Source organism: Carassius auratus, chromosome 10, assembly GCF_003368295.1.
Source record: "Carassius auratus strain Wakin chromosome 10, ASM336829v1, whole genome shotgun sequence".
NCBI classification, from domain to species: domain Eukaryota; kingdom Metazoa; phylum Chordata; class Actinopteri; order Cypriniformes; family Cyprinidae; genus Carassius; species Carassius auratus.
In genome coordinates this window covers 3,517,009-3,661,187 of record NC_039252.1, presented here as the reverse complement: position 1 = coordinate 3,661,187, position 144,179 = coordinate 3,517,009, and the positions used below count along the sequence as shown (strand labels likewise).

Here is a 144,179-nt window from a genome sequence, read left to right as displayed (position 1 = left end):
GCTTTCATTTGTCTAATATTGTCTGGTTTAATACACCACTGTATCGCAGTTTGGCATTCTGTGGATTTATTCGATAAACCTTGTATATTTTCATCATCGTCTTCATCCTTGGACTAATCCATGACAGTAGCATAAGGCATACAAACAGAAATGAATTTCTCTAACAGCAGCAGCAGTAACGCAGCAACGACGAGTCTGTTTTGTTATTAAACAAGCAGAGGAAAGAAGAAATTATCAAAATATTCTCAGAAACCAACGACAGCAAACACTCAACCAAAGCCACTACAAGGCAAGACTGCAACCATTAGCCGAAAGGCATAACGACTAATGCTTCTGGTCTGGTAGTGCATGGGGAAAGGAGACCAGAGGCCTTTTTTCATTTTTTTTTTTTTTTTTATGGATGTCAAAGGAGGAGAGGCTTCACTACTCAAGATAAACAGATTTTTTGAGGAAACAGGTAATATTTTAATGAATCGACAGCCTATCTGCTAATTTTCAACATGTTTTACACTAAATGATTTGCTATTAAGGGACATGTGATCCAAGTTAGCCGTTGTGATTTCTCCAATAGTAGGTAATACAGACACTCTCATCTCCCTATAGTATGGCAATCTCTGACTCAACATCTATTTTCTTCCAGGATCATTTTACTCGAAATCTACACTCATTTTTAAAGCTGCTTTTTGTTCTCTAGCGCCACCAATCTCACCCATTTGTGCATGTGATCTAAACCTTAAATCTAATTGGACATTTGTTTCATTGAAGAGCGATGGTGGAAAAATCCTTGCTTTGACGTGGCATTAATGGTTGTGCCCGGTGTAAATAGCCCCTTAGGAATGTATTGTTTTGATTCAAAAGTTTCATCACGCCGAACATTCATTTCAAATTTTCACATTCAGTGTGAAAAGCCTTTACAGCAGAATGGTCATATTCAGTATAATGATTATATTCAGGAAATATCAGTAAAATGCCCATTTCAAACTTTTCTAGTAATAAAAGTCCCTCATTAGAACTCAAAATTTAGCTAATGATTATATGGAAAATGCATTTCTTGTGTATGTGTGTAGGCATCTCTGTGTGTTAACAGCCATGGAAATGGAAAAGATATGTGAAAAGATTTTTTTTTTTCAAAGAAGCAATTAATACTTTTAATAAAAATTTAAAACAACATGAATATAATGATATTTAAATGTATTTGAGTTGGGCTGAATGTTTCTTTTTTTTTTGAAGAACTAAACCATTGTCCTGAAAACAATAGACAGCTCATATTATCAAGAAAGAAAACAAGTTGTTCTGAGGTCATACAGTCCCCGGAGAGCATTCAGACAGACAAACCACAGTCATAGTTTGGCCATCACCCTTGCTTTGCTCTCAGACGACCAAAACCAGCCATGAGTCACCACATCTACAACACATTTAATGACTGTCCCTCAAAACAATAGAAACATCAGGTCATACGTCTCAAGTGAGCCCTACACCTTGTTTTGCAACAGTTGCTATGAAAACGTTTCACATTTTTTGGTGGAAACTTTTAGAGAATACCTTTCCTGAATGGTCAACGCGAGTGGAAAACTTATTGTTGTTCTCCCCTAATATAATTTGGCGGGACTAGACACTATAAATTAAAACACCCCAATGAAATATTTCCATAATTCTTTTTTTTTTTTTAGAGACAAGGACGGAATAGCTTGTAGATGTACTGAGAGGGAAGGACCGTAAGATCCTGCCTGAATGCAGGTGCACATACAAGCTCCATGTTTGAGCATTTAAAGACCCTCAGAGGAGCAACAGGGAACATTCATAAGTTTAATAACCTCCTAACCTCGAACAGAAGAATACTTTGAGGTTTGGACTTCCCATGTGGCTTTGTGGGTTGGGTTCGTAACACTTTATCTCATTGTTTAAGACAAATCTCCCAAGTTTCAGCCAGGCTGTTTGGACTAGGGTCAAATTGACAACAGATGGTTTGATGTCATTTGCTTTATTGCTCTATTTGTTTGTGACCAATTTTGTGAGCCTGTGCTTGAGGGTAGAACAATAGTGAAACTTGCATCAGCATCAGCAGCTAACACTAACAGAACATTCTGTTCAAGTTATACACAATATCTCATGACCAGAGCCGGGTAGTAACTGATTACCTGTGATCTCAATTATGTAATCAGATTCCAAAAATTGGTTACACTTAATTTTAAGGTGTTCTTTTTACAGTGTAATTATACATTTAACTAATGAGTAATATTAATTGACTAAATGTACTTACTATATGGTCATGGTAAGGATTAGGGTTTGGCTTAGGGGTTACTTGGATTTAAGTTTGCATGATTTATTGTTAATATAATAGTAAGTACATGCAATATGTGAACATCTTAAAGTTTGTGGACTGAATTATAAGAATTAGAATGATTATTTCATTTATTATTTATTTTCATTTTACTCATGAACCCCAGTTTAGGAAAACCCTGACATAATAATGTTCAATGTACGTCATGATGTTAATGACAACGAATGTAATATATTTTCTTACTCTTTGTATTTTAATGTCAATATGGTAGAATACCCTATTTAAATCCATGTGATAAATGAGTTAAGTCAAAAGTAATCAAAAAGGACTCTATTAGATTATATTACTTAAAATGTGTATTGTAATGGATTATGTCAGTAACTAAAATGTATTTTGGAATCAGTATTGGACTAAAATGTGTAAGTAACCTTCCCAGCTTTGCTCATTTCAAATCTGACCACTGTATCTTCTGTCTGGTTTGATCAACAAAACTAAGCAATAATATCTTTAAGAAAAAAAAAAAATGTTCACATATGGAGGTTAAGTAAAGCACATAAAATTGGAAATTAGCTAAGAAAGGCCAATGCGATTTCATCCTCCCTTGACAGTAGGTGTTCCACCATATGCACCGCTTTTTCCATGAAGTTCCTCTCAGGCTGGAAAGACATACCTATCAACATAGGTCTATTTTCCGTGGTGTAGCTTATTGGGTGGAGGTAGACTTCAGTCTGTTGTGACTACTGGTTAAGTATAAGGCCTGGCTATAGAAAAGGGAGGACAAGGAATTCCTTCATACACTGTACTTGTGAACACACCTTGGCAAAGGAGCTTTGTGTGGAAGCGGGTATGTGATGTTTTAAATACGCTTCAACTTTTATATGATTTTAACAGTTCAGTAACCAAGGCTAAATTTCTTCATTAATGGTCATCTGAATGTCTATATACCAATTTCTAAGAAATTACATCTCTAACTGCCCCCCCCCCCACCCGGAAATACATTTTGAATTTAACCCATCTAAGGGACTGTTCACACAGAATGCATTTTTCCATTCCACTGCATCACTTTTCCATTGGTTTTCTATAGGCAGATGCTTTTGAATGTTAGCCTTGCATCTTTTGCAGCAACTCGCAAATGACACACAAAACTTAAAAAACAAAACTTAGCGGTCAAATAAAAAAGATTAAATAATAAAAATTAAATAATAAAAAAAAAAAAAATATGCCACATTTTTTACAATCTTTTGTGTTTTAAGATTGCTTTTTTTCCCCCATTGCACTGCCTGTTTCTTGCATTTTTTCAAAACAAAAATTAAGGATGCACTATATTTTGCCGATATAAGATATGCCAATATTTTTCAACTCATTTCGTCCAATAACTGATGTAGATACCAATATATTATAATATATTATAATATATCATATTGGTGGTGTTGGATAAGACACATGCCTTTGGTATGAGAGACCCGGGTTCGAATCCACTGTGAGACACCAATGTGTCCCTGAGCAAGACACTTAACCTCTAGTTGCTCCAGAGGCGTACGACCTCTGACATAGATAGCAAGTGTAAGTCTCTTTGGATAAAAGAGTCAGCTAAATGTATATTTCCTTTTGTGTGGAAATTATAAACAAATTACTTTTATTATTATTATTATTATTATTATTATTATTATTATTATTATTATTATTATTATTATTATTATTATTATTAAATTTAATTTGAAATTTGTTGGTGTTTATATTTATTAAATAAACAATAATGAAATTATTTTATAATGACAGTACATTAAAGCTTTGAAAATAACTAGGGCCCTAGTTAGTTTCATAACTATAAATAAACTATATATAAGTCGCTGCATTTTTTTATTATATTTTCCCTCAGAAGATGCAGTGGTAAACTTCACATTTTATTTTAAGATTTAAAATGTGTAGATGGTCTAAAGCAAAATTCTGGACATCTTTTAGAGCTCATAATTTGGTTTAAAATATAAAATATTACACATTAATGAATAAATCAATATTTTATATATATATATAAAGTGGTGGGCATAGATTATCTAAATCTAGATTAATCTCACTGTAATCTTGGAATTAATCTAGATTAAAATGGCTCATTTGAATTCTGCTGAAGGCATTCAGAATATGTGTGTTACACAAATAAAACTGACAAACAGTAAGTCTTTGGAGGGGTTTATCAAGCTAGGTGGTGCATTAGAAAAGGGGCTCATCTACTGTTTCCAAAATGCATCACAAAGTGCTTGTGAAAGCTGTAAACTAATTCCACATTGCACAAGGTGTAAACAATCTTACTGCAGTGCGTATGCGTTGCGTATTTTTTTACGCACCCATGTTAAGGATTCCAGCTTTCATGCGGTTGCGGTCCGTCAGTGATTTCCAGGAGCGTTGCGTCTGCAGCAGTGCAGCGATCGTTCATGTACCGAGTAGCGAACTGCAAATGCATCCTGTGTGAAAGCACAATGAGTATGATTCCGTGCTGCACCACATACGTAACACACACGGACTGCATACGCACTGCAGACAGAGTATGTGTGAAACAGGCGTGAGTCTTGTTGAGGTTTCCATTGGGAAGCTTCTTTAAAAAAAATGCTTTTTTTTCATCCCCAAAGCAAACCCGGCGGCATCTTAGCTGCATCCCTGTTGGCACGTCACGTTTGATGTGGTAATTTCACAGTAGGTTATATTATATATAATTATTGTGTCAGGTTTGTGAATATATATATATAGCAAAACATACTCATAATTTTATTACATCAATTACTGCTTTAATTAGAAAAAGCCTAAATTAAATTTTTCGATTTTACTTTGATTTCATTAGAAGAAATGAATGAACAATCCCACAATTTAAAAAAATAAAAATAAATGAACGAATGATTGAATGAATAAACGAACGAACGAACAAACAAAGAAATAACATGACTTCATGATCACTCATTGAATAAATGAATTAAACCTTGACTACTTCCATTTTTTAAATACTATAATCTTGATTTAATATTTCGAGCTGCTAGGACTGAATTAGAGGGAATTCCAGATTAATATTATATTCTTGAATGTTTATATCTTGTCTGTGAAAGCAGATGGAAATCCAACATCACATGTTCGGGTGCTGAGGAGTGGTGTAGCTAGTTCCTAAAACAAATACTGCTGTTCCATAAAATTTTGATTAGTCAGCTAGGCAGAATTTAACATAAGTTGCACTAATACTGACCTCTGGGAATCTGTTTTCAAAGTACATTATAGACCTTTATTACTTATTACAATAGACACTTATTACTATTCATTCTATAATCCATTAGTCTCCAAAATCTCATTTTCCAACCATTTCCATCCATTGTTTTTTTTTTTTTTTTTTAAATGTTGCAATCAGTTCCTAAAGGACAAAATCAAGCCCAATATTATTTGTTTTTACTCATAAATGCGACATACTGTAAGTAATATGGGTTACATATGGCATTCACATTGACCTTGAAGGCTGTTGGAGATTAGAAATACAGACATGGCAAAATTATTCAACAATGTTCACCACAGGGTGGAAAATGGACATTTGACATGTTTGAAATAAATGCAAACAACTGGTTATAGTGGAAAGGGTTTTCATTGTGTGGTAATGCCGCATGTACCATTTCACCACATGTCAACCTCAGAAATTCCACACAAATCCTGCACATAAAACCAGGGTACATGCTTTTTTAATATTTTCTGAAATGCACTTTAGTATTTATTTCAAATTAAGACTTAATTAACTGACGTTATATTTACACAAATTCATGACGTATAAATAGACTTTAAGTCCTGCTAATACCAAGCATCCATGTTTTTAAAAACAGCTACCAGCTTTAAATGGATTTTCCAGGATTTGGATTTTTCCATGGATTTGGTTTAAATACGGGCTTTCTGCCCTTATTCAAGCAAGAGTGAGATATGTTAAAAGGGACTAAAAGCCCTTCATTCTAGTCCTGAACTTGTAGGTACAAAGTGGGATTGTTCCATTCCTGGGTGTTAGCTTACTGGACAGGAAGTGCACATTAGGGTCACTTGGGAATGATCGGCTGCCCACATCTGTTAAAATAAGAAGACCTTTGAATTTCAAAGGAAACTTAAAAAAAAAAAAAATCTATTCACAAAGTGAGCTGTGTGACTGCTTGTCTGATCAAACCTTTCCAAGAAAAAGGTTATGGTTAATACTGGAGGGGTAATACACAATTAAGTTAAACAGTGGCCTTTCATTCTGAAACGTCACAGAAATAACTGGTTTCAGTATCTGATGTGTGCGGCGAGCTGGTGAAACTAATCACGCTTACGACTGTGTTCTTTTGCAAATGCATTAATCTGATCGCAGCTGTTTATGTAATGATACTGACACCGATAATCAGACGAAACATGTTTTATAGCAGTGGTTTTCAAATGGTTTTGCTTAACTTCTATTAACCCATATTTAATTTAAACTGGGATGAATTTTAGACTAATCTGTGCCAAAATACTGCAGTTTTCTAATTTGGGGGTTTAAACTCCTTATTAACACATCAATATTACTCATGTAAGATATCTATAAGTAAGATATCTATAAGTCCATAAAGTGTGGTGAATATATGTGTGTTAGTTTAGTTTTTTTATTTTTATTTTTTTATTGCACTTATGCGTGTTAAGAAATATTAGTAAATAATTAGTAGGGCTGGTAATTTAACGCGCTAATTAGATTAATTAATTATGGAGAAAAATAACGCGATCCCAGACCTATGTGGATCATCTTCCATTTCATACAGTCGATTGATGACTAATATGAGGCAAAGCAACAACTTAACTGTGTGATGGAGCCTAGAAAATGTCCCTAAAATTCAAGATACGAGGTAAAACGCCCGCTTGAGATTGTGTCTCATATTTACATCACATCGTTAAGAAATCTCACACAAGAAGTATGCTAAGTGCAATATAACACTAGTGCAAATGCGATGATCATCTTATACAACAGTTCATTAAGAAGTTAATATTGTGTTATTTTAGACACAATGTTGTCTGTTTTACTCAGTTTTGCCAACCAGAAGATAAAGACAAAGCAGAATCTCCGAGCAACCCACAGGCATTTCATTTTTAATCCACGTTTTGAACAAATGTGTTTAATTATTTGGCATGTTGAACCATTGGCATATGCATTGGCTTTGAAGTGGCACTGCACAGGCTGATCGGTGTATAACTTCAAAGTACCGCGAGAGCAATTCAAAAGCACAAGTAGCTGTATGCTTTCTAAAGCTCTTGCGGTTCTTTGATGTCACACACCAATCGGTCCGATGGTGATGATCCACTTCAAGTCGAACAAGCCTAATGATTCAATGAACCATTCATAAAGAACCATTAGGCTTGTTTGAGATGTGCAAAATCTGCACTGAACCGTTCACTTCAAGATGCATGCCGGTTAGAAAAGGATCAGAGTTATGTCTGCCTTGCTCTGATTTCATGCTGACGTGTGCCAAAAAACTCTCGCGACGGCGAGGTGGCTATGTCGGATTGAGCAGTCGAGCGCAGTTGCTCTCCACCGACTGCGCTATTCAAAAGCATGATGGGAAACGACACAGCTTCATGCTCATTGGCTGAGAATGTCAGCTGATACATTTTCGCTTTATTCTAAGAATTAGATTACCCATTTATTTATTTACGATATTTACATGCGAACTAAACAAAAACAAAACACGCCTAGTGAAGTTAAGAATTAGGACATGCTTTTATTGGTTACACTTTATTTTGATAGTCCACTTTAGACATTCTACTGACTATAAGTAACTTTGTAGCTACTTGTCAACTACATATCAACTAAATCTCAGAAATCTGGAACTAAATGTCTACTAGCACTCAGAGTAGACTGTTAGGGTAGGTTTAGGGTTAGTATAAGTTGACAGTTAGTTGACAAAGAAAGTGTTAGAAGATATTAAGCAGACAGTCTACTAATACACTACTAACTGCTAGTTGACATGTAGTTGCAAAGTTACTTACTGCTAGTAGAATGTCTAAAGTGGACTATCAAAATAAAGTGTTACCCTTTTATTTTATTTGACTTCATTAGAAATCTTCTTTGTTGTAATTTTTACTTTATTCTATTGTATGTTTGTGTTTATGAATAAATCAATCCATTAAAAATATACATGCACACATGCATATCTATATGAACTGTTTAGCCATTATGCATCATCTTTGTGTGGTTTGAGAAGTCTGAGAAGTGTCAGGGTCTGGCTTAAAACAAGGGAAGGAATTCTGAAGAATTTTTTGCTACAAAACAGCTTTGACTTGCATAGTAGCCTATGGAAAAATACTATGGACGTGAAATGGTGGCAGAAACCTGCTCATTTGCAAACATTCTTCTAAATTCCCTCCATTGTGTTCAGCAGAACAAAGGAATTGAAGCACATGATGACAAAACAGTGGTATTTCGATTACATCCACTTCGTCTGCGATAAAACGTTAACGCGATCTCCTCCATTACTGACGTTTGCAGGTGACAAAACAGCGAGATTCAGAAAATGTCCGACTTTAAAGGTCTTTTTTGATCCCTACCCTTCTTGCAGCCGCCTACTCTCGCCTACATTTCAGGAGTGGCAAGGCGCATCTCAAACAAGCCTACTTCACTCCTGAATGAATCAGCCATTTGAACGAATCAAAGGTAAGAATAAATGACCCTATGACTTAATCATTAAGACATTTACTACCACCTACTGGCAGTTTAAGTTTATTATTAAGGGTATCATTTCATTAAAGAAATAATATTTTCATAGTAATAATAATACAATTAAGAAAATAAATGATTTAAGTTATAGTTCACCCAACCAAAAATGATAATTATGTCATCATTTACTCACATGGTGCAAAAGAGTATATGCAATAAATTTTATCAAACAAAATATTTCTTGCTGAACCTACTTTTTGTAATTCCTGTTTGATGCTTTACACAACAATGACTTTAAATTATCTTTTGGGAGTAATTTCTACATATTTGATGTACGATTAATTTGATTAATTAATCACCACATCATGCAATTAGATTAATTAGATCACCCTTTCTGCAAGTAATGTTTTTAATTTATACTTGTTTTTTTCTTTTTTTTTTTTACAACAGTTTTTTTTTCTTTAATAATAAATATTTAGCTAAAACTAGATCAAAGTTTTAAATACTGAATATTTATTTGCTCTCCTATTCATGCAGTTGTATAATTATTTTTGCTTCACAACCCACCAGTTGATATCATCTATCATATTTGCAAACAATTGATGCTATTTGAACTAGGATGCTAAAGCACGCAATACTAGCAAGACATCTCTAGTTCAACAAACAGACTGACAGATCCAACGATGAGCTGGCAAGCTTTGACAGGGCATCATCCTCTCCTGTGTTTCTTTTCAATCCCTAACAGATGCCAACATTTTGGTTCAGTTGTTTTAACACAGCAAGTTACTTTCCCATGGAGCTCCCATTTGCAGCTGAAGAAAGTTTGGCATGTGTGAAGAAAGTGGGAAGTTAACAGCCCTTACCTCACACAACACTACTTCACAAAGTACAGTGGTAGACTATCCATGAAGGATCTGGGCCTCTGACAAAAATGATTCAGACCGTAAGGGAGTGCCTCAGAAACTTGTACAAACAAGCATCACAGTCCTACAGTCCCTCCCTTAAGCACCCCAGGATTCCCCATAGGAAATGTCCTTCAAATCAATATATAGTAAAACACTTTGGCTAAGGTTCTCCTCTATGACAACCAACACCAACCAGATAATAATACCAGTTTGTACAAGCAAATATTGGATGACAAATCCCAAAATCACCAGGCATTAATCCAGTTCATATTCATAAAGATGATTTTATTGTTGTTGTTCTTTGCTTAGGGGAATAAAGAAGTTTGAGAAAACTTTGCAGCGGTTTACTGTTGACAAACACCCCAGTGCTGCTCTCTCTGTTAAAAGCAATGTTTAGATGAATATGCAAATATTACGCACACATTTCTCTTAATAGTACTACAAATACAGTACTGCTACGACTTCTACTAATAATAAAAATAGAGTGTCTATTTACACTTAGTGCAAATAGCCCATCATGTTGGCACAAGCTATTTACACTAACTTCGTCTAACAACCTGTGATTGCGCTTGTCAATAAAAACAAAAGATGGCTGTTAAACATCAGCTCCAGATGAAAAAAAAAAAAAAATTGTATTGCAGTATTTTTGATGCAAACTTTTTAAATGTCATATCACACCAGAAAGACAATAATTTTCAATACAAATGGAGGAAATAATCGAAAAAGTTTAAAATAGAGTATTGGGCAGGGTTAGGGTGTAGGGAGGGCTTCATTGCCCCGATAAGGTGGCATTCATTTAATAATTTAATAATGATATAATTTACACTTAATATAGTATTACAGTGCTGAGGTGCAGACAATTTCCACTATTTGCATTAAGTAGTATAAATAGCAGAAAATCCTGCTATTTAACAAAGTGTAAATATATAATCGATTGTTATTTGCACTTATAGTGTAAATAGCCTTTATCACTATTTACACTTAGTGAAAATAGCCACTGCCTAAATAAAACAACTAAAATGAAAGCGGTGAGAAAACAGCAGTTAAGAAAGCATACGATCATGGCGAGGATATTGGCACCAGCTCTGCTATTCGGCATGTCCTTATTTAGCTCAAGAGTTAGATGTGTTCCTAGGTCAGCATGTTTCGTTGACCCTGGAACATCATTTTAATCCTGAAATATACCATATCCCTATACCTAAACCTAACCTTAACTATGAGTGATCCCTAAAATCAGAGGAAATTATAGATGAATGACACTAATATTCAAGCACCAAACAGATTGTAAGCCTAAATTTCACAATGTATATATATAAACTGGTTCTTCAAATCTGATTGGTTAATAATGTTGTTCCAGGGACAAAAAATGAATTGATCCAGGAACATGTCACACTTGGTAAAATCTAGTTCTGCCAGCTATTTGGTCCTCCAGTCACATAACTTAATGCATGTTTTGCGATTCCAAGTGAAATTTTCTGTGAGTGGTGCTAAAACACGTGTTCAATACGTGTGGAACAATTTTATCGCATTGTATTGCGGCGGTTCAGAATTCAAATGATTAATGCTAAAAGGTTAATGCTTTATTGTTTCAAAAAACAAAAAACAAAAAAACTACCCGATAGTGTAAAGCAAAAGTGTGATATAAAAACATATTCGCTGATGCAACTGTGTTATTTTAACCTCCTTATACGTGGGTTTGAGCTGTTTTGTTTCAAGGCCGTATCGTGTGAGCTAACAAACAAATCTACTGCATTAGAAATTCCACACATATATAGCATATGGTACAGGTATGTGATGCTAATGTTCAAAAGTGTCAGTTTTCAAATTTTGCAGCATGTTAAAATTGTTTTGAGACAATAAAGTAATAATGTACAAGGAATGGTGTGATTGTTTTATTTTCCACTGTCCCTGTAAATCATAATTTGTGTGAATAGCATTAAAAATACTCAGAGTTGAATAGCCTCTAGTGTTTAATTTAACTGAAAACATTGATTCAAACAAGTACTGTATAAGTATTTTTTTTTTATGTATTATTATTATTATTATTATTATTATTATTATTATTATATAGGTAATATACAGGTAGAAGCAAATATTTCCAAAGAGCCTGGATAGTGCATTTTCTGTAAAACAATGTAACTCATTGCTTAACCACCATAGCACACTGCATACTAACTAATTAGCCAATCATGACTAATATCTAATATCTGTTGTTTGAACGGAGCTTGAAATGACATCACTCCAGTTCATTCTTCACTCTCTCTTAAAGTACAGTATTTCAGACAGAAAATCATTGTTGTTTTTATGGAAGTCTGAGTTTAGTTCGCCAATAAATGTCACACCACATTTTTTTATGCATAACAAATTTACACTAATTCAAAACCTGCCTTGATCAAAATTACACGATCATTCTTCAGATGAGAAATCACACCACAAAGTGAGCTCAAATTCTAAGCCAACTTAACGAAAAAGTTGGTAAACGTGGCATTTTCACAAAACAAATTTGAACATGAGTGAAATCTGTGTGTGGAAATCCTACACATTCACTCAAAACAGATGATCAGATTCATGTTGAAATGAAAGGATTTCACGCAACTGTAAATGTCACTGTGTGATTGCGCAGAGTAAAGTGCAATGAGGATCATATTCATATGACTAAGTATAACTCAAAAGTCAGGCTAAACAAGACCGCAGACACATTAAGTAGATTTCCCCAACATGAATCAAACTCAGTAAAATGGAGGTGAAGTTAGCCTGGGACGCCAGCTGACCTGCCAGAGTTCAAGCCTCAAAGTCAGACCACAAAGCTTGGCAGGAACTTACAAAGATGAAATATGTGAGCGGTGTCAAATAGAGGAGTAATTCACCATTGCCGTACACCTGCTGTCTCTGAATTCACAGAGCTAAGCATGACTTTCCCCACGCAACGGATACTCAGTCAAAGAATGTGCTGTATGCCCATAGAATAAGAGAGTATTGTCTGTCCATGTAATTCTGGAAACAACTGCACATCCTCTGACAAATGGACTCCTGTATGTCTCGATGGGAACACAATATTGGATTCGTTGTGCTTGTTACCTAATCTTTTTGTCATTTAGGATACCATAAGATGAGTTTAACCTATAATGCACTTTTTAAACAATGGCCATCTACGGCAAAACTGTTTAGTCCAATGACAATGCAGGTCAACAAACAAGTAGGGAAAATAATAGATCTCTTCAAATCTTTTAAAATCTTAAAATCTCATAAAATCAACCCCAAATTTGTTGATACTTCCCAACAACTATTCTATTATAGAGAATTTAGTTAAAAACGTAATTCAGCACCCTAAAGAATATAACAACGAAAGTCAGTGGAGTGTTGTTTTCGACACTGACTTTCAATGTACTGACAAGTTTTTTTTTGTGAGCAGAAAACATAAAAACAAAACAAAAAAGTCATATGGGTTTGGAGTGACGAGGATGAGTAATTGATGACTGAATTTTCATTGAGTAAACTGTATGATTTACAACCCCACTTCAAGAGAAGTTTTATTTTTTATTTTTTATTTTTTGAAGAAGAATCTGTGATTTGTTTATTCTCTTTAAATTTAATTTAATTAAGTACAAAGAAAATATATCCAAAGTTCTATAATGACCAACATAAATGTATTTTTATGTTCAGTTGGGATAGAGACTAAATAAAAGTGAAAAGTTTATAGCAAATCCACTTTAAACTTTTGAAACAGTAAGCAGGTGAACTGGTGATAGGTCAAGGTGTCATGTTTGGGTATAAAAGGAGCATCTCAGGCCCCGTCCACACGGAGACGCGTTTCTGTGAATACGCACAAATTTTTTATTGGATAGGCGTTTCGTCCAAACGGATCCGGCGTTTTCGCAAGGTGAAACCAACACTGAACGATTGTCTTTTTATTAACTAACATTAACACTGATTAATAAATGTATTGTTCCATGTTCGTTTGTGTACCACGTGCATGGTTTATGAGCATAGTCCAAGTCTTCTACTCTATTTTTAGTGTATCTCTGTGGCAGAATTACAGCGCCACATACTGGTCTGGCATGTATACTACATCATTTTGCGGTTTTGTGTGGACGCGGATATTTCTTGAGACAAAGAAAAAAAAAAAGGATTGGGGTAAGCTCTCCGAGTGGACGGGGCCTCGGTATTTACAAGCAAAGCTGGATCATGGCTCATCCCTTTTTGAGTGGCCAAATTTCATGAGATAAGTGTCAAACAAACCGAAAATCACATTTCACTATTTAATTTAGGTCTTTCACCAACTACCAAAGATAACATTGTGAAGAGATTCAGGGAATCCAGAGAAATCGCAGTGCATGTAGGTCAAGGCAGGAAACCTCAGTTGGTTGTGCTTGACCTTTGAGGCCTCAGATGGCATTGCATGAGAAACCGTCATGCTGCGGTGTTAAATATAGCCACATGGGCTCAGGAGTACTTCAGAAAACGGCTGTCACTTAATAGTTCATCTTTCTAGAGAAAGCGTACATGGTGTGAATCTTAATCCCAAAAATGACTCCAAATCCAAACCAGATCAACTAGAACAGACTCACCAAGGGCCTGTTAAAAAACTTGTTTTAAGAACAGCCTAGGTCTATTTGGGCCACATTTGCACTTTGGATGCACTCGGCTCAAATTCAAATGACAATCTCTATGTTTCAACAAAAAAATCATTTCTACATGTTTTTAAGTGTGGTCCTGAAGACAGCCAGCCTGAGGGAGGCTGTGTTTTGGAACAAGATGTTTACACCACCGCCCATTATGACAGTGCATTGCTGTCTTTTCCACAAGCTTTATAATGATCTTTTCGCCTCAAAACATTTATACTTGTACATTCTTTTTTTGTCTTGTTTTTGTTTTTTCAGATCTTTCAAAATTCGGGCGACATGATATTGCAGTTATGGAGTTATTACTATGAGACCTTTAGCAGACAAAAAGTAAATAAACATGAGATTGTTGAGATAGATATGCATTACTTCAATACCATATTTCAATTTTAGAATTAATGTTGATTATATCGTTAGGTTATGTAATATTTTCTTGTTGTGATTTTATTTTTAATGTGTTAAATATGTAAAAGTGTTATGTATTCATGTTATTAAAGCTGAATTAGCATCATTACATTAGTCTTCAGTGTAACATGATTCTTCGGAAATCATTCTGCTTTGCTATACATTTTTGTAAATCCCCTCCCCCAGGATTATTTAATGAATAGCATTTATATAAGCTACTTGTTTTTTCCTTTTCATAAGTTGAATGCATCCTTGCTGAACGAAATCATCAATTTACAAAATAAAAAAAAATATTTTTTTTTTTATAAAATATAAAATCAATTTACATTTAATAAAATATAAAATAAAATCAGATTTAAATTAAATTAAATTAAATTAAATTATCTTACAAAAGAAAGTCAGGGAAAGAATAGACTGCAGTAAAAGCCTCAATTTGCTCTAATTTTAATGTCACTGCTGTCAAAAAATATAATTAAAAAGTGATTTTATTTACTAAAGTTGTATGTGTTACGAATATAGTTGTCTTTGAAAAGATTTTTGAATACATTTAGGAGTATTCATCTGTATTTTATGGACAGCAGAGGTGTCATTTAACAAGAAATCAGGAAAACAACAGTACAATTTGCCTCCCAAGGTCACCACTCCCAGAGTGTTCTCCAAAAACAACAAACTTTATGCATCATTAGAGCATTTAAACTAACATGTAGTTACACTTGGCTTGGCCGAGACAGTAAATAATTCAGGTTTGTTTATGGACAGCTACTCCAGACTGTGTTGACGTGATATTCACTGTTTCTTTGTATTACTAAGGACGTGACCTTTTAATATTCACATGCCTCAGAGAATAACCAATTCAGATGTTCCTGCTGTAAGCAGGGTCTGAAACAAAGGCAAGCAACGTAAACTGAAACACAGAGACCTTCTGGCATCCTGCATAGCTGCCTCACACCCTGCAGAATCATTTAGCTCGGCCTGGGAGTTGCAAAAAGGCAGCCTGGGAGTTCCCTGGGGTGGCTGTATTTATACAGCCGCTCTATCCGTAAAACGCCATTTCATCAGCCTAAGAGATCACGACAGCTCATAAAACTAGGACATGGAGCAAAAGGAAAGATGTTTTTTTTTTTTTTATGTTGTGCAATTATCTGGAACCATTTCATATGTTGCATAAGCATACACATAGGTTTAATAGGATCTTGTAGACATGTAGATAACGTCAGGAGTCTTTTATATTAGGCTTCTTACATCATAGAAACACATTTAATATTAATGAGTCAAGGTTGTTGATTTGTTTAGTGGTTTTAGGGTAGTTGTTTTTTTCAGGTTTTGAGTAATAATCCTCCAGTGCAGTTCAGGCCGACTTGCACGCGCAGGCACATGACACACTTCCTGCTTTTGTGCCCCATCTAGTGGATCAAACAGGGGAAACACAACTGTGATTGGTCCATTTCCTCTGTACTGCTTGCATACAAATTTAGAGACGTTTTCCATAATATATTTAATTTAGCATAACGCTGCTACTCACATCATTACTCAAAGCATAACAATGCTAATAATATTCATGCTTAGTATAGTGTGGACATCTCTGGAAAGCTGTACCAGATGTTTACATCCAGAATCTAGCCATATAATCTGCTTCTGTTCCTCTTCTGTAGGTCGCTTAGGAGAAAAGTTTCTACTAAAAGCCTACATGTCAATGTATATATCAGTTGTAAATTAAGGAGCACATCTTCATATTCAGGCGTTTAGGGTCAGCTGGAGATCATGGACGAGGACGTGGTGCAGGAAACACCTCAGGAGCAGCTGGGATCCAACATCCCACTGGAGCTTTACGACTCAAATAAGCTGAATACCATACGCTGGTGCACCATATTGAAAACTCACTGACTTTCACATCCAACAGAGCTTGGCACTTTCTGTCAAGGTCAAAATAGAAAGCTCTGAGAGGCTGACATTTTAAAGTGTAAAGCTATTTGATTCATTTAATTTCTGACAACACGTATTTTTAAGCTCTGAGGAAATGCAATCTGGAATTTTTCAGACCTTTGGGCATACTAAGGTGGGCTTACTGTGTATGCAATCCAGCATTTTTGCTGAATATTTATTGGGTTAATTAAAGGGATACTCTACCCCAAAATGAAAATTTTGTCATTAATAATTTACCCCCATGTTGTTCCAGACTGGTAAAAGCTTTGTTTGTCTTCGGAGCACAATTTAAGATATTTTGGATGAAAACTGGGAGGCTTGAGACTGTCCCATAGAGAGCCAAGTAAATAGCACTGTCATCAGAGGTGTAGTGGTAAAAAAAAGAGGTGGGTAAACTATAAATTCTGGGTGACCACATAGTTTGTGTATCCTGATGACATCGCTATAGAATATCATTTGATATTACTACAGTATCACTGGTTGTTCCCTCATATAGGTCACACAATCACTAATTAACTCATACCTTAATCTGAATTATTGTTAAAGAGACTCAAGAAGGAATAATAAGGTTGAAATCTATAGAGTTTACTAAATGACAAAACAGAGAGAATTTTTTTTTTTAAAGAGGAATAGAGAGGGAGGCTTATATCCAGGGGTTCCAATGCAATGCACTTGTACGTAATGATTAGGGATTTGGGATTATTTTAATGGTCGATTAATCTGTTCAATATTTTCTCAATTAATCGGTTAGTTGTTTGGTCATTAATATGTCAGAAAAATGTGGATCAGTGTTTCCCCAAATGCCCAGGAATGGTCCTCAAATGTCTCGTTTTGTCCACAACTCAAAGATATTCAGTTGACTTTCACAGAGGAGAGAAGACACTAGAACATATTCACATTTAACATGCTGGAATCATTCTTTTGGTCACGTGGTTCACGTGAGATGATTGACAGCTTTACAAACTAATGATATTGCACTGATGTCATAGCTGACATGGATCAATAAGAGGAGAGTAATCGCTAGCTCTGCTAGCTGTTTTAGCTCTTCAGATCACATAAATCAGTGTAAAATGAATAGAAATGTTTTTCTGTTTGACGAAATATTTTACAAACATGTCATAAAATTATTATCTCTTCAAATGTGCGTACCATTGGACTATGGCCCTGGCGGATCGTGGATATTATATGTATACAAACACAAATAAACCGGAGATGAGATGAATGGCTGCTGTATGAGTGATGATTTCTATTCAAAATAACGAACGTTATTATTATTATTATTATTAATTGCCGGATATCCGTTTTTGAATCTTGATGCAGTCTGTTGCATGTCGTTCATTTTGAACGAATCTTTAATATGACTCAGGACTACCGAGTTGTCTCAGAGAATGATTTGTTCATTTTGTGTTGACCGCACATGCGCATTACGCAACATATGGGTTCTGAATTATTCTTCCTGTCAGTCCCATAGAGATGGGAAGAGAAAAGATTAGTTCATTTTGTTGAATGAGACTCAAAGATCCGAGTCAGTAAAATGATCCGAACTTCCCACTACTACTGGCAACACCGCAAGCAATTGGTCAACACTGACAAGTTGCAGCGCAATATGAAAGACTGCGTCTTTAACAACAAACAACCTATGAAACTAATAATGAACAATATGAAACTAAAACGACATAAGCTTAATTTAAAATGTCATAGGAACTGTAGGCTATTTAGAGGTGGATAAACTCAAATGCTATTTTTGAATTTTGGGAGGTGTACATCCCAAATTTGGTACAATTTTGTACCATTTGTACAATTTTGGGACTACATCCCTGACTGTCATGATACAGAAAAGTATGGAAAGCATCATCAAAATAGTCTGTCTGCCATCAGTGGTTCAACCGTAATGTTATGAAGCGACAAAAATGCTTTTTGTACGCAAATAACAAAAATAACGACTTTGTTCAACAATTCCTTTGTCAACAGTCTCCTCTGTGTCTCTCCATATCACTGTATGCTGAATATGCTCTTATGTATCAGCCATGCCACAAGGATGCATAAGCCTCTCAGTTTTCATCCACAACATGTTAAATCGTGCTCCGAAGACGAACAAAACTTTTACAGGTTTGGAACAACATGGGGATAAGTGATTAATGACAAAATCTTCATTTTGGGGTGGAGTATCCCTTTAAACTTGTCTGCCATATGGTGTCTGGTACTTCAAGAGAATGAATCCCGACATTTGGAGTGAAATCCATGGATGCTATGTAGCTTCTGGCACAACGTTACCTCAAGCAGCAATGAATATTTCTCTCTGCAGCCTGCGGATCTCAAAATAACCAAGCTCCAAGGAAAATATTGTGACATACTTCACTTCAAATATCTCACCTTATGGTGAACTCCCAGAAGTGTGAAGGATGGAACATCAAGCTCCGCTTTAGATTGGAGTGTAAACCCAGAAAACTCTGAAATCTATGTTTTTTTGTTTTGTTTTCTCGCATAACTTCAAAATCTCAGAATGCTGATACTACAGCAAGCATTTCATTGTGTGGTTATTCCCCCCAGAATCGACCCAGCACCTGTTAATTGGTCGCTCCATTTCAGCTTAGTTTAATTCTAGTGCGCCATTCAATTTGTGTAAGACTAGACCAACAAGATTAAGATGTCGCTCCTTAAGAAGCATGAGAAATGTGGAATCTCACAGTGGATGAGAGAGTCTGACACGGGAGAGGGAGAAGACAGAACTTGGGAGAGCAAACGATGATTTGAAGGTTACGGAGTTCGACCAGGAGTTGATGCTCTCTAATTAAGTCAGCTGGGACCGTGAAGCCGAACACATCATCCGCTTTTCTGGGTCAAACAGAATGGCTAAGAAGTGCTTTATGCAAGAGATCCAAAGCAAATCCTAAATGTTTCATATTTGTTTGACACCAAATGTAACGATTCAGAATATACCTACTCTCAAGCAAGGCTTTGAGATAGTTTTGCACACCATGAACTTACAACTGCTAGCTCTGCTCTACTAAACTCTGTACTCTGATTAGGGAATTATATGGCAATACAAGCATTAGCATTCACTTGCAGTGAACAAACAATGCTCAGTTGTTTAGCAATATTCAACTGATTCACTACTCAGCAGCGACAGTAATCAACTGCATTTTGAACATACCAGACACACTGGCCACATAATGTGTTTTTCAATCCAAATATGGGTCCCACTTTATACTAGGTGGCCTTAACTGCTATGTTCTTACATCAAAAAATAAGTACAATGTACTTACCGTGTTCATATTATATTGCAAAACACTTTTTCTGCTACTGAGGTGGGATAAGGGTTAAAAATAATCTACCAACATTATTGAAGTACTAAATGTCAGGTTGGGGCAAGTTCTCAAATCATTATTAAATGTACTTTAAAAGACTTTTAACAGTTTGCCAGGCAATTGTCAAGAACTCCAGCAGTGCTGCACCAGTAGGAGGCAGCAGTCTTTATTGTATCAGACAGCTGAGGCCTCCAGAGACAAGAGACAGACAGGCAGATGTGTTTTGTGTGTGTGTGTGTATTGGGGATCTTCTTGCAGGAGACTAAGCGCTTTTAGGGGGCACTATCATGTTTGTTTATAGCAGTGAGATGGAGGTGTAATTAAATGGGTAAGCTACACCATGCTCCCATTAGTATTGATCCACTGCTGTACGGTTACACCTACAAAGTAGCCCCTTGCCGGCAGAAAAAGGGAGTTTTATGTTTCCTCCAATCTGCAGCTTTTTTATGTTTAATGGATACATTTTATCCAGTGGATATAATGGAGGCTGAGAGACCACCCAGAAGAGGGACTGTTAAAATGTCAGGTTAGCAGCTTTCATGCCACAATAGCTCAACACTGAAGAGTCACATGCACGCTTATCATTAAATGAGGATGTATGTGATGGATAACATCAGCTCAGCTATTGTAATGACCATCAGAGTGCAATCTGGAAAAGGACACCTTTGTAAAGCAATAATCATAGATTTGTGGTCTAACAGAAAAATCTGACAGCAAGTTTCAGGTCAAAAACACTATTAGTATCGCTCATCTTCTATAAATAGCATGCACTAATATAATCATAATGGATATAGTTAAAAAAAGGAAAAAAAAATATATAATGACTGCAATATCATATAATGCAATATAGCTGCTGCTGTTTACAATAATACTTAGTATAGTTATTATAATTTCAACAAACATTATGGCTATTAAAAGATATATTTATGGTCCTTTGGCATTCTTTTTGAAGCTTGAAAACGTCAGTCCCCATGGAGACTAATTGCATGGAAAAGAGCGATCAGTATAATTCCCCCTTTTGTTTTTCAGAAAGAAAGCAAATAATACGGCTTGGAACAACACTTACATACAGAATTGGGCCTCTTCGTGTTTGGATGCAATTTATCATTTATACCTGCCTATGTGCAACAAAGGCCAGGAAGAGCTGCAAGAGTAAACCGCACTCCCCTTACCTCAAGAGGTGCACTAGCAATGCAACCTTTAGCAGTCTTTAATGTCCTTGTTAACATAACCACCTCCCATAATGGAGATGTCAGTTCAAATCCGAGGGTGTTCCACAAGGCTCTGTTCTGGGACCTCTTCTTTTTTTTTTTTTTTTTATAACTGACTTACCTTTAATATATTAAAATTGTTCTGTACATCTTTTACTATTGAGCTTTAGTTGGCAACCAATATTTTCATTGGTTTATTATTATTATTATTGTTATTTTAATAAGTAAACTTATGTTTAAAATGTCTAAAAGGGGAAGTTAATTTATTGTGTTCATTTACTTTGTATTAATCTTGTACTGCTTTCTTCTAATTAGACTTTGTCTCTCTGTGTATTTTTTTTCTTCAACTCCTCATGAGCTATGGTCCAAATTCATAATGTCAGCAGTCTAATTGATGCAAACAAGCATTTTTACACTTGCTCTGTATTCATGAGTGTAAACGTCTGGCAGCACTCAAGATGCAAATGACTGTGGATTTAGACATGCTGCTGATCTGTCGCTCTAGGGCATCTGTACTGTATCTTATTACCCACAATTCAGAGAAGACCACATCCATGTAAAATTGGATAGCCTACATTCTCTGCCCTCCTCCTCAGTTTTTAAAGTTTGTTATAGCAGTGAGCAAGAAGTTGAGCGAAGATGCCTGACATCGAAGAACCTTGTCATTATGCTCTACATTACAACATCATTTTGACCCCATTTTTTTAAATAGCTCACAAGCACAAGCAATCTGGATGGTGCACTGACTAGCTCAAAAAAGGGGAAAAAAATAAAAAAAACACAAAAAGCACCATAAAAGTAGTCTGTAGACTTGTGTGTAGTAATTCATTGATAATGTTGAACTCCATTGTGGCTTTCAAATTCTTTTCTAAACAGAAAAATGGCACCATTAGTTTGGATACTGAAAATTCCTTACACAAAACTATGCTATGGCTTTAGAAGACACTGGGTTACTCACATAGGTGTTTTGAAATGTACCCCCAAAGCCTATTGTGCTATTGTGATTACTGCACTCAGGTTCGGTTCAAGGGTTCTGTGCCTAGCGTGAGTAAACCTTTAGAATGTGCTCTCTCAAAAATAAAAATTACACAATAAGGTTTTGAAAGGTTTGTGAAGCCATTCAAGAAACATTTTGAGTTCCTGAAATAACCTTTCATTGAACATTATACAGTATATAATGTGACGAGTTAGCTTCCTCCCCCCTAATTATCATTGGCACTCCATCCTAAATCGCCACCCTTCACCAGACTCCCGACTGGAGTGGGTGTGTGAGAGAGGAGGGGCGCTGGATGAGCCGGGGTTGGCGGTGTGTGATGGGGCACACCTGATGTAAATGGAGCCTCATCACCACCGCTGTTGAAAAGCCCAACGCGCCTCTGCTCGAAAGACCGGTCTCTTCCCTGTGAATGCACACTGGTGTCCTCGTGGGTCCAGGAAGGGGGCGTTTAGGGACTCCCGTGCCACCAGAGATGTGAGCTACCGAACCCGCGGTCAGGACGAGAACTGCACTCATTTACATGGCCATCAGGCCAGGAGGTCAGGCCGTCTATCCCCTGCAAGTGCCGCGGCCAGTGAGGAGGATAAAGCTACTAGAAGAAGCCACCTCCCCTTACCTGGACCATTCCCTCCAGAACACTGCCTGACCCACACGAACCCTGAAGCACGTCACACTTTTTCTTTTCTTTTTTTTCACAACGAGGACACCAGATTCCCTATTGTTTTGGACAGTCTCCTCCCTTTTGACACTTCCATTCCCTCTTTTGTTTTATTTTCTGTTAATAAAAGCCTCTCCGAGGCCTGACGCCATGTCCACTGTGTCTGTCATTTGCTCATCCCATCATAATATATATATATATATATATATATATATATATATATATATATATATATATATATATATATATATACTGCATGTATAGGACTTTCTTAATTCAGACAAATCCATTCTGAGTTATATTTAAACACACACTGGCTCTTACGAACTTTATAATGGCAGTGGGATGGTGTTATTTTTCAATCGTACAAACTAATTCAAATAAAGCGCCTCCATCCACAATAAAAAGTACCTCACATGGACTCCTTTAACGACTCGATGCATTTTTGTAAGAAAAATATCCTTTTTTAAAACTTTATAAATAGAAATGTATAGATTCCGCTAGCTGTTGTACACACTTTTACAATAGAATGCCATTCTGGACGGATGATGTAGGGTTCCGGTAAAAAGTGACAAACGTGGAAGTGCAGAGGAGAGAACAAAATATGCATATGTCATTCAGCAGGAGCAAGCTGTTACTGTTCATAAAATGTTAAAAATTGATATTTTTCTTACAAAAATGCATTGATTTGCTTGGAACCAGGACGTTTTTAAATAAAACTCCCATTGGATTCGTCGGAAAGAAGAAATTCATATGCACTTAAGATGCCTTGAGGTTGAATAGACCATGGGGTAATTAAAATTTTTGGGTGAACTATCCCTTTAATTTTCTTTTAAGGTGCATTTTTTTCCAGAGCCTAACAGGATCTGTTCCATTTTTTTCCTATGGAAAACAGAAGCCCAAACATTTTGCCTAACTTCCCATTTTTATGTGTCAAAGAAGAAAGGAAGTCATTTGGGTTTGGATCGACATCAGAGTGAGTAAAATATTACCTTTTATTTATTTATTTTTTTGGCGCAAACTATTCATGTAAAAGTAAAATGTCATCATTTGTTACAGTAACTGGTGTAAACAGGCAAGAAATAATGAAGATGTTTTCTACAGACTTTTGCCGTATTTCTTCTACTTATATTTCCTCAGGCATTGCTACCAGAGTACTGTCTCTAGAGGGCCCCCTATAGGGCACTTCTGCAAATGAATATCATATACTATCCTCCAGAACTGTCTGGCAGATTGCTTATTCTGTTTGTCAAAAGTTTAAGCTGATGCAATGCACTTATTTTGACCTCTGCTGTTTGCAAAAAAAAAAAAGATTCTACAGACTTGCTGCTCCTTTAAGAAAAGTCTGACTACTTTACTTCTTGTACATGCTGCATTTTTTTTTCAAGGAATCAGCCAGAGAAGAATATGAATAATGTTATTCCCACCCAAAAGTATTTAATTTTTATTATTATTAAAAACACACTGGTTGCACCAGTAGCTTTTGATCGAATGTAGAGCCCAGATGAAAGCAAAATGTCTGTTTAATGAACAAATAATAAAGCCTTTCAGAAGTTCCCACTGGAGCTGTCTGAATGCAATGTTACAAAGGCCACTTTTCTGCTCCTCACATGCACTATTTGAAATGATTAGGATCCGTGGCGAAGGCATATAATGAAAAATTAATTGCATCAATCTTTTCATTGTTGTGTGCGAAACAGCTCATTTACAGATGGTCATTCCCCACCTGCTCAGCCAACCGGTGACAGCTGAGCAGAGCGCTGCTATGCATGCCAATGACACACACACACACACACACACACACACACACACACACACACAGAGACACACACACACACACACACACCTGCATTTATTAATGCTTCAGATGAGTGCTTTATTTTTCTTGAAACACACTCTGGTAAGGAAGCACTGAAATAACACTAGTAATGAGAGAGTGTAGTAGAGTAAGAGTAAAACAGACCAGTATTTATCAGAGACTAGTGAGAAGGTTGTGTAAGAAGCATGCCAATACTATGCAACAAAACTGCCCTGAATTTGGGAGAATGTTCTTCAATGTGTGAACCATTTGGGAAGCATGCAATTCTGAGATGTTACATCAAATGTGTGAAAGGCATGAAAAAACCGCATGCCTCATTCCATTTTGTGAATTTTGTTTACAGTTTGCTTATTGTTAAGCATTCAAAAGTATTACAAAGCATTATCGTAATTCAAAGCTGAAATAAAATAAATAAAGCTAAAATAAATTAGAAATAAACTGGTTGGATAAATGTAAAATAAATAAAAAAAAAGTGAAGAAAAAAAAGTTTTAACATGACTAGAAATTTTAAACAAAATTATTGAAACTAAAGAAAAAAAGGCAGCTAAGAATAAATATAAAATTGACAAAAGCACGTAACAAAATGCTAAACTTTTAACTAAAATTTGAACTGAAAATCTAAAAATGAAGAGCTAATGTTTACATTTTAAGTAAATATTTATATAAAAATTATATAATGATATAAAATAATACAAACATATAATATTATATAAATAATACAAAACACATTGCAAACCTTGTGAAAATAAAACAGCTCAATTGAAAACAAATTAATAAAAACAGACAAACTAACCAATTATTTAATTACATAATTAAAAACAACAAATACATTAATAAATAAATAATACAATCTCAATAGTTCAAAATAAAGATTGAAATTTGTATCCTCCCTGGAACATTCCAGCATTATAAGCACTATTATGTTAATCACAATCATTTAGCTGACTATCTGGTTCACTACTGCACATAGCACCATTACCGAGCGAGTTTGTGTTCTCACCGGCAGACACTGTGTCCAAACCCCAGGTGCTGGCCTGCACAGGCACTGATATTGCCCTGGCTGGAGGCGCGTGTTTGATCCATTTGTGAGGCAGGCAGATGGCTTCCTTTGTGTAGCCATGGCAGTTATTAGCCATGACTCTCATCCATATGTTCCAATGGAAGGGCAGCTGGCCCAGAGATGATTTTTTAAGCAGGTATGCTATGACTCTATCTGCACTCAGTATTCCCCAATGTGTCACCAACGGCGTTGTCTCCAATGTCAATGCCTTGTCTACTTCATTTACAGGCTCTGCTGATGCCATCATTGACGTTATACATCCTGACTGACTGTAGACAGGGGCATTTTTGAAATCGTGCTACTGTGAAGGTCGGAGATGGGTTATGGAGAGGACACATCTGTAAATTTGATTTAGCTGAAGATGATAAATGCACCGCAACATGAAGTACACAACTTCTTGGACAAACCGGCGCAGGCAGAGCAAATCTTTCTGCTCATGCTAATGTTACGAGTCCGGGGAAGTGCTGACATGAATTACGCTTCAGCCAGTGCGCTGAATACAAAGCAAACATGCAGAGTTTTAGACGAGCAGTGACTTGCCAAGAATGAAAATCACTGATTCTTGAATACTAGGACAAAACAGGCCACAATACTAAAACAATAGTGTTTGAGACAGGATGAATGTTAACGAATGTCGACATTCTTCCAGTTTTTTCCAATTGTATGTTTTTCCCTTGCTGTAACTCAATGTCAACAAAATGTGCAGTCATGTTAAATAAGTATTATATATGTTATTAATTCTGGAATTCATTTTGATTCATAATGATTAATGAATTGAGAATATAAAATATTTCTGACAAACCCACAACATTAGGGTTAGGAGTCAGAGTTTGACTCCTAACCACTAGGCCACAGCTTCCCCATGTGCAGTGCACTTTAGAAACTCTCCACCTTCCCCAGCTCCACCTGTATATATCTGCTAAAGGGGGGTTCTTGTACGCTATGGGGATTATATCATATATGTTATATGTGCAGCAGCAGTATTTTTTACGTGCTCACAGCAGCATGGTGTGGATGTATTTTCAGTAGCAAGTCTCTGCACTTGCGCTGCTGTAGCTCTATTCTGCCAAGATCACATACTGTACATTAACACTGTCATGTACATAACCATGCAAATCACTCCGAGAGTTGTTATGATAGAAGTACATTTTGGATAGCACACATCTATAACGTGGACGATGTATCTAGGTGATTGCTGAACAGGTAAACTTATCGACACACTAGTTCACTTTCACAGCATCCTTGTGTTAATAATCAAGCTCCTGCAAACTATTCTTATTCAAACTTTCAGGAAAAATTGTGAAAGAGTTCTTGTAAGCTTAATGGTGGTGATGTTAAACTCGATCGAATGCAGTGCAGTTTGTTCATAGCCTAGTTATAATTCTTGGTTTAAAAGAGGTTAGAATATGTTTAAAAATGTGGGCAATTTGTTTTGTTGATAGATATGTAAAGCTTTATTCAGGAATTGACAGTAAAGATTTAAAATATGTACTATTAAAGAAATAGTTTAAAAAAAAAACTCAAAAAAAAAAAAAAAAACTCACTCCCATAACATGCAGTATGTGATGTAGATGAGTTTGTTTCTCCATCAGATTTGTAGAAAAAGTAGCATTACATCACTTGCTCACCAATGGATCCTCTGTAGTGAATGGGTGCCATCAGAATGAGACTCCAAACAGCTGATGAAAACATCACAATAATCCACAGCACTCCAGTTCATCAAATAACTTCTTGTGAAACCAAAACTTATGGAAGCCCATTTTTGCCACCGAATGAAAACATTTAAGAAGTTAATTCTGTCTTTTATTGAAATTGAAATACATATTTTTCCCCCTCAGAATTACATGATATTAAATCACATGTGAGTGATAAATTCCAAATTATAAGAAACAAAGAGATATAAACTTGCAATTTTAAGAAAATGAGTCTTTTTTGACCTCAGAATTCGACTTTAAAACTCAAAATTTCAAAAGTTGATATGCACAATTCTGAGATATGCTCACATAATTTGAGATGTGAACTGATGAACTGGACTGACGTGGATTATTGATGTATTTATCAGCTGTTGAGACTCTCATTCTGATGGCACCCATTCACTGCAGAGCATTAATTGATGAGCGATGAAGGAAAGCTGCATTTCTGCAAATCTAATGAAATAACATACTCATCTACAGTATTGTTCAAAATAATAGCAGTACAATGTGACTAAGCAGAATAATCAAGGTTTTTGGTATATTTTTTTATTGCTACGTGGCAAACAAGTTACCAGTAGGTTCAGTAGATTGTCAGAAAACAAACAAGACCCAGCATTCATGATATGCATGCTCTTAAGGCTGTGCAATTGGGCAATTAGTTGAATTAGTTGAAAGGGGTGTGTTCAAAAAAATAGCAGTGTGGCATTCAATCACTGAGGTCATCAATTTTGTGAAGAAACAGGTGTGAATCAGGTGGCCCCTATTTAAGGATGAAGCCAACACTTGTTGAACATGCATTTGAAAGCTGAGGAAAATGGATCGTTCAAGACATTGTTCAGAAGAACAGCGTACTTTGATTAAAAAGTTGATTAGAGAGGGGAAAACCTATAAAGAGGTGCAAAAAATGATAGGCTGTTCAGCTAAAATGATCTCCAATGCCTTAAAATGGAGAGCAAAACCAGAGAGACGTGGAAGAAAACGGAAGACAACAATCAAAATGGATAGAAGAATAACCAGAATGGCAAAGGCTCAGCCAATGATCACCTCCAGGATGATCAAAGACAGTCTGGAGTTACCTGTAAGTACTGTGACAGTTAGAAGACGTCTGTGTGAAGCTAATCTATTTTCAAGAATCCCCCGCAAAGTCCCTCTGTTAAAAAAAAGGCATGTGCAGAAGAGGTTACAATTTGCCAAAGAACACATCAACTGGCCTAAAGAGAAATGGAGGAACATTTTGTGGACTGATGAGAGTAAAATTGTTCTTTTTGGGTCCAAGGGCCACAGGCAGTTTGTGAGACGACCCCCAAACTCTGAATTCAAGCCACAGTACACAGTGAAGACAGTGAAGCATGGAGGTGCAAGCATCATGATATGGGCATGTTTCTCCTACTATGGTGTTGGGCCTATTTATCGCATCCCAGGGATCATGGATCAGTTTGCATATGTTAAAATACTTGAAGAGGTCATGTTGCCCTATGCTGAAGAGGACATGCCCTTGAAATGGTTGTTTCAACAAGACAATGACCCAAAACACACTAGTAAACGGGCAAAGTCTTGGTTCCAAACCAACAAAATGAATGTTATGGAGTGGCCAGCCCAATCTCCAGACCTTAATCCAATTGAGAACTTGTGGGGTGATATCAAAAATGCTGTTTCTGAAGCAAAACCAAGAAATGTGAATGAATTGTGGAATGTTGTTAAAGAATCATGGAGTGGAATAACAGCTGAGAGGTGCCACAAGTTGGTTGACTCCATGCCACACAGATGTCAAGCAGTTTTAAAAAACTGTGGTCATACAACTAAATATTAGTTTAGTGATTCACAGGATTGCTAAATCCCAGAAAAAAAAAAAATGTTTGTACAAAATAGTTTTGAGTTTGTACAGTCAAAGGTAGACACTGCTATTTTTTTGAACACACCCCTTTCAACTAATTGCCCAATTGCACAGCCTTAAGAGCGTGCATATCATGAATGCTGGGTCTTGTTTGTTTTCTGACAATCTACTGAACCTACTGGTAACTTGTTTGCCACGTAGCAATAAAAAATATACTAAAAACCTTGATTATTCTGGTTAGTCACATTGTACTGCTATTATTTTGAACAATACTGTACATCTTGGAGTACATTTACAGCAAATGTTCAATTTTATTTATTTATTTTTATATCTTTGAGTGAACTATTCTTTTAATATATTTAATAAAATATGCATTATTTTATAATACTATACATTATTTCTCATCTTTTACAATTGAAACTGCTCTATACTACTGTCTTCTTCTACACTCTAGAAAAGTCACATGAACCCAGACTAAAACCTGTTTATTGGGTCTCTTCAGGCTTCGGTGTCATAACAAATTGTCATAAAAGTGTATGTATTTGTGTGTTTTACAGGGTTTAGGCATATGGGAGCAGCCCACTTCGATTGGTAATAGAACTGTTACCTGCCTGACAACGAGCACTGAAATCTCTTTAGGAATTTCTTCCTTTGTCAGACGTTTGAGAAGTAACTCATCCCGTGGAGTCCGCTGTTAGCGAGAGAGATGGCAGTATCACTACACCTTCCCCAGGAGGACGTGAATCCTCATCCACTCTCCTCCTCTTCATCAGGTCATTAGTTCCAAACCCTGCTGCCTCACTGTCCTACCCAGCATCCTTTGGGGGAGCAGAACACAGCAGAACTGGCAAGGAGAAAGGGAGGACATTTGTTAAGAGGAAGGAGGCAGATAATCACAAAGGCCACTTGAGTGTGAACTCGACAGTGAGAATCCCCACTGTAAGAGTGTGAAAAGAAAAGAGCTGTAGCACAGGAAGCTCTCCTGTCAGAGGAATGGGAAAAACGTTAAAGGGATTAAACTCTTTCTCCGAGGAGGCAGTGTTTTCTCAAACTAGTAATAAATACATTTAAATTAGGAGAGAATAATCAGCAGTACAAAAACAAAACAAGTGAAGTTACAGTAGAAATACACATAAAGAGTAAAATAGGTAGTTATATTTATAATTCGTGGTATGAGCCTTAATGGGTCGATGAATGACTCTTCATTCTGCATGTTTAAGTGTCTGTCGAGTTGTACTTGCAAAAGGCGACAACAAAACCCCCAAACAAATCACTGATCAAGGAAAGAGTTTGTGTGAATGTCTAGCCCTTTTTTACAACACTTATTTTTCTATTTTAGGGATGCTTATTTAAAATGCATTAGCCCGTGGAAGGCACATAAAATATGCATTCTTTGGACTTTTCACCTTTTCAGAATTTATTTCTTGTATAAATCAAAGGGAAATTGAGTCTTTTATGGGTAAAAACTCATCCATGTTTCATGAGGTGCCAGAAGCAAGACCTAGATAATAGAATCCCTATCACAGGCGCTTTGTGTTCGGCTCTACCTTTCCCCAGATTCCATTACATCCCGCACATTAATAGGCATGCCACATTATAGGAGGGTTTCAAGTGTGCATCACCGAGAAAATGCAATAAACAATTCACTAAGCTACTGTTTTAAGGTCCAAAGCATCTAGTTAGACTGCAAGATGTTCACGATTGCATAAATGAGCTCAGAATGACAACAAGCTTCTACAATATTGTATGGAGCATTACGTTATTCTACTGACACGATGCTATAAGCAAAAGGATGATTGTGCCTATAAAGCTCAAATGGGGCCCTCGACTATACCTTACAGGCACTGTGCAAATTAAACACGGACGTTCAAAAGGGATGCAAGTTTTTTAGGGGTAATTTCTGTATGTCATTTTCAGAACACAGTATGTTGAAAATGCACACTCTAAATTTGTTACTGCAACATAGTTAAAAAAATCCCTGTTGAAAAATGTAAACAAAGTACAAATAGCCCCCTTGCTGACAGAGGCTAATTACACTAACTCCGTACACCAAAGTGTGATTGGGATAGTCTGAACTACAATAAAAGTGGCTTGTAATCATAAAGGAAACCATTTTAGTGCTATATAGCACCTGAGCCAAACCAAAGAACCACAGAAGAACCTGTTTCATGTGTGTAGTGTTGAACACATAAATCACATAAATAACAATCTTGTTTGAATGTAACAGGGACAGATGATCACACACATGTGCTTATCCGATGGAGAATGGCTAATGAGGCCCTCTTCACTGGAAAACAAAATGCAGCCATCAAAGGCTTTGAGTGAGTATACTGCTGAAAAAAAATAAAAATGCATGTCCTATGCTGTTAACTAATGTAATTTCAAACAGATATTACAGCACTTTTGTGATTCTTGATTTGTCTGGAGAGCGTCTCGGTTACGTACGTAACCCTCGTTCACTGATGGAGGGAACGGAGACATTATGTCGAACGACATATGGGGTCTCACTTGGGAGGCCAATCATCTCTGAGTTTAAGAGAAAACGCCAATTAAAATTGGCTAGTGGATTTAACATACCTGAGCCACTCCCAATGCCAACGGGTATAAATAGGGCGACAGGTGCATCCACACATTAGGTTTTACGCTGAGGAGCCGAGAACATGTCCCGACAACAGCGACCGGTTCAAAGTTGTGGCATGGGGACATAACGTCTCTGTTCCCTCCATCAGGGAACGAGGGTTAAGTACGTAACCGAGACGTTCCCTATCTGTTGGTCACAACGAGTTATGTCGAACGACATATGGGTTCCTATGGAAAATGCCACAACCTGAACACCGTCACAACCCTGTGGCACTGCAATTGTCGACAAGCCCTGGTATGCCAAAAAAGCTACGCTTAAGGTCGTAACCTTCCCAAAGCCCCAGTGCAAATTATCTGACCTTGGTACTGAAGGGGCCAAAGGGACAGTACATCACTGCTGGAGAAGGCCACACTTCTGTTCCGCCCACACAAAGTTAGTGGAAGGGATTTCAACCTTTGGAGAAAGATTGCTTCAAATCTTCCCTATTTGTTCTTACAGCTTGGCAAGAGGATGGGGAAGTGAGCCTTTAGGAAAGGTCGCTACGGAGACCACATCCTACCCGTAGGGAAGTGACATGTAGAGATACTGATACGGACTGGCCTGGGGGGCAGTACTACATATGGAATGGGTCTCTGAAGCAGGTCATACCTTAGAGTAGGGATGGAACAGCTGCCAGAAGAGACTGACAGAGCAGGTCTGTCAAGGGAAGACACGGGTTTGCCAAGAGGGAAACCTTACCGTGGAAGAATACACATATGGGATTACCCGTAGGGAATCAAGCCATATGAACACCTAGCCCAGTACAGGGGCTGACCGGAACTCCGGGCATGCTAACACCAGTACTGGGCCTGGCGACAGCTCCGCCAAGTCTGACTGCCGAGGGTGCTGGAGGATGCTCGACCAGGGTACGCCAACCGGGGAACTCTACTGGGAGAAGAAAGGTGCTCACATCCCCGTGTTTAGGGGGAATGGCGCAGCAAGATTGACACCGAGCCAGCCCTTCCCGCCAATTACCTGTTACCCAACACACGGGAAGAAACTGGCTCTACACGGAGGTTGTAAAACCTTGCAAAGGTGTTGGGTGTCACCCAGCCCGAAGCTCGACAGATGTCTGCCAGAGAGGCGCCATGCGCCGGCGCATAGGAGGAGGCCACACTCCATGTGGAGTGAGCCCTCACCCCCAAGGGGCACGGCTCGCCTTGGGAATGGTATGCCAAGGCAATGGCATCCACTATCCAGTGGGCCAACCTCTGTTTGGAGACAGCCTTCCCCTTCTGCTGACCTCCAAAGCAGACCAGGAGCTGCTCAGAGTTTCTGAAGCTCTGGGTTTGGTCCACGTATATGCAAAGTGCTCTTTTGGTACACAGCAACGGCAAGACTGGATCCGACAGGGTGGTCTACGATCACGTCGCATTGCCTCAGTCTGCTTTTGCACCGCAGAGAACTGCTGGGGACGTCTCTCTTTGTCGACGTCTCTCATCTCGGACAGGGTCAACCAGATATGGTGCTCCTGGGCCACCAGCATGGACATCGCCTTCCCGAGGGACCGCGCTGTGACCTTTGTCGCCCGTAAGGCGAAGTCAGTCGCCGTATGCAGTTCCTGCATCAACCTTCGGTCGGTACCACCCTCGTGCATCGATTTCAGCGCCTTGGCTTGTTGTACCTGCAGGATAGCCATGGCATGCAGGGCAGAGGCAGCTTGGCCCGCAGCACTATAAGCCTCGGCAGCCAGAGCGGCCGACAGCTTACAGGCCTTGGACGGGAGACGCGGACGATTCCTCCGAGTGGCGGCGTTTTGTGGGCACAGGTGTACCGCAACCGCTTTCTCCACCTGGGGAATGTTCACGTACCCCCTGGCTGCCCCGCCATCAAGGGTGGTGAGGATGGAAGAGGGAAACGAGCGGTTTCTGGCCGTGTAAGGGGCCGTCCACGACTTTGTCACTTCTTCATGCACCTCCGGGAAGAAAGGAACCGGGACAGAACGAGGTTGTGAGCCGCGCTCGGTGCACCAATCATCCAGCCGCGAGGTCTCGGGGCGATTGCAACGCTGCCATATTCATACGCACCCAATAGACGCATGAATCATCCACGAGTGCAGCCTCAGCGTGTTGGACGCCCAGACACTGCAGTCAATGCTCGTGAACGTCAACCAAAGACAGGAAATGACCGCATCCAGAAGGATACAGACAAAACAGCATCTTGAAAAAGACGCGAAAAACTGCTCTTTTAGCCAAAGCACCCAGGGGAATCGTTCACAGGGACACCGCTGTAATGCGCCGTCACACCGACAAAGAACAGCTCTTGAACACACAGATGAAGGCTTTGTAGAGACTGGATACATCAACTACTTGGATCCGAAGCAAAAATCTAATGAGTGGATGCACCTGTCGCCCTATTTATACCCGTTGGAACGGGGAGTGGCTCAGGTATGTTAAATCCACTAGCCAATTTTAATTGGCGTTTTCTCTTAAACTCAGAAATGATATGTAGTTTGTCATAACTCGTAGTGACCGACAGATAGGGAACTGAACGGCCTGCAAGACAAGATGTCTACCATTTAAAAAAATAAAAAGAAATACATAAATGATAAAATCAGTTGACATTGTGTTGTTAAAATTACTGCTTTTGTTTTGTTTGTGCATTTTTGTAGGACCTCAAATGTCCAGCAACTGGTGTGAGCACTGAGGATGGAGAGCCCACAGAAGCATCTTGGAAGTAGTACGGGGCCACTACTCATTCCGCCTGCCCTTAGTGCCTCATCTGGCCCGGATGTTCCTGTGGCCTCTACATCCTCAGTGAGTCCAGCCCCAGACACACCAAAGGTCATCAAGGAAAATAACCCAGAAATCCATTGATAATCTGATCAGGGTGATGGGGGACAGGGGATTTGCAAGAGAGCAGGAAGCAGTCAAAAGGGAGGAGAAAAGATGGAGAGAAATGGAGGAGAAAGAGGAGAGACGAGAACGTGATAGACAAGAGCGGGAGGAGAGATGACATGATGAGGAAAGAGAAAGAGAAGAAAGTTGGCACCAGGAAGCAAGTCAAAGGGAGGAAAGATTGCCTCGCCTCCTTGAATCAACTGCAAAAAAATAAGTCCATATGTGTATGTATATTTAAACGTGGATTTTTATGAAGAACAAAAGTATGTTTTAAATGAGAATTTAATTTCACACACACACATTAGGGAAGGAATTTGGCCTAATGGTTAGAGAGTTGGACTTGTAATCCGAAGGTTGGAGGTTTGAGTCTTTGTGCTGGTTCTGTTGCTTTAGGTGGTGGGAGTGAATGAACAGTGCTCTCTTCCACTCTCAATACTAATGACCGAAGTGTCCTTGAGCAAGGCACTGAACACCCAGTTGCTCCCTGGGTGCTGGATATATAGCTGCCCACTGCTAAGGGTGTGTGTTCACTTCTCAATGCTGTTTGTGCACTTGGATGGGTTAAATGCAGAGCACCAATTCTGAGTATGGGTTACAATACTTCACAAAAAGTATAAATTATAATATTATATTATATATATTATATTTTAAATTTATTATTAATAGATTTTTAGAGTGCATTAACATTTTGTCACATTCAACTTTTTTCACATTCAAAAATCTGTAGCAAAATTTGCAGATGGGCTTAAAAAGCTAATTTGTAGAGAGAGTTAGCAATATCAAGCAGCAGTAGCCAGCAGGGCTTACCTGCTGAAAACATTGTGTTGTGTCCTGGTTGGGAAATGTGTCATTTCAAGCCCAGTCTAAAGGAGTTTTTTTGCTATTTAAATGTGCATATTGCTGATGTTTTCTTTTTGTTTCATGTATGTATGGCATATGTTTGGATTGATGCTAAGAGTTCAATACAGTGTATTTGTACACATTTTAGAAGGACTCTTGATTGGTGAGGTTACCACATCAGGGTTCAGTTTGAATATGTATTTAATTTTCTTTTCGACATGAGACCGTAGTCTGGACTATTTTTTTATTATCTTTTGAGTCTGGTGTTTGAGAGCTGTGGCTTGTTTTATTTTTAGCTATTTAGGAACAACTGGAATTAACAAGACTGTCTTGACCCCATTGCTGCAAATGCATCTGAATCACTTAATTAAAATTCTCTGAGTGTGTATAATTACAACATTGCTTTATAAATAATGTGCATACGGCTGTTGTAAAGCTTCATTCTGGCAAATCTGGGTATTACATGCTCCACTTCTTTCAATTAATCTAAAACATGACCAATATGTTTAGATTTGAAAGATGCACAGCTAATTTCCCATGAATACTATATTGAAAGGATAGTTTTCTCAAAATTGAAAATTCTGTCATAGAATAAATGTAGACTTAATTATGACAATTTCTGTGAACTAAGATATTAAGATATATTGCCAATAATCATGGTTGGAAAGACCTCTCAGCCAATCTGATTTGAGGACCAGACCAAACTGTTGTTTGTATATACACACTACAGTATATACACTACATACAAGAAAAAAAAAAGAAAAAAAAAAGAAAAAAAATACCTAAGGAGTTTACGTTACAACATGCTGAAAAACTGTGAATATAGACCAACGAGTATTGCAAATTGTTGGGAAAACATTTATCTGAAATCCAGTCATTTGAATAGTAATATGTGCATTCTGGAATGGGTAACACTTTATAATAACTGAACACTATTAATCATTAATTAAGCATTAGTAAACAGATCATTCATAATTTATAAAGCATTATTAGACAGTTATAATCAGTTTATAAATACAGATAAAAATGCTTTATTCTTGATTTAAAAGCATATCTATAATGTGTAATTTCATACTTTATTCATGATCAATTTATCATTTCTCAATGAAATATAGCATTATTTACAAACCAGTTATTTAGGAGTTGCCAGTGATTCATAAGATCACAAGAAATGTAGTAAATTCAGGTAGTTATAAAACATTTAGTAGTGGTCACATAACTATTTATGTGAGCTCATCTAAAGTGAGGACTAGTTATGCCTTGTAAAGAATTTATAAAGGATATTTAAAGGCTCAGTTATCTTCTAAACAAAAAAACAGAAACAAACACAACACAGTGATACAGAACATAGAAATATTAACAGCATTTAAATCTCATTTGTAAAAGCTTTACAAGGCATAAATAGTCCTCACTTTAGATGAGCTCACAAAAATAGTTAACTAACAACTACATGAATTAACCCTGAATTACAGTAGAAATACATGTTAATATACCATTTATTAACACTATAAGTAACTATTACTATATGTCTGAATAAAAAGATGTATGAATGCACATTTAAATAGTTTATTAATCATTTACTTACAATTTCTAAGTGATCTTATGAACCACTGACAACTCCTTAATAACTGGTGTGTAAATAATGCTATACTTCATTTAGAAATGATAAATTGATCATTAATAAAGAATGAAAAAACAATTATTAAATACATTATAGATATGCTTTTAAATCAGGTATAAAACATTTATATTTGTATTTATAAACTGCTTATAAATGTCTATTAATGCTTTATAAATGATGAATTAACTGTTTCCTAATGCTTAACTAATGATTAATAGCATGCAGTTATTATAAAGTGTTACCCTGGAAAGTCATTATTTACACACATGTTAAAAGGGGAAACAAAAGCCACCGATTTTGTAGAATAATCCTGGAACTACATTCCATCAAATGCTTCACTAGTCCTCTTCACCACTCGCTACATACCTTAAACTTCCAATAAATGTTGGCTACTATATATGTTAATATCACCTCTTTTGTATTTCACACAAATCCAGATGTTTGTTATGACACAGAATCTAATCTAACCATTGCGTTCCTTTGGGAAATCTCATTGCTAAACATCGCCTTGGGTGTTAATTATCAATCTATGTTTCTCATCCTCAAGGGCAGCGTCATATATCAAATATCGAAATGGCCAAAGATTCCATATCAGCAATACAAGAAACCCCTCCGCACCGTTCGTCTGCTAGTGCTGCCTTGCCTCACGTCATATTTGATTGTTCCTTTGATGGCTCATTGCTCGCGGCGCGGGCTGTCTGTGCTAATGTTGGAGGTGCGAGTCCCTGGACAGTGTCTTTGACTGGTAATGCAATTTTCATGTATAGAGGTGCCACTAGACTCACGATCCCTTGGGTCATTTTGGAATCATTTGGATTTTAATCATTATGAATGACCTTCATCAGAGTGTCTCTACTCCTGGCAGATAAGGGGGTTTATATGACATGTTTTTACTAAAAGCGTATTTTAACACTCTTTTGTATCAACAGATCTGCTCTATGAAGCATTTTCTTTTAGTATAGGCTCATTGGAAAAAAAAAGTGCTTGATGTTTGCAAAACCTAAACATTTCCAGAAACATAGCTTTAAATATATACACAGCAGTTACACTAGAGCAAGTTTCCACACATTATTGATTAATAAATGATTAGTTGATTAATGTGTGCTTCTTTGCACAATAGTCGTCTTATGGCCTTCCACCACTGTGCATGCTTTGCAAACTGATACATTTTAACATTTGCATCATATAATCAGCTCCATATATATGGCTTTTCTGATGTAGTAAACTTGCTCCGTAGCACACCTGGTATTGTGTGTGTGTGTGTTTCTGAAATGTGTTACAGCACGGCTGGTATAAACACAAGTATTGACCGATTGGTAAGCCCCTCTTCTCGTAAGCAGATGCGCCAGTGGCAGTCGAGTACCAGAACATGGACATCTGTAGGTTTCAGCACCACAGAGAAACATGGGAAGATCCAAAGCTTTTAACGGTTTGATGGTGTTAATGCTACGAAAATGGACAAACAATGTACCTGGGGTACTTTTAACACTGAGTCAGGTATCCTGAGAGGATGGGGAATATAATTAATTTTATTACAATTCCCAAAGCCCAACAAAACAGAGCAAAATGTCTCTAAGCACCCAACCCCAAACCCAATGCAGACAAAAACATTCATTTTCTGGTTGTCATACTCTCATTAAATTAAAATGTTAATGTGCTCAAGCAGATCGTTGATCATTTTGTGTTTCAACAAGGTATCTCTGGCTAAACCCAGCTAACACTAAAGTTAATGAGTCAATGCTATTACAAACTTAAATAGCAAACTGTTTTAACATCATGTACAGTGTATGTACAGTGCATGTACAGTCAAAAAACACATAAATGAAGCTCTACATTCCAGTGCCTCTCCATATCAAACTGGTTAAATGTACATTCATTTAATCATAGTATGCGATACATGAACATTGTTGATCCTGCGTGCTGTCATCCGCAATCCTGATGACCATGATATAAGACTTCTCCTGCTTGCATTGTTATCTGTAAACCCTCACTTCGAGTCACCCACTGTAGTTATTTTAAAATATGTTATACATCCCTTCATGGAATATTTCATTCCCACTTGAATGGTGGCCCTTCTGTGTCCGAAATAGTGCAAAAACATTTTGGGACATTTTGGGTTTTCACACTGACAGCTGTCAACTCCGTTTGTTTGTCCGAGGGAGCAACAGTAACTAAGGGGGACGGGGCTTACCAACAGGTCAATAATACCAATAAGCCAATCAAGAAGGCATATTTTCAATTTGCAATTCCAATTTGCGAAATATGAAGGGTAATGGAAACACAGCTAGTGGCATGGTTGATTCAGCAAGAGCTTTTTAATCATAAGAACTAAGTAATCATGCAATGTAATAAGAAAAATTAAATAAAGTAAAATAAAATGCGTTCATGAATGTTGCTAAATATTTAATTACATTACGAGTTATTAAAGCAATAGTTCACTCAAAAAGGTGAACACAAAACATATTGTTCATAAAAAAAAATGTTTTAATAGCCAATTTGCTAAAAAGTCCACACCAAACCCTTAAATCACAAAACAGTAATCCACTTAGCTCTAACATTAGCTTAGCGCTAAGCTTTAAAAGCAAGCTATTTAGCAACACTTCTCTAAGACTCCACCTAAATGTACCATTTATCCACCGAGCACCAATAACCTTTGTGATTCATCTTATCTCGCAACCAATTACCCAGTAACCTTTTTTGTCTAGTGCATGCTAATCTGCCTGTGTGGCTAAGATCCCTCCTGCCATAAACAGCCAGTGCAATTAGATGCTCCTTTGCTCCGGGCTCTAGCGTTATTTCCCTCTTATTTACCCGCCAATGCCCTCGTATTGATCTCGGCCGCGATGTGTGATCTTATTAGTTCCAGCCTTTGTCGCTAGCCTGCGCTAGCCAGCCTCTGCGGTGTTATGAGCGCCCGCAGGCACAGGCCCGGGAGACCCAAGGTGTGCGACGACAGACCGCACAAGTGATGAGGGTCATTGTGTTTGTCACTTCAGCAGAACTCTCAAGGTCTCCCGTGTTTTAAAAGTGTGCTATCCCTGTAGTAAGTGTGGGCGTGCTAAATTGCTATTGTCAGCAGGGGAGCTGACAGCGTTATTAGGTATGTTTCGCTGGAGGTCGTCCAAGGTGAAATGAAATAGTAGTTAACCTGTGACATCCCCGAGCTAAGGCATATTAATAATGGCCAATGCATGTAAGGAGCGCCATTATTTCTTTCTAATGAGCACTGTCATTGAGCTCTGCTATCTACTCCCTGAGCTCTTCTCTTTAGATTTACACTCTTTTTCTAAGCTTTTTTTCGGCAGACCATAAAGGATCGGTAACATGCTGAAGCCATTATGTGCGACTATGTAAACTTTCAGAATTAGTTCACTCTTAAATGAGCATTTTTTTTCATCCTTTTCTGATGATTAGGACATTTGTCTTTTTTTTTTTTTTTTTTTGTGAAACACAGTGGGACATAGTGATAGAGAGTAGTGATCATGCCTGTCAAGTACATAACGTGCAGTAAATGTAAAATAAAAGCGTTTTTTTATTATATATATTTTTTAAACTATTTGTACTATATTCAAAATTGTGTGAATTTATACATTAAGCTATGTGTAAAAAAAAAAAAAAAGGTTCTTAATATTTACTGTACTGAAAATGTATAATAATAATAATAATAATAATAATAATAATAATAATAATAATAATAGTATAATAGTAGTAGTAGCAGTATTTGATATTTAGGGGTTATGGTTAGGTCTTATTTTTAAAACAGCATATTAAGCAGCATACATTTGAAATTAGGGTTAGGGTTAGGTTTTTGCTGTCACTTTTGAACAATTGTATGCATCCTTGCTGAAAAAAAAAAAAAAGTGTTCATTTCTTATTGCCCAGGTTTTGGACCACTTTAATTTTTTTTTTTTTTTTTTATGAGGAAAAGTGCTGTCTTATTGGGAAAAGGGTTTAGAGCCACATGAGGGTGAGTAAATAATGACCAAATTTCCATTCTCTAGTGAACTATCCCTTTAATCCACCTTAACAACTGTCCCATGACCCAATGTTCTTGCTATTGAATTAAACTCTCTTGAACACAGGCATCTAAATGCTTATAAAGCCGATTTTTGCTGAATGACACAGCACTTTCCCTGCAGTGCAGCAAATGTGATTGCAGCCTACTTATTCTGCCTCACTACCCAAAGACACTCAGGCTTGGTTGCGGTATGCAGACATATTCAAAGTAATGAGCTGTGTGGACGTTCTTGTAGCAGAAATCACTTGAGAGCACCGGTGGCAGCCATAAGCCACAGCATGAGTTCACAAATGATCGTCCTCATTATACTGATGAGCGAGGGGAGTTTTCAGAGCCAGAGTGGTCCAGGACGCTCCATCATCTGTCAGCGAACTCCAGATGGGAGCACTTTCAAGAGCAATCAGGGACGCCGTGTGATTCATCTGCATGGACTCACAGTTATGCTTTAAAATGCTGTTAAAAAAAGACTCATATTTCAGAGTAGTAGTGGAGGATTATACTGTCTCTTGGGAACTTTGATTGCTCAATTTACTGTGTTATAGTATTATTTTGCTGGAATTGGCAACTAGGATGCAAAGGTCTTGCTCATCTTTACAGTGCATTTATATATATATATATATACAACCCACTGACTTACTGCTTAAGAAATAAAGAAATATTCCTTATTATCATCATTGCCAAACAGTTGATATTTTAAATGTATTTTTACATATCGCTTAATAATTTTATTTTTATTTCTTTATTTTATTTCTTTATTTTCTAATGCTTAATTAAAAGAAGGCATTTTTTTTAAAGTTTGGGGCAATAAAATAAATAAACATATTGTTATAAATATTTTCAAATAATTTTTTTTGCTTGTTTATTAATTTATTTGATATTTATTCATCAAAAAAAATCAGTAATCACAGTATCAAAAAAACAAACAAACAAAATAGTTACATAATATTTATTTCAAATAAATCCTATGTTTTGGAACTCTATATTCATCAAAGAATAAACTAATAACATTTTCTAAATACAAACAAACAAAACAAAACAGACACACACAGTTACAAAATATTTATTTCAAATAAATTCTATCTTTACCTTCTCATCAAAGAATGAAAAAATCAGTTTCTACAGAAAAAAATAAATAAATACAAGCCAGTTTTCAGCATAATTAATATGAACTATTACTATTATTTGAGCAGCAATAATAATTAATGGTATTAGCTTGATTTGGGAAGGATCATGTGACACTGAAGAACTGTTACCTCCATGTTGGAGGACTTTAACTGCAAACATCTAATGATGGAGTACTTTCCTGTTCTGATGATGTGACACTCGGATGATAAACGTCTGTCTGTGAAGATGGATTAGGTTCTTCAGTGGTTTCCAGTCTGGATTCAATCAAAATAAGCCTTGCTAAAAAAAAAAGGGCAGTGAAGTGAATGCAAACCATTTAACTTATCTTAAATGTTTCCTAATTCTAAAAATATTTTTAATGGCATGCTTTTGAAATGACATGAAAGCAGTAACATGTAATGAATGATGTTTTGGGAAGTGCTCACCAGCTGTGGTCCTATCAATGCATCACGGCGTAATTCACCTTGAGTCACTTGACAGTGAGAAATGAACTTTGGGCTCAGTAGTGGCCAGAACTAGAAGGTTAACCTTTCATCACACTTTGTATTTGCACTGTTCTACAGTGGCACCACTAATGACTGTAATCGATCATCAAAAAATGGTGTAGCAGTCGGGGTGACTTTCCTGCAGCAAAATCACCAATAATACCTTCCACTAACTCTTCAGTTTACTTGATTTAACCATTTTAAGCATCTTTGGACTTTTGGAGGTAAAAATGTCATTGTTTGAGAGGAAACAAACAAATTAATCAATTAATCAATTTTAGATGAATACTGTTATGCTTACCAAAGTTTAATTATTTTAATATAGAAAAATAATAATAATAATAATAATAATAATAATAATAATAATAATAATAATAATAATAATAACTGATTTTCTAAAGATATATATTTTTTAATGTAGTAATAATACACTACAGTTTAAATTATGATTAAGTACCATACATGTGCTTAGGTACGTAAGTCAACACATCAACATAAGTGTACTTCTTAAAAGTAAAAAAAAAAAAAAAATATATATATATATATATATATATATATATATATATATATATATATATATATATATATATATATATATATATATATATAATTATTATTAATTATCCTCTTAATTATTATTATTATTAGAACGTGTGCTTTTTAAAAGTCTACTTAATGTATAAAAGAAACTGATAATAAAAAATAAAAAAAGTCATGAATTCAGTGCAATTAACTGCACTTTTAACAAGGCCACAGACACAAATGCATTGCATTGCAAACATGCCAGCCATATTGTTTATGCTATTCAGAGAATCTCGACACTCAAGGGGGCGATAGAGTTGCTTTCAAATGTGCTATTAAACTGAATGTGTTATTATTCAGCAGCCATATAAGCTTGTCTACAGTTTAGCAAACTGTGACTAAGTCGCTCAGCAAGATCCAAACTGTTGCTGCACCATGGCAGTGGTCAACCTACAAAAGAGATCCGGCCATAGAAAACAATTATTACAGGGTTCTTCAGTTCTGCTCTGAGGTTCATTTAGGATCGCAATGTTGCATTGCATAGAGAACTCAGCAATATTGGGTTTCTCTCCAGTTTATTCCAAAAAAATATAAAATGTAATATATTACACTACAAAAGACATTTACACAACAAAACACATAGCAGAAGGTAATAGACGAACAATCATTACATAGAAACTACTTTTTTTTTCTTTTTTGTGCTTTTCTTTCTTTCCCTGTTCTTCATTAGATCAAATATGATAAAAGATTCAAGAAACATAGCCATTATGTTGATAAAATGCATTTGTAATACGCAGCTTACCAACACCATGCATATCATTTTGTACTTTAAAAAAAAAAAAAATGTTTGGAAATAATTTGAATCACTCAATATCAGTGTTTTGTGCAAATATCAATGTAATCAGCATCATGTTTTCAGAGTGGTATGCTATATAAGGGTAAATTGTGTTTAACAAACCACTGTTTCTAACCAGAAAGGTTCTTAATTGTAGCTACATTTGACATTTACATGTGTGAAATAGATGTATTTTGTGTAACCACAATCATAAATGTCAAACGAAAGGCATAACTCTTTTATGTTTAGGACTATAACATAAAGTCATCCAGATGTACATATTCTGATTATAGAGCAAACATGCTTGTAAAACATAATCAATCTGGCTCTTCATTCTGGCAGATATGGGCAGTGGTTATGAGCAAATATCACTACAATAAACAACAGCCACAAATCTGAAAACGCTCAAGGATTTTGCAATATCAAAGCATGGTGTGTGGGTTGGTTAGATTCATGTTTTTCAGTCTACAGTATTATTTTGAAAATAAAATGGGGTTAAAACACATGTATAAATTCAAACTTAAGCCCATTTTTTTTTTTTTTTTACAAAGAGAATTTCAGTGCAAAATACAAAATGAAGGGTAACTGCATTGTGTAAAAGTTCCAAACCGATCTCACGGCAATTCGTTCATTTTTCACAAGGTGGCTTATTCGTACAAATTCGTACGACCACACTCGTACAATTTCATACGATTGTTGCCAAATCGTACGTATTTTACGAGTTGCAAAATTCGTATGAATTTGTACGGATTACCTACACCTAACCCCGCCCCTAAACCTAACCGTCACTGGGGTCGTATAAAATCGTACGAGTGAGGTCGTACAAATGCATACGAATAAGCCACCTCGTAAAATACGTACGAATTGGTCATGAGATAGCGTTGAAAAGTTCTTAGTATACTATAGTAACATTCATCGCAACAAATATCAAATACTCATTACTCATGAAAGAAAAGAAAAATAAAGGAAAAATCAACGCTGATTCAGGTTAATTGAACATTTGTAACTATCTGTCAATACACATGATTTTTGACTGTTATTAATTCTGATCAAACGAACCTTCAACTAGCTCCTCAATGATATCTTCAGATTTTCTTAATGTACTCACATAATCACAGGCACCTGAGTACTTTTCAGTCGACTAATTAAGGAGCATTATCTTGCTAAGATCAAATTTCAAGATATAAAAATGTAGGGAAAAAAAGAGTGGAATTTTATGCAATTTTTATGAGGTTTTAATAAAATACGGGACATACTTGAGCACTTATTAATACAATCTTGCGGCCTTTCAGTAGTTTTAATAGCATAATAATATCCTGTAATAATCATGGACCTAAAATATGGATAGAAACGACATAATTTCGGAAATTTGGTTTTGAATGATTCGTTTCTGACTATGATTCTTAACATTCAACATTTTTTTTTTTAAACCTATAAAATAGTCTCTATAATGCATGTGTGGCATGTTTTTGATTACCACAGACAGCCATTTCAACTTGTACCTCAGTGCACATATAAAATGAAAGACAATGGGATTAGAAGACAATAAACACTATTACATCTGGTATTTGAGAAGTTGGAAAAGGACACTGACAACTGAAAACATTAGCATGCTATTATCGTCATCTACTGTGTGCAATCCTTTTGCTGATGCTCTATAAAATGAGTCATTATGTTGATGAGCTGTCCAAACAGAGGTGTTCTTTACAATAATAAGAGCTTGTAAAGGAATAATTCACCATTAAAAATGAGTTTGTTTTTTCAACAGATTTGCTCAACAATGGCTCCTCTGCAGTGAATGGGTGCCGTCAGTGTCCCAACAGCTGCTTAAAACATCACAATAATAATTAATGGCTTATGAACTGTCACTTCTAATGAAATTATGAGTCTATAATCCATAATAGCACGTCCTTTAGTGGAAAAAGTCCATCTTTTTTTGTCTCTCACATCAAAATTCACCAACATATGTGTTTAGAGCTGCTTTGGATTATTTTCAATTGTAAACGGTGCTTGATCCATGCAGATTTTTCTCCTGATACAGCAGAAAAGCAATAATCCATCTTAGTGATGGATTTGTTTTTTTACAAACATGCAGCTTTTGGCCTTAAAAGATGTTAACCGATGGACTGGAGTTGTGTGAATCACCTGTGTACTGTATATTGTGATTTTTATTATTTTTTTATTTTTATGAGCTGTTTGGACTCTCATTCTGATGGCACCCATTCACTCCAGAGGATCCATTAGTGAGCAAGTGTTGTAATTATTCATTTCTACAAATCTGACGACGAAACAAGCTCATCTGCAAATTGTATGGCCTAAAGGTGAGTAAATATTTTAGAAATTTTCATTTTTAGGTTTACATACTCCTGTTATATTCCTGGACTATCTGTCTATTTACTGTAAATATACACAGTATAGTGCTTGTCTGTACACTGAGGGACGAGTCGAAATTAATGTCTACAGTAATCGACAGATAGAATTTTAACTTATTTTCACTGATTTTGCTAATGTCTGACATACCGAACCAACTTAAAGCCAACATGAAATTATATTCACAACCCATTTTACTTCAATAATGCCACATATTTCACTGTATCCGAATGCATTGTTATCTGCTTTTGTTGCTTATATAGATATTTTTGCAGCCTAGCTAATATCAGCCGAAAAAGAAAGTTGCTTCATATGGACAGAAAACAATTTTAATTTGTGCACAATAAAACCCAAAATTAGGAAAGAAAAATAGGGTCCATGTGCTTTCATGTTGACTTTAATATCCACCTAGCTGTGAAAACTGAGCAAGTCAATAATATGGGTAGCAAAATACAGTAGAGATCACACATCAAAAGTAAAACAATTGTTCATTTTCTATCTAAAGAAGCACTGAGAGGCAATATAAACATTTATTGACCGGACTGAATATACATAGTATGTTAGCCCACCTGTGCACTAAAGTATATCAACCTCACATGAACATGGATGGATGCATTTGAGCTCCACTTCAACTACGCAACTGTACACTATTTACACATAAAACACCAAAACTTCTGTGGAACGAAAATTAATTTGTGGTTTTGAAACGTGTCACATTTTAAAAAAAAAACAAATACATTTCTTCCGCCTTCGCGACACAGATATTGTGCAAAAGGAAAACGATCCTGTCCATTGCTTTGTCTTCTTATTGAAACACGGAAGCAACGATTTAGAAAGAAGTAAAATCAACATCAAGCTTGAAATCTACTATTGCTTTGTTTAACACTGCCATACGTTACCTCAGCTCGGGATATGACTTCAGTCTTCTTGTCTGATGTTGCCTCTGGTGAACTTCTGAGTGGAAAAAAAAACCTTCCAAGCTTAAACCGACTGCAGTCTCTTCCGGAGGTAATAATATTGTTGAATGAGGTCATGAAAAATGGAAAAATGGTATACATTCAGCCCAGAGACGCCTGATCCCGAGTCAGTGGTCCTACCTGGAGATGTGCCACACTTTTCCAAACAACCACTCAACATTTCAGTCACGTTCCTCCTGTCACTTTAGTTTGGAGGCTTTGCACAAACGAAACAGTGACCGTTTGTCCATCTATCCAGCCATTTTACTTGACTTTTGTTTTCATCAGTGTCAATTTTTTTCATTAAATAGTTCCGTTCAATAAATAAGTGTCTGTAGAAAGTGCTAGACTACTGCTGGAGGTTCCTCTGAGGCCGCTCTCAGATGGGTATAGTGGCGTTCATCATTTGGACTCGCATCTCCTGAATGCTGTTGAGGATCTTTTTCTGATGACCGGCTAAAGTGACTCCAACCCTCCGAAGATCTCTGCAAAAGAACAACAAATCAGGGATTTTGAGCTTTAACACATATCACTATAATGCAATGATTAAAAAACCCAGAGTCAGAGGTAAATAAGATTTATCTACTTGGACCGGACTAAACTTTAGGGATTCGAGTCACTTCAGATAATGAAAGTCATTTGTTTCAATTCTGTTTTTGTCTGTAAAAGCTACTTTTACAACTTTGTTTGTTTCTTTTAAAGAATAGAATTAAAGAATAGATCTTTAAAAATGTTGCTTCACAAATAACATTGTTGCTGTTCATTTACAAATCTGCGATAGCTAATCAAAATTAAACAGCATGTGGTTTGAACAATTATTGTTAACTAAAACTAAAGCAGAAAATATTAAATGTAGTTTACAAAATACCAACCAACCAACAATAAAGAAATAAATAAACAAATAAACTGGGGGGGAGGTGTCAAGTACTAAAATCACTAAAACTAAAATAAAAAAAGATAAATATTAAAACAAAATAATAAAATGGCAAAAGCACATAACACATTTACAAAGAAAAAAATACACAGAAACTGAAAAGAATAAGAATTACATTTAGTTAAAAAAAAAGCTGAACGGAAATATATAAAAATAAAATGACAAAAGCAAATAAATAAATAGATTAATTCATTCAAAAAGCTAACTGAAAATAATATTAATCACTACAGAACTAAATAAATAATACTAAAATAACAGTTTAAACAAATTGTATGTTCGTAAATGCCACGACTTTCTTTCTTTCATGGAACACAAACACAGATATTTTGCAGAAATTATAAACTGCTCATTTCCATACAACAAAAATGAATGGGTGAATAAAAGAAACAACATTTACTTTTCACTGAAACATTTCATTCAAAATCAAACCAGCTGTGGCACGTTAACATCCCAGATTAGAATTAGAGCAAAATTTGAAATAATCCTGATAATCCTGGTCTTTTTCTCACAAATGAAGGTCACCCTCGCCAGTCTCCTTTCATTTATTTCGTATTCAAAAGATTATTTTTTCTAAAAAATGTAATTAGAGTTAAACTCTACCCTTAACTATGTCTTTATTAGTGCATTCTATTCTGAAAGAACATAAAGATACATTGTGATTGTGAAAACACTTTGCCTAAATTACAGTTTATCATTCTGGCAACTCTTTAGCATTGTAAACTGAAGCAATTAACAGAAAGAGCATCCAAATTTCCCAGGATCAAAATACTCTCAATACACTTGTCAATACAATACACACATTTCTCAAAAGCGTGAAAGGCAAAGAGGCTCCATGACCTCCACAACAGATGACTTACTCCAAGGTCATTTGAGTGACGACTTCCAGAGAAGTGTATCCACTTTCCATGAAAAGCTCAGTGTATCGACCCATTTTTATGGCCTCTAACCATTCCTCCACCGATCTGAATACACAGCCCTCAGGGCTCCCATGCTCCACTAATAAATTGGACACTCTGTGGGAGAGACAGGTACAGTGGTGAACAAATTGATGTATAGAGCTTACATTACAGTTCTAGGTGAAGGCTGGATAATAATAATAATAATAATAATAATAATAATAATATAGTTTACAAATCTGAGCTGATTCAAAGAACAATACACAATCTAACAAGCTTCTGAAGTATATCCAACAATTATGATGCAAGTTCTCCCCTCAAAACATGTAATATGATATTAACTGTTATTAGACTGTAATAACTGTGTTATTATACTTTAATAACTGTGTTATTACACTGTAATAACTGCTATTGTAACGCTATACTATGCTATTGTACAAAAGTGTGTTACCAAACTGGAAATATTAGATTTCTTCACACACTTCTTCAAATAAACAACCTTTTATGATTAAACTCAAATTTCTTATCTACTTAATAACCATTTTCAATGGAATTTGAAAAAAAAAAAAAAAAATATGTATATATATAATTAAAAAGTATAATATAATTAAAAGCATTTTAAATGGAGTGTTTGCATGCACACATAATATTCAGAACAGATATATGTATGCGCTTCTAATTCTGCTTTCATATGCATGTTAAAATTAAATCACATTACGACTATACATATGAATATAATCAGTGATCTCTTGGCCACACTTGCTAATATTATCATCCAAGGCAAATAAAGAAAATTATGGTGCAATAACGCAGCTCCCCAAACATTCCCAGGCTCCAAATCAATTTCATATTAAACCTGGACATAACTGCATAACACAATTACAGATAATGGATGATTCCAACATGTAAGAATACGGACCAGAAATGTATTCGATTCGTATAATCGCAGTAATTGGAAGTCATTTGCACACTGTCACTTCTGTTTAACGCAACATTAAATCACGAAATGTTGTCACCAGTATCATTAAAGCTTGATTTCCTGTGACAGCCGTGTAGCAGGGTGGTTAACCCTCGGTTATCAATGCTTCACAGGCGTCACATCATTTGTGATCTCACAGTCGATGTTAATCCCATGCTGTAAGTAACAGTTCAATTAACATATACACTCTGATTGGGACAGTAAAGAACGAGAACAATGGAACACGAATAAACCAATAATGGCTTGTCGTCTACCTTTTCGATGGGTTAACTAGACCCTTGAGGCTGCTGGGATTGCGGATGAGTTTGTCCAGTAAGCTGACAATCTCCTCAAATTTGGGCCTGCTGTTCCTGTCTTTCTGCCAGGAGTCCATCATGAGATGATAGAGGGCGGTCGGACAGTCCATGGGGCCTGGCAGCCTGTAGTTCTCCTCCACCGCCTTTATCACCTGAGACAAACAGAAGAGATTGCAGGCATTTTACATCATGTTCCACAATAAATATATGATGTGCCTTCAGTGTCCGAACACGGATTGTTCTGCTTCATGAATTGTTGCTGAGAGCAGGTGGTGAATTTACACACTGACCTCGGCATCTACTGGCTGCTATAAATGAACAGACGTGTTTAGATGTAATGTGATGCTTTTTAGAGTACTGTTACGGCATTATTAATATTAATATAATAAACATGGTAACACTGTATTTTAAGGTGTCCTTGTTTACACGTTACATTACGGGTTACGGATCATAGGAGGGGAACAAGGAGAGAATCTTCTTAAACAAACTTATTTTAATAAATAGCCAAGGGAATACATTTCGGGAACACAGGTTATGACCATGGACGCAGAATAAAAAACTCTGAACAAAAGACTCTTTAAGTACACCACTAAATCAGGAGAAAGACGAGACACACCTGAAATCAAAAGAACAAATTAATAAAACACAGCTGGAAATGAATTCACATAACGGGGACAGGAAAAACCAAATAAGGAAACAAAAACAGGAGCATACACTCGACAATATGTATGTATATTTGTATATAGTATATAAGTAAACAATAAAGGCCTATATTATTAAAAAAAAAATGTTTGGAGTCAAATTGACTTTTTTATAAAAAAATATATATACATATTTATTTAGAAGGTAACAATATTTTACTATATTATTGTATTTATGAAATGCATTACAGCATTATTAATATTATTAATAAACAGAGTGACTGTTATTGTTATAATCTGTTTTTGTTTATTTTTCTGTGCTGTGTCTCCCTTCTCTTGCTTTGTTTGTTTCCATGGTTGTTGATTTAATTTGCTCCTTAGTCATTATTAGTTAACTATATATATATATATATATATATATATATATATATATATATATATATATTAGGGCTGTCAAAAATAGCGCGTTAACGACATTAATAAGTTGTTTGTCGTTAATTACGTCAATTACGTCAGTGTGACAAATTATTCAGGTCAGGAAAGTCTCGTCGATCTCTGAATTCTCAAGATAGTAAAAAACAGCGGCGAGCGCCGCGACGAAAAGACCGAAAAAACTTAAGGTTTTACCCCATTTACTCTCAAATACATTCATGCCAAGCTCGATAAACAGAGACGACTTTGGTAGTTGATACGCTGGAGCTTCTTCCTGTTATAGCAGTGATCCTCAAATCTGGCTCGCGAGATCCAGTTTCTTGCAGAGTTTAGCTCAGACTCCAATTAAACACACCTGCCTGTGATTTACTAATGATCCTAAAGACAATGATTAGCAGACTCATGCGTGTTTGATTAGGGTTAGAGCTAAACTTCGCAGGAAAGTGGATCTCGCGAGCCAGATTTGAGGATCACTGTGTTATAGCGTCCTGTGTTTCACACTGCGCATGCGCAGAACGCCTACATGCAATGCAGCGAAAATTACAGCTGTTTGGAAAAGCATATGCATTTTTACTTGGTTTTACTGGCACTTGAAGCCTTGTGGCGTGAAGTATTGTGGCAGAGCAAATGAACACCTCCAAAAAACAAGAGTGCCCAGAGTGCTGCTTATGTGATGGTGGCGCATGTTTGTGTTTCTGAGTTCATTCTTTCAAATTTCTCTATGCATAATTTCATAGATATGTGGCTATATTTAACCACTGGTTCACCTAAAACTCTTACACTATCTGTAGTTAAATGGCATGGTTTGATATAGTGCTCAGGTAAATTTGATCTAAGTAAATGTTAAACTTTTGAAATTCAGAAAAAAAGATCCACATGATGAAACAATACATGAAAATTATGTATCTGTGTCCTGTTATTTATCTTTTGGTATGCATTTCAGAAAAAAAAAAATGGTTAGGATTCAGGTGTAGTTGCAAATAGTGATTAATCATGATTAATCCACTGAAAATTCTGATTAATTTGATAAAAAAATTTGAATCATTTGACAGCCCTAATATATATATATACACACATATTATAAACATTTAAATGCTAGATTAAAAAGTTACTAGATGGTGGTGCGTCCACACACAGCGGCTTTTCTATCTCCCATCACAACGGTGTTTTTGTGTTTTTTGTCGCTGTGTTTTAGTACGTCTCTATTTCATCTACCTGTCTTTAAAACGCACATTGAGTCGTGAGTTTCTGCTCAGTGTCGGCAGAACCACATTTTTGAGTTAAACTCTGCGCATGCAGAAGAGCTGCGGGATCTCGGTCTGCTCCGGAGGCCTACACCATCACCGTCCCCCACTGCATCTCTCCCACAGCGGAGGCACCACAAGCAGAAGAGGAGTAAGCATGGAGGTATCCAGTCAAGACTAACGGCTAACCCACACAAGCCAGTTATCCCCACCATTGTACTGGCCAGCATACGCTCTTTGGACAATAAACTGGATTACATCCAACTACTATGCTCAACTCAGAGGACTGTGAGAGACCTGTTGTGTTTTTGTGTTCACGGAACCACAAAGTGTGCCGGACTACGCTATTCAGCTCAATCAGCTGACATGCTATCAAGTGGAGAGAGTTCAGAGGTGGATTTTGTGCTAACATCAATGATGCATGGTGCCGCAATGCTGTTGTGGTCTTCAAACACTGCTCACCCTTCGTGAAGTTAATGATTATTAAGTGCCGGCCATCCTATCCACCAAGGGAATACACAGCCATACTGCTTGTTACTGCATACATCGCTCCCAGCTCCAACAACAGCAACAGGAGCGAGAAACTAAATGAACTGTACCAGCACATCAGTGAGCAACAGACAGCCCACCCTGATGCTTTTCTCATCTTGGCTGGGGATTTCAACCATGCAGACTTAAAGAGTGTGTTCCCGAGAAATATCCCAACACATTAACTTTCTAACACGGGGGTAACAACTCTCTGGAGAAGGCCCTCCCCCTCCCCCGGATCAGTGCCTCAGACCACATCACTGTCATGCTAATGCCTGCATACAGACCACTCGTTAAAGTAGCCAAACCAAACAAATACAAGTGTGGACGGAAGGATCGCCAGAGGCTCTTCAAGACTGGAATATGTTTGAGCAGGCTGACACATATAATAACACCACAGACGTCTAAGAGTACTCCGAGACTGTCACTGCCTACATCACCATGTGTACTGAAGATGTAACAGTCACAAAGATCATCACTGTCCAGGCCATCCAGAAGCCGTGGATGACAGGGGAGGTCTACAGACACCTGAAAGCTCAGAACGCTGCCTCCAGAGCTGGAGATGAGGTGGGCCTGAGGACAGCTAGGGCCAACCTGTCCCGCGGCATAAGAACGTCTAAGAGACAGCACTCCAGGAGGATAGCCCATGCTCAATGGGTGACATGTCCGGTGAGTATGCTAGCCATGCAAGAACTGGGATGTTTTCAGCTTCCAGGAATTGTGTACAGATCCTTGCAACATGGGGCCATGCATTATCATGCTGCAACATGAGGAGATGGTCTTGTATAAATGGCACAACAATTGTCCTCTGGATCTCGTCACATTATCTCTGTGCATTCAAAATGCAGTCAGGTCGAGGCCCCGATGAGGATGAAGAGGAGGTAGATGAGCTTCACTGAGACTGTTTCTGACAGTTTGTGCAGAAATTCTTTGCTTATGCAAACTGATTGTTGCAGCATCTGGTCTTTTTAGAAAACTGCTCATTTTAGAGTGGCCTTTCATCGTGGCCAGCCTAAGGCTCACCTGTGCAATAATCATGCTGTCTAATCGGGATCTTGATATGCCACACCTGTGAGGTGGATGGATTATCTCGACAAAGGAGAAGTGCTCACTAACACAGTTTTAGACAGATTTGTGAACAATATTTGAGAGAAATTGGCCTTTTGTGTACACAGAACAAGTCTTAGATCTTTGAGTTCAGCTCATGAAAAATGGGGGCAAAAACAAAAGTGTTGTGTTTATAATTGTGTTCAACTTACTATTTAGTCAATAAATACTGCTATTTGTATTAATTTGATAAAAAAATACAGTATATATATTAGACGGTATATATATATATATATATATATATATATATATATATATATATATATATATAGCTATATAAATATTAAGCAGCTGAACAATTTTCAACATTGATAATCAGAAATTAATGTTTCACAATATTACCGTTTTTACTGCCTTCTTGATGAAATATATGCAACACTGGTGAGCCTAGGAATCATGTATTGAATGGTATATAGAACGTGTTTTTGGTAGTGTACCAGTTGACAGATATTATATATAAATAACGAAGATGTCTTATTGCCTTACAGGGTAAATACAATATGTCTATTAGATCAGTTTTATTTTTTCTGCGTTTCAGAAACTGGCAACAGAAATCAGAGCCATGAATCAACAAAGAGCATCTTCTCTCTAAAATGCCTCTCGCTCCCACATCACAGAAAGCAGCAGCAGCTCAGAAGGCAATCCCTCGCGGAAAACACTCAGAGAGAGAAAACACAGACAGAGAAAGAGACCAACTGACAGACAGACAGAGCCAGAGAAACACACCAGCATCTAGCTGAGCAGATGAAGCCGAGATCTAAAGGGGGAACCCTCAAGAAACCGCTAAATAAAACATCAAATAGCTCTCCCTTCCCAAGCGTGTCTGAAACAGATTAATGATGGAGCACAGAATGAGATGTAAGGCGCCGATGAAGCCATCACTGGCAACTGAAAAGGAGGAAAAAAGGTCAGTTGTGCTTGATAAAACCATGACTGCTATGTGCACCTCCTTCTGGGATATGCTGGAAAAACTTAGGCATCGCCTTGTGTTTCATCTCTGCCTGCAAATATACTTGTCATCTCATCCGCTGACATATGACATGCACATCTACATAACAAAAGACAGAGAGGCGGCTGTTTGCCGTGTACTGTGTGTTTTTTTTTTTTTTTTTTGTTCAATATCTGAGGCTGCGGTTGTTTAATAATTGTAAAAAAAAAAGATTCTTGTGATTTGTATTGCCTTTGCTGCATTAATATTTATGGCTATTTGTATTTAAAATGTAAAAGTATGATTAAGTTTACTTGGATAGACACTGATACATACATACAAGTATATATACATATATATATATATATATATATATATATATATATATATATATATATATATATATATATATATATATATATATATATAAAGAAATTTTGTAAGTTTGTAAGTTTTTTTTTTTCTGTTCTCATTAGATCTTAGCGTGGTTGTTGTTGCTAGAAAACACTGTTTTGATTACTGAGTTTACCGTGGTAAAGTAAGGCGTGGCCAGCTGACTTCACTAATGAGTAATCAGGTGAGTATAAAATCGGTTTGATCATCGCAGCAGCCATTGTGTTAAGACCAACAAGTGCAAAGACCATCGAATCTACCTGCGTGAGTCCCTGCATGAGTCCCTGCGTGACACCATACTCAAGGCACTTGGGTATTGCTTTTCTTCCCTTTCTTTACTTTTTGTACAGCTTGTTCTCATATAGTTTAGGCAATTGTACTCACTATGTTCTTTCAAATCTCTACTTTTACTACTAACACTCGGAAAGCAAACACTATGTTGGAGGCAGCCTGTCCCTAAGTCCTCTACTACTTTACTCTCTATTCCATGTGGTCTCTGGAACTGCCATTCTGCTGTAAACAAAGTAGAATTTTTTAATTCTATTGCTACTCATTCCAGTCCCAACCTCATGGCCCTAACTGAGACTTGGATCAAACCCGAGGACACTGCCACTCCTGCAGCCCTCTCCACTAATGTCACTATTTCCCAAACCCCTTGTAGGATTGGCAGGGCTGGAGATACCGGTCTTCTTATCTCAAATGAATGGAAATTACTATTACCTACCCTGTTAAAATCCACTTTGTTGTTGTTTATCGTTCCCCAGGTAAACTGGGTAAATTCTTGGAAGAGTTATGTGTTACTATCAAACTTTCCTGAGGATGGTACTCCTCTGGTACTGCTCAGTGACTTCAACATCCACCTAGAAAAACCCCAGGCCCCTGACTTCAACAATCTGCTCGCCTCATTTTATCTCAAACGAGTGTCTACTACGGCTACTCACAAATCATATAACCAAAAAGACCTCATCTACACACACTATTCCTCCACTGACAACACTTTATTTACTCCATTACACACCTCAGACCACTTCCTCATCACTTCTAACCTCACACTAACTCCTGACAAGGCACACACTCCTCCGCACATCACCTTTCGGCATAACCTACGCTCACTCTCTTCCTCTCGCCTATCCTCTGTGGTTTCATCCTCACTTCCTTCACCCTCTCAGTTTCCAGGACTGGACACAAATAGTGCTACTGACACTATCTACTCCACTCTAACATCTTGCTTAGATAACCGTTGCCCCCTTTCATCAAGACCAGCACATACTACCCCCACCAGATCCTCCTGTCCACCCTCATGAAGATGGGCATCTCAGGAACTGCGCTCCAATGGTTCAAGTCTTACCTCTCAGGTAGGTCTTTCAGGGTGTCTTGGAAGGGTGAGATTGCTAAGTCACAACTTCTTGCAACTGGGTTTCCTCAAGGCTCAGTGCTTGGACCTATTCTCTTCTCTTCTCCATCTATATGTCATCATTAAGATCTGTCATTCAAAAGCATGGGTTTTCTTATCACTGCAATGCTGATGACACTCAACTCTACTTCTCATTCCAACCAGATGATCCGACAGTAGGTGTACTCATTGCAGCCTATCTGAGAGACGTTTCTAGTTGGATGAGGGACCTTCACCTTCAACTCAACCTTACTAAGACAGAACTGCTCGTGGTCTGTGCTAACCCAGCACTTCATCACAACTTATCTATACAGCAGGGTTCGTCAACCGTAAGTCTGACAGGACAGCCAGGAACCTTGGAGTTGTGATTGATGATCAGTTAAGCTTCACAGACCATATTGCTACAATGGCCCAGTCCTGCAGATTTGTCTTATACATCATTAGGAAGATTGAACGCTTCTTATTAGAGCAAGATGCACAAATCCTTGTCCAAGCTCTTGTTCTCTTCAGACTGGACAGTTGTAATGCTTGGTGGGCCTTCCCACATGTACCATCAAGCCTCTGCAAATGTTCCAAAATGCAGCAGCAAAAGTGGTCTTTAATGAGCTGATAAAAGCTCAAGTTGCATCTCTCTTCATCAGTTTACACTGGCTACCAGTAGCTACCTAAACTAGAATACTACTCCAGAAACTTGCGTTCTGCAAGTGAATGACGCCCGTGTGGTGCCATCCCAACGAGGCACCAAAGCACTATCACAGACCTTTTCCTGGACTGTGCCCAGCTGGTGGAATGACCTCCCAATTGAGTCTTTGGCCATTTTCAAAAAAACTTCTAAAGACACACATTTTTTTTTTTTTTCGCCAGCACCTGACAAAGTAATACTAGCACCTTTTCTATTTTGTTCTCTTCTATAAAAAAAAAAAAAAAACAACCTTGCAATGTGTACTGTGCTGGACTAACTGAGACATGTCACGGCACATGTATCATGTTGCTCTCTTGCTCGTCTGATTGCTTCCATTGTTCTCCTCATTTGTAAGTAGCTTTGGTTAAATGCTTTGGTAAGCGCTATGTTCAAGTAGAGAATGTTCAAGTAGAGAACAGAAAAATGTTATGTTGTAATAATATTTCAAATTATTACTGTTTTATTGTATTTTGTATTAAATAAATGCAGGTTTTTTTACTGTTTACTTGAATTATGAAAACAATATTTACTTAAGAAAATCTTGAATACTAATTTGTTAATATTTATATAAATATTTTGCTTTAAAAATAATATATTTATTTAAATTTAAGTTATTTAAGTTTTATTTATTTATAGTTTAATATCCCTGGTAAACACTTTTCTAAGCTGTTCATATGTTATTATTTACTGTATGATTTAGTGTCTATCCAGTGAGATCATGCTTTTATTTAGGCCGAGACAATAGATGATGTTAGCTTCTGGTAAATGCTACTATACATAATGTCTTTTAAAGAAACTCTATGCCTGAGTCGAACTCCATTATGCCAGCAGATTTCTGTCCACAGAGAGCTGATGCTCTTTCTGTGCAGAGTAAAATTCTTGTGGCCAAAACCTGAAACTCCCGTTTTCAACCCAAATATCCGTTACCCAGCATCCTGTGTGTTCCTATTCTGCTGTTGAGCAGGTGACCTTTGACTGGACCACAGGCAGATGTACCGCGGTGGGAGAAAGAGTTTATACAGCCCCAACCCAACCCCAAAATCGGCATGGATCTCCCCCGCTGATGGTGTTCGATATGTCAGTTCAGCTCAGATTTTACCCTCACTTTCTGATCTATTTATAGACATCAGCATTCTATGGCTCTCATTTCCCCTAAGGCAAATACGAGAGAGCATGCGAGCGCTTAAAACGGCCATGGGAAGCAATTATTGTGGTGTAGTGTTAAAAGACTGCAGGGGAAAACTGCACTTTGGCTTCACTGCTGCCCAGAGACTGAATCGTTTTATAAATGTATGCCATATCATCACCTGATATACCATATTGCTATATTTCCAAAAAATAACTTGTGTCAAGTGACTCAATTTCAAAGTAATTGCGCTTTAATTGTGGCTAAGAAATTACCCTCCAAAATATCACTTAATGTAATTGTGTTAAATTAGAAAAACACTGAATAGGCAATTATATTTAAGTGTGTAAATATGGAATTATTTTTTAAATAAAACAATACTCAATATTAAACAACAACCACCAGTAGGTGGCCCCAAGTCACAGTCTTAATAAACAGGTAATTCAGCATGCATTCAGCTGATTCGTTCATAAACAAATCAAATGACTGTCTTTATGAATGAGTCATTGAATTATTCACTCACTCAATTTGTTCAAACAGCCAATTCATTCAGAAACAAAGCGACTGTCTTTATGAATGAGTCATTGAATCATTCACCACTCGATTACATTTTTTTAATTAATTCAGTAACAAAACACCGCAGTGTGTTGCTGTAAATGACAAGTGGACAACTGACTAGAACTATTTTATTTTGCGAAGTTGAACAAATAAGACCATTTATGAACTGCAGTTGAATAGAATTTTGGGCTCATTTCGACTTACGTCTTGATTGCTCATCTCCCAGTATGGTCTCTCTCCATACGACATCACTTCCCACATCACGATGCCGTAGCTCCACACGTCACTGGCTGAGGTGAACTTCCTGTAGGCAATGGCCTCAGGAGCCGTCCACCTGATGGGGATCTTTCCTCCCTGCAAGACAAAACAGCTTGCTGAAATCTCACATTGTCTCACATCAGAAACGTGTCTTGTCAGAGCATCTTAACGGGTGATTATTGCTGGGAAAGAATGGTGTCAGGCTGTGAAATGTGACAGGAAGCATTAGGTCTGTGGATGGCTGCTGCATGCTAATCGCTAATTGACTGTCCCGGTGTTAGTACTCTCAGTCTCTGACGGCACTGAGGAGACATGTCTTAATTTACTTTGTCGACAGTTCATACAGCCATAAAATGCATCCCTCAGTGTTACTTTGACACACCAACACAAGAAACATACGACAAAGAGCACTATGCTATGCTAATTATGACAGCCACCATCAAACCTCTAATTATCCTCTTTCAGAACAAGGCAGCTCCATTTTCAGGGCTCAATAATAATTAGTTCTCACTGTGGAATACATTTCTTCTTGCTGTGACCAAATTTCACTTGTTCTGAGGCAAAAAATAAATAAATGAATAAATAAAAAAAAACCTTCTGTCTGTATTAGCAACATATAAGTGTCATATTATAGGCAATAGATTTAACAGGCATAAATTATGGCCACTGGCAGTGTAATTTGCTCATGCTATCTGGGGCCGGATTCACAAAACATTTTTAAAAATAAAATACATTTTAACTAGTATTTTCTATTTGCTTCCATTTACAACACTTGCATACATGACTCTTTCTTTCTAGAGACAGAGCGAGAAAAACAGTGGAAATGAATACATTTAAAAAATCTTTTCTGAAGAAAAAAAATGCTCCTTAAAAACAAGATTTTTATATGTTTATTACATCAATCTCATGCTGTGCAAAAACATGGACTTAGAGGTAATCGCTGAGCTAACTGAGTCTTTGGCAACAACATTATAAACATTACCACAGCCTGTCATGTTAAGACAGTTCTTGAGAATTATAATAAAAAAAAAGAACTTAGTAACATTCTATCGAACATTTAAGAATGAGTATTAAACTCCTGCCATGCCATTCACAAAGAAAATAATGTGTGCTTGTTATGATTATTACATTTATTTGTGGGCTGTGCAAAAACAGTCTTTGAGGTATTTTTCATTAGATTTATGAGCAAGTGACAAAATCTTCCATACAATCAGATACAGTAACACCAAATCCTGATTTAAGAATTGTACTTCTAAAAAAACATTATTTTATTTTATTTTATTTTGAATCTGGCCCCTGGAATTATTTTAGCACCCTTCAGTAAAATAGTTCTATAAATCAGTGAATTGCTATCGAAGACATGCAATTCTGACTTCGCAGGTCAATTCAGTACGAAAGATTATTTTTTGCAAGAAGAAAAGACAGAATAGTAATATAAAACGCAACTGTGAGAATATAAGTCATAACTGTGAGATGCAGACTTCCAATTGTGAGAAAAATACTCAGTATTTTGAGATATAAACTCACAATTGCAATCAAAAAAAGTAAGTTGTGAGATGTAAACTTTACAAATTTTCTTGCGAAATATACATTTAATTTGGACAATTCTATGGCGGAAATGAGCATCTGTAGTTCAGGGTTCGTTCATAGTTCTAAGTTGTGGAGGATGCAGCACATGATTTGTAGTGTAACGTCCCTAAATGCACTCTGCGACAGAAGTGTCCAGCTTAATATGTTACTGCAAGAGAGCAGGAAGACAACAGTATCGCAAAGTGCTAGAAGCACTGGGTTTGAATACAGGCTTAAAACAAAACCCTGCTGCAAGGTAGCTAATAGATGGGAGGTGTAGTAGGTTAGCTGTTAGCGTGACTCATCGTTTATCCTCTGTAGCACGTACGCGGGTTGTGTAGGCCGCCTCTGGGTCGTCCTCCAGCACTCTGGACAAGCCGAAGTCGGACACCTTACACACCAGGTTGCTGTTGACCAGGATGTTGCGGGCAGCCAGGTCACGGTGCACATAGCCCATCTCAGAGAGGTAGCGCATGCCAGAAGCAATGCCACGCAGCATGCCGACCAACTGGATGACAGTGAACTGACCGTCATTCTTCTGTTGGAGCAGGAAAGACAGAGTGTTGACTTCAGAAACAATGAATAACTGTACAAACTGAGTCATTACTTGGGTAGAGCACTTTGTGTCTGCATTTGATGAAGTGCACACAAAAATCTGGTATTATAATTTCAATTATATCGGGTAATATAATTTCAAAGATAATTATAAATAAGTAATATTATATATATATATATATATATATATATATATATATATATATATATATATATATATATATATATATATATATAAGCAACATGACCAAATAAGGAAACACAGGAAGGTACATGAGGAGCAAAACACACATAAAAGAAATATATATATATACAATATTAAATATGCATGGATTTTCTTATTCATAAAACACATTAGCAAGACTTTAATAACAACACTTCACAGATTCACAGAATGACTACTATTTATTGTACTTCCATAAAGCAGAGAATGTACCTTCAAAAAGGTGTCCAGGGATCCATTCTCCATATATTCTGTTATTATCATCACTGGTTTACCTTACAGAAATAAATCACACAGATTTCAGCTTCAAGGTCATTGTTGGGTTAATATTATGTGCCACTGCCTTCATTAACCTGGTAACATACAAGATGTGTTAACTGCTTTTATTTAAATCTAAAACATTATTTAACATTGCTGAATCAAACTAAACAACAAAACTAAACAGAAGGGTAAAATAAAAATAAAAGTTTTGGTTTAGAAAATATATATGTGTGAACTGTTTGTATATGCATATAAACGCACAAATACAGTATATATTTTGAAAATATTTACATGTATTTACTTGTTCATATTTATATTCATATTCATATAATTTATATTATATAAATATCTAAAGAACATTTTTCTATCTATCTATCTATCTATCTATCTATCTATCTATCTATCTATCTATCTATCTATCTATCTATATGCTATCTATATGCATATGTGTGTTTTTTATATATACATAATTATATACATAGTACACACAAATATATTCTGTAAACAAAAACTCATATATCGGATGCGATTAATCATGATTAATCGTTTGACAGCACTAGAATAAACAGCTATTTAAGATAACAATTGTAGGTTAACACTTTTAACAGTGTAAAAATGAAACATAAATTTTCAAAAGCAATCCTAATCAAAAGCATCCCGGCACTCACTCTTGGTGACGACCCCCTTGAGGTGGATGATGTTGGGATGCTCAAACTGGCCCATGATGCTGGCTTCGCCCAGGAAGTCCCTCCTCTGCTTCTCGGTGTAACCGGCTTTCAGAGTTTTAATGGCCACTGGGATCTCTCTCTTCCCTGGCAGCCGCAGCAAACCGCTGCACACCTCACCGAACTCACCTGCAGCCGCAAGCAGAGCCATCAGTGAACCGCGGCAGCAAAGAGCCAGACAATGAAACGCCTCATTGTGCCCGGGCAGATTTCCCTTGCGAAGCCACAAAGTGCAAATCTACTGAGGAATGAACTCGCTTCCTTCTGAATGAATAAGGTCTGGCACTGAATGCCTGTATATATAATACAACACTTTCAGAGCAGGATTTTAAACTGAATGTTTAGCCCAAGCCTCTTGTATTAAGGATGTAAGAGAATAATGAACTAAAATAAAGAGTCTGTCAAGAAAGCTTCTCAGTTTGATCTCATACAAACACTGCACAGATGAGATTTGAAAACCAAACCATCTCACATCCTCCTCCTCAGCAGCGAATGCTTCTCATGTAAGCTAATTGTACTTCTGGTCCTGAGGCCTGTTTTGTTTTAGTTGCTCATAACTCACTCACCGGCTCCAATAACCCGCTCGATGGTGATACAGGACACATCAATCTCCTTGGCAAACTCGTGGACGGCCTGGTTGGGATCTTCGTAGGTGTGAGGATCGATATACGTGCGGACCGCTGGGAATTTGACTGCGATGAAGAGAGAGGGGAGGAAATGTTGAATCCCGGCCCCTCACGGCCCTGGGGTTGGGTTATGTGATGCAATGCGAGAGAGTTTGCTGCTTGAGGTTTCATCTCTAGAGACCCTGTTTGTTCCTCCCTGCTGCGCCAAGCACAACATGTTGATGGATTGCTTTAGGACTACATAATAAGAATCCACTAAAATATGCCACACGTCTGTGTGCCACTGTATTATTGGATACGTGTTTAGTGTGGTTGTAGCCTAATGGGCCAGGGAGGTTTTCGGGTTACAAATGGGTGTCCCGGTAACTGCAATTCTACTAAACAAAGAATATAAGTCTATGGGATTTTTCCATCAGTCTTTCTATCGCTAATCAGTGAATGATAATAATAATAATTATGACTATCATTAATACTTGACAGGAAAATTATTTATATTCTATATATGTTTTCTGTTTGCATGGTAATATTTATGTATTATATATGCATGATATAATTAAAATAGAAATAGTATTTTATGCATTGTATAACTGTAACAATAATAATAATAATAATAAATGTTAAAATTAAAATAATTCATGGCCAGCATTCCTGACGTCATTTTTAAGCTTACGATAAGATGAGACTAGCCCACTGAACTCTGTTTGAACCCAGACGCGTCTGTCTGTTTCAGTTAGACTTACTGTGTCCATTGTGGAAGTGCATCTTCTCCTCGTCCGGATCTTGCTTGGCTTTACTGTAGCCACAACGTCTGTGGAAAAAAAAGAGCTATTTTACTCTTGGTACAGCACGGTTTTCCTTTCTCTAAAAGCCATTTCCCTGCACTCATTTCCTTAATTGAACAGGCTGGCAGAGAGAGACAGGGTAGTAAACAGAAAGAATACGGGATTGTAATGGTTTTATCTGCTTTCAGCACCATAATCCTCCAGAGAGGACTATCCAAACACGCACTCTTGCGGTATGACAGCAGTCGTAAGCGAACCCAATGCATCACAGCTTTATCTGCCAGTGGAGTGTTTGTATGTGTGAAATGAGCAAGTGGACATTCACACACAAGGAACTGCAGAAACAAGGTGATACCCGCTTCTGATCTCAGATACAGACATCAGGGTAAAATTATTTGATTACCTGTTGATGATCACTGTATGTTATCTTGTATTTCGCAAAAAAAAAAAAAAAAGACGAGTGAAAACACAATTATTAGTGCATAATATATATATATATATATATATATATATATATATATATATATATATATATATATATATATATATATATATATTATAAATATTTTATTACTGATTTGAAAGCACTGACATAAAGTTATATGATAGAAATTATTAACCTTAATTAAATTTAGTTTAATTAGTAAAATTTAATTTGATCACAATTTTAAGATTTAAACTTAACTAGATTATAACTAGATTTAAAATGGAAAATGAATGAATGGATGAATGAACTTTATTAATAAACTTACGTATAATAATATAATAAACTAACTTTATAAAGATAAAACTTTATATGATAAAAACTGATAAAACACTGATACTAAAATTTTATATTCAGTGATACACAAATATAGTGTATGTGCATATTGCCTACTGTTGCCTTGTCAGCTTTTATTATATATAATGCAGTACACTAGTATTTCATTATAAGTTCTCTATACAGTTTATAAAATAGCATTTACCGGATGCTTACTATGAATGTCAGTTTATGGCCCAGTTATGTACAATTCCAAACAAGCCATTTCCCTTTCAGGCCAACCCTGCTCTGTTTAGGGGTATACTGTAACCAGTTGTTTTTATGTGTGTGTGTTTTGTCTGTGTGTATCCCGTGGGATTTGGCTGTATGTCTGCAGCCTCAGGGGAGATATACATGCAGAGCTGATGAGTTTGACCAGCATGCAAACCCTGAAGCCCAGCCACTTACTTTGCTCTACTTTCTTCTGATGAATTTGATTGGACATCTGTGCTGTTACTCAATCTGACATATTAAGCTACTAAACCAAAATCCTAACTGGAAGAAAAGCTACTCTTCAGAGTAGTATAAGCTTTATTTGTTTATAAGGCTGCATGTATTTAATTAAAATACATAGCAAAAATGCTGCCGAAAATTCAGCTTTGCATCAAAGGGACAAATTGCATTTAAAATATATTCATATAGAAAACAGCTATTTTAAATTGTAATACTTTTTCAACACATTACTGTTCTTACCAACTTAGTAAGCATAAAATAAGCATTTTAATGGACCAGTAATCAAGGTACATGTTAAATTGATCAAAAAAGTGTCAGTAAATATATTATATATATATTAACATAATGCAAAAAAATAAATAAAAAAAAAGCTATTTGTATACTGTCTTTACATTCAACAAACATATATAAAAGCATCATAATATGTAATGATATGCAGATATCATCAACTGTTTTCAATAGCGATCATATTTATTTATTTATTAGTTAGTTTGTTTATTTATTTATATTTATTTATTTATTTATTTATTTGAGCAGCAAATCATATTGGAATGATTTCTGAAAGATCATGTAAAACTGAAGACTGGGATAATGAAGCTGAAATTCAGCTTTGCATTACAGAAATACATCAATTTTCACAATATATTAAATTAGAAAACTGTTATTTTAAATAATATAATATAATATAATATAATATAATATAATATAATATAATATAATATAATATAATATAATATAATATAATATAATATAATATAATTTGGGCTGTGTTCAACCAAGTCTCTGCCTTTCTCACACATAACAACCTCCTTAAAAGCAACCAGTCTGGTTTTAGAAGTGGATATTCAACCGATATTGCCTTGCTCTCAGTTGTTGAAACCCTAAGACTGGCAAGAGCAGATTCCAAATCTTCAATACTTATCTTCCTGGATCTGTCCGTTGCTTTTGAAATGGTTAACCACCAGATCCTCCTGTCAGCCATATTGGCAAAGGGCATCTCAGGAACCACACTCCAGTGGTTTGAGCCTTACCTCTCAGATAGGTCCTTTAAAGTATCTTGGAGAGGTGAGGTGTCCAAGTCGCAACATCTAACTACTGGGGTGCCTCAGGGCTCTGTTCTTGGACCACTTCTCTTTTCTGTCTACATGGCATCACTAGGTTCTGTCATTCAGAAACATGGCTTTTCATATCACTGCTATGCTGATGACACTCAACTTTACTTCTCATTCCATCCTGATGATCCGATGGTAGCTACTCACGTCACAGCTTGTTTAACAGACATCTGTGGCTGGATGAAAGCCAAGAAAGAACTGTTTAGGGTTCCATCAAACCCATCGTTTCATCGCAAGTTCACCATCCAGTTAGGCACATTAACCACAACTCCTTCAAAAACAGCCAGAAACCTTGGAGTTGTAAATGATGATCAGCTGACGTTCTCAGGTCACATAGCTTAAACTGCCCAGTCCTGCAGATTTGCTTTATTCAACATCAAAAAGATCATTAAGTTAACTGAGACTTGTTATAGCACTTGCATATCATTGTTCTTTTGTTGAATTTGATTGCTTCCGTTGTCCTCATTTGTAAGTCGCTTTGTATAAAAGTGTCTGCTAATAATATTCCTGGTATTTTGGGTAAAATAAATGTAAAGTTAATAATAAAGTTTGAATTTGTGTACATTCTCAGCCATTGTCCTTGACTCAACTCAAAGTCCTCACAGTATCACCTTAAAAAATGTCTGCGTGAATGGTATTCTGACAGTTTTACTAACAGCCCTGTCCAACAGGAGCTTGTTCTCCAGATAGTCTGCTGTAATGGCCTTCTGATGGAGCCCTGTAGCTCATTCATGAATATGTCTTGACCTAGTAAGGCCAAAGAGGCTATTAACAACCCTGATTGCTTCCTGCAGGAGAGAGCGCGCTTCAAACCCATCTGTGACATAAAAGGTGACAGAAGTGTCAAGGCTGAGGCCCATGTGATACACTGATATACACTTTAAGAGTAATTGCCTGAAACCGTTACACTCTTGAGGGACATCCTAACCCTTGCTTAAACAATTCAACTGCCTTTCAAGTGACTTGTGAGAATTCAGCTGACTGATGTCTGATTGAGGTCTTGCTTTCATGCCAATCTTCAATCTCGATAAGGACTTGACACTATCAAATTAAAGGCTGTGACTTGGTTCAAGGGTGAAGAGTTAGGAGAGACAAACATTGTTTGAGGTTAGCATTATTAAGTTCTCTACTGACAGACATTCAAACCATTGAAAACGTTTGCTTAATTGTATTGATGTTACATGTATGCATTGTTTTCTGTTCTTTCTGTTTTGATGTAGTTTTCTGTTGTCTGTCAATCATCTCATTAGTTCCCATTGTTGGTTCATGCTTATAAGCCTTCAGTTCTCCCTTAGTCTGTGTCCGATCTCTTTATATGTTTGGGTTCCATGCCTGTTCTCCTGGATTTAACTTTTTAAAAGGCTTTTTGCTGATCTCCATACTTGTGCAGTTTATATCACCAAGGTGTGACAGAAGAATGAGCCCACTACAGTTTTTTTTTTTTGTTTTTCCCCACTCATCTGTCACCATGAACATTCCTGCAGTTGCCCTGTTAGGCCTGGAGTAGGGTGACCATCTGCTGGAAGACCACACATGGGACATTTTACATCTCATCTGCCTCATTACCCTGTACACTCACTCTGTTTTTTACCACGCCAGCCTGAGTGAATAATAAAAGGCACGCACTCCAGCAGACGGTCCCGGAGACAATTTTGGTGCAGTTGTGAAGTGGGTGATGGAGGATAATGGACTGTATTTCTCCTTCAAGAGGAAATAATAAACTGGTTTGGAGAGGTTGTTCTTAGTTCCCATGAACCGCGAGAATATCCTATGTCTCATGTTTCTCCTCTAGTTCCGTCCAGCTCTCCTAAGTTTCTTTTGACTTTTAAGCTCCCACCCAGCTTCCTTCTTCTGCCTCCTCTCTCTGCTGGTGCCTGTCAGTCCATCTGGGCGCTCTGATCCTCCTCAGGACTTCCAGCCTCCAGCTCCACCTAGGCTTGAGGATCCCCTGTCTCTGCCTCCAGCCTCCTAGTCCTGGACTCCACCTCGGTCCTTCGACCCATCGGCTCTGCCTTGACTCCTAGCTCCCTTGTCTCTGCTGTGGCCAGACATCCCAGTGGCTCTGCTAGGCTCCCCCATCCCTCCGGCTCCACTTGGTCAGTGGTCAACCATCCGCTGCCTCGGAACTCCACTCCTCCAAATTCACCTCCATCACTCTGCCTCTGTCTGGCTCCTCCTTCCCTCTGGCTCCACCTTCGTCTTCAGTCACTCTGGCTCTGCCACGGTTTTACGGATATCCACCTCCATCTTGGTTGCCTGAGCCATCAGCTCCGCCTTGGCCTTCCGGATCCTCAGTGTTGCCCTGGCTCTCCATCTACTTGGCTACATCTGGGTCTCTATCTCCAGTGGCTCCGTCTCCATTGTTTGTCCACAGGTTGTCGTCAAACCCTCTCCATCATGGCTCCTCCCTCCTTCGACTCCTCCTTGGGGCTTCGTCCTGGCTGGTCTCTGGCTCCTCTTGCTCCAGGCTTTCCCTTCGCTTCTTGCACCCTCCGCTCCCCTTTGAACTTTGGACTATTTTTGTTTCTGCCTCTCTCATGCTCCACATGCTCCTCCAGAGCCCCCACCCTCACTACTCAGTTGGACTTTGTTACAGCGCAGGGATGCGCTATTCCTGGAGGGGGTGAACTGTTACATGTATGTCTTTTTCTGTTCTTTCCGTTGTGACCTAGTTTTCCTGAGTTGCCTGATTATGTCATTCAGTTCACCTGTTGTCTGTTAAACATCTCATTTGTTCTCTTGTTTTGGTTTTTAGACTTTGTCTGTTCTCCGTCTATGTTAAGTTGGTTTCCGTGCCTGTATATATATATATATATATATATATATATATATATATATATATATATATATATATATATATATATATATATGTATATATATCATTTTCCAGTAATTTTCCTTGCCTTGCCCAAATATGCTAAAGTGTACATCTTTTCCACAACAGAAATAGCCATGAATTCTGATTAAATAAATTGTTGTCGTGTTCTTCCATTTGAAAAAAAAAACAAACAAACAACAAGTGCTTATGTAACTATGTCTATGTGTTCTGAGTTTCTGACTTAGTTTTGCCTGTGTCTTCATCAGTTCATTGTTTCCACCTGTTGTGTCATTAATTACCCCAGTTCAATTGCCAGTTATTACCTATGTTACATGTTTGCTTACACGATTCCTGAGTTATCCTGCCTGTTTTCTGAATGGATTTATATTAAATACTTATCTGTTGTATTCCCTGCTCTCCATGAGTTTGATCTGCCAGAGACGCATTACAGCTAATGCATTTTGATGCTAATGTTAATGCTAACACTGAATGTTGAACATTGAAAAATTGCTGTTCAATCAAACCATTAAATGTTTGAAACAAACGAATGAATGAATGAATGAATGTACTTCAGAGGGAGAATAGAAATGTTTTGCCATTAAATAAAACATTTACAGCTTAAGTTCATGTATTCCTTGGAAGCAGGAAATGATTTTTCCAGACAATTACTCTTTTAACTTCAAACTCAATATTTAATCTATTTTGAATAAAGTTAGCATTTTATAAGCGCAAACAAACATGAACACACCTTTATATCTGCACCTACTGCACTTCCAGCATAATTCCAGTAAATTGCAGACTGTTTATTATAGATAGACAGAACGCGTCTCGGTTTGTTTCCTCTAGTCAGCGAGGACAATAGCATGCATTACAGTCTCATTTTAAAATGTTGTGCCTGAAATGCTAAATAGGACAGCATGTATGAAACAGGATATTGTTGTTGGCTCCTCATCTTTTTCTGCCATTGTGTTTTGTGAAAAAAGAAAAAAAAAAATATCCCAATGCTGTTTACATTAAGACGTGAACAGGCACTTACTCACTGTAGAAATGAGGTCAGTGATCAGAGATGTAGATACATATGTGAGGTCTTTAACTAATTTAATTATTTACAGATAATCAATAATAATTTAACATTGATAAAGATAATTATGTCATTTCCTTTGTCCCTCCTGTGTTTCTCATTTTGTGAACTTTATCAGAAAAAACATTATGTATATGATGTGTTTAGTCTTAGACAAATATCAAAGTTATTTTTTTTTACAAAAAAATAAAATAAAAATTATATATAATTATAACTTGTGATTAGAGCTTTTACTTAAGATTATTATTATTTATTTATTTTATTTTTTTCAAAAAGCTTTATTTATATATTTACACTTACACAATGTGGTCCACAAGGGTGAAAGATACTGTAATACTTTAAACATACATTTATTGTCTAAAATGAATATTTAATGCAGCAATATTTATTTACTTGCTTCCTTTGTATTGTATTGTATTGTATTGTACAGTTGACTTTCTTACATTTGTAGATAAGGATCGAACTGTAAGACATAAGTTATTTTCTGAGGAAATCGTGTCTCACATGCTTCTAACATCACACTTATCTGTTAAAGCAACTGATAGGCCAGTTGTGCTAAATACTTACATGTTTGTTTGAAGCGCTTGATATAAAATAGCTAAGTTGCTTGAACTGCATAGAGATGCTCATTCACTAATGTAAAGTCACATGACAGACTGATGGATTTCCTGTGCACAGTGCACAAATGTGATTAACTGATGATCAGTGTTGATTATTTTCATTATTAATTTGACTAGTTGTTGCATCCCTGCTTGCTATGATAAAAAAAAAAGAAGAAGAAGAAAAAAAAAGAATGGAACCATTTATAGCAAACAGTTGTGAAATAGTTTAGAATGGAGCTTTCAAACAAAAGCCACTTGGATTTTGTGATGAGGTGTTCTTACCTGCCACTCATCAGGAAACCTGTGACCAATGCGATGAGGATGATGGCCACAGTAACAGCGACAGCGATGATGGGCACCTGACCCTGATCACTCGAGGCCGCTACTGCTGGAACACACACCAGAGAAACACAAGAGCAGGGTTTGAGAGTTCATCACAATCACTAACTTCTTTCTTGCTAAATTCATAGGGAATTACTGTAAGTGTACAGTGTGACATTCAATATTATATGCACCCAACACCACTGTAAATTTAGTTGATGTGCGGTCGCAGATTGTATACAATAATCTTTTTTTTTTTTTTTTTTACAAAAAAGTTTTACAAATGTTCCAGTTTATGGGATCTTTTGAATCACAAATGCAAAGAATTACGTAAAACTATATACAAATCCATGTTAGAGACGCATAATTGTCTATGATGTCCCAACTTATCAATGTTGCTGAAATGGGTTTGTGAGTTCTCAGCATGAACTGCAATATATTAATACATTATGCTCTTACTGTTATTGGATTAATGTTTCAATGTTTGCCAACTTTTTTTTTTTTTTTTTTTTGATATGCATCAGCATTCTCAAAGTTTGTGTCTCAAGCGTTGAAGCCTATCCAAACATCTCATATGTGACCCTGGAGCACAAGACAAGTCTCAGGTCGCCGGGGTATATTTTTTTAGCAATAGCCAAAAAAACATTGTATGGGTCAAAATTATAGATTTTTCTTTAATGCCAAAATAATTAGGATATTAAGAAAAAAAATCATGTTCCACGAAGATATTTTGTACATTTTCTACCGTAAATATATCAAAACGTAATTTTTGATTAGTAACATGCATTGCTAAGAACTTGATTTTTCTCAGTATTTAGATTTTTTTTTTGCAAATTCTGATTCCAGATTTTCAAATAGTTGTATCTCCTAACAAACCATAAATCAATGCAAAGTTGATTTAACCATCTTTCATATGATGTATGAATCTCAATTTAGAAAAATTAATGCTTAAGACTTTTGGTCTTAAGGTTTTGTGGTCCAGACTCACATATATCTTTCCTTTGTAAGGCAACTGGGCCTTCAGAAAACAAAAATAGCATAGTTTAATTATCATATAATCCTATTATATCCTATAACCTATACATAAATGTCCAATTAATTAATGATAAGAGAAGATAACATGAGATTTTATGACTAATAATGCAGAAATATCTGTATTGTATATGTATATATATGTTTGACTTACAGTAAGGGCTTGTTTCAAACTCAAAGCGACGGCTGAAGCCTCCGTAGCCCGCGGAGGTGCGTGCTCTGATTTGAAAGATGTACACTGAGGACGGTTTAAGGCCGTCCACCAAAACATCCGTCTCCTTTGACTTGATGATGGTGTAGCTGGTTTCCTGATCCTACAGAGCCACCAGAAGACAAAAACGGTCAGAGAGGGAGACAACGAGGGATAAAGGCCTTCTGTCCCATGAGAGAATGGCAAAGTGTGTGTGCTGTGGCCAGCAGTGAGGATCGGTTTCACGCTCTTCATTGGTTTTGTTTTAAAGCCCTGTGTTAAGTGCTCTGTCCATTAGCTTTCATACGAGTGGCATCGGGTCTTTACAGCTATTTGGTTTTTTAAGTGCATCGTATCATTGTTTCACAGAACGCTCCAAAACACTGAGGTCATGAGGAGCTGAGGCTCGTTTACAGACGTATTCTGTCTTTAAATGGCTCAACAAAGCAACCGGCAAATGCTGCAAGGTGAGCAGCAATCAGAGACGCGATCGGAGAGGGGATTTTGTTTCAGGCTTTGTGAGGATTGTCGCCAGCGGGGTGGTCGACTGAGACGCCCAACAACAGCCCTGCTTCTGTAGAGGATGAAGCCTGTCATCATCTGCTCAAGCTGCTGATGTTGCGCAGATGTCTCCTGGAGGAATTCTGAATAGTTTGCTGGTCTCTGTTTTCCATGCGTTGAGAATAACTGTGGACTAGAGACATCAAGCTCGTAAAAGGCCAGATTTACTAACAGCATTCAACAGCACTTATCCTTGTTTGGTGTTAAAAACTACTTTCATGATTTACTGAATAAATGTAGTGAAACTTTAGCGATTATAAAGTGTGCACATGGTTATTTTTATGGCTGACCTTATTACATATGCATTTGTATGAGTTGCCCTTTTAAGGAAACTGGTCTGCTGTGAGAACAAGAAATAAACATTCAGACTTTTTTTTTTATTATTTATGTAAATTTCATAAAAATATCAAAATTAAATAATTGTTTTCTTTAGATATTAGATAATTTTGTATGCAAATCTTAGATACTTGTCTAGCATTTTTGCATCTTTTTGAAGCCTAGAAGCTCCAGTTTCCAATTACTGTAGCTCCAATAAAAAAAATAATAAAAAAACACAACAACAGTACATTATTAGACTATATTCGGCCAAAGCCTTTTATACATTTTTTTTTTTTTTTTAGTTTTTATGGAGAAAAAAACTAAAATAAAATTTAGACTTTTCTAATCTAATTTAAGCATATTTGTGTCAATGACAATGGCAACTCAAGGTCAAGAATAAAACAACAACAACAACAAGAACAACAAGAACAACGAAAAATATTTAATTAAAATAAATACATTTTATTTATAAAAAAAAGAGGTTTATTTGGTTAACATTTTAACTTCATTAGTTAAAAAATACTTCTAAAGCATTTTAGCATTTATAATCTTAGGTGATATTGATTCCAAAATTTACTAATACATTATTAAAATCTAAATGTTGCATGTAATAATAAAAGTGAGCTTATATATACACACATGGAACAGTTGTATTTTATTAATTAATCCTAATAAAGATGAATAAATATTATAACAATCCGTAGCTCACTGTAATATTTGTTAATGCATTAAATATAGTTAACAAATGGGGCCTCTTTGTAAAGTGTTACAAATTCGGAAATGGATGGTTTGTTATTTTTTCCCTAATAAACATTTATTTTTTTATTTTTTTATGAAATGTATACAGAACATGAAACGTTATGATTTATTAGGATTATTTGAGTAATAGAAAATTCGAAATAACAGTATTTATTTAAAAATATAAATTTAGCACCACATACACTGATTTTTTTTTTTTTTTTTTTCACAAAAAAATAATAATAATTGAATGTGCATTTTTAGGGTAAGTGGTTGCTATTTATTTTAGCTACATTTAAATAATAAGAATTAAAAAAAATCTGTCATCTAAATGTGTTTATTTAAATGTAGCTAAAATACATTGAATGCAACCACTTACCTTAAAACATGCACATTCAATTATTATTATTATTATTTTTTTTTTAGTGTAAATACATTAAATGTAACTTTTATCCTGCAAAAATGAATATTAAAATAAATCTAACCAAAACCTTAAAAAGGCGATGTATCATGTTTTCTCAAAAAAATTAAGAAGTACAGCAGCTTTCAACAATGATGATAATGAGAAATATTTCATATTTCACATTTCATATATTCAAATGATTTCTGAAGAGTCATGTGACACTGAAGACTGGAGTAATGATGATGCTGAAAATACAGCTTTGATCACAGGAATTAATTAATTTTTAACATATTACAAACAGTTAATTTAAATTGCAATAATATTTCACAATTAAATATTTTCATGTATTATTTTTATCACATATAAAATCAGTCCTGGTGAGCAGAAGTGACATTTGATCTGTAGCGCATCTTTTTTAAGTAATCTAGAATTTTCTTTCTTTGTTTCTTTTGATTTGGGGGTGAAATGTAACCTGGGAATGTTTACAGCATGCAGTATTTACCTTCTCAAAATACTTGATCTCATACTCCAGGATGATGCCGTTGGGTCGGTCGGGTTCCTGCCAGGACACTGCGATGCTGTTCTTCGCCGTCTTGCCTTTTTTCACCACGGTTATAGGAGACGGAGCTGGGAACAAAACAGTTACATCTCACCTTACTTTTCAGCTCAAATCAAGCAGAAAATGTATTTTCTTGCGTGATGCAGTGAAGCCCTGATGCAATGTGCTGTAATTGTCATTTGAAGTTTTCCAAGTCTATATACTTGAGACTTATATTTGATAAGTCCAACCCCTCAGCAATTCCTAATTAAATGAAGATATCACATTGTTCTAATTACTTGAATGAGTTTCATAAAGTTCAGAGAAAAAGCAATTCAGAAATATGAAATAGTCCACACATCAGTGGCAGAGACAATCAGAGAGAATGCCTTTCATCTGAACTATTTGATCGCTTTGAGAAAACACTTTGAACGTGGATTCAGGCAATGACATGCTTTAATGTTTGTACAACCTAATTATGGCAGATGAAAAATGCATGGTGAAATCTGTCCTGATTTACCTCCTTCCCATAAACTCCCAGACATGACATCACTCACAACAAGTATGCAACTGTTTTATAGTTTATATCATTTGTCCATAAAAGAGTATGAATGATACTACTTAGAATAACTTTGTTAAATATTCACAATATTATATTAGGGTGGAATTTAAACTCTGAGTTGCAAGAGTGGTTTTGAAATACTGAATGAATAATTGAAAGAACTGATTTACTGAATTGCTAAATAAAGCATTACACAGATTGCACTGGCTAAGCTGCATGGTTGTACCTTAAAATATCTATAATGTATAACCTGAAGTGTTAGATTACATTACATTAAGCAATTATATAACTGTAGGATGTTTTAAAAAGAACTGAGACAAAATATGACAGCTCAAATGATGTAAAGATAAGAAATTGGCACTTTATTGCGTGGCGGGTTGGGGCGGGTAAATAAAAAAATAAATAAAAATAAAATAAAATTTATGTTGCATGGAATTTAATCCTCTCCTTGAACTGTCACCTTATCGTGGTGGAGAGGTTTGAGTACCCGAATGATCCTGGGAGCTATGTTGTCTGGGGCTATATGCTCCTGGTAGGGTCTCCCAAGGCAAACAGGTCCTTGGTGACGGGCCAGACTAAGAACAGTTCATAAAACCCCTTATGGCAAAATTAAAATCAAGGACCGTGACGTCGCCCGGCATGGCGCAGCCGGGGCCCCACCCTGGAGCCAGGCCCGGGGTTGGGGCTCGTATGCGAGCGCCTGGTGGCCGGGCCTTCCCCCATGGGGTCCGGCCGGGCTTAGCCCGAAGGAGTGACGTGGGGCCGCCCTCCTGTGGGCTCACCACCTGCAGGAGGGAGCGTAAGGGGCCGGTGCATAGAGGATCGGGCGACAGTCGAAGGCGAGACCCCCGACGACCCGATCTCTGGACACGGAATCTGGCTTTAGGGACGTTGAATGTCACCTCGTTGGCGGGGAAGGAGCCTGAGCTTGTGCGGGAGGTCGAGAGGTACCGACTAGAGATAGTCGGGCTCACCTCAACGCACAGCTTGGGCTCTGGAACCACACTTCTTGAGAGAGGCTGGACTCTTTACCACTCTGGAGTTGCCCATGGTGAGAGGCGGAGGGCTGGAGTGGGTTTGCTAATAGCCCCCCAGCTCAGCCGCCATGTGTTGGAGTTTACCCCGGTGAACGAGAGGGTCGCTTCCCTGCGCCTTCGAGTCGGGGATAGGTCTCTCACTGTCGTTTGTGCCTACGGGCCGAACGGCAGTGCGGACTACCCGGCCTTCTTGGAGTCTCTGGGAGGGGTGCTGGAAAGTGCTCCGACTGGAGACTCCGTCGTTCTACTGGGGGACTTCAACGCTCACGTGGGCAGTGACAGTGACACCTGGAGGGGCGTGATTGGGAGGAACGGCCCCCCTGACCTGAATCCGAGCGGTGTTCTGTTATTGGATTTCTGTGCTAACCACGGTTTGTCCATAACGAACACCATGTTCAAGCATAAGGGTGTCCACCAGTGCACGTGGCACCAGGACACCCTTGGCCGGAGGTCGATGATCGACTTTGTGGTCGTGTCATCAGACCTTCGGCCGTATGTCTTGGACACTCGGGTGAAGAGAGGGGCGGAGCTGTCAACTGATCACCACCTGGTGGTGAGTTGGATCCGATGGCGGGGGAGGAAGCTGGACAGACTCGGCAGACCCAAACGTACTGTGAGGGTCTGTTGGGAACGTTTGGCCGAGCCCCCTGTCAGAGAGATCTTCAACTCCCACCTCCGGCAGAGCTTCGACCGGATCCCGAGGGAGTCTGGAGATATTGAGTCCGAGTGGACCATGTTCTCCACCTCCATTGTCGCTGCGGCTGCTCGGAGCTGTGGCCGTAAGGTCTCCGGTGCCTGTCGAGGCGGCAATCCCCGAACCCGGTGGTGGACACCGGAAGTAAGGGATGCTGTCAAGCTGAAGAAGGAGTCCTATCGGGCCTGGATGGCTTGTGGGACTCCGGAGGCAGCTGACAGGTACCGGCAGGCCAAGCGGACTGCAGCCCGGGTAGTCGTGGAGGCAAAAACTCGGGCCTGGGAGGAGTTCGGTGAGGCCATGGAGAAGGACTATCGGTTGGCCTCGAAGAGATTCTGGCAAACTGTTCGACGCCTCAGGAGGGGGAAGCAGTGCCCTACCAACACTGTTTACAGTAGAGATGGGCACCTGTTGACCTCAACTGGGGATATCGTCGGGCGGTGGAAGGAATACTTCGAGGATCTTCTCAATCCCACCGACTTGTGTTCCGTTGAGGAAGCAGTGGCTGGGGACTCGGAGGGGCACTCGTCCATCACCCGGGCTGAAGTCATCGAGGTAGTTAAAAAGCTCCTCGGTGGCAAGGCACCGGGGGTGGACGAGATCCGCCCCGAGTACCTCAAGTCTCTGGATGTTGTGGGGCTGTCTTGGCTGGCACGCCTCTGCAACATCGCATGGCGGTTGGGGACAGTACCTCTGGACTGGCAGACCGGGGTGGTGGTCCCTCTTTTCAAGAAGGGGGACCGGAGAGTGTGTTCCAACTATAGGGGGATCACACTTCTCAGCCTCCCTGGAAAAGTCTATGCCAGGGTACTGGAGAGGAGAATTCGGCCGATAGTGGAACCTCGGATCCAGGAGGAACAGTGTGGTTTTCGTCCCGGTCGTGGAACACTGGACCAGCTCTATACCCTTTCCAGGGTGCTGGAGGGTTCATGGGAGTTTGCCCAACCAGTCCACATGTGTTTTGTGGACTTGGAGAAGGCATTCGACCGTGTTCCTCGCGACATCCTGTGGAGGGTGCTCCGGGAGTATGGGGTCGGCGGCTCCCTACTTAGGGCTGTTCGGTCCCTGTACGACCGGAGCAAGAGCTTGGTTCGCATTGCCGGCAGTAAGTCAGACCTGTTCCCGGTGCATGTTGGACTCCGGCAGGGCTGCCCTTTGTCACCGGTTCTGTTCATAATTTTTATGGACAGAATTTCTAGGCGCAGCCAAGGGCCGGAGAGTGTCCGGTTTGGGGACCATACGATTTCGTCGCTGCTTTTTGCGGATGATGTTGTCGTGTTGGCATCCTCAGACCAGGACCTTCAGTGTGCATTGGGACGGTTTGCAGCCGAGTGTGAATCGGCTGGGATGAGAATCAGCACCTCCAAGTCCGAGGCCATGGTTCTCAGTCGGAAAAGGGTGGATTGCCCACTTCAGGTTGGTGGAGAGTTCCTGCCTCAAGTGGAGGAGTTCAGGTATCTTGGAGTCTTGTTCACGAGTGAGGGAAGGATGGAACGTGAGATTGACAGACGGATCGGTGCAGCTTCTGCAATAATGCGGTCGCTCTACCGGTCTGTCGTGGTGAAGAAGGAGCTGAGCTGTAAGGCAAAGCTCTCGATTTACCGGTCAATCTACGTTCCTACTCTCACCTATGGTCATGAGCTGTGGGTCATGACCGAAAGGACAAGATCCCGGATACAGGCGGCCGAAATGAGCTTTCTCCGTCGGGTGGCTGGGCGCTCCCTTAGAGATAGGGTGAGAAGCTCGGTCACTCGGGAGGAGCTCAGAGTAGAGCCGTTGCTCCTCCACATCGAGAGGAGCCAGCTGAGGTGGATCGGGCATCTATTTCGGATGCCTCCTGGACGCCTTCCCAGGGAGGTGTTCCAGGCACGTCTCACCGGGAGGAGGCCCCGGGGAAGACCTAGGACACGCTGGAGGGACTATGTCTCCCGGCTGGCCTGGGAACGCCTCGGGGTCCCCCCGGAAGAGCTGGAGGAAGTGGCTAGGGAGAGGGAAGTCTGGGCGTCTCTGCTTAGACTGTTGCCCCCGCGACCCGGCCCCGGATAAGCGGAAGATGATGGATGGATGGATGGAATTTAATGGTGGAAATTTTGATTATTTCCAGATTTTCAGTTCATTCAGCAAAATGATTCATTTACTGATTCGTTCAGTGACCATTTCTTCATATTACACAAATACGCCAGCAGTTGGCGAAAAAAGAGTGTCTTATGTATTATGTCTAACGAACGTATTTACTTGCGACAAAAACTGATTTGGCTTTATTAAAGTGTGTGCATGATCGCGTTAAATAAATAGTCTAAATAAATTGTTCAGATTATCAAAGCACGAGGTTTTATCGGCGATTAACGAGTTATGTTCTGTTTTCCAAATATGTAAACAAGCGTTTGTGCACCAATAACTGCACTTTTTATCTGCTGATTGCTGATTCATTTGTCATTCATTTCATTCATGAACGAGATGTATCAGTTCATTCAACTCCTTCACCTACGAGAATATCGTATTCATTGAACGAGAAATTAGTCTTTTACTGTATATGGTCAGTGGATTACGTAAACGAGAACGATTCGTTCACCTAAAAGATTTGTTCAGGAACGAACCATCATAGTTGAATTATCTATAGCCTATATTAAATATCTGGAATAGATATTTTCATATTTTATTAGGTTCTTTGATAAGGTTACGATACGAAGGTATAAGTAGCAACGTAACTTCCGTGTGTCCCGATGCGCGGGGCGGGTCGAGGCGGGTCAAGAAATGTTATTTTATTTGTGGGGCGGGCTGAGGTGGGCCAAATAATTTCATAAAAGCGGGACCCGCGAGTAGGAAAAAAAACCTTACTCGCGCATCACTAATGTGTGGCTAAAATGCTAATACTGTTTGGGATATTACTTACATTATATAAATCTGAGACAGACTTTATACATTTGCTAGTTATATTGCACTGTGGGAATTAAAATCCAATTCAACAAGAATAAACACATATTGCAAAAGAAAAACTTGTTGATTTTACTCATTCTTTCTCTTCTGCTTCTCAGTTTTCCTCCCACATGGTTGTGTTTGGTGTCACTCATATGAGAAACACACATAAAAAAGCCCCTATCCGTCTATACATGGAGAGCTGAAATCAAACCCGGCTTTATATTCCTCAACAGAAGTGTCGGACTGTGTCCATGAGATAAATCACGTTTAAATTCTCCGGACGATCCCTCAGGCGCTGATCCAACAGCTCAATAGAAGCCCATGATAGGAAAGCAAAGAAAAGTCTTCTTTTCCCCATCCTCTCTTCCCAAACAAAGAGTAACTGTATCCTTTCTGCTCAGACAAAACTGTAATCATTCCTATCTTAAAAGCCTGAAACGGTATACTTGGCAACCTGATCTTCAGGCCTGCAGGAGAAGAGAGGTCTTGTGGAGGGTAGATGGGCCACTTAAACTGTTAAATGTTTGACTTTCAGTCAGCCGGGAGACACGGCCCTTTGAGTTATTGATTCTCAATAATCCTTAAGGTCAGCCAAGGGAATTTTGATCTATATTGGTGATGGCAAGAAACAAAAACATCAGCAGGGGATCCATCAAACAAAATACATGTGCTGTTTGACAGAGAGTGAGAATATATATCCAAACGCATAAATATAGGTTAGGCCCACGCAAAATCTTTGCCCTGCATATTTACACAGAATCTAAACGCACGCATCGCATGTTATGAACTGTATGTGTCTGTTTATCTGGAAGAACCACTGAGTTTCTATGATAATACATGTGGCTTGAGTTTCTCTCTCAATGTATGTCTGTTGGATCTTTCTGCTGAAGATTAAAAGGGTAACTCACCCAAACATTTTAATTTTGTCAATGTTTACTCACACTCATGCTATTCAAATCAGATTAAATATGTTTATAATACACAGTTTGTGTCCAAAAACGTATTTTTTAAGCTTTGAAAAGTACATATAATTCAGTATAGGTCTGGAAGTAAAGTTAAATGGAACGAACAAACAAACAAAAAAGAATCCATGAAGTTTACATAAAAAGCTGTGGTTGCCAGAACTTTACAATAAATAAATAAAATTGAAGATAATATTAAAAATTAGATTTTCAAAATGCACTAGTATTGGTATTAACATTAGCTATGAATAATGAATGCTTTAGAATAATTTTGCATTGATAGCTATTGTTAACTAATGTAGTCAACTAAGGTTAACCAAAGACGTTTATTGTAAAGTGTTAAAATATATATATATATATATTTTTAAACAAAGAGTTCCACCTTAAAAACCCAGGTGATAATGAGAAAGTCCCATGATGAATAAAAGTTCATCACAAGTAGTCATACACACAAACACAAAACACCATTATGGTTACACAACTTATTATCCAATTCCAAAAAAATAAAACAAATAAAAATAAATACATACTGTAAAATGACATGAAATGTTTTACCATTTAGTAATTTCAATATATTTGATCATACTTTGTAATACAGTAAGTGTAAACCCCATTTCACCATACAGAAATCCATTTAGCATCTAATTCCACAGATATTCCCTTAAAAGCAACCCAGCAAATGTAAAAATGTGTGCAGAGTTGGTGTAGACCTATATGACAGCACAAAAGCAGCGAAACCTTTCTCTGTGTGAATTTTCAGTCCTATTTTTAGTTCAGTGAGAAATTTTCATCTACAGTAGCATTCATTCTGGACCGTCTAATAAATGTGATAAAACCAGATACTGTGTATTTAACAGCTTGAACTGCATCTTTTCCATTTCCAAAACCCACAGTCAGTAAATCAAAACACTCTGAGTTGCGAAACGAAACACAGTGGGCTATGAAAGCCAAAGGTAATAAAGTCCTGGACAGTCTCATCACCAGTGACAGCTCCCAGTGCAAAGGTCCCGCCAGAGTGCCGCCTCTCAGTTCATTAACAGATGGATCGGCAGCCTTCTCTGGGAAGCGTGTCAGAGGAAGTGTGATGATTGCACTCTGATTAATGCTTCCAAATGGGAAGTGTTGCCTTTATCTAGTGTGAGAATCTTCAAACTCGCAAAGGCTTGATATCTGCGCCAGCCAAAGAAACAGCATGAAATGTCACTACTTCCACAAGAACTCATGTAGCGAACTATTTTTGTCTTTTTTTTTTTTTTTCACACAACCCGAGCCGCTTTAGCTTAGTTAATCGCAGCTGTCAACAAGAATCCAGCTTAGCGTGAGCAGCATCAAAAACCAAAAAAAACCTTCAACACTGACTGCAGGCAGTATTGAGTTTTGTGTAGGCGGAATCTTCCAAGCAAATATTTGCATGTGATTTAATTGAAGTTAGCATGCCGGGCCGCGGTTTTCATCTGGGTAAGAAAGGTCATCTCCTCCGCTCCGTCCCTGAATGACTGCCAGCTCCAGGATCTCAACAGGCCGTGTGTTTGTAAACAAGTGTTGTTTGGGGAGCCCTGCCGAGAAGCAAGATGAAAAACCACTGGCAGAGCTGAGCGGCCCATCGGCCAAATCTAGGCCTGAGATATAACTCCTGCCAACAGATGCCTGTGCCAGCCAGAGGCCTGGCCTGAGAACTATGAGCTACCAAAAACAATCTTAACTATTTGCCAAACGTATCTGCCCTGATGCATAGCATCTGGCTAGACAGATTTTAAGACAATGCCAACATCTTTTCTTAACCAGCACTATTGTACTTCGTTCGAAAGGTTGGGTTTTTAAAATATTGTTCAGCAAGGCTGATTTTATTTGATTAACATTACAGTTAAATGGTAATATTAGTATTGCAATTTAAAATAGCAGTTTTGTATTTTCAGATATTTTAAAATGTTTTTATTTCTGTTCAATATTCCAGCCTTTAGGGTCATGTGATCTTTCATGAATCATTCTAATATGATGATTTGCTGCTCAAGAAACATTTCTGATTATTATCCAACATAGACTCATTGGAAATAAGTGCCTCTTTACCTATATTTTTGCAAAACTAAAAAAAAAAAAATAAATAATAAAAAAAAACCTTATCCTATACACGAATCACTGCAGTTTCCTGTTGAAATGAACACTAGAGGCAGTAAAACTCCTTTTTAAACAAAGTATGATTTGCAGGTCCACAGTTTTGATTAATAAAGCATCATTTTCGCACAATTACTTGATGAATATTACGAGACAATACTATGATATGATAAACTGATACTTTTGAACATCTCATCACATATACAGCTTCATAACTCATGCGGAGTTTTCTAACCCAGTAAATTTACACGCAATTTGGCGGTGCATTTGATAGACGAAGACCTCCGGTACGATCAAAATAGCTCAAATCCGCATAAGGAAGTCAAAATAGCACGGCTGGATCAACAGATGTGTTTTTATATGACTTTTCTATTTGCTAACACTATCAGGTAGGTTTGGTGTTGGGGATATTTCCAACACGATAGAGCATTAACTTTTAGCGACACTCCTTGGATATTTGAATTATGAATCACTGCAATACATGCCTGAAGCAATGAATACAAACACATAAATATGTGCCAGGCTCAGATATAGCATTTTAGTGTCACTCACTGGATGTTTCACAAATGTGCAGTGAGCTACATAATAATGGTGCTAAAGAAATGTATTTAGAGACACGTATTTCGAATGAGCCTGGGTTGTTATTTTTGTGAAAAAAATAAAGAAATATTCCAAAACATTATAAATGTCTTTACTGACATATTTGATCAATTTAAATGCAAATTTGATGTATTATATATATATATATATATATATATATATATATATATATATATATATATATATATATATATATATATATATATATATAAAATGTAATACATATATATTTATAATATGTAATACACTATTATATAATATAAACTATTTATTTCTGACTTTATTTCTGACTATTTATTTCTGACTTTTAAACTTTTGAATTTAAAACAAAAAATAATGTAGAAGCAGTTTTCACTAGTAAATTAAGTAACACAATAAATATAACATAACATTTAAAAGTCGCAAAACTTAAAATGTATTTTCCCAGCCTGATCTCATGGCAATTCGTACATATTTAACGCAGTGGCTAATTTGTACGAATTTGTACAACCTCACTCATACAAATTCATAAGATGCTAAATCGTACGTATTTTACGAGTTGCACAATTCGTATGAATTTGTTGGAATGACTTACACTTAACCCTGCCCCTAAACCTACCCGTCACTGGTGTCTGGACAAATAGTACAAAATTGTACAAATTAGCCACCTTGAAACAATTTATGAACTGGTCGTGAAATAGCATTGTATTTTCTTGAAAAACAGAATTTTAATAATCTTTATTTTTATGTTTTAATTCATATATATTTTTACACTGTACTTTGAGTTTACTGTAGTTTGTAGTTAGATGTTACTTATAATTTAAAGTAGTCAAACTGCAGTCCAGATATTCTTTTATAATTAGACTTGTAGCTACATCCTATCCAACAAAACATTGTTAATAACACTGATGCTACCCAAGCGCTGAATCAGTTTTTTGCATTGATTCCTTTGCATGATCTGGACAAACCATTCAATTTATTAGCATGAACAAGAATTTCTAATTGTACGTTTATACAACAATGATACACTGAAAGCATTTTTCCTTTACATTTTTGAAAAGTTTGTGTACAGACGACAACAACATTGGCAAACACTCACACAGATATACGAAAATTACTAAAAATGCGGTTTTATTCATGCCAAGCCACATGCATGGCAGTGCACATTAGCATTCTTCTACAGAACCAGAGAAACACACATAAAACGATTGCACATTTTTATAGATTACACAGAAACAATAACTTCATTTACATTTACATTTATAATTTAATTTAATATAATTTTTTTCTTTTACCTAAGTTTTTGCACCTAAGTCGTGGTATTGCTGGCCCGAGACTCAAATCCACAACTTTAGGGTTAGGGGTCAAACTCTCTAACCACTAGGCCACGACTTCCCCGTTGTGCTGCTACTGACTGGTAACATAAACATGTCACTGAAAACTAGTTTAAAACTGACTGCCACACAATTGAAAGTTAGCTGCGTCAGTACTTTTAGCTAGTTACTTTCTAAACTCGACTGGGTCACCATCTGCAGAGACTGAAACAATCCAGTGCCGGAAGTACTGAGTTTAGTACAGCACAAGTGCTCACAGCCATGTGCAAGAAGAGCTTTGCTGAGAGGCTTTGAGAATACTTAGTGTCACAACTCTTTTCAGACCGACACGTCAGGCACTCAGCTGTCAATGAGAAAATAGTTCAAGCTCACAAAATAATTCGGCAAAAAGAGCCCCACAAATGCCTCCACTCATGCGTCTGTCGACATTTATCAGGGAAAGCACTTGAGAGGCACGCCAATGCTATGCGTTAATCACTTGCACCTGCAAACTATCCAGTTTGTTTTGAAATCCCGCTCGAAAAACGCTGGAAATTAGTGTGCATTTGATCAACCTGCAAAATCTGCTCCCGGTTCTAAAAATCCCAGCACTTGTGAAGTAAAAACAGAATTTATGTCATCGACGTCTTTGTAAAAATGCGCATTAGCGAGCTAGCGTTCTGCACACAAGCTTTGTTGACTATGCGTGGCGGCCCGCCTTGTGCTGCAAAAATTATCATTTTGCTTGTCATAATTAATAGTGTTTTAAAGAGCATAATTCCTCTGTTGATTTGAGAGTAACTTAATGAGCTGAGCAGATGTTGAAGTCGTCTCTTCAGGGGGAAAATACTGTAGCCTCGCAGGCCCAGTGAAATAGATTAGCACCCTAAGACTGTTTCTGTACGCCTCGTAACCACATCTGCTGCGCTTTTGTGACAGAGATGCATCGGCATGGAAATAGGCACAAATATTATGTTAAATATTTCTCCCTAAATTAGAATGCAACGGCCGTGCGTAAAGGTTTTGCGGGAAAAAAAAAGGCCTGAGAGTTTAGGATAATGGATTACGCAAAGTGAAAATAAATGTTGTTAGCCTGACGGCACCTGCAGCACCTGCGTCTCTTATTGCGTCGCAATGCTGTGGGTCTGTAAGCTGGAGCGACTCTGCCTTATTCTAATATTGACTTATAGGTCACTAGCGGGTTGACGTTTTCATGCTGTTTAGCATTGATTTGCTTGTCACAACGTTCAATAAATGAAAATCAGAAACTGACTGACCAGAAGCATTTCATTTTATAGGTAGATCATTTCTTTTATACAGAACCTTTATCTCCATAACTTAATAAAAGAATGGCAAAAAAAATAAATACAAATAAAAATAAGAGCAGGATAACATCATATAGGTTATTATAACAGCAGTTTTACAATGTAATGACTATGTTATTATAATACCAATATATATTTTATATCAAACAATATATAGAGTGATACAAATCAATTAGTTTTTTTTCATCTAAAATTATATATATATATATATATATATATATATATATATATATATATATATATATATATATATATATATATATATATATATATAGTTACATTTTATTTTAAGGTGTCCTTGTTACAGTGTAATTTTGCATTTAAGTACTGAGTGATATTAATGAACATCACGTACTTACAATATGGTAAGGGCTAGGATTCAGGTTACTTGCATGTAATTATGCATAATTTATTGTTGTTATAATACCATATAGATGTAATGTGTTACAAGGACAGCATAAAATAAAGTGTTACCAAAAATGCTTTTGGTAAATACAATTGAATTTCACCTTTATTTCAGTTAGCAAAAGCATATTTAATAATTTTAAATTGGACCGATAACAAAACAATATTAATCATGATACTGTTATAGAGAAAACGAATATGATTTCCATCTTCATTCAAAGTTGTCAGTGTAATATTTTAACTGGTATATTAAGATGAGAACGCAATGCACTGCATTGTAGGAATGTTCCAGAATGTTTCTGGTTTGAAGATTTGCTTCAAACGAGGGAAGACAAAAGCAAGATAATGGAAAAGTGATTTTCAGTCAGACGACACAGAGGAAGCCTGTATCCCCCCTCAATTTTTCAATAGCCCATCACCTTCAGACAGTCAAGCACCTTTTTGAGCACGTCTGGTCTCAGTACTCCAGCCAAACCTCTCGCTCAGCCTCCAGCCATCCAGTTCACATAAAACATGACCGCTACTCGACACATCGAACGTACGGATTATCCCAACCGCGAGTGCTCAGCATTGACTGCAACCTGCGCTTGCCGTGATCCATACACACACACACACACACACACACACACACACAGAGGAGTCCCAACCCCCCCGTCTCTGGCCAATCCCCAGCAATTACAGACCCTCTTTCAGATAAAGCAGATTACGCTTCAGTGTCCATTAGGGTCATCATTAGCTTAATGAAAGGTCAAAAGCAGTCAGAAAAAGGTGCCAGTTTACCCCCTCTTCTTTATGTGACAAAGAAGTCACATGACAACCACAAAAATGAATTACATGAATTGACTAGTCAAGAGTTTTTATTATTATTATTATTATTATTATTATTATTATTATTATTATTATTATTATTATTTTATATATTGTTTAACTGTAGTTTTAAAGCCAACATGTAATACGATTTTAGTTTATTCTAATTGTCCCTATTTAATTGCAGTATTATTATGCACATTATTCTAAATTAAAATGTTTATTTCCGTGAGCTTTCCCGAAATCTAATTACTTCCGCCATCGCTGAAATTAGTTTCCTTTTCTAATAATATGAGCAAGGCCATGTGAGTGGGGAAAAATAACATTAACCAATATAATACTGTAGAAAAGATAAATCACTTTTAATATCGTTTAATATCGCGACTCTTTCTGCAAAAATAATGGTTCTTTATCGGCTTCCAATTAACTTTTTTTTTCCAGTACACGAAAGGTTCATTAAAGAGGACCAAGGCTTCTTAGTATAATTTAAAGATATACAGGTACATCCCAAATTAGTATTATACATTTTTGTAAATTATTTAAAAAAGTGAAACTTTCATATGTTCTAGATTCATTACATGTAAATTAAAATATTTCAAAAAAGTATAAACTCAAATATTTCCCATCACATTCTCCCAACTCCTTGCAAAAAAGAAATACATACTAAATAAATACCTATATTACAGAAATAACATAATTTTGAATACTTTTAAGTATAAGTGTAAACAAATTGTAATGTTTTCAGGCATTTAAACAATTGTTTATCCAACTAAATTACATCTTATACATATTTCCATAACATATTATATTGTCTTTGATATATTGTTAGCGTGTTAAATGTACTGAGAAGCATGTATAATAAACTGCAATACACTTAGATATGAAATAATATAATTATATAACATCATTTCTATTTAAACTTGTGTCTTTATTTAAATAAACTTGTAATTACATATTAATTATGATGAAACTGCAGCTTTCAAAATCAGAATTGATAATTTACATTATATTATGAATTAAATAAATTGTAATAATGAAGTACTTTAAATGTGTTACAATATATTAGTCAACACATCAGAATAAGTGTACTATAAAATAAGCATAAAAATATCAAAACACAAGGATTAAAAGTTTATTTTAAAGTATTTGTTTTATTTGATATTATTACCAATGCACTTTTGTTTTAGTACACTTAATTGTACTTTAGTGTGCTAAGAATCATTAAAGTGTTTGTCTTTAAGTAAGCTTAAATGTATTTTATTTTAAGTACTATAATCAGTATATAAGTATCTTATATATAAGTAATAAGTATCTGCAATTCCAGTTTATTATTATACTTCATAGGTACACTACAAAGGAACACTACAAATGTTCAATACAATTAAATGCATTTCCTTTTCACAGGGCCCACCAAATTATAATTTGAGCTCCATTCTTATTTTTCACCTAAGGAATTTGAAATATTACACAAAACATAAGTAAAGCTGCATTAAGCCTAATTATGGACTATAGAAGACTATGTCTCCAAATACAGTTTTATGTTTAAAATAGACACTTTTCCTGATCGAATCAAATCCAAAGATTAGACATAACCCCATGAACTCTGTCATGTTCAGCTTAAAGAGCCACACAGATGGGAAATCAAAAATTACCTGTATTACAGTGTATGATGTGGCTGTCCATCAGTGTAAACAATGTGCAAAGTAATTAAACCAAAAAGTACACGATTTATAAAGTTATTGGCTTCTAAAGTAAGGAGTCGACTCTGAATCGCTGAAACGAGTCGTTATAGATTTCAAATCTTTTGCCCATCTCTATGTACGTCACTAGGAACACTTTGCATAATAATCTCCACCTACTGTGTTGGGAGAAACGGAACTCTGACTTGCCCCCCCCCCCCCACACACACACACAGACGCTCTGGTTGGTGTGAGAGCATCATGTCGAGGAGACTGTTTGTTTTATTTTCACTGCAAAAGAATGAAGATCAGAAGAACCAATGGCTAAAATTCTTTTTTGTTTAAAATTCATTGTGTTCACAACATTTCACTGATGACTGCTTTTCTAATCTCGGTGAGTACAAGGCGGGATTTTCAAAGCGTTTGGCCATAAAAGAGGGTTCATTACCAACTTTATTTAGACCAAAGAGCATCTCCGAATCACAACGCGAAGTATGATTATGAAGTTATGTGTTTGTTTTCTCCCGAGCGTCTTATCAGTATGTGTGCTGTCTGCAGCCTGTCTGCGCTGATCTTCATTTAAGTTTAACATGTCTACTATAAAACTAAACAAGTGCTGCCGAAAACAGATATTCTGTGATAAAGTAATCCATATGAAAACAACGCGTTGTCTGTTTTTCATGTCTCCCTTCATTATATCTAATGTGACCACGCCCCCCCCGCTGAACGCGCTATTCAGATTCAAACTGAAGCGCGCGGCTTGAATACACCCACACAGAAGAAAAAGCAGCGAGACTGTTCAAGTTTTTTATTTTACTGTTTGCTTCGCGGTAAGAGGAATAAGACATAATTCACCCCAAACAGATGCTAACGAAGATGCCCATGAAGTTGTGTGCGGAACAACCAATCAAAACTATCAGTTGACCAATCAGAACACAGTATGCTACCGAAAGGTGGGGTTTAAGGAAACTGAATCTTTTGAACAGCTTCGCGCGAACCGTTTGGGGATCTCCGAGAATTGAGGTAATTTTAAAATGATATTTTGACAAAATGACAATGTTTTTTAACCTTGGATGGATTTAAACCTAATGTACAGGACTTATAAACAGTGATAGGAAGCTTAGAATTTTCATCTTACTGGCTCTTTAAGCATGCAATAAGCACAATTCCAGAGGGACGACTCTACTCACCGGCCTGATTGGTGGTGACATTAAGTGAGACGTACTGCCTCAAAGGGGTGGTTAGTTCCGACACCCCGTTCACAGCCTCCACCTCAAAGGTGTAGTTGGTGTGAGCCAGGAGATCCATGACCATGATGGAGGTGTTCTTCAGACCCGTCCGCTGAGGCAGATATCGTGCATGACTTCCACACGGCTCGTACTGGCCTGAATCTGTGTTGATCTTGCTGCACACGATGTTGTATCGAACATCCTTCCGACCGCCTGTCTCCTCCGGAGCACTCCACTCCAAGAAGACACTGGTCTCATTCACGTTGGAAATAGCGTTACGTGGGGCCGAAGGTGGCTCTGCAAGATAATAAAGTATATCAAGACAAAATGATGAACATTATACCAAAAAATGGCATTATACCAAAAATTTTTCAAAAACAAAAACAAACAAAAGAAAGAGCATAGATGATTTTTAGTTGAAACCATAGTCTTTGGTGGTTCATAGAATGCAAATCAATAGCTAAAAGTATTTCCAAAAAAGATTATCAAGGAACACACAATGGTGGATTGAGGTCTTACGAAGCAAAACGATCAGTCGGTGCAAGAAACTAAACATTATATACAACATCGGGCAATGTGGAAATCCAATTATTTTTTCGCAAACTGGTTCTTTCGGACAGTTTGTTTCAATCACTGGTTCAAATAACCGGTTCACCCATATGTTTACTTAATCACACGATGACATAAAAAATTATATTAAAGCACCCAATAATGATATGAAACATGGACATAGCTCTCAGTTTAACTGTTTCCTCAGTTCAGTGACTGCTGGAGGAACTGGAGCATTGAATCAGTTCATTCATCATAGAATCATATACACTGGTATTTTGGCTCATTTGGAGTCAGGGATAGTGTCAAGCGTCCGAAAGTGAGTTTTGATTGAGTAACTTGTAGATTTGTGCTGTTTGAGCTGCAAACTGTTTTAAAATGGCTCAGTCTGATTTGGTGAACTGGTTCAACTAGTTCACCAAAAGAACCGGTTCAAAAGAATTTGGTTCAAATGATTCGTTCCTTTGTCATCATTCCACACCATCTGCCTGATGCTCTAGATTACAGGTAATAATAATGTAAATAAATAATGCAAATAATGTTCAGTTTCTTGCACAGGCCAGTGGTTTCACTTCATAAGATCTCAATATCTTGTCAGGAGCCGCAGGGATTCATTTTGTGTTTTAGACTCACAAAGTACTGATTGCCTTGCATTTTATGAATCACCAAGAACCACAGTTTCAGCTAAAAAATTGTTCTACTTAAAAAAATTATAATAAAAAAAATAATAATAATAATCTTGAATGGGCTGAAAATGATAAAAAATAAAGCATATTTTAATTTCTGGGTGAACTATCCCTTTAAAGGAAGCAGCTCTTACTTGTGCAGGCCATGTTGGTGGGGTCCGATTCAGTCCGGTAGTACCCCTGCTCACACTGACAGGAGGTGGAGGCCTCCAGTTTGGTGAAACTTCTGGGAGGACATTTACTGCAGCTTTTGGTCTGAAGAGCTGATCGGTAAAAGCCTGGCTTGCACACTGCAGAGATATCAAGCACAATAGGGAAGTGATTACATTAGTAATGCCATCGATCAGTGCCTGTGTACTGCTTGTTTAGAGCTGATGAGAAAATTTAGTCATTAGAGTCAAACATGCAAAAACTTCATTAAAAAGAGCAGGTGCTTATTTCAATAGAGGGCTGACGCTTTGAACACAGGGTTTAATGAATAGCGTACTTTCTGTTCTTGGCTATCGACCCAAAATTAGTCTTTTACTGGTTTTATAAAAGATGGGAAACATTTCCTTTGTATGATGTTACTGAATTATTTATAATCAGCATCTGTTCATTCTTAATGTTAATCTTATTGATGTGCTAAGCAAACGGGTAGAAAGGAAATATGTGTGTACATAACTGTTAAAAGTTTAGGCTTGGTTAGATTCATATATATCTATATATATCTATATCTATACCTATATCTATATCTATATCTATCCATATCCATATCCATATCTATCTATCTATCTATCTATCTATCTTTTATATATATATATATATATATATATATATATATATATATATATAATGTAAGTTTATTTTATATTTTATTTTATTTTACTGATTTATTTTATAAAATATAGTAAAAAAGCAATATTGAGAAATATTATTATGATTTAAAATAACTGTTTTCTATTTAAATATATTATAAAATGCACTATTTTTCCTGTGATGTAAAGCTGATTTTTCAGCATCATTACAATCTCAGTCTCACATGTGAGTAATTTTTGTAATATCATGAATGTATTTACTTTAACACATCTTTCCTGAATAAAATATTAATTTATTTAAAACTGACCCAAACTTTTAAACTGTAGTATATTTTAATGGACTGAGTTGTTTAGCAGAATGTCCATGCAAAGGAAGTGCATTTTGATAGGGACATTTTTTGTATTTTTTTTGTATCTTTTTTTTTTTACTTCTGCTAAATAAATAAACAAAACAAAACAAAACAAAATAAAATGTAAAAAAGTTTAAGCCAATATTGCTGCAGTCTTGCTCACTGAGTTTAATCTCTGAAATCTTATTTGCATATGGCAAATAAAAATGTATTATAAAATGGAAACAGAGGAAGTTGGCGTCAGAGGAAAAGGATTTGAGAGTTACTGTATGGTGGAAGGGAATTACTTAATTGTTAGAATGTTCCTCAATCAAAGATACTAATGCAGCATATGAGTGAGTGAGACTGTCATTGTCTTTTGTTTCCCGCTAAAAAGCAGTCTGAACATGTTGCTAAACTTCTCCATATGGGTTCAGAATGGCATGAGGGTAAGTAAAGAATAACATAAGTTGTGTTTATTAGGAGAACTGTTACTTTAAAAACAATGGTACGTATAAGTCTTCACATATTCACCCATCAAACATCACACTCATCCAGCCTCTTACACGGCAACATTCCCAGAAGGGCATGAAAACCACAATTTACAGTCTTACACCCACAAGTGTGACGAATGCATTCAGTAAATTTGGTTTTTGCAATGCTTCTCCGTTCAGGACAGGTGCTTATGCACAGCAGACACCCTGTCCGCGCAAAATACATTTAGATAATGTATTGCCATGGAGAGAGAGAGAGATAGATTATCAATGGCCTCGGCAGTCCAAAGTGCACACAAAGACATTAATTAAAGCCTCCCTGGTGTGCATTAAGAGGCAGACAGCAGAGGTGCGCTGTGAATTCAACCCAACTCTGAGCCACAGCGAGAACAAGCCGAGCCGAAAGAGGCGGCTAATGCAGAATAATATGATATATAATATCATTCAGCATTTAACTATTATTAATGGACCATATTCAGCACTTTTGCAGTATTTTATGCTTTTCCCTGAAGTCCACTTTAGTGCAGCAAAACAGTTGTAGTTTCACTACTTTCCCTTAAAAGTCAACATGAAATCAAAGTAAGCCTATTCACTTTTTAATACCAACTCCATCTCATTGTAAAATGATGTATCACTGGAGCCAGGTGGTGACGTCAACCGAAAAGTATAAAATAAAATAATAAAATAAAATATGTATATGTTAAAACAGTTAATATACATATACACATATACATAACACACACACACACACACACACATATATATATATATATATATATATATATATATATATATATATATATATATATATATATAAACAGGATAACATGTATGTATATGGGTAACCTATATTATTTATAAAATAACACTTTAAATTATTTCTATAAAATATTCCCTTAAAAAAATTGCCAATCACCATATGGCTTGTTCACACCGACAATGATGCCTGTAAAGACAACTATTACAAAACTATATTAGTATCCTCAACAAACAATAATGTGCTGTTTAAAAGTCTAAAGTCGAGTGGATTCTGATTGGTTGTCAGTGTTTTTTTTTTTTTTTTCATAAGCTGTAAATATGTATATATATATATATATATATATATATATATATATATATATATATATATATATATATATATATATATATATATATATACACACACACATTAGGTTCCTCTCTTTTGTTATTGTTATAGTTGTGATGTTGTCTTCCCTTTTCTCAGGAATTACATAGATTTTTATAAATTTAGTTTATAGTTTTCATTACAATTATTTCTGGGCTCAATCCTCTATTAATTTGCTGTCAAATCACGTGAACTAAAGCAGGGTGAAATTCTCTCAAGATTTCCATCTTTTTTCAGAGAGGCAGTGCCGTGGCCTGCAGACGAGATTTGCTCAGGTGTAGCCGCCTGTCTGAGGCTGAAAATAGATCATCTTTGCCCCATTGGCAGCGTTTAGACGAGACCATCCTCACATGATTGCTTGTTTTAGGTTAGTATGGTGAAAAATTACGTTTCACAGAAGAAAGATATGCATAGAGGTTTGTAGTTTGATTTTTAGGTAACTGTCGCTTTAAAATCTCTTGGCCTCCCGTTGTTTTAGAGCAGTGCTAACAGCAATCGACTCTAAATTACACACATTTTTAAGTGACCTTGCAATTAGCATTAACCTGCGTCCTGCTGGAAAACACTAAAGCATTCTAAAGCTCACAGTCTTATTATTATCTAAATGGCCATGAAAGGGCAAACACAGAGCATTTACAGTTTTCCAGCAGCATGAGTTTCAGTGAGATTATATGTCATTCAAATAAAACATGACATTTGTATGAAACTAAAAGCACTATGCAAATCATTTTGAATTGAACGGAATTGAATTGGTCTATACTGTATGAGTGGCACTTGGTCATTGAGCACTGTAGGGAAAAGAAGACGATGAATGAAATATTATAGCAGAATTGATATTTGATAACAGAATTTAATCTGAAATTATAACAACTTTACAAAATTATTTTTATTTATTTATTTATTTTTCAGAAGTCACAGTCAAGACATTGTTATAAAATACATTTCAAATAAATGCTGTTCTTTTGGAACTTTTTATTCATAATTTCTTACATGTGGTAATACAGTGGAAAATGTATTTTATTTGTATTTTATTTGTAATAAAAAAGTACAAGTATACTGTTTTTACTGTATATTTGATTAAAGAAATGCATTACAATTAATTTATTGGATTTGAAAATGTAAGTACATTTTATGTAAACACAGACACACACACACACGTTTAATTTTGTGAAAAGTGTGTTCATCCCATAGGTGTAATGGTTTTTATACTGTACAAACTGTACATTCTATAGCCCTACACCAACCCTACACCTAACCCTCACAGGAAACTTTGTGCATTTTAACTTTCTCAAAAAAACTCATTCTGTATGATTTATAAGCGTTTTGAAAAATGGGGACATGGGTTATGTCCTCATAAGTCACCCTCTCCTTGTGATCCCTGTGTCATACCCATGTCATTATATAGAGTTGTGTCCTGATATGACACAAAAACAAGAGCACACACACACACACACACACACACACACTTGGTTTAAACATTCTGTCATCTAACCATGATCCATTTAGATGTGATGGCAAGCTGACAGATACAGATCACGACATGCTAAAATATATTTTTCCACTCAACTATAGCATAATCCCCACAAACGACACCCAGCATTATGATCTAAAAGTCCATGTTAATGGAAACCAGAAGGGTTTTGATTAAATAAAGCATTGGTGCTGGGCTGCACTAATGGAGCTTGAAGGAACCTTTGATTGCATTACACACAGAGCTGGTGTGCATTTGATCGGACACACGTCTTTATTAAATGAACAGCTCAGGCAACAAGATTATTCAACAGTTTATCTGCATAATGAAGTCACAAGACAAGTATATATCTGTTCTGACATGCTCGACTCAAACCAGTGCAGAATGGATATTTACAAATGTCTAATAATGCATTTTTCATGAAATTGTTTCATGAACCGTGCAGATGCCTCCTTGAAGATTAGAAAAAAAAATGCATTCTGTTTACAAAAGTGCCTGAAGCTATAATCCAATAGCTCCAAAAGAACGGAAGATTTGGAAGTCTTATTTTACATATTTATTTATATTCCAAAGACATTTTCCCTTTGCAAACCTTACTGGGCTTTATTTATTATTAAGTCAGTCACTGAATCTCTTGTCATGCAACATTAGACTAGGAAACACAATGCTAAAATCTTTCATCACACGACCAAGGGGATTTTTTTTGTATTTATTATTATTATTTTCTGATTTAATTCTACTTATTGATTTAGCATACTGTAGATGTTTAGCACGAAAACATTTTGATGTCTTTGTATTTATTTGTAAACTGAACAGAAATTAAAGCATTCCCAGATGAAACTTGGGATAACAGAAGCATTATACGATTGATTATATAACATCATAATTAAAGAAGGAAACTGGGTCATACATAAGCACTATTCGGACGGGACTAGTTTTCTAAACTACGTTTGAGTTTCGATTCTTACCACCTGACGTCTGTGACAGATACAGAAGTGCAAGGCCAAAGGGAAATTCTCGATATTGGTATGCTTCGCCCCCGTGAGGGACACGTCCGTTGCTAGCATCACGCGGCAACAAAGAGCTCCAAGCACCGGGCCCTGAGACAAGAGCAAAGGCTTCTTCCACATATCCAAGGCACGTCGGCAGCGCCGCGTGACCTTGATCATGCGAAGTGAGTTTCCCCTCGGGGAGAACCCCTTGGTCTTGAGCCACCATTGTAGGGGTCTCATGTACAGCAGGCCAATAGGTATCACGTTGGATGCAGCTGCCATCAGCAGTTTTTGAAACTGAGTGACTGGCCTTCTCTCACTCTTGTGACTGCGGCGAGGATTGACTCGATCCGAGCAGGTGACATGCATGCCTGCATCGTGGTCAACTCCCACACCATGCCCAGAAAAGTGGTTCTCTGTACTGGAGAAAGCACACTTTTCTTGGCGTTCAGTCTTAACCCCAGCTCTCTCATGTGGGCGAGAACGACATCTCGATGCCGAACCATCATCTGCTCTGATTGAGCTAAGATCAACCAATTGTCGATATAGTTCAGTATGTGGATGCCCTGGAGTCGTAGCGGAGCCACACACTTCGTGAAAGTGCAAGGCCAAAGGGAAATTCTCGATATTGGTATGCTTCGCCCCCGAATGCAAACCTCAGAAACTTCCTGTGTAGGGGAAGGATGGAGATATGGAAATATATACTTTTAGATCTATCGTGACAAACCAGTCCTTGGACCTGATCTGAGACACAACCTGTTTGAATGTGAGCATCCTGAACTTCAGTCGCTTGTCTGAGCGGTTCACTAGACACAGATCTAAAATGGGACGGAACACCCCATCCTTCTTTGGAACAATGAAGTACCGGCTGTAGAACCCTGACTCCCTGTCGTGAGGAGGGACCACCTCGATGGCCTCCTTCCTCAGAAGAGTGTGCACTTCCTGTTCCATAACCAGAGCCTGCTCGGGACCCACCAGCATGGGTGAAACCCAGTTGAATCGAGGCGGAGGAGAACCAAACTGAATTAAGTAGCCTCTTTCTACAGTGTACAGGACCCATTAAGACACATTTGGCAGTAGTTTCCACGCTGCTAAATAATCTACTAAGGGAGTCAGTCTCTCGAGAATGACCTCTGGTGTTATCAGAACAGCTAGCTCGGCTTATTGGCCGAAGATCTCTTAGCCTTAAGTACGGTCCGCAGATCCGACTTAGACTTAGAAGCCCCCGACCCAGAGCGTCATCTGAACCCACGGCTCTTCTTAGCTGGCGGAGCACGTGAGGCGACGCTCTGTTTTTGTGCCTCCCTGTATGAGGAGCTGGTACTCGGTGGAGGCTCGGTGCCCCCGGCCGGCAGCCTCCGGGTTTAGAGAGCGACGTGGGAGGAATCACTGGAACGCCGCCGCCTGGTACCTCTCGATGACAGAATTAACAGCGTCGCCGAACAGGCCCGAGGATACAAGCGGAGCGTCCATGAGACAAACCCTGTCCTTTTCTTTCATGTCAGACAGGGTGAGCCACAAATGTCTCTCTGCTGCTACCATTGCTGCCATCGACTGCCCAATAGCTCGAGTGGTCTCTTTGGTAGCGAGTCAAATCAGTGGTCCTCCTGAGGTCCATGATATCCTCAGATCTCACGTGCTCTTGCTCACCTAAATCTTTCAGCAGATCAGCTTGGTACGCCTGTAACACTGCCATGGTGTGCAGACATGCACCAGCCTGACCCGCTGCCAAGTACCCCTTGCCCACCAGCGCTGATGTTGTACGCAGCGGCTTGGAGGGCAGCGGCGGAGCCTTTAATGACGATGCAGCACCGGGAGACAGATAGCTCGCGAGCATCTGTTCAACCTGGGGCATCGCCTTATAACCGCGCTCATTCATCCCCGCTACCTTGCCATAGTGATCAGAAACGGGGATGAAGACGCGGGCCGAGAAGGGTTTTCCCATGATTTACACACCTCGGCATGCAAATCGGGAAAAAAAGGCAGGCTTCTGCACGGAGGTGGCGGTGACTTTTCTGCGGTTCAGCCTTTTTCTAGGTTGGCCATTCAATGTTCAACTTGGCCACAGCACAAGTTACCACCTCCAAAAGCTCCTCATACAGGGGCGATTGAGGGGGAGAACGGCGACGTTCACCACATCAACCTCCTCGGAGGTAGATAGATGAAACGCTGAGCCCACTCCCCGGGGAGAAGTAGTGCCAGAGCGCGCTTCCGATCTCTGAGAGCGGGCGCTGGATCTGGCAGGTGATGAAGAAGATAGGGACTCGCCGTTTCCATTCCTCTGCCAAATCCAACTGCGAACCCCATGAGCGATATCGCCGCTCCGCCTCGGCGGAAGAGGGACCGACGCCACGGGGAACGCTAGCAAAGGCTCCCTCGGTGTAGAGAGCCCTCCAGGAACGGAGAACATGCAGGGCAGGCCGCTCGCAATGCGGGCTCTCGAGAGCCGACTCTGCATACTTCGCTCCCAGGCAAACAACGCACAAACTTTTTGTATCCCGCCTGAGATATAGCGAGGACAGGGAGGGACACACAGTCTGAAATGCTGCTTGCCTTCGCCCATTTTGTGTTTGGTCTTGGAGGGTGCTTTTGGCATACTTTTGGGGGATGACAAACAACACTAAATAAGACTCACAAACGTAAAGTTCTTTGAACAGTACACACACACAGAAATCGCTTGCTAAAGACAGAAGGCAAGTGCCGGCTGTGCCTCTCCGGCTTTTATGCTTCCTGGTCTCTGACGTCACCCGCCTATGACGTCTCGCCCATCCATTGGACTGATTACACACATGATTCAGAGACGTCACACTGGGGGCGTTCCCCCAATCATTCTCGACGCAGCTCGAGTTCCTGAAGAGGAACTGGTTGTTCAAGCATGGTAAAAATCAATTAAATAAATAAACAAAATTAATTGTATAAGTTTGTATTTTCAACTGTGTGATGCTATCATGTCAATATGGACCAAAATCTCTGAGGAATGTTTCCAACACCTTGTTGATTCTATGCCACAAATAATTAAGGCAGTTCTGAAGGCAAAATAAGTGTCCAGTGAGTGTATATGGCCACTGAGAGTCTGTTTTATGATGAGCTCTACTGATATGACCCAGTTACCTTTAAGAAAAGATTCTTGACACAGATTGTTAACCAACAAGCACCTGTTAACACACACACATCTGATAGCCAGCCGCTCTGTTTATCAACTCTCAATGGCTCAGTCTTTTGTGAAACCTGCTCACAAGCTCGATTCATCACTGTCACCGGGCTCTTTCAATGCTGATGAACACACACACACACAAACACACATGCTCTTATCGCTCTTCAGCTGGGTGGTAACTCAATCATCACCTCTGTGTCCCTCCAACACAAGAGAGCCAAAGATGTCACAGCAAATCTGTGTTTTGCCTGTGAAACGAGAATAGAATTACTTCACTGTTGTCATTCGTTCACTTATTAACTGAGTTGACAATGACAGAAAAAACATAAGCTATTTGTAGGGTGGCCATATGCGCCGTTCATACGGGACACGTCCCAACCAGGATTTTAATAATGCCTAAAATATCCAGGTTTTGGCTATTTGCACTGTGCAGGTGGATCGTTGTGTAACATTCATGAGAGCTATAAAGAGCAGAGCAGACGGCTCCTTATGCTTTCGAATCGCTTATTATTTTATTTATTAACATTTCAAAACATCACACCACATCTAAACCGAACAACAATCCACCGAACAATGACAGAAGTTAAATATTATCTCACAGTCCCTTCAAGCAAAACGCTGGCCATGAAATGTGGAAAGGACTCAGGTGCACTATGGCCTTGATTGAATGTGATGTGATTTGGACATGCTCGACTGCAGCGTCTCATTGACAATTCAGGGATGATCACTGCTCACTCTGGAGGGAGTCTAGCCAAAGTCATAATGCGCTGCGCACAAGGCTAATAGGTAATTAATATGCAGCAAACAGTGGTGGGCCTGGCAATTAACGAGCTGCAAGGATCTCAATATGTGCGCCTTTAATAGAGAGACATTCTGAGACAAGAACTGTTGATTAAAAAGCCTTTATATTTACCAGAGGGGGAAACAAAGTGTTTCAAACAAGCTTTGATAGCAGATATATCCAATAATTGAAACCATGATGCTCGCTATAAGAGGCAGAGAAGGTTAACGAAAACTAATTGGTTGGAGAACATTATGATGAAAGTGGCTGATAAATGCAATGACAGATAATAGATTTGATGCTAATTAGAACAGGAAGTGTGTATTTGACATGCATTTAATAAAGGGCACATTGTGAATAGACAATAAAATAGTCTGTTGTTTAACTGTACTTTAGGGATTGTGCCGATAGAAGATTGTGTATCGACAACAGTCGGAGGTATTGATTATATTATATTATATTATATTATATTATATTATATTATATTATATTATATTATATTATATTATATTTATTCATCATACAGTGTAGATAGTTTTACTGATTATAATGGGAGTGTTTTTTTTAGTGCATAAACTCAAGCTAGATTGAAAATTTTTATTGAAAATCGTATTCAATGACATATTTTAGCATGTTAGCTATGGTATGTTAGTCAACGTCAAAAAAAAGTTTACCAACAATAAAAAATTTACTTGAAAATAAAACTTTCAATTTGACATAGTGAAGTGGACTTTTAGTGTACTTAAAAATGATAAGACATATAGTAAGGCATATAAGTATAGTAAGTATATATTATACTTACTATAATATATAGTCCTATATATAGTATAGTATTTCCAGTCATATATTCTGGCAAGATTTTTATTCAAAGTTATGAACAAACGTTCTTTCGGTAATTTTGATAGAATATTTGTTCAAAGTTATCTAGTCTTTAATAATGGTCTAAGAAGCTTCTAAAAAAATAAAAATAAACTAAAATCATGAAAATCATGGAATGATTTACTTCTAAACATTTTTTTTTATGTTACTGGTTGTTTAAGAATATATAAAAAATAAAAACATTCAAAACCAATGTCCTTCAAATGTTTGTAAAATTATAAAATATAAAGTTATATAATGTTCCCTTAACTTAATAACATTACCAAAATGTTCTCAGAACATATTTTAGTATAAACCTGAATTGATCAGAACAGTTATTGACTATTTGGACTAACTGGAATCTGAGCCAGAAACGCAAAATTCCTTAAGATTTCCATCTCTAGCTGAAATCTATGCTAACATCAACATGTCAAACAAAAACCAGTCTGAAAACATAAACTCGCATTTCCAAGAATGCATTTTAAAACAGAAACAGACAGCGAAGTAAAGTGTAACAATGGTACCCCAGATGGCTATTGAGCGCCGCCAGTAAACATCCTTTTCCTGTGTTTAACGTCCTGTGAGTAAACGCCACTATAAACCAATACATTCAAATCACAGTATGCAAACATGTGATTGGCAGCGGCTAGTGTTGGTCTTTGTGCTGGGCTATTGTGAAGGCCAAACGTGTGTATTTTTCCTCAATGCTGTGTTTGAATAGCGGGCCGGACTGAAGCTGATTTACGGCATAGCAAATCTGCTATCTAAATTCCATTATGTCAATGACATTGAGTTGGACGCCTGCTAATACTCACAGCATGTCATCTCTAGCTGATGGCCGTTATAGGCAGGCCTGAAAACGCATCAGAAATGCCATTGTTGGGTTTTGTCATTCATTGTGGGATATGAAAAGAGCTTAGATTGGATGTAATGCTACACTATTTACTGCACAAAAATGGGGGAAATCAATTAGATTCTCTCCATTTTTGGTGCAAACTGGTTCAAACGAAGCCCTGCCAAAATCCACCAAATTATAGACCAGAAAACAATCAGTCTGAGGGTTAATGTTGCATTCCATTAAAAGCAGACGTCCAGAATTGACAGCTTCTTTCTTAACATATGACAACAAGGGAACATTGTTTGAACTTTATACTCGCAGTTTAGAAACTTCGAATTATGAAAATCTCAGAAACAGATGTTTAAATTACACTTCCCTGTCGTTTAGTTGACTGTTTAAGCAAATAACATACATTATTAAGTCAAAGTTCCCACATTTACATGGCAGTAAAACCAGTTTAGCAGATGTTTGCAGATAAAGGCGCAGAAAACACGGTAAATGATTTCCTTTGGAACAAATGCCAGCATTGCTGTTTGTTTATATGTGATCTTCTGATAAATATTCCATCTGACTTGAATGGAAAGCAGGATAAGGATCATGCATGTTGACATCTCCAGTTTAAGCTAAAATATCAATGCTTCCCCAATATTTTGATGGTTTAACGGCTTTTGATTCATATTTTCATTCTTCGTTTTTATAAAACACCCCCAAAACACATTCCCAAGCAGCATTCAGAAACTGTAGTGTGCGGCTTGTAAAATAAATAAAGGAATTGTGTGCAGGTGCTGCAGGTATTGAAAGGGAATTTGATAGGGACTAAAACAGGATATAATTATGCATAATTGCAACATTTCTGTCATTTAATCAGATATTCAGAAATTCTCAACAGGTGGGTCACCACCCCGAAAAAACAGGTCGCTGATCTATTCTGCTCAAGGACAGCAGAGAGAGAGAGAGAGAAATAGAGAGAGAAACACTGTGCTGATTACAAATAATAACATGCAGCTTATTTTACAATATATAATTATTCAGAGTGAGGAAAGTCTTATCAACTTTTCAAAGTTGATAAGACTTTCCTATATATATATATTTATTATTTATTCGTGCTGCATTTGGTCTTGTACTCTATCGCATACGTTGTCAGTGTTGTGCGCTTGCTTAGTCCTTTGTTGTGATAAACAGTAAAGTGCGTTCAGCTGAATTCACTTTCCGTTTTGTCGGGTTTAAAAAAAGATTAGTATACCGCGGCAGCCCTCCAGTTAAGCCCTCCTCGTGTGAAGACCGAAGAGTGTAAAGACCATCGACTCTACCGTGCGACTCCACCGGGCAGGGACACCGGCAGGGAATATAAGTATTGTTTTGATTAATCTTTTTTTTTCTTTCTACTTGTTTCATTTCTGTTTCAGTTGTTTTTGTTTATAACCAAATCTTACTATGTGTTTCCAGATCCCTACTATCACTACCACTCGAAAACAACACATCACACAATGTAGGCAGCGCAATCTTAACAACCTGCAAACTTTGCCTATATCTGCTAATACACTACTTTTTTTTTCTATTGGTCTCTGGAATTGTCAGTCTGCTGTAAACAAAGCCGATTTAATTACTTCTATTATTAGTCATTCAAGGCTTCATCTCATGGCCCTAACAGAGACCTGGATCAAACCAGAGGACACTGCTACACCTGCAGCACTCTCCAATAATTCATCTTTTTCCCACTCCCCCCGTTTGACTGGAAGAGGTGGAGGTACTGGTCTGCTCATCTCTAATGATTGGAAATGTAATCCTTTACCATCTTTGGGTATCAACAGCTGCTTTGAATCTTTTTTTCCAATACTGTTACCTACCCTTCTAACCTACCCTTGAATCTCTTTCAGTTACTGTTACCTACCCTTTTAAAATACATTTTATAGTTGTCTATCAACCCCGAGGACCACTGGGTAACTTTTTGGATGAATTAGATGTGTTGCTCTCAACCTTTTCTGATGATGGTACTCCCCTAGTTATGCTTGGAGATTTTAACATCCATCTAGATAAACCTCTGTTGGCTGATTTCCACTCTCTGCTTGCCTCTTTTAATCTCAACCAAGCGTCAACTACTGCTACTCACAAATCAGGCAACCAACTGGATCAGCTCTACTGATCATGTTCTGGTTACTCTACTGCACACGTCGGATCACTTCCTCCTCACTCTTAACCTCAACATGGTCCCTGACTCATCAATTACCCCTCCACATGTCATCTTTCGACGTAAGATACGCACACTTTCACCCTCCCGTCTATCTGAATGGTTTCATCTTCACTTCCTTCCCCTAAACTGTTTGCATCTTTGGACGCGAACAGTGCTACTGATACTTTCTGCTCCACTCTTACATCTTGTTTAGACACTGTTTGCCCCTTGTCTTCCAGGCCAGCCCGTAACACCCATTCTGCCCCTTGGTTATCTGATGTTCTACGCAAACACTGTTCTAAGCTTAGAGCTGCTGAAAGGGTGTGGCGCAAGTCCAAAAATAGTACTAACCTTATTGAGTTTCTGTCACTCCTATCTTCTTTCTCTGCTAATGTCTCCACTGCTAAAATGACATACTACCATAACAAAATTAACAATTCATATAACTCTTGCATGCTTTTTAAAACATTTTCCTCACTACTTTGTCCTCCTCCTCCTCCTCCTGCTTCATCTCTAATAGCTGACAACTTTGCAACGTTTTTCATTAATAAAATTAAACACATTAGTGCACAATTTTCCACACCACAATCAGTCAAGCTCATATCACCAGCAAACTTACACTCATTTACATCCTTCTCTTCACTCTCTGAGGCAGAAGTCTCAAAACTCATCCTTTCTAATCACCCTACTACTTGCCCGCTTGATCCTATTCCATCTCATCTCCTTCAAGCCATTTCTCCTGCAGTTGTACCTGCACTCACTCACATCATCAACACTTCCCTCCACACTGGTGTTTTTCCCTCATCATTTAGACAGGCACGTATAACCCATCTCTTTTAGAGAAATACAGACCAGTTTCCCTTCTTCCTTTCATTGCAAAAACACTTGAACGAGTGGTGTTCAAACAAGTCTCTACATTTCTCACACACAACAATCTCCTTGACAGCAACCAATCTGGCTTCAGAAGTGGACATTCAACTGAGACGGCCTTGCTCTCAGTTGTTGAAGCTCTAAGACTGGCAAGAGCAGAATCCAAATCTTCAGTAATTATCCTTCTTGATCTGTCCGCTGCTTTTGACACTGTTAACCACCAGATCCTCCTATCAACCCTACTGGCAAAAGACATCTCAGGAACCACACTTCAATGGTTTGAGTCTTACCTATCAGATAGGTCCTTCAAAGTATCTTGGAGAGGAGAGGTGTCCAAGTCACAACTTCTAACTACTGAGGTACCTCAGGGCTCAGTTCTTGGACCACTTCTCTTCTCTGTCTACATGGCATCATTAGGTTCGGTCATTCAGAAACATGGCTTTTCATATCACTGCTATATTATTGACACTTAACTCTACCTCTCCTTCCATCCTGATGATCCGACGGTAGCTATTCGCATCTCAGCTTGTCTAACAGACATTTCTTCATGGATGATGGACCATCACCTTCAACTCAACCTTGCCAAGACAGAACTGCTTGTGATTCCAGCAAACCCATCGTTTCATCAAAATTTCACCATCAAGTTAGGCACATTAACCATAACTCCTTCAAAAACAGCTAGAAGCCTTGGAGTTATGATTGATGATCAGCTGACTTTCTCAGACCACATTGCTAAAACTGTCCAATCCTGCAGATTTGCTTTATTCAACATCAAGAAGATCAAGCCCTTTCTTTCGGAACATGCTGCACAACTCCTTGTTCAAGCTCTTGTTCTGTCCAGGCTGGACTATTGCAATGCCCTCTTGGCAGGTCTTCCAGCCAATTCTATCAAACCTTTACAATTCTTCCAGAACGCGGCAGCAAGTTTAATTTTTAATGAGCCAAAAAGAATACACGTCACACCTCTGTTTATCAATTTGCACTGGCTTCCAATAGCTGCTCGCATAAAATTCAAGGCATTGATATTTGCCTACAAAACTACCACTGGCTCTGCACCCATTTACCTAAATTTGTTACTTCAGACTTATGTGCTCTCTAGAAGCTTGCGTTCTGCAAGTGAACGTCACTTGATTGTGCCATCCCAAAGAAGCACAAAGTCACTTTTACGGTCTTTTGAATTAAATGTTCCCTCCTGGTGGAATGACCTCCCCAACTCAATCCGAATCTTTAGCCATCTTCAAGAATGGCTTAAACACATTTCTTCCATCTTTATTTGACCCTCTAACTTTAACACTCACTATTCTAATTCTATTCTTAAAAAAAAAAAAAATCTAACTACCTTTCTAATCTTTTTGTATTCCATTTTCTTTTCATTTACTATGCAATTTTATATGTGTGTGTGTGTGTAAAGACCTCTAACTAGCTTGCTCTATTCTTTTTTTTTTATTCTGTTTTCTTTTAATTTATTATATTATTTAAAATCCCATGCTACGTGTACTGTGTTAACCTAACTGAGACTTGTTATAGCACTTATACATCATTGCTATTTTGTTGTTTTTGATTGCTTCCACTGTCTTCATTTGTAAGTCGCTAAATGAATAAATGTAAATATATATATATATATATATTTAATTTTATTTAATTTTATTTAATTATTGACATTGGCATTGGCACAAATTAATTTGTCACTTGATATTAAAGAAAATGCTCAAACAGTTTTTTAGCCCTGTGTTTGTTCCATGCATTATCTAAATCAAGACTTAAAAATTTTACATTTCATGTTTATAATTCTGCATATTGCATAAAAAGTATCCATATAAATGGTTAAAAAGTATAATGAATTAAAAAATAAAAACATTTGCTACTGGGTTGAGTCATAAAGTAAGTTAATATACTTAAAAAAATTATACAAATATTAATAAACTGAAACACTGAAACATGTACGGTCTTGTAAACAGCAATAGCTTCTCTGTGTGTTTGAATAAGGCAAAGCATGTTCTTGATTTGCATTTGACTGCAACTCCAAAATAACCTCCAAAGACCTTGCATTTCTTTAGTGTCAATGCAGACCTAGTTTGCTCAAGAACAACCTACATACCACACTTCAGTCTGCTCAGATCAACGTTCACCCACACATAATCACATCAGAAACGTTAATCCCACACACGACTGCCATCTCAAAACTAATACGAATCAAACCAGGGACATGTTACACACGTCCGACCTGTGAAAACCTGCAACCGTCAAACTCTGCGTCGATTAACAAGACTGTAAAGTAACTGTACAATGGTGGTGTGCAGGAGGAATTGCTGAATTAAACACAACCCGGGCAGCTTCTCGCACAGCAGTGAGTGTGGACGGCTCAGGCTGTGGCATTTTCACTTGTGTGTGTGAAGCTGGGCTTCTTTCGCCAGCGGGGCTCACAGACGCGGTGAGAAGACTTTCTGGATGAAGCTGTCATTTCCTGACTCTCAAGAAGAGGCGACGTACTTCTTTCAGAGCGACATCTCTGCACTGCAGTCTGCAGCAGTGGGTGAAATCACAGGTAGAACGGCTTACAAATGAGCCCATAAAAAATCCTATTAAATTCTCATACTGAGGGCACAGGAAAATGTAGTCAATCACTATAAAATTACCATCCTACTGAAGTAGCAAGCCGTTTATGAACAGTGCATTGAAATCAATCAATCACTAATTCGCTTTCTATACTTCTATGGTATTACATGCCACGAATGATTGTGAAATTGTCAGCTGATATGAAAAATGTGAAGAATAATTCATACGAAATAGAGAATTCTGTTATGATTTACTTGCCAGGAGGCCATTTAAAACACTTACTTACCTCCATAAAACACAAAAGACGTTTAGCAGAATGTTCATGCTCTTCTTTACCATTAAATATACATATATCATGACCTAAGGCTGCCATGCTCCAAAAAGGATGAAAGATAGATAAATAAAATTATAAAAAAGGGCCTTGTCTACTCATTCTCTGTATACTCTGAATACATTTTGAATAATATTCACACTACAGAACATTCACACTGAATACTTAATACACGCTAAATATTTAATAAATAATGACATATGATAAAATTTGCAAAAGAAAAAACACAAAAAAAAATGAATTTAATTAAACGTCTGGACATCATGTTAAACTAAACGTTAATTTGTTTTTTTTATTATTATTATTAAAAATTATATTAATGTTAAACTTTTGAAAATGAAGTGAGCAAGTAAATATAATTTTCATTTTAAAGTTGCACTATAAACTTATTATTAATTTTAATAAAATTATCAAGTAGTATAATTAGAATATATTTATTTTATATAGTTTAATATTATTATGTAAAAAAAATAGTAATAATAAATGAAATACATTTCAAAATCATATTTAATTTATTGCCATATTGAGCAAGTCATAAACAGGAGGAATGCGGCCTATAATAAGCTGAAAATTATTTTATTAAAGGTAAAATATTTTATTTTGATTTATTTTATGACAAGAGTGCCTCCAAACAAATTAATACTTTAATCTGTACAATACAATAATACAATATGTGGATGAGTAAATATCACACAGTGGAAATAAGACTGAAACTCTGCCAGTTCCGGTCTCCCGATGCTGTTAGCGTGATGTGCTCTCCAAAATATCTTTGTCTTTGGTACATTTCCACAGTAGCTCAGTCCTTTGGTATGTAGCGAGTGACCGAATTGAGTTTGACATCTGCAGCAGTAACGGCTGACAGGAATGAAAATAGAGGGAGATCAGTGGAGATCCAGCTCTTTCAGAAAGCTTCCGGCCCGGAGAGCCGGCTCAATCCCACAGAGAGCCGGACGCCGTCCCATCCACACTCCTGTACTTCACTCACACCTCCACAGGCCTTTGCTAATTCGTTTTTTTATGTCCACCACTGTTAATTTGAATGAGACATGCTCTGGCATTTCATTTTGGTGCAAATTATATAAATTCTCAGTTCTGTGTGATATGGCTACATGGAGACAGCAGATTCATTCCCTTCTCCACTGTTTTATTAAACTATTGTCTGACATGCATTGAGGATTTTATGAGGACATGGCAACATTACATTAGTGGCGTGACATACAGCCAAGTATGGTGACCCAGACTCAGAATTTGTGCTCTGCATTTAACCCACACACCGTGAACACACACCCGAAAAAGTGGGCAGCCATTTATGCTGCGGCGCCCGGGGAGCAGTTGGTGGTTTGGTGCCTTGCTCAAGGGCACCTCAGGCTTGAGACTCGAACCCACAACCTTAAGGTTAGGAGTCAAACTCTCTAACCATTAGGCCACGACTTCCCCAAAAAACATCTCCATTACATCAAGTGAAAGTCGTGACATTTGCCAAGTATGGTAATCCTGCAGGCACTGAGACTCAAACCTGAGACCTTTGTGTTACAAGTTTGATTCTCTAAGCATTAGGCCACAGCTTCCCCCTAGATTTAATCTCAACAATTTAGATCTAGGTATATATTTATCAGAATCTATTGGGATTAAATTACCATTGATTTAAGTTAAAATGCAGCATTTTATTATTCCAGAGGAGTCAAATTTTGACATTAATCAGAAAAAGGTGGTATAGACGCTGCAGTCAGATAAAATGAACTGCTCAAAGTCTATGAGAGCCAAAATACAAAGACTGTAGTATAATGCATTGTTGAAGAAACAATTAGCAGCTATCCTGTTTCCTGAAAATGCAGAAACTTTGCCGCACATCTGTCGTTTAAATCTGTTGTTAATGACGTCAAGCAGGTGGTGGAGTGATAACTTCTGCTAATGAATCAGCTCAAGACCAAATTTAGGTCCGATTATTGGTGTAAACTTTGTTCTGATATTAAGCTTGGCTCCGTGGTTCCCTGTGGTATATTGCTATTAAAGTACACGTCATATTACACACTGAACCGCTTCTAACTGCCTTAGAACCATAGTTAAAAAATATTAATTGGAACTATGGATTCGGGAAAAACTAAATAGTTCAATTTAAAGTATGTTGGTAATGATGGTTCTGAGCTTCCCTGATTGGCTCAAAACACAACTTACATTAGTATATTTTCTGTAACTATCGATTCATCATACTTTTTTTTTTTTCTTTGTGCCAGTCTATAATTTTGGTTATCTATTTTCTCTTTTACATTAACTTGAACCCCTAAATATGTTGGTCAGATATCCTGGCCAAAATAAGACACAATGTAGATGAGGCTTCATGGCAAAAGTCAAAATCTGGCAACGTGAGACAAAATGTGTCCTATATTTATGAGCACAAAGGCATGTTCCTCACCAAGAACAATAACTACAACTACAAAGTTGTGAAAATGTTCTAAATGTAAGGGTGCAGTCACGTTTAACACTATATTAATATTTATAATATAATATTATATATTACATTATAATATTTCTGCAAGCAAAATCCAGTCGTTTAATTCGGAAACCACATTTTCTCTGCTAAGGTTTGGAAGTGATCGTAACACTTTTGACAACAGACAATCAACGTTTTATGTGCATTAAATTTCACTAAACTGGCCGCAACCTAAGAGAAGAGCAGACACCACAACATTAAAGATAATGGCATAGAGGAATGATATAACTGGAATCATTTTTAGAGCGTTTTCGGATCGTCCGTTGATGTGAAGGCTAACGTAGTTATCACTACAGTTAGCGTTCTTGGTGTGAACGAGCCTTAATGCATTTCCTGCTGGGTAATTGCACAAGCTGTCATAGTTGAACTCATAAGATCTATTCTATTCTAATTGCAAGAGGTGCAATCTCTCTAAGCCATCAGCATCTGCATTATTTCTATTCTACTCTAATAAAATGTCCTATTTATTTGACAAACTGAATCCATTCAGCGTGTCTCCCTAAAGAGCATCCAGGCAGCCCCTTTCCTCTTTATCTCAGGTGACTTTCATGTTTACAGTCATTTTAGAATTGTCTGCATGAAACATTTGAATAGAAACAGCACTCCACACCCACAGCTCCGGTGCTCATTGTACCATTTTGCCCACTGAATTGCTGCCGTTCCTCTAGACAAAAGTCCTGAAAGCGTTTCCGACACTTTGTTGCCTAGTCTGCTTGGAAACCTTGCCAACTGCACAAACCAACTCCCTGTAAAGCTTACATCGCAGACGCACTGGACATTCCCTCGGGACAGCTCAATGGAAATTAATTCGCACAGAAATATCACACTGAGCTCAAAAAGAGTCCTTATCGCAAAGCGCCAACTCTGGCAGCAGACAAAGGAAGCAATCTGAGGAGAGGAGGAGGAGGAGGAGGAAGGTACTGTTTCATTCACAGGACACACTGCCCTCCTCCACCGCTGGAGCGTGGACCCTTCGATCACTTCCTGTCTCCTCTATCCAAACCATCATCATATCCTCTGGGCTCCTCTGGGTTGGGTAAAGCCATCAAAACTAAGACATGAACGTCTGGTAGGTTAATGATTAAAAGGTAAACTAATTTAAAATGAAATTTTGTTACTATTTACCCACATTGTTAAGTCACCAATATTAAAAATCAAGAATAATCTTATGTTGCTCTTTCCCAAATAATAACAATTAGTCCTCATGCAAGCTCAACAACAACAACAAAAAGTAGTAATGTATTTTAATCCATGCAAAGTGCATTATATTACAAGTCTTGGAAAGTTATACAATAGGTTTATCAAAGGAACAGCTTGGAATATAAGTTATAATAAAGATGAATCCAAAACTGATTTAGACATAACCGAACTAAAGAATGACTGCCCTATGAATTTTCAGTTTCTGAGATGAAGCAAGACACCACTTAGTAAGATGAGCTACCCATGTGTTCGCATTTCAGGAAGAATGGTGCAGAAAGCAAAAGCATATTTCACAGGGAATTAAAATCAAAAAGTGACGATCAAAGACTCTGGTGCCTAAAGAATCCAAAGTTAGGATGCAAAATAGTTCTATCATCTTAACCTGATGCTTCCGAGGAAAGACAAAAATAATAAAGTATTTGGAGTAGCACTAGATTTTGTGATTTTTTTTTTGTTTGTTTGTTTGTTTGCATTACCTTTATGTACATTTTACTTGTTGTGATTGGATTTTCACACTTGTACTGTCATTACAGAAGTCGTATAATGGATATTGCAAAGATACAGACATAAGCCATTCAAAATCCCATCCACAATGTATACTAATAACAACGGCTAAAAAAACCTATTACAAGTATTTATTTGACAATATAACAAATCAAATCAAGGCTGATTTCTTCCATAATGTCTCTTTGAATAATTAATACTTTTTGTGTGTGTTTTAGTAACTCATTATTATATATATATTTTTTTTATTTACAAAAATTTACAAAATTCTCCTGTTTTTATTTAATGTTGTCATTCATTCATTCATTCATTCAAGCAGGCAGCTCTTTCAATGATGTATTGCAGAACATCTGTCAAATTTGAGTTTTCTTTGTCATTCCAGCCTGAAAACAGTCATTTTGCATAGACACAAAGAATGGCAACAATTTATATATATATTAAAATAAATGTTTACTAAGAAACAAATACAAACTGAACCGTTATGGATTGATTTTGGTGGAGTTTCCTCGAACAAACCGAGCCCCGCCTACAGTCTCTAAAACAAAACTTTCCTGTCAAACCTTGAAAACATTTCCTTTCAGAAGTTAATATTTGCGAGGCACAAATATTTGTGCACACAATTCACATGATTTTCAGACTCTCTGAATGTAAGTTTGTTACAGAGTAAATGGTGTTATATCAAACAATAAACTCTACAATATCCGACATGAAGTGGGCTGCCATCCAGTTAGATTCATTGTACTGTTCAATCTGCCTGTCATTCTTATGCTTTCTGACAGCTATTACACTACCAAACCACTTCTACCATTTCCTCAATGATTATCGCCGCCTCTCAGCACTGAGTCACGTAAATCCATCTAACCATCTTGAGAAAGTATCTTGAAAACCTGCCGAGTGCTCTCAAGTAGCTTAAATATGCACACAACCATTATAAACATCTCAAATTTAAACTCTGTCTGCCATAATACATGAGAAACGCAAAGCGTAAAATTACTAGATTGTGAAATGAACGTCACAGTCTGCCCACGCCACACAAAGAGGTCAGGTTCTCATCAGCGTGTGTGACATTCAGAGACGCAGTTCAAGGGGATACGTCACACATGTGTGGCATCGGCAGTGCTCGCATTTGCATAATAATGAAGATGTTCACCAACCTTGACAGGAGCCATTAACTTCCTCATGGCCCGCCTGGCACATGCACCTCCCAATGGGCACCAGCCACTCCCCCTCCGCACTGCAATGCATTCTGGGAAGTTCATCAGCTTCCGAGTTGTTGACACAGGTCCCTGACACCTCCAGAAGCTGGGAGGAATCTGCCCCGGTTATAGTATCCGGGAATAGGGCCAAATTCCTGACAACAAAAGGACACTTTTTGTAGAAGACTCGGACGGACACGAGCGCGATACATGCGCCCAGGTCTTGGAAAGCCAGGTAGAAGCCTTTTTTGGTCAACGGACCCAGATCGCGAACTTCCGTGTTCAACTTCAAGACTCTGTCTCCGAGATCAAGCTCTGTGAAACTCTCGTCGGCCGCGATGGTGTCGATCTTCGTGTACTGGCTTTCCCGAATATTTCTCCTCTCCTCGTCGTTGGTTTCGTAATAGTAGACGTTGAAAGTCTCTTTGCAAGTGCCCAGACCTCCAGGGAGACTGTTGCAGTCCCGTAGAGTGAACTTGAGCTCCACGAACACTCTCTGAGCACCTTGGTTTAAGATGAGGTCCGTCTGCAACCAGTTGTTCTGGTTGTGCTCCATCACCTTACACACCTGGTACGTGTGGATGGGCGCATAGTTCTCGTCCACCTCTCCGATTTCTTCCCACTAAAAAAACAAGGAGAGAAAGAGAGAAATTTTTCATTCATTTTAGGGGCTTCTGTTTGAGAGGACGGTTCACACTGCAGTTCTTGATGCCCAACTCTGATTTGTTAATTACATGTTGTTGTTGGTGGTGTTTTTTTTTTTTTTTTTTTGGTCTGATGAGCATCTTACATCTTCTTTTAAAAGTGACCTGTATCTGATATCTGCATTTGCACTATACAATTGGCAAAACAACCCAGGGTGGATGTCTGAGAGGTCTGGGAAATAAAACCAGCCTAATTACTGTTCAAAATTAGCCCAATTGCATTTTTTGTGGTTGCCCCTCGTCTACATCGAAATAGAAGGGTTAGATCACTTTAACCCATGGCACCAGAGTAAAGGTAGCCCAGTTCTGTGGGAAAACTGCAGACTTGGCCCAGAAAAATGCCCAACTGCATTGACATAATTTGCTACCATCACTTTTTCAATGACATACAATTCACATTCTATGGAATATCTGTCCGTTTACATGGCATTATGCACACATCCAGATTTATTCATATCATATTTATCTCTACATGATTATGTATTGTAAATGGGGCCAAAAAGAGGATCACAAGTTGGGACTCAAACTGTAGACAGTTAAAGTGCTGTTTCCACTATATGTCAAAAAACTTTCCACGAGGCCACGGCTCTGACAAAAACACTTCTGACTGAACCTTCTGTGTAGAAGAAGAGTGGTTTCCAGTCCTAGACCTGATGTATCCCCAACATTTTTCCCAAATTCAAACTCTTCTTGACCTACTCATTAGCTTGTTAGTTTAGGCAAATTTTTTCAGCTTTTTGGCCATTCATTTTACAACATATTTTTTTTCTTTTTTTCTTTTTTTTTGGAGCCTGAGAAAACAAACTTTTGGTTTTGTAAAGTGCAGTTTTTGAAAACAATGCCATCGTTGAAAGCGATGAATTTGTGAAAACGGAGACATCATGCGCATGAGTATTATGTGTTCATTCTAAAGGTTTGTACACAGTAAAGTAGATTTACAGTACTTTACAAAGTGAGATTGCCACCTACTGGCCTGGCATGAATATTACAGTGTTGTCTACACACAAAACTTTCAAAACTGAAAAACATTTCCATTTTTAGTACAATCACATTCATGTAATTGCACCCCGAGACCTGAAAAGGGTGTGTGAGATTAGAGTAGTTTGGCGTAGCCAGATCTTCAGACTTAGCTGATACTGATAAGCGCTCAATGTCACTGGTGTAAACAAAATGGCTTTCTTCTTCCATAAGGGGGTTTGGCATCATGGCATGGCACAGTGTTTCCAATTTTGTGTGCCTTATGCATCTGACGTTCAGCCAACAGTCTGTGGGTGTGATGTCTGAGGCTGAGACTAGATAAAAATGACATTCAAAATGACTACTGCTGGGAGAACTCCATACAGGAACAGGGTTGGCAACCACCATAGAAGTGGACAGATACAGGTCCACATTTAGGTGAAGTAATGACCGTCAGACAGTGCGTGCTTGGAAGAGGGGTGCATTGAGGGCATACTTTTATTATGCCCGCTAAGAGTGCGCTCACCCATCTGAATCATGAAATGACAAATGCTACACCCTGCGGTCCAGTAGACTTCATGGACATGTCATTTGGGTCAAGTACACTCTGGGAATTATATATGAAAAAATATTCAGTGGCTGATGCAATATTAGTGGAACTGTATGTTTCTTCAACCATGAACTTTTATAACCTATTTTTTTTTTTTTTTTTTTTTTTTTTTTTTTTTTGGTAAAGTGGGATATTTGTGCAAACATTTTTTTTTTGTTTTTATAAAATATTTTTTATATTAAATATATCAATATTAAATATATTTCCACACATATTGTAAAAAATACACCTTTATTGGAATTTTCAATGTCATATTTTATTCACAAGTTATGTTTACCTTGATTCTTTGCATCACACACCACATGAAGTTTTTCTCACACATAGCATGTTTCATTCATCCCATGCATGCTTTTTACAAACACAGTAGACTACTTTAGGGGGAACACAATTTCAAATAATTGTAATTTTCTAATAAAATATTTATAATTTTATCAAATAATTGCTGGCTGCATGGGTGAGCATAAGAGACTTATGTTTGATAATGCTTTTTTCAGGAAAAGTCAAGTGTAAAACAATAATCTCTGTACATATAAGGCATGTTAAAGTAGAGGAACACACACACACACACAACCATAAAAATTCAGCCAGTAAAATTCCATTAAACACTATGAGTACATATGTTGGGGAATGTTCTGCATGTGTACTGTAACATAATAGTACAGCAATCCTTAAAGCAGATTGTGGCACATTCACACACCACAACTGCCACATTTAACAAAATATGGCTGTATGCTTTGCTGTCCACAGAGATGCTCAATAACAATACATCAGGTGGCAGAGTGATTGGAAAAACAATCTTCCAGCTATAATCTACGCAGTCAGGAGGCTTGTAACATGGCAGTTAACAAAGCAAGACCTCAGAATGCACCCAGAGGGCCCAAGCGGCCCTTCAGCACTCTTCAAACGTACAGTCAGTGACCAGAGAGACCCCCCCAAGGCCTCATATTACCTCTGCCTGACGTTCTCTGAATGTCAGCGATTGTGAGCTGTGTGGACACTAGAAGAACTGAAGTCTGGACCGCGGGGAGTCATTCAGTGTGTGCGAACAGTCTTGCAGTTCACACACAGAAAATGCACTGCCTATACTTAGCATGACTTAAGGTGTAATCACCCTGCACTTTTCATTCCAATGACTGTCATTCATATGCATGCGAAGGAGAGCGGAAACCCCAGTTCATGCAAAGTTGTTTTGAATCTTGCTAAGCTCTAAAGTTCAAGACTGGTCAACTTTGACGTGTGAATTTGTATCATTTGAAACTGTGTGACCAACAAAAGATCGATAGTTGTAATAATTAAAAGAACATAAATGTTAAACTGCTTTGCTGCAGGAAAGTGGAGGAGATTGTATGCTTGTACATTTTGGATTTAATATTTTCTGTTATGTGTTTATTTTTTTTTAAGAGAGACTTCAGAGTGTGACGTCGTTTCACAATCGTTTCAGCGTCTGACGAAATGATGCATGCTCAAATCTAGTGTGAGCAAGGCTTTGTTGCTAGAAGGTGTACAAATAATGAAGTGCTAGATAGGCAGTAATTTTAGTTAATATGGAAATGGCATAACTGCTTCAATTTGTACAACAAAATTCATCAAACAAGGGGCCTTGTTAGTGCATGTGGCTCAGTCATAGTTGAAAAACATGGTCACTTCAGTATACTTTCAAAAAAGAGTATTTGTGTATTATGTAAATAAGAATACACTTAATGTGAACTGAATGTAATGGTTTGAAGCACTTAACTGCATGTTAATTGCAATTAAATAAGAATGCATTATAGTTCAAATTTATATTAAATCCACTTAAGTAGAACATAAGTACAATTAAAATTTAAAATTATAATGACATCTTTTGTCTATTGAAATATAGTTAAGATGGACTGCTGAATGTACTGACAAGCATTTATGGTAAACTAAAATATGCTTTACCAACACAGTCTCACTCCAACTCATCATATATTGATGCTTGGTCAGGACACCTTTGTAATGCTCAATTTACCCTTTTAGCGAACATTTTCCAAGCATTTTTCCAGTTGTTTGTCTTAATTTAATTGTTTTCATGCATTTGAAATAAAAAAAAAAACAAATGAATAATTTTATATAAATTAATACTTTCATTGTAGCGTAACCCCACCCCATACCCTAAACCTACCCACTTCTGAACAATATAAAACACGTAACAGGCACATAAAAGTACAGTCACAGGTATTTATTGCAAAAACCAACCATAAACCAATAGTATTGCCCAATATATAATTTTGCATATTGACGTTAAGGGTTTCTTATTTAAAGCAATGGAGCACCCTGCACGTCGTAAAATGATGCTAAAGGGGTACCCTGTGTGTCAAAAAGTGTCGCCAAAGTGCCCTGCGCAAGCGTCAACATGTGACGAGTTGGAGTGAGATCGTGTTGGCTTTAATGTCATTTCTATTGAAACCCATGTCATTTATTAAAATATGTTTGAAGTTGCAATTTAGTGCATTTAAAATATAGTAACATTTAATGCAATATCACACAACACTATAGTTCTAGTTATAGTATAATCAAGTGATTTGCATTTGCTTTACTATGTTACTTTTTCACTTTTTAATCTACGTTGAAGAAGAAAAAAAATGACGTCAGTACAAATTGAAGAAATTGTCATGAAATATACTCTATATACTCATATACTCTAAGTACACATAAGTAGCCTTATTTATTTATTTATTTATCAGATATGCCCATATTTAATGTAAGTACAGTACACTACAAGTGCATATTCAATGCATCTAAGCACTTCATTTTCATAAGCATTTATAGTTCATAATCTACTCCATTTGTTAAAATATTCAGTACATAGAGCACACGTTAGCAGTTACTGCTAAATATTAACAAGATTTTAACTAAGAAATAAGTATCTGTAAAGCATGGTCTATTTAAAGCACATTCAGTAGTTAATCAGTTTTATGAACCATTCAACATTTAGTCAGGTATAAAGTCTCTCAAATGGGTTCAAAGTCATTCTGCAACTAAGAAACCTATGGTTTGCTTAATTTATTCATTGTGTCCAATAACTTATAATATTGTCATGGAATTATTTATATACCTGTATACTCCTTTGTTTATTTCATAAAATTTCAACATTAATGTCAAAGTCACAGCTTAAGCACATCTCATTTGAAAAACTGAACCATAAATCCATTTCCCTGTACCATTACCACTCTTCCCTTTTCTCTTCCTCGCGTTCAGCAATCAAAGGACATTCACGGAGCATTTTAATTTCATTCCAATCAGCCAAACGTCCATATTACAATATGAATTTTACTCGAGGTGATCATATACAGCAAAGGGCCAAATGGTGATGCATCAGGACCAGAATAAATCAGAAAAGTGTGTATCACAGATTTCTCCAATATGAGTCAGTGTGGCCACGATCTGGTAAATTGCATTGGCAAAGCTGCAATTTAGGGAAAGCTGCCACTTGAAATAAAAATGGGCCTGTGCGAATTTGGATCATGAAGATATCCAAGGGCGTTTGGATATTCGTTTCAACCTCTCATATGAAAATACATTACTAACACCAGGCACTCTGGGAAGACAACATTTCTGACACATGGATGAAGACGAATAGATAATTCAAAAAGGCTTTCATTACAAACGCCACATTGAGAAGGGATATTGCACGGGGATGGGTGTCACATCTGTGTAGTGCTAACATGAATCATATCAAGCCAAAGATTGAAATGGCACACCTGGACAACAGCCTGGTGTATTTGGTATGCTAGTGGCTATGCTAGTGCATGCTAATGGAGACCATTTATTAAAAATCAGATGATCCATAACCAATTGATTGATTCAAAGGCGCTTCATTGCCATGCACAAAAATTGCATTAGCTTGTTTTTAAAAATACCAGAAGATGAACAAATGTCTTATGCATTTGGAAGGACACGACTTTGGGTAACTAATGGCATACGTTTTATATTTGGATGGACTATCCCTTCAACAACAGCAGTCAGTGGTGTCCATATCCAGTATATACTATTATGTGTCAGAAATAGTCTAAAAAACCAAATAAAAAATAACCATATAATTTATTTTTCTCTTTGCTCGTTCACTTGTCAGGCCTTTCTGCGCACAAATTTCTGTGAACCATCATCATTCAAACTCTCTTTCATACCGTCCCCTACTGAGACCCTCTCCATTTTCTCATTCTCTCGGTCTAAATCCTTCCCTCTGCTGTACCAGCACACTTATTTACCAATGCGTTCTGCTCCTAAAACCCTAGATTCTCCCAGTGTGAGTTAGCGTGTGCTATAAGCATGCATTTACCCATAAACCCAAGCTCCCAGAGCACTTCCTCCTCGGCTTAATACTGGCGAGCAAGTACGACACACTGCCTTTCAAAAAAGAACCCATCATTACCCACAAATCACCATTACCCAGCCATCCCTGTCATTGCCGCCCAGAGTCCACAGGGGGCGGAGCCAAACATGACTGACAGGCTGGGTTGAAAACAGCTCCCTGCTATGATTCTGTCTGAATGTCTTTGCGTGAGAGTGTGGTGGGACATGTGAATGTGACTTTTCAGGGTGGGTGGAGAGGCTCTTCTGTTGAGCATCACGTCAATGCGTTTTTCCCCTTCGGTAAGAGACAGCGGTGTGAGCCAGAGGTGCCCTAGGCCTGCACAAAGCCCGGATTTAGCTGAGCTCCTGTAAACCGCTCCGTTGACTTGGCAAATCTGGGCCGCTCTGACAGCGGTTAAAGCAGCATGAAGCCAGGGTTGAAAACAAACAAACCGGGGAGAAAAGATAAACGCTGGCGTTTTGTGATGTACCTGCAAGTACAGATTGCTGATTGTAGATCCAAAAGCCTTTGAGTCTTCAGAAACCAGCATTTGACCCAATTGCGTTACCGACATAAATCATGCAAACAAGAATTTAAACTGTTGTTATTGAACAGCTCCGTTCCAAAATCCATATAGTGAGCTGTCTATTCAGACAGCATTTTAGGGAACACTAAACTTTGTTCTGGGGTGAACAGTCATTTTAAAAGAAAATGAATGAATGAATGAATGACTTGAAAAATCAATGAAAATTTTACATATTAACAACTGTTTGATCAAACTTTGACACATATTGCATTATACAGTCCCTCCAGAAAAACGTGATTATGCAATCACCTGATTTAATGCATAATCAGCCAAAGGCCACATAGTTATGCAGGGTCACATTTTTTCAAATACGGCGCTCTTTTGCTGCATAAATTGCCGATTTCAGAAAGCAAAATATGCGGGGCTAGCATGATTTCATAATCCCTGTATTTTCGTTGCAAAAACTCACATATATATTAGCAGGAAGTTGAAAAAATGTTGCGTTTTCTACACACAACACTCACACTTGTCCCCCTATTGCCATGGGAACCTTATGAAGTGACGTAATTACGTGACGTGAACATCACCTGCAAACTGCGCGGTGAAATCAGGGTGAAACTTGAAGCGTGCAAATCATTCTTATTTGCCAACAAAAATAAGCGCAAAAGAACGCGCGAAGCAGTTTCCTGATTTGTTACATGAAAGTGGAGACAAATTATATTGCGAGAACTTGCGAAAACTGCGGTTTGATGAAATAGAGAAAAAAGGTGATTCCCCCAACACCCCCTTCTCACTAGGCTACTAACACCGTTGTAGTTTCATTCAGAAGTTGATGCAACTTCACAGTTGTAAGATTGCACTTTTTTGTTACAGAACAGTACCAAAAACTTACAGTTGTAATTATATTAGTAGTATGTAAAATAACTTAAGAGATTGCAACTTAAATATTCTGGGATTTAGTATGCTCGCTTATCATAGGAAGTAATAAGAAATTACTCTTTACATAAAGGTAGTAGCCTAGTGAGAAAAAGGTGTTGGGGGAATCACCTTTTTTTCTCTTTTTTCATCAAACCACAGTTTTTGCAAGTTCACGCAAATTCATCGCATGAAATTGCAAAAATATCCTGCATATTCCATCGCATTTTTTTAAGACAACGTGCCACAAAAATCAAGGATTTTTGCCCGCAACAATCACAAAAAAAATCCGTGTTTTTCTAGAGGGACTGATTATAGCAATTCTAGTTAACATCTCAGGCTTGCTGACATAATCTCAGATGGCACATGTCACCCTTGAGTAATTTGAACATCTAATAATAGAGCAAAAATCATTCAATCTCAATAGCCATTGAGGAGGATGTGAAAAGCCCTCTGCCGTATTTGACATTGATTTATCGCTCTTCAGATTCCACGTCATATACAGGATATCACACGAGGATGTTTGCATTTCCATCTGAGAGGAGGGATAATCATCTCCTTTAACAGGTGTTATCCAGCGCGCCTGGAGACTTTGGCATCTATTGTCGGCCCGTATTGTTGCATTGGAGGGCAGGTGCAGGTAAGCACAATGCAAGCGCTCTTTTTTACCATCACAACAGGAAACTGAATTAAGCTATAACTGCACACTGTCAACACTGGACGCAGACCACGGCTGGATAACAATAAAGGCCTCTAAAAAGCAGCTGGGATGAACGAGCTGATATTGAGAACGGAGAAATCACAACGTTTGCACAGTCCAAAAGCAAACACACTTTTCTAATCAAAATCTCAAAATCCAAAACTAGAAGTGAGAGCTGGGTCAGTGCTAAAGGTGTCCAATAGTAACCATCTGCAATAATACCATAATGGTTGTGTTGATAATTGAGCTGACTTTATCGAGTATAGTTCTCACTCACTTTGAAAAAAAAAAAAAAAAGAAACGACAAAAACATGTCTTGAGAATCCAAATCATTGACTGCTTGAAGAAGCGTTGAGGATGCAATTAAAATGTCTTGATAATTTGAGTTATGAAAGCAAAAAAATATTCTTGTAAAGGTTTGCATTTTTGTATTTATATAGTTAAGTAACATCAAATTAGATTTTGTTTTATTTTTTTATTTTTATCTGTTTTGCTGTTGAAAATAGTTCCAAATAAAGCCAGAGAGGAACATTTGCATGTCTCAGAGCAATACCTAGTGATATTTTGATTGTCAATAACTCTTTTTTTTTTAATGATCCAATGAATCACTCATTAAGACAGGGACTTGCTGCCACCTACTGGTGTTATTTATTTGTCCATGACAGGCCTAAACCTCTGGAAGTCCGTTTTAGAAAAAAGAAGAAAAAGAAATAAAGAAGAAAGGTTTTTTTTTTTTTCTCCCAACTCTGATTTGTTTGGTAGTTACCACAAAAAAGTCACAATTGCAAGATTTAAACTTGCAGCTCTGAGAAATAAAGTTTGTAATTGACTTGACTTGAGTTGTGAGTTTTTATCTAACATTTTTGACTCTATAACTCACAAAGTACATGTTTATAACACAAACTATGTGTTATAAAGTCAGAAATGAGAGATATAAACTCGAAATTGTAAGAAAACAGACTTTTTGTCCCTCAGAATTGGACTTTCTAACTCACTACATATCTCCCAATTTTTACTCCATATATTGCAATTGTGACTTTTTTTTATGCAATTCTGAATAGCAAGCAATTGCGAATGAATATTCTCACAATTCTGAGAAAAGTCAGACAGTGAGGTATTTTTATTTAATTTAATTTTTTTGCTAAAATTGGGCTTCCATATAGACCAGTCATGGTACCAGCAGAAAAACAAAATCAGCACAATATTGTTTAATAATTTTAAAAAATACCAACAAACATTGAAAAAAAGATGTTTTTGTCAGTATTTCACAGCCCTAGTCGGTGCACTATTCTTGGAACGGCAAATACGGTGATGTCATGAAAAGAAGGTCACATGATGGTGTTGCTTTTTTTTGGGGGGGGGGGGGGGTGAAAACATTGTGATACTGACAGACCTGAAGCAAAACTGGGATATATATTTTCTTGTTCTATTCGAGTTTGTAGCTGCCTATTCCTGTCAGCTTGTCAAAAACAACCGAGATACTCAACACATGTTCCTTTTCTCCCGACACACCATTTCATGTACCTTCAGCTTTCTTCACTTTGGCATTCTCAATGGAAATCGGGATTCCAAAAACAGATATGTACATAAAGTTGGACATTTCTCGTTAAAATTCAACACATTGTTCAGTGGGTTTACCAGCTCGCTGGCTCAACAGAAATGAATCACACTCTAAGTGTCACAAAGAAATTAGAACAGCGGGTTTAGTGTGTCTTTGTGCCTCTTTTAGAACAAAAAAGGGCTTCCCCTTCTTCTCTGTTTGTCTCTGACCTCTCATAGTCCCTCTCTCTCTCTCTATCTCTCTCCGTGCTGCACTCTCCATGCTCTATTATTTTCCACTTTGAAACTGTCTTTTCTGCTGTTGAGGGAATCTGAGACCTTGAGATGTTCTCCTAAATCGGCTCTTAACTCAAAGTGTGGAGAGGCAGGACGATGTGTGGAACTCACCCCATTCTTCGGGTAGGCGACCCACCCCAGGTCACCAATGACAGAGCGAGAGTCCAGCAAGTTCACTGCGGGAGAACGAGAAACGGGGACAAATCAATGAACTGGAGTTGTAAAAGCAATATAGAAAGAGCATTTATATGCAGATCGCATATCACATTAGATTTATTCTTTATTACAACATCGTCTTACTCAGATCTTGTTTGTTTTTATAGATTTCAGTAGCACTTTATTTTACAGTGCTGTTGTTACATGCACTTAATTTTGTAATACATAATTACTACAACTATCCCTAAACCAAACTCTAACTATATAGTAAGTACATATTAATATAACATAGTAGTTACAATGTTATTACATTGTAACAATGGCACTATCTTCAATCACATAGTCACATAATCATATAGTTTTTTATCATTTTTTTTATCCCTTAATAACAATATAGTCTCAGTCTATTTGTTTTTTTATAGACATTTATAAGTAAAGCACATATGGATATAATGCAAATAGATTTTAAATTGAACATTTTATTAAACCTATTTAATCTGTGTCATTCAAAGTAAAATAAAATGAGTATATCAATTACATAAATCCAAAAATATATAACCCTTAAAATAAAAATGCATTTCTGTAAAATGTTTAAGATTATGCCAATTGTGTTTTATTTGTAACCGGTCCCTATTTTAATAAGGACTTGGGTCAGAAATAAATAATAAAGAAAATAAATAGTATGTCTTATGATTTGGGGGGGGGGGGAGATCCCCCTTCAAAATCAGTCAGGGACAGAAAATATTATGTATCCAGACACTTCACATCTGAATGCCTGCTAAAACAAATGAGATCACATGGGCTTGTTGCGATATTCATCTAAATGTTTCAGAACATAGCAGAAAATCATTTGAAAATACCCTATAGAAAATATAAAAGAACATGGAATAATATCTGTTGCATAATCTTTGACCTTGGTTAAATTGAGTGCACATTCTATGTGAGATGTCTATTAATCAAGCCCGTCTTTCTAGATTATTGTGCCAGTATTTGATAACCAGAGTAGGTCACAGGTTCTTTTTTATCTGCTGGAACCTTTTACGAACGAGTACCGCCGCGGCTAATTAGATGACCTTTACATTCACAGTCCAATCAGGGCTGCATTTTAATTTGACCTTGTGTTGATCAAAGGTTATGTGGCGAGACTGTTTCGCATGTGTGAGATGACTCACAATAGCAATATCATTTTGGGGATCAAAACAACAAGCTAATGATTAAAACACCAACACAAATGTCATAATAGAGCTAAAAAGGAAGATGTGAAGGGTAAAGATGTGTTCATCAAAACTTCTGATATATAAAGTACATATTTAGGATCATTTTCGCACTTCATGCCCTAATAAACAAGACCAACAGCTGAATGCGAATAATGGCTATTGATCTCAAATATTATGTAACCTCAAATTTGATAATGATTTGTGAGAACACCACTTGTGAAATCCACTTGTGTCCTATTTAAACGAGGTCTAAACGTGTTTCTTTTGAATGACAGACATCCACGTACATTGTCCTACTTAAACGGGAAAAAATATCCCGGGGAGAGTCGCATAAATCTAATTAGCAGGAAGAAAAGCAGTTCTGAACTAGATAAAAGAGAGGTTATGTCCATCCTTAGGCAAATACAAATGTCGAAAGAGGTGCGGATGTGTGGAAATCTAACTTCGGGAGGGGGGAAATACATTTCAAAACTAGAAAAAGAGCAACACTGAAGAAGAAGTGTATGGAAGAGTAGTACGTTGCAGAATATTTAACGGAAAATCGCCTTTCTGCTTTGGAAAACTCAAGGATAAACAGTCCGATCGTACTGTAACTGTAAATATTGTTAAAGTGCAGATTACAGCGGGTCGCAGCTCTCCGAATCGACAGGTTTGCTGTAATTCTAGCAGACTATCGCCGCTGTTGTGGTTTTGGAGTGGCCGTTGTCCTTGTCGTCTGCTGGGCCATTGTGCCAGTCTGTGTAGGCACCCGAGCGCCCTCCCCCATCCTGCTCTCATTTTTTATTGTGCCATCATCAGCGTACAATCAATCAACTCATCCCCACACTTGTCACCGCACTATCCATATGCTGACTCCTGCTCATTAGAATATTTACATATTCTATAGTCTGCGCACTTCAGCTCGAGTGATAAATCGGAACGCATCAATTTTACTCGCAGATCATTTGTTGACATTTCCCATGGCATCACCGGGTGAAATCTTTTTTTTTTTTTTTTTTTATGTAGCTACGCTAGTGAAAACGTCCAGTAAGGGTTTCACAGGAATACAGTTTTGTGTCCTGGGAAATAACGCTGTAAAATATGAAACATGATTTGTAGTCGGCGCCTGCTGTTCTCTGACCACTACAAAGCAAATTTAGGGAACTTTGATGAAGCCGTGTGTGTGTGCTTCCTTTGTCTTTACGCCTTTCATGCAAATGCAGCATCCCACGTGCACACATCAGCTCTCACAAAAAGAAGACATCATATTTTTACCAAAAGTGGCATTGTGGTCCAACGCAACAGATATTTTTGTATGCAAATTTAACTTTTGTAAATTAAAGGATGAAACCTTAAAGCCTTAACGAAGTTCCTCCATATATCTTTGTTTGTGTGTGCTGAGAAATCATATTATATATAGGCATTACATCTATCGTTTAATACCTGTGTCTTGAAAGATGGTGCTACAACAGGTCTTTAATAGACCGCTGAATTGATTCTTGTAAAGCTTGACGGTTGAGCTTCAGTGAATAGTGCTTTCAGTCTGATCTGAGCTGTGATTGTGAATGGACGTTCATACTGAACAATACTGAGCATCAAATATTTAAAGGGGACCCAGTGAACATGTTCAAAGGCAACGAAGCGATTCACAACATACTTTATGAATTCATGTTTTCAGTGAATGTGCGAGAGCGGATTGAGAGGTTTAGAAAGCACCTGGCTGTGGGAGTTTGGTGAACTGGAATCGCTGGTCTTCACCGGATCTTCTGCTCCATTAAACAGTCTGGTGTGAAATCATTGTTGGCTTTGTGGATAATATATTACGCAATGCTTCACATATGATATTTCATGCTGTGTGGAGAACATTTCTGTTGGAGAACCATCCACGTCATATGTCACAAAAACAGGCTACTACCTAATAAAACTAAATCTGACAGTTTTTGATGCATTTATTCTTCTCTAATGTTCTGTATTTGTTCTTGGTAAATTCTGCTCGTCTATGAAAAACAATGGTTCCATTAAAAACCAAACAGTTTCACAGTCTAATGCCATTTTAGAATCTTCAGTTCTAACAACTTCTTAAAATTGTTTTCTGGTCATTTAAAATAAATAAATAAATAAACACTATCGTGATAATGTAGCGAACTCGGAAACCATCGCACGGATCAAAGGGGTCTTTAATTTAACATTAAAAACTTTTTTAGTCTCCAACAACCAAATAGCAACCCAAGACCTCATGGAGCCAAAAACGGTTCATGATCTGAAGAGTGTTCTATGCTGAACCTTCTTCTCCGAGCGCAATCCGGTGATTGTCAACCATCAATCCCTGCAAACAGCACCGTTCCCGGATCCCGCGACTCACCTTCATTACCGGGGATGCAGAATGTCCTGAACGCGCCGAGACTGAAGACGCAAATCCAGGCGATGTAACTCCACCGTGAACGCATACTCGTCGACTGAAGAAACGTGCCGAGTGAATGAAAGTACCGGACTCACATCAGCACCGCGTCGATCCTTGGAGAGTTCCGGAGGACATGAGGCGCGCGGAACGAAGGTACGCGGGAGTAAAAGCGCATTTGCGCGGAGAGCGGTGAGTGTTGAAGCGCGCGGGTTTGAGACTCCCGGAGCTGTCAGACACCCACACAGCCGACAGCATGAAGAGGAGGAGGAGGAGTAAACGATCACAGCTCTCCAATAGACATCAAGCACTGCTCATGACTCCAGACTCATCCAGACTAATGAAGGTGTAAGTCAGACGAATCATGCGAAAAATGACAGCTATGCGCACATTGTGTTCAGTCGTATATTATATTGATTGTGTTGGATTGATATTACACTGAAATTCCCCTATAATACGAGTAATGAAGCAACACTTTCTATTAAGTCTGTATGCTATATAATATGATATAATCCCATGTAAAATGTATTGAGGTAAAGATGATAGACTCATTAAGTATATCCTGTACCTAAATATAGTTTCATAACAAAAAATCATAATGCATTATAAATATATAAAATCTATCTATCTATCTATCTATCTATCTATCTATCTATCTATCTATCTATCTATCTATCTATCTATCTATCTATCTATCTATCTATCTATCTATCTACATAAAATAGACAATACTTTAAATATATGACAATATATTCTATAAGTAATATAATAATATATTATATAGAATGATATCTATAAGACATAAAATGTGAACAGCTGAAATAAATGTTTTAAATTTTGTGACAATAATATTGCATTACTTCTACAATCTATGTATTGTGCCAGTACATAAAATGTAAAAAAAATATATATATATATATATATATATATATATATATATATATATTAAAATGTTTTTATTATTATTATTATTATTATTATTATTATTATTATTATTATTATTAACAAGGCATGTCTGATAATTTAGCTGATGTATTTTGCACTATGTGACATACGTACTTTAAATTATAACTATTCCAAGGCTATCTCATGACCAATTCGTACGTATTTTACGAGGTGGCTTATTCGTACGAATTTGTACGACCTCACTCGTATGATTTTATACGACCCCAGTGACGGTTAGGTTTAGGGGCGGGGTAAGGTGTAGGTCATTCATACAAATTCATACGAATTGTGCAAATCGTAAATTACGTACGATTTGGCAACAAGACAGAGTTTGGTCGTACGAATTCGTCAAAAAAAAGCCACCTTGTGAAACATTTAGGAATTGCCGTGATATCAGGTTGACTATTCCTTAAAGCAACAAGATTTTGCAACATAAAAATGTGAAGGTTTCCAAAAGCAGGTCTGTATTCACAGAGCAAATGTGATTTAAGCTCACATGGCCTTTTCTAGCTCTACCTAGCTCTATTTTTCCACTGCATTCTTAAAATCCAAATTTAAGCCGAAGCAGCACTTCCACCCACAAGATAAATGTGGCTCAATGACTGCAGCTCAATCTCTTTCATCTGCATGATTATACATATTCCCGTGCCGTGCCCTCCCGACACATCCCACGCTCCTCAGCGCTTGTCCTCATTCACCAGACACTCGGAGAAATCCAGCAGCCGACATCAGACCCAGCTCCTCCTGAGTTCAGAACCACAAGCTGAAGAACAACAGCCAATGCTTTCTCTTCAGATGCCAGGAAAGAGCTGGAATATACAAACCTATCAATAACACAACACCATTGTCTCGGCTGCATGTGACATCACAAAATCATGGACAGGATCTGATGCTTAATGTCTAGATAATGAGCAGAGCACAATAAAAATGAGGCCCAAACCTCTGAAAAAGTCTGATTGAAGTATTAAAGGCAATCTGTCTAATTGAAGGTGTTCACACTGGATTTCTGAACACACCTATGCATCTCTGAGTCATTGATAGGCGATGGCTGCTGTATGAGCTGCCAAAAGTCACTTCAGAGTATTAAACCCTTCCTTCAGTGGAAGTTTAATTGCATCTGTTGTGGCGCTAGAATGGATACGCCAAGACATGAGAATATTCAATAATATCAGTGAGGCCTGTTTTAGCAAGCAACACAAATGACGAAAAACTAGCAGAAAAAAAATAGATAGGCTATGTTTTCGGATAAAATTTGGAGTACTGCATGCACAGATTTGATGCAGGTCTAGTTAAATCTCATTTCAAATGAACAGGCTGCCACTTCGAAATGAAAGAGTGAACTGGACTTGTCGAGGACTACAGGGAAGCAGCAGGGTCTTTGCCGCTGCACTCAGAGGGGAGGCTTGGTTTGGGCAGACACAGCTGAGCTGTCGCTCCTGATAATCGTGTCCTGGCATTAAAGAGAGCGAGGACTTGGACAAAAGTACAGGAAGAGGAACAATTTGAGAGTCAGCGCACCGTCTGAGAGCAGCACATCGTAGGATGCAGAGGGTGACTCAGAAGCCAGTGGGTAGTCGTGACTGACAAAATACAAACTATAATATGGTTCGAGAATATTTCACACACTAAAAATGTTTTGTGAGGACATTCTTGTTACAGCTGGCTGAGTGGTCAATCACTGCAGTATGCAGTCAAGTATTGTTGTATTTTTTGTCCAGTGCATACAATATGTCTGACAGTCTCATACAACAATTTTGACTCAAATCAAAATTTCATAGCTATTCATTTGGACTGTAGCCATAAATGTGCAGGATAAAATTACTTCTGTTTCAGGCTGTTTTATTTTGCAACAATGACTGGCTCATTCTACCTTATTTTACATTGTAAAACCTGACTATACTGGGATTAAAGTGTAAAATAGGTCGCAGTGATTTTGCCAAGTAAGAAATGTTCCTGGATTAACATCTTCTGATGATCCTGGATCAACATTATTGTCCAAAAATATAGACTTAACACAATCCCTACCCCTAAACCTAAACCTACCCATAATTTATTCCTAAAATCAGTGGGAAATGATAGCTGATTATCAAGGGTGTAGAAGCTCCTAACTCTGATTGTAAGCCTAAAACAGATATTTCCTGAAAAGATATATCTCAATTCTGATTGGTTGATTGGAATGTAGTTCCAGGATCAACAAGGATGTTGATCCAGGAACATGTTGTACCTGGTCAAATCATGCTCGCCGTGTCAGTCAAGGCAGAAAAAGCACTTTTTTCCATACATTTTATGACAATTATTTGCTCAATCCAGGTTCAGTGGCTATCAAGGTAAGTTTGAAATTAGTTTGAGTAATGGATGAGATGATGGATTTATGTGTTTAGCAGTGATCATAACACTGGTAATTTACTGTTCTGGATAAGAAACACGATGAATCAGCTGTGAGCAGAGTGACATACCGTTTATATGAAGAAATAAAGCCACTCCAGACTAAAGCAGTTCACAGTGAAAAGCATTTCAGAGAAAACATTTGCCAATTTTGCTACTAATACATTATTGTATTTATTGGTATTTATGTATTTATTTAAAACATATGTTCATTCACTTGTATAGTTGAATAATATCTCTTTTTTTTGCTGCTTTTTGTGAAAGCAGTTATATTTTCATTGCTTGTGAATTTATTTAAATTCATGATATTTTCAATAATGATCTCTAAGTCTTCAGTAAATAAATAAATTGTGTTGTCTCTCCAGGTTTATTATTTATTAATTTGATATTTAATTCATATAATTTCATATATATATATATATATATATATATATATAATTCAGTTTTATTAAAGGGTTAAATAATTTTTCTTAGTGGACTTAACCTTAGCTGTTTTTAACGAATTTATACATTTTTATTTCACCTTTAGGTTTAGTTATTTTAGTACTTGAAATTAAATTAAGACGATGAAATAAAACATTTAAGCGTATGTTTATTATAATTGTTGTTTTATTTAAAGTTTATTTAAATAAGTTTAAATAAGTTTTTTTTTTTATGGTTTTAGTTTTAGTTTTCATTAACTATATCTCGCAGAAGACAAGCGAATCAAATCGATGCTCTCCATATTTCACTGCATGGGTTTTGGCAGAGGATGGATATAGCAAGCGTTGTGAACCTGCTGGACCTGATCGAAACCTGTTTGGATATATTTTGTTTTGTCAACTCTTAACCTACTCTTAAACTATGAATTTGCTCAACTGTGAGTAACAGGCCATAATATTTTGATTACTATATGTACTCCCCACTTTTGTAAACTTGGCAAGTGGCGCTAAAGTTCCCTAATTGTGCATTTCACTTCCATTGTGTCTCTATTGTCCATGAAGCTCCCGGAGTCACTGGTCACTGGCCACTGCCAGAGTCTTTCTCCCTTCCATTCACAGAGCTTGACAGTGTGACAGTGAAGAATAGCAGTGATTGATCACCTCATTGTTGCACATGATTTCATTAACAATGAAAACAAACGCAGTTTGGAAGCTTTCAAAAACCTTCCATTTCCAAAGGTGAATTAGTCTTTAAATGAAAGTGAGAGGATTGCTTCATGAAATTACTCTGAAACAAGATTGTTGGTTGTCCATGTAAAAGTCGCTGCCATCGTGCTGTTTCCAGGGCATTGCTATAGAGTTCTGAGGGATTTTCGATGTTGCTATGCAGTTGCAAGCATTGCTGAGGGATTGTGTACTACACACTATGAATGCTAACTTTATCATTTTAAATATATTAGCCTTCTTGATGTAAACAGACCTTAAAAATAAAAGATAAAAAATAAAAGTTTTTCTAGTAACTACTGCCATGGAATTTGAAAAATAAATAAATAAATAAATAAATAAGATAATTGCCTAATTGTATCTGAAAACTCTCACTATTTTGAGTTTAATATTACATTTCCAAGTTTAAATCTCACAATTCTTAGTTTATATTTCAAAAATCCAAATTTAGATTTCAAAATGCCAAGCTTACATCTTAAAACTTTTAGTTTAGATCTCTCAATTTTACATTTAAAACAATTCAAAAATTTTCTCACGATGTTAAATTTAATCTCACAATTCCCACTTTTGAGTAAACATGTCCCCCTTTTATATCCTTGAAATATATATATATATATATATATATATATATATATATATATATATATATATATATATATATATATATATATATATTAGTATGTACATTATTTCCCATATTTTTCTTTTTCTTGCTCCCTACAATGAGCTTAAGAGATTCTTTCCTTAGAGAAATCCCTGAATAATACTGATGCTTGCTTTATCGCCAATAAACCTTATAACAAAAATCTACAGAGAATTTCCTTACAACAATAAATATTTAGTGCTTTAAATTGAGATACAGCCAATGACCGAGTCTTTGCATCCATCTCAATATGAACTGAAAGAGATATTGAGAGTAATCCATAGCAGCATGTTTTTAAGCTGGTCCTTGAGCATGTTGGAGGCTCCTGAGGTAACACTGTGAAACTCAAGCATATGGTGTGTGTGTGAGCTGCATACGAGCTGCTACAGACGAGAAACAGACCAGACGTCTGCTACAGCGCGTCTCTGTATGACACCACTGCCAGCTGCAATTCACTCGCTACCAAAGACGTTATTTACATCTCAAATGCTAATTCTGAATGCATACTTTTATTGTTAATTGAAGAACTTGATTCTTCATAACAAGTAAGTGCAGGGTGCTCTGCTATCAAATGCAATTTGCTAAATCCCACTTGCTGTCGGGATTGTGGGTGAAAGGCTTAACCCCCTATGGTGAGGTTCAGCTGAGATCCTCCAATGAAGTTATAAAACACCAATGCTATCAAACTAGTCAAACCACGTGACTGCATATTTGTGCTGTTAGATGTCTTCTATTCATACATGGTGCAGAAATAATATATATATGCATGGAGAAGTATTTTGCCCTCACATAAAATTTTCAGTTGCATGAAAAACTGGATCGTCCATTCCAGAATTGTATAAACATATAGTTTGTCTTTGTTATGATGTCATATACAGTTCTGGGTGTTTCATTTTTTATTTTATGAAAGCTTCAGGTTCAGGTACTTGTCATACTACATGTATAAACGATTTTGAAATCGATTTCTATTTCGATTTCTGTTTACTTCGAGTACGAATTTAGCTGGATAAAGGTAACCAAAAATCTCTGTTTACATGGCAGTTCCTTAATCAGAGTCTTTTCTTAATAGTTATCCATGTAAATGTACTCAATGAGCAAATGCACTTCAAAAACATACTGCACATATTACAGGACTATTTTATTTTATTATTATTATTATTATTATTATTATATTGTATTGCACTAATGTAGAATGCTTGAAACTCAACCTAAGTATTTCAGTGTGCAAAGTGTCACTGACATCGTACATATGATAAATAAACTTGAAATTTAAATCGAATTGTAAGACATTGAATTAAAACGAAAATTTTATTTTCTTGAAGTTCAATAATCTTTGTTTTATTTGCATGAAAATTATTTTATTACATGAAATAAGTTACAAATAACACTCTCATGGCGATTCATAACTATATTGTGTTTTGTGAAATGGTGGTGAATAAGTACAATGGAATTTAAAGGATCTCATTTGTAGGTTTTTGTGCGATATGTTCACCCCTACTAAAAGTTAGGTTTAGATATGGACCTTCATGCTAACTTTTATTCTCAAAATCAAATATTTGATAGATGTTGTAATGCTGTCATAGATGTTGTTGGAGTTATAACGTTATTTTAGTTATGCAAACTAAACGAATAATGAGCAATTACGTACATTACTAGATTTTGTTTAGTTATTCATATCCATATTTTGGTACAGAATCGTTCAGAATTTTCAGCCTTCCCAAGAGTTGTCACTAAAAAATCATTGATTTTATTTTTGCTAGTGTGAATGTGCATAACATTTAGTGTGGCTCAGTGGAATTTTAACAACGGGACAATCCCCAAAACTGCCAGGCGCACATTTGACATTAGGGTCATTCAGAGCTTCATTCTTCTGAAAGAAGGCCACAAAGACATTTAGTCTTTAATTAAAACCATCATAACGTGAAGGCTGGAAATTAATAATAGATGCAGACAGCACTCAGTGTGTTACCGTGAACCGGTGGCTGTGAATAATCATATATGACGCACATATGCCTTTTGTTGCAAAGACACTGTGTGCAGTGTGCAAGAATTGTTGCATCATCACACATATTAGATTTTCAAAATGTAGATATAAAGTTCATTCATCATGGATGTGAGCGGATATTTGCATATTACTCCAATCGATCAACTGATAATTACTCAGAGACGCGTCTGCGGTTGCTGGTAAATGCTGAGGAGGGCTGGTTTGGGCCATGAACTGCCAGACCCAGCTGTCTGAACCACAAATCTTCTTAGTCCAAAGGGAGGGGGAGGGGGAGGGGACCAGTGGGTAAGCCCGTCTGTTAGTGTGTGTGAGTACTGTACATCTCACGCAGAAACACCCCTGTCCCCATAGTCCAGCGCTAAACCTTCAGACACTTCGACAGGTGCTCTAGGTTCTGCGCTGCAGAGACAAACGATGCACATCTGGAGCCTGGTTACAGTGTTGGTCTGTGTTTCCCTGCTCCATAACCTGAGGTTGAAAGGGTGCGTGGCTCTTGAGGTCGCACACGCATGTGACTCTTCTAATCACACGACCCACAGCACTGATTGGACCTCGGAGATTTGGGAAAATTAGGAGACGTGGCTGATGAATGTATTCATCGCTTGATTTGCATAATGGTTCAGCCTGTCAAAATACTTACAAGGTCATTAGAGGCATATGGATTATGAAGCACCACTGGCTTTACACCTGGATGCGACTATAAACAGAGACCTCACTGATCTTACAACTGTTTGCAACTATGCAATAAATGTATTATTAATATTGTATAATAATTATATTGTGTTTACATTAATATACTATGTTATCAAATCCAAGACGCAAGTGTACTTTGCTTCAGTATTAGAGTAAAACGCACATTTCATGTAGATGTCATGTTGCTTTTAAAAAATAAACACCTTCTTTTAATTATTATTCCCATGTTCGAAATGGTTGTGTGCACTTTTGCTTACTGCAGTGCATGTACGCTAGGTTAAATTGTGCATTACAGTAGCTGATACAGTACACACTTTGCAATTGTAAAATTAGTTAACAACATGTTTAGGTTTAGTTGTTATTATCAGAAAAAAAAGTGCACGTAATATGTGTAACAAGGTCACTGTATAATAAAGTGTTGCCAAAAATAAAAATAAATGCTGATTTAAAAATGATAAAGATTAAATTTTTTTTAATGTTGCATAATAGTGTCAAAGATATTATCTCTTATCTTTTATGGTATATCCAGCAAGTCATCATTTGTTTCATAATTTTGTGATTATGCAATTTTTGTAATTCATCCTTTTTTTTTCTTTTTTTTTTCAAACTCAAATGATATGCAAAATGCTGTGTGCAGTGCTATTTTTGTGACGCTGGCAAATGATCTGGCTTCACTTGGCAGGGCAAGGGTAATTAAAACTTGAAAGGGCAGAAAGAAATAGAGTTGGAGAAAATGCCATGGTTTCCTCCAGCCAAAGCCTGCCACATCTAGTTAACAGCTGAGCTAAAATAGCTTTGTTAGGTGTTTTTTTTTTTTTTTTCACCCAAAGACAGCTCATCAGTGCAGGCATTTATGGAAGCGGGGAAAGCTGCAGACTGCTCTGTGAGAAAAAAAAAAAAACAAAGCTCCAAAGTCTATAACAATGCACAACCTCATCTCCATAATCCCCCTCGTCCTGATCGCAGGAAGAGAGAGAGGAAGAAGTTACACACGCGCACGGCACGCACGCAGACCCGGCCGGCGGTGTCATCGCTGACAGCTTTATTAAAAGCGAAGGGCTGAATTGCTGTGTGTTCACCAGCTTTGCCATTTGGACTAGCAGGGAATTGTGGGAGTGTGATGCCGGTTGACCCCGATGCACAGACAGGACATCAAAGGCGCTTTCTTCCCATGCGATCGCCGGCTTTCACACTGAAGTGATTAGCCTGCCGCAAATGGCCGAATCCTGTTACACACACATCTAAAGTTCAGCTGCAGGCCTCGGAAAATGAGATCGACTTTATTATGCACGGAATGAGTTATGTGGTGCAGGACATTAAACAATATGGATGGAAAAAAGTTAGATTTAGAATTTGTATTTTATTTTACAGGGCAGTATTTTCTAATTGTTTGTGAGCGTCGTTGAATACACATAGTCATCGCTCCAAATTCATGCCACGAGTTGGGCTTTGTTTCTCAGATATACAGCAGTATTGTGAGCCAACCTAAGGATGACTTAGTTATATGGTTATAATTTGGGTTATGAAGTGGGCTAAAAGAAAATGTTTTAACCCAATAAAGCCTAAAGCGTCATGCACAGATATCTTAAGCCTCGAAATTATCAACATGATCAAAAAAAAAAAAAAAAAGACTAAACCTGTAATGCCTTCTCTGTCGTCTGTTTGACAGTTAATAGTTTATTCACAAAAAGGCCTTTAACTCTAAAAGTGTCGTTGTATCTGCAGGTCAGTGCAATGAATTTTTTATGGAGTAAACAATAACTTTTATGTTGTTAGTGATATTTCAAAATGAACACTTACTGGACTAAAGCTGATTTGCTGATTTTTTGATTATCCGTGCATGATTTGCCATCATTGTATTGAATTGAATTATATGTTTTGAAACAGCAGAGCTAGCCATTTAAATATAATCTCACTAAGACCTATTATTGGGAGATCCAGTGTAGACGTTTTGATCGGGCGCACGCTCCTGGCCCGAAGTGAACTCCCGGTCTGTGTTTGTTTTTCAGTCTGGCTAGTGGCACTGACTACAAACACAGTTAAAGTTAAAGTGATGAGTAATAAAGCTGAGCTCAGGTTGTTGTGCTGTGGGATATGTTTCCCATATGAGTATTTATTTGTGGCGACCCACCACGGTATAAAAACTGACTGATTTTCCAAAAGGTTTTGTTGAATAAACACGTACTTCATGTTTAAAAATCAAAACAAGGCACGGGTGTTATATATCACTGTATTTCTGAAGTAAGACTGTCTTTAGAAAATGTCATTTTCTTTTCATCTTGCATATGATTATGCCTGATGAAGCAGAGGGCTGCTTGGTGTACAGCCGTTACCGAGGAAACCTCTGTTTCTCCCGCTTTATAGCACCTCCTGCTGGCAGAGAATGAATTTGCATTTTCAATAGGTCCTTCTGATTTACGCAACAAACATATTTTGCTTGTTATCAAAAATTATCTACTCAAGAGGAACTTAGCTGTTGTTATTGACTCTATTTGAAGTTTACCAGAAGTTAAGTTAGGGCCACAAAAATGAAACAGTCTATAGAGTGACAACTAATATTTAAATGCATTTTATGCAAATTTATCAACATTTAATCTTTTTTTTTTTTTTTTTGCCCATATAAATATCAGCACCTACACCAAATAGCATATTTTTGCCAATTTGTAACCTCTGAACAGTTTTTTAGCTCAATATTCTAACTATATTCTACAATATGGGCAAATTTGTTTTTATGAAACACACATATTGCATATTAATATTAATTGTGACAGATTAAGTCTGATTTGTCTATTAAAAATAAATAAATATTATTACTCATTTGAAATACTTTAATAGATTTTAACAGTATTGTAAATCTAATTTTTCTGAGCCTTTTTTTGCATGAATTTAACAAACAAGTTTATTTATAAGATTTAATTTAATTTTTTTTTTATTTAAATTTTATTTTATTTTATTTATACATTTATTTTTACATAAAAGTATACTTATGTATTTATTTAATGCCCTTTTGATATCGAATGGATCTGAAATCTTCTTTTTTCCTTTCCTTTTCTTTTTTCTCTCTCTCTCTCTTTTTTTTTTTTTTGCCACACCATAATTTGCACAGACTAGTTATAATGCTTCAGTTGCTCTGTAATGAATGGGAATGGGATGGAATTTCTCCTTGAAGTCCAATGAGGCGTGCAAATGATAACCAGACACTGTGCTCTTCTACAGACATTTATGAAAAAGGTCAGGATCTGCATTCATCAAGCAACTTAACAGGACCACTGATTTATGATTAGACATCCATACATATTATATACACTATTAGCTAAGAAAAAAATACAAGTGTTTGTCTACAGTGAGCTTGTTATATGGCTCTTTGCATCCGTCTATCATCACAGGTGTGTTATTGCATCATGCTCTAATGCACTAATGACCATACAGACTTCTTTTCTGATAAATACCTCTGGAAATCTCTGACAGCAAGCTCAACTTTTGCCTTCAAATCATCCATTATCTCATAGTGCATCGCTGGGGAGGGGTGTTTTCATTCTGAAGGGCTCTCTGACCTCTAAAGTAGACATAGTGATAAATGGAGCTTTAGGAGGAAACTTTGAACTTGTCCTCAGGCAAAAAAAAAAAAAAAAAAACCTTCCAAGAGAAAAATGCTTTGGTGTGCCACAGAATAAAAAAAGGTAAGCAGAAATCACCTTTATAGACTTATCAGAACGGATAAAGTCTTTTACCTTTTCATATTTTTGAGAATATAAATATATGATTTTGTAATGTAACGAGATAGACAGGCAGTTACAGTAAAAGTGGGCTCTCCACTTGGGATGGGACCGTATCCATTTCAAGGGACTAATTTGTTTATGAAAACAATTATTTCATCATATAATATGCTCCCGGTCATCAGACTGTCTGAGTGCATGTCGATATGGAGACGATTGTTATCATCTTGGAAACGTTATAAGAATAATCTGATCATGACAAACTGATACTTCCTTTGTTTTTCTGGCTTTGTTTTCTGGGAGGTTCTGCAAACACGATGTACCACACAAGCAAGGTTGGACTATTACGATCTTGTAGACCGTACCATATTTGGGAAGATAATACAAAATGCTGTAAAACTATATAACAGTGGTCATTAGAACTTTACTGAGAGTACAGCAAATATAAAGATAAACACTATTGTTCAAAAGGGCAGTAGGTCCTTTCAATGAACAAGGATTTTATACTTGCCAAGGAGGAATTTATTAATTCATTAATTAATTCAACTCAAACAATACTATTTTGATGTATTAAATTAAAATCTATTGTAAAATCTATTGTAAACTATGTTAAAATGTATCAATATATTATATGAGGTGTGAATGAATTTAAATGGCCCCATATATATATATATATATATATATATATATATATATATATATATATATATATATATATATATATATATATATATTGTTTAGAATTTGGAAGGTATACGCTTGCAATTCTGACAAGAAAAATAAGAACTGTGATATATATTTTATGTTTATACCACCATGAAATAAAAATAAATAAATAAAAAAGGTAATTGTGACTTTTCATCAAACATTGCAACTTTTTTTTTTTTTTTTTTTTTTTTTGCAATTCTGAGAAAAACTCTGATAAACCATAATATCATTTTAAATGTATTTATTTATTTATGTACTTTTTTATTGAAGTTTTGGCGAACACTGTTTTGTTGGAGGTTTTCTTGAGGGGAAATCCACTCGAACCTTTATTTTGAAATACTGAGTCATAAGATTACACTGTCACACTCCAGCAACTGTTCATAGTTGGATATTTTACAAGTAACATGATACATTCAACTGTCACAGTAAACATAAACCAGACATGGGACACTTTATCGCAGAACACATACGATATACACTGTCCTCCTGTCCTGTTGTCCTGCGCAATGGTTGAACTGTGTCTGAACCACGATAACAGCACATGCAATATAGATAAGAATGAAAAAAGTCCCCATCCTTTCCATTAATGAGGTGAAGGAAAGAACAAAACAACACTCCCTGACAACAAAGTCCAGGTGCGCTAACAACAGACCACACCATACAACACATGGGAAAGTGTAAACATTGTATTACTTCCCAACAATCAGGCAGACTAATCTCAAGTGTTTCTCAAATGTGAAACACGTTTCTTCACTTTCATTGGCAGAGATTGTGTTTCTAAGGGCAGTTCCTGTGTACTCTGAACCCCCGGGAATGACTGCACTCCACTGAGTGTTTGCCGGACGGAGAGAGAGAGAGAGAGAGGGAGAGAGGGAGAGAGAGAGAGAGAGAGAGAGAGAGAGAGAGAAACCATTAGTCTAAGAAAGGTCAGGATGTCCTGCTGCCCTTTCAGCTCTAAATGGACTACTAGAATATTACCATCCATTATTACAGCTGAAACACAGACATCATAAAAGTTTTCATTAATTTCATTTAATTCAAACTGGACAATTACAATAAAGATTTTGAAACAAACTACTAGCTATGAGAATTCAATCACTGTCCAGTATTTGAGTTGTCGATAATATATAACACTGCCCACTGTTACATCTCTGTTGAAATCATGTTTTGACTATTTTGATGCTTTTCCCTTTAGAGATTCTCAAGTTCTGACAGTAGGACCTTCAGTAGTTTAACATAATCAGAATTTGACTGTCACCGTAAAGTCTGGTCCACTTTGCACTTATTCTGGCCTCAAAGTCAAAAGTATTTGTATAGTGCTTTTCACAATACTCATTGCTAAATATGATAAAACATATAAAAAAAGTGCTTCTATTTTCACCCGGTAAACACAGTTGTAAAAATGGTTGAACAGTAAACTCTTAAAAATAAAGTGATGCCAATGAACCATTTTGGGTTCGCTAAAGCACTGGTTCTCAATTCCAGTCTTTGGGACCCATAGGACTGAAATTGAGAACTAACTTCCGTGCAGTCAAGACGTTTCAAGGATGATAAAATACCTTTTTGGAACAACTGATGCCATTAAACAACCTTTAATTTTAAGAGTGAGTGTGCAAATCTGATTGGTGCTTGTGATTTTCCACAGCTTCTTGCCAGTTTTGGTGGCAATATGCACAAGGCGGCAGTGAACAGACTGTGGGCATGCCGTCTGGTCTAGAGGAACACAAAGTAAATTCACAACAATAAGCACATGGTGATTGTAATTCAGGATACGTACTGTACAGCAACAATTACATGGTCTCTGCGAAGTCCAACACAATAATGCCTCTGGAATGTCAATGCATTCTGTCAGGCTTGTCTTCCCCTGTCATCTGTTTGATGTCAGTGGACCCAAAAAAATGCTGCAGAAATGTTTGTCTCACTGTGGTTTTTGTTTGCTTACACTCTAAATAATTTCTCCAAACATGAGCATCTGGTTTCACCAACTATAAAACCAGATGGTTTCTGACACTTGTTACAGTCTAAAAACATCACATCCTTTCACTCTCTCTCTCTCTCTCTCCATCGTACACACACTCCCTCCCGAGATTCACCTCTCGCAGCACGAAGTGTGCACCATTACCTTTCCTGAACACACACTGCCCTTGAGCTAACGAAAGCAAAGAAAACTGCTGCCTGTACATTTATTCAACACCTGAGATGTCTTCATCCAACACACAGACGATTCCTCTTCCTGGCTCAGGTTATACTGCAAATGTAGGCCACCAAGGTTCTCCAGCTACCCTGCTCAATCTTTGTGTCAACCACAAACCGGCTAACTCTCTAATTTAGACGTTTCTGAGCGTTCACCCTCCCCCTCGATTGAAGCCTGTGAGTTTCCAGCGATACTCTCATCCTTATGCTAGCAGCGCTAGCTCGCTCACTCTATATGTGTCCTACTTTCTGCAGCCCAGCATGAATAATGTGCAGCAAGTCTCATGAAAGAATCATCGGCGGCAATGAATTATTGATTCAACAGAGAAATGTAAGTGTAGGTTACAAAGTGTGTTTACCCACACAAAGTTAAGCGCTCTGCTTTATTAATCAACGCTATCTGAATCTGGGCAAGACTCTGATCTATTATCGCCAGTGTGGCAAAATGAAACTCAGGACAATATATCTGTGGTCTCAAAGGCATGCATGGCACGGAAGGAGTAAAGAGTATGTTTGTGAAAGACCTTTGAGAGGCTTATAACAGCTTTGATGATGATAGCATAAAGCATACAGTGAAGTCTTTTAGACATATGAAAAGCCAAATCAAGGGACTCTAAGTCAATGCATCTCTAACCTTAATTTATTAGAGAAATCCATTATATTAGAGCTGTGTTATAAGGTTCAGATGAAACCAAC

At 37.3% G+C, this 144,179-nt stretch overlaps 1 protein-coding gene across 2 annotated transcripts; it reads right to left on the bottom strand.

The window, feature by feature from the left end:
- Window positions 1–47,043: 47,043 nt before the first annotated feature.
- epha5 (EPH receptor A5) lies at window positions 47,044–129,330 on the bottom strand. 2 transcript variants are annotated; one of them, XM_026273227.1, is made up of 17 exons: window positions 129,015–129,330; window positions 125,412–125,476; window positions 114,696–115,359; window positions 92,714–92,869; window positions 91,306–91,641; window positions 75,686–75,810; window positions 73,128–73,287; window positions 71,903–72,008; window positions 64,714–64,781; window positions 63,914–64,039; window positions 63,291–63,476; window positions 62,575–62,636; window positions 61,912–62,121; window positions 59,961–60,110; window positions 50,683–50,876; window positions 49,411–49,566; window positions 47,044–48,104 (listed from the first exon to the last, which is right to left on the bottom strand). In XM_026273227.1, the coding sequence occupies exons 1-17, from the start codon at window positions 129,097–129,099 to the stop codon at window positions 47,999–48,001; spliced, it is 2,955 nt and encodes a 984-aa protein (XP_026129012.1). In that variant the 5' UTR covers window positions 129,100–129,330; the 3' UTR covers window positions 47,044–47,998. The 2 variants fall into 2 exon arrangements, with proteins under 2 accessions (XP_026129012.1, XP_026129013.1); XM_026273228.1 differs by having other exon boundaries at window positions 71,903–72,005; window positions 129,015–129,099.
- Window positions 129,331–144,179: the final 14,849 nt, after the last annotated feature.

What these genes read in the sequence shown, in the direction of transcription:
- epha5 (XM_026273227.1), bottom strand. Translation starts at nt 129,099, where the DNA reads ATGCGTTCACGGTGGAGTTACATCGCCTGGATTTGCGTCTTCAGTCTC. An exon ending in CTGCATCCCCGGTAATGAAG is followed by an intron (nt 125,477 to 129,014) that starts GTGAGTCGCGGG and finishes GTTCTCCCGCAG; the next exon opens with TGAACTTGCTGGACTCTCGC. An exon ending in CAAGGGGGTCGTCACCAAGA is followed by an intron (nt 62,637 to 63,290) that starts GTGAGTGCCGGG and finishes TATTTCTGTAAG; the next exon opens with GTAAACCAGTGATGATAATA.